The sequence below is a fragment of the Camelina sativa genome, chromosome 11 (genome assembly GCF_030686135.1).
Source record: "Camelina sativa cultivar CO46 ecotype springtype chromosome 11, ASM3068613v1".
In the NCBI taxonomy this organism is placed as follows: Eukaryota; Viridiplantae; Streptophyta; class Magnoliopsida; order Brassicales; family Brassicaceae; genus Camelina; species Camelina sativa.
The window spans coordinates 34901300-35012173 of NC_141890.1; the positions used below are offsets into that span (position 1 = coordinate 34901300).

A 110874-nucleotide genomic window follows, 5' to 3' on the forward strand; every position below is an offset into this window, starting at 1 on the left:
GAAACAGTAATCATAGATAAAATAGATATCATTAAATTCAAAAGAGAAGAACAAAGGAGTTTAGAAAAGCTTCTCTCAACAGGGCTGAGTTCTTGTCTCTCCCAAAAAGCTCTCAAGGTCTCTCTCTCAAAAGGTGACAGAAAATAAAACTTGAAAATAACTTAGGTCCAAAACAATGATCCAAAAATCCTATTTATATTCCTAAAAACGTCCAGGGACTAATGATGCAAATATGGAAAACTTTGGGGCAACTTTGTAAATCTTCAAAACTTATGAGAAAACTTCCGATTCTTCTGCTGGATGATGCATCGATCGACACCATCACTTGCATCGACCGATGCAAGTCTCTAAACTTGTCTCCCAACTTCACAGCTTAGCCTCAATGCTTGAATGTGCTCCAAATCTTCCTATTTAGCTCCATTATGCTCTCATCCATGCTAAATCCTATAAAGACTCAAAAGACTCTAAAAATACCAAAAAGACTCTTATATCATGGCTAAAAACACCTAAAAACCATGATATATCAACACCCCCAGACTTAGCCTTTGTTTGCCCTCAAGCAAAACATAAACTTATACTTGTGAAAGAGGTTTGAAAACGCAGGAACTCATTTTCTTTTTAAAGTAATGCCATGATCATCCAAACCATAATCCATATGCTTAGCAGATAATTCCAAATCGAACCACCATGTACTTCTCCATTGACTTTCATAGCATCCCAAATTCAAACCAAATTTCACTACTTCCTCCATTAAGCCTTTATTGGTGGGTCTCATCAATTTGATCAATGTCAAGAACCTTCTAGACTCATTCCCGTACAATACCATAACAAGCAAGACATATCTTTTACCACATGTGGTATTCTTTCTCTCCCCCAGACTTATTCTATTTTATCTTCCTTAGAGCTTTGCTTTGTTTTTTTTTTTACTATTTTTTTCTCAAAGTTGTAGGCGAATAATGGGGTCATCGGTAATTTACCTACCCCTCGCTTCCAAGCTTTGTGTGATCATTTGACTCAAGAGTAGAATAATGAGATCACAGGTAATTTACCTACCCCTCTAAACTGATCAAAATCATCTCATCTTTTATTCTCTTTTTTTTTTAACAAAGCTCTAAGGAAAAATATTTCCAACTATAATAAGGGAGAGGAGTACCAATTTTTTTTTTTTTTCTGAAATCTTACTTATCAGATATGAACAAGGAGTCAAGCTCTATGAACATCAACCTCCTTGATGAGGTAAAAAGAAAAGCACAAAAATTACCTCAGGCTTTTATGGATTCTGTTAGAAATTCGGATGTCACTGGTTCAATGGTCAGCCATTGGATTTTTTATTAGTCGGATTGTGGATTCAATCTGCAGCATTAATCAACCAAGGCAGTACACTAAAAAGAAAAATCATAGTTCCCAACAAAATTTTGACTCAATAAAACAATTTTTTTTTTCTTTCAAAAACAAAAACGTAGTTAGTAACTGCCTCCCCCAGAATTAAACAACACTGTCCCCAGTGTTATCAAGTAAGAGATTGGCAAATAAAAATAAACAGAAACGAATAAGTATTGAAATTGTGAACAAAATCGTGTTACCAAACCGAATGTTCTGTGTCGACCGATGCTGATGGTATGTCGGTCGATGCACTCTGCAGATGCAGAGAGTTCGAACATTACTCCTGAGTTAGCTTGTGTTTTTCTCATTCATTGGATGTTAGCACTGCTAAGAATCACTCAAACACAAGATTAAACGCAATATGATAGATAGAAGTTCATAATTCAATACAAATTCAAACTGACTCAAAGCAAGAATAAAAATGACTCAAAGTGGAAAAGAAAAACCTATGAGTGGGTTGCCTCCCACTAAGCGCTTGTTTTCAGTCATTAGCTTGACTGTGTCGGATCTCAGGCATCCAGTGGATCAGAACGTGGCATTGAATGCTCTGAGAGAATGTCCTCCTCATACAAGGTGGTGTGTATGCATTAGGTGCATGAGATCTGCCAAGGATGTGAGGAACAGGACCAGGACGGGAATGAGGTATGGGTGGCTTTCTTTTATGTCCTGCAAAATCATTAACAGAAGAAACAAGCGCTCAACGATAATCTCGTGGCTTGGTTAACTGCAAAATAGTTTTTGTACCTTTGAAAGTCTTATTGATGATAGGAGAAGGTTTGGGTGAAGGAGATGCATACCTTGGCCTTACCTGTGGCTTATGGACTGTGGAATGGTGAGATTTCAGCTTTACAACCGGTCTAGGACTTGCAGCTAAAGAATCAACTCGAGAATCTTCAGTTTTGGACAAGTCTGTACGTTCTCGTGGAGGTGTGTCGATCGATGCAACAGCTGCATCGATCGATGTTGTGTCTGCAACTCATGTAACTTCAACAATTCTGCAACTTTCCTCAACAATCCGTGTTTCCATTACAAAAACATCATCTACCAACGACTTGTCATGGATAAGAACCTCATCATGGTCTCTAGTACTGATGAGATGATCTCCACTCCAATCTTCAAGCTTAACAGCTTGCTTACTCACTTCCTCAACAGTCTCCATCTCTTTTACATACCCAGCAGTAATGTCTCCATGAAGCTCTATGATCGGATTGTCATCAGAAACAACCTCCACAGAAAATGCCTGACCATCAATAGTAGAAACCCTTCTCAGCTTGTCCATCTCAAAGTTCATAACCAAATCTTCTACATTCAAGGCTGTGTCCCTTCTTAACATCAATGATGGCACCAGCTGTAGCCAAGAAAGAGCGTCCTAAAATGAGAGGATCATTAGGCTCTTTGTCATATTTCAGCACCACAAAGTCAGTGGGAATCATGCAATCTCCAATCTTGATTGGAATATCCTCTAAGACACTTTCAGGAATCCTTCTGGACCGATCAGCTAAGATAAGAGAGATCATAGTTGGCTTGAAATCTGTCATCCCAAGTCTCACAGCACCCGAATGTGACATCAAGTTTATACTAGAACTGAGATCGCAAAGAGAGTGAGCAAACCGTGATGAAGAGATAGAGCAATCAAGTACAAAGCTTCCAGGATCTGGTAACTTCTCTGCAATCCTACTTTGAATCACTGCACTTACTTCCTTAGATACAACCACTTCTTGCTTCCTCTCCTTGTTCTTCTTTGGAGGCTAATTCAACAGAATTGAGCTGACATCCTTGGTTAGCAAAGCTCCTTCCTCAGGACTCAAACCATTGGTGACCATTCTCTTGACATACCGCTTAATCCCAGGTGAAAATTTGACAGCATCAATTAAAGGCATCTTAATCATTACCTTGTCCATCATAGCCTTGCATCTAGCTTCTTCAATCTCCTGTTTGGACCTCCTAGGCTTAGGAAAAGAAACCTTAGGCTTGTAGGCTTGTTGTGAATCGGATGGTTGAACTGGAAGAGAAACTGAAGTTGGTTGTGGGGGGTTTCGATCGTCGCTTGTGGTGCATTGATCGACGCTGGATGGTGGTGGCATCGATCGATGCTGCTTTGTATCGGTCGATGCAACATCAGCTACCGGATAGTTGTCTTCTTCCTTCACCGAAATTGCATTACAAACATGTTTGGGGTTCGACTCAGTTCTTCCAGGGAGAAAACCTTCTTGCCGTTTAACAGACCCAGCAGTCTGAATAAGTTGATTTTCTAGCTTCTTGACATGAATGTTTAATGCATCGATCTTCCCGTTCAGCTCAGTGTAGACATTGTCAATCTTCCCATTGAATGTCACTGTCAACTGCTCTTAACCTTGAAGAATCTGCTCAAACATAGCCTCCATTCTACTCTCAGAAGTCTGTGGAGGTGGAGACTGATAAGAAGAATTACCATAGGTCCTTGTAAAGTTGTTGTTCTGCTGTTGCTTCTGGTAATCCGGCTTAGGAGTATAGCTTGAAGAGTTCCCACTGTAAGGTTTGTTGCTTTGCTGATTTCCAAACTTCTGACCCTGATACCCAACTCCATACACATAGTTGACATCTTCTTATGTAGTCTCTGGCTGTGGCTCAAAAATCTCTACATTTTCAGCAAAATGGACAGACTTCTTTCCCACAAGAAGATTGTGAACTGAATCTAGCTTAGCATTAACTGAAGCTAGCTGATTTGAATCATGGCCTTAATGTGCCCTTTTCCGCTTTAGGTCTGCATTCTTGGTACTATTGCTTGATGCTAGCCTTTCTATCAACTTTTCAGCCTCATCTGGGTATCTTGTCTTGAAGTTCCCATCACTAGCAGCATCCAAAGCCATCTGATACCTCCAGTCAATCCCGCTGAAGAAAATACTAATCAGCTGCACCTCTGAGAACCCATGATGCGGACAATCTCTCTGGTATGCTTTGAACCTTACCCAAGCAGCTTTGTAAGATTCAGTTGGTCCTTGTCTAAAGGTGGAGAGCTTAATCCTCAGCTCATCAGACATTGCATCATCGTAGAAACAGTTCAAGAACGCCACCTTGATGTCATGCCAGGTTGTCAGAGATCCCGGTTTGAGTTGTCTTAACCAATGAGAAGCTTCCCCAGCAAGAGAGTAGGGGAAGAGTTTGCAATAGAGATAGTCCTCTGTGACTCCATTAGCCTTGATGCTTGTGACTATATCCTCAAAATGCTCAATGTGGTCTAGAGGCTTCTCATGCGGCAAGTTCTAGAATGGTCTTTGTCCAACAAGAGCGAAATAGGCAGGTTTCAGCTCAAAATCATTCCTTGGGAAGGGAGGAGGGACAATTGCGAAGCGGTTCTCATAGAACAAGTCTGGTCTGTTGAAGTCCGCAAATGTTTTGACAAGCTCTCCATTGTCGTCCGTCGCCTCTGAACATTCTCCGCATCGGCTCGGGCATTGCATCGATCGACGCCAAGGTTGCATCGGTCGATGCCTTCCTGGTTGCGTCGATTGACGCCATCATTGCGTCGCTCGACGCCACGTGCATCATCCTCAACCACGACAAGTTCTTCCTGAATAACTCGTCCTTCAGCATCAAGTTTCTGGCCTTGCTCGTTGTACACATTGCCCTCTTGATCCCTCAAAACTCCAGCCTCATCAGGTCTCAATATGAGTGTTTTGACCATCTTCACTGACTTGGCTGCTTTTGTGTTATCACGCTCTAGTTGTCCTAACTCTTGGTTTGTAAGCTTAACAACCGGACCAGTAGAATTTTTCCTGGTGTTAGGCTTAGGCATGTCCCTGAAACACACAAGAGAAAAGAAACAAAAGCGTGTAAGTAAAATAGAAAAATAAAAATCTAGACAAAATCAAAGACTTTAATCTAATGGTGAATCAAAAAAGTCCCCGGCAACGGCGCCAAAATTTGATATGGTCAAATTGTAATACCCTAATGGTACTAACAGCCTTGCAGTTGTAATACTCTAGGGGTTGAATCCACAGAGACTCTAGATCAGACAATAGACTTATTAATCTTTTAATTATGCTAAATCAAAATATTAATTTAAAAACAATGCAGAAACAGAATTAAAAAGTGTTGTAAATTCAGGAATTAAAAAGCTAGGCCTAGGGAAATTCTCAGGAATTTATGAAATATTAAATCAACCAATAAATTAGGATTCAAACAATTAAGATAAGATCTAGAACTCTAACTCTTCTGTAAAATAAATCAGTTCTCACTGCAAATATTATCTAAATTTAAAACCAGAAAATCCAAATCTCTTTGCAAAATTCTAGGTAATAAATCAACTTTAAAAACAAGTTTAGATTGTTCACAAAATCACTAAATCAAATCTTTTTGCAGAAAGTAATTTTGCTTATCAAAAGGTTTTATCAGAAAAATCAATTATATTCCCATATCAATTTATTTTCCTAGATATTAATTCTAGGTGATCAATCAAGAATTAATATGAAGAACAACCTAAGATGAAGATCTAGAAAGATAAAGAATCGTAAAAATAATATATCTAATAAATCATAAAAACCCTATGAAAAATCCTGAACCTAACAAGAGATCTACTCAAACATGATTAATGAAACAGAAATCATGGATAAAATAGATATCATTAAATTCAAAAGAGAAGAACAAAGGAGTTTAGAAAAGGTTCTCTCAACAGGGCTGAGTTCTTGTCTCGCCCAAAAAGCTCTCAAGGTCTCTCTCTCAAAAGGTGACAGAAAATAAAACTTGAAAATAACTTAGGTCCAAAACAATGACCCAAAAATCCTATTTATATTCTTAAAAACGTCCAGGGACTAATGATGCAAATATGGAAGACTTTGGGACAACTTTGTAAATCTTCAAAACTTGTGAGAAAACTTCAGATTCTTCTGCTGGATGATGCATCGATTGACACCATCACTTGCATCGACCGATGCAAGTCTCTGAAATTGTCTCCCAACTTCACAGCTTAGCCTCAATGCTTGAATGTGCTTCAAATCTTCCAATTTAGCTTCATTATGCGTCCATCTATGCTAAATCTTATAAAGACTCAAAAGACCTGTAAAAATATCAAAAAAACTCTATAAATAAGACTTATATCATTGCTAAAAACACATAAAAACCATGATATATCAACGTTTGAAAAAACAAAACAAGGAAATATTATTTACAAAAAAAATGCATGTAAATATAGTTACTACGTGCTTCCATTTTAGCATTGATGTTATGAGAGACTAAAAAAAAGATTTATCTTTGTTTAAATTTGTTCGAAACGGTTTCTAAAATAATTTGGGAAATCTTTCGATGTCAAAAAAAATGTAACCAGTTCGTCTGTAAAAAAGATAATATCAAGCGATTAAATACAAAAAAAAAAAAAAAAAAAAAAAAAAAAAAAAAAAAAAAAACTGTCGAGAGATATATATAAATATGAGATAAGGTAAAAGAAAAAAAGAATGTGGTGTCTTTGTCCTACAGTGTGACCCAAGAATAGCACTTCCCTAAGCCATAGGCTATTCTGGAATTGCATTACATTTCTCACCCCACCATGTTCCTAAATGATCCCACTTCTCTTTCACCCCAAAATCCTAATTAATTAAAACCCTAATCAAACCCTACAAACCTCATTAAACACAATCCCAGTCTCTTCTGTCCAAAAAACCTTAAGTAATTAGTGTGCATACATTAAATATGAGTTGCCCACTAGCACTTATTAATATCGATGCCCCACAACTTATCATCATCCTCTTTTCCCACATATAACAACCCTTTTAGAGATCTCAACTTTGTTTCATCTCATTTATCATCATCCTTCAAGAACACAAAAGCTATAGACGTACAAGAAAAGAAAGAAAAAAAATGTGTTCCTCAAAATTAAAAAACCTGAGCCAAGAAAACATTTCCCAGATCAACGGTCGTCCAGTTCTTCAACCGAAATCGAACCAAGTTCCGACATTAGACCGACGTAACTCACTCAAGAAGTCTCCTACTAAGCCTTTGACTTCAATTGCATCAAAGATACCCTCACCGAGACAAATTTCTCTAATCTCTCCTCCTTTGTCTCCTAACTCAAAATCCTTAAAAAAACCAGCCGCTTCTTGTAAGGAACTACTTAGGTCTAGCTCTGAAAAGTCTAAACCGGTGAAATCGCCCAGGAACAGTGATGGTGGCTACAAAGAGGTTATTTCCATGGCAATCGTTCAGAAGCAACCTGGAAGTATAGCAGCTGCAAGAAGAGAAGAGGTTGCAATGAAACAAGAAGAGAGAAAGAAGAAAATATCTCATTACGGTAGAATCAAATCGGTAAAATCGAACGAGAAAACCATAACCGTTGAGCATGAGAAGAAGAAGAGGTGCAGTTTCATCACTACAAGTTCAGGTCTGTAAACGTTACCTTGTTCAACAAGAAAACCTAAATTTCTTTACCATCCATTATAATTCAACTTTAATTAATTTGATCCAAAATCTTGATTTGTTTCAACAGATCCAATATATGTCGCTTACCATGACCAGGAATGGGGTGTTCCAGTTCATGAAGACAAGTAAATAAAATTTTCGTTTTTTCCATACATAAAACCAATTTTTATAATAATTTAAACTAATTAATTATAATTACTGTTCAAATCTTTTTTTCAGACTACTATTTGAGCTTTTGGTGTTAACCGGCGCTCAGGTCGGATCAGATTGGACTTCGGTTTTAAAGAGAAGAAACACTTTAAGGTAAGAAATTTCAAGAAACCCCCAAATCAAAGTCAAATTTTTTCGTATAAAGTTTTAATACTTTTTTACTTTTCTTGTAATTTTTTTTGGTCTTACTCTATAACCTTTGCTTTTTACAGAGAGGCTTTCTCTGGCTTCGAAGCAGAGTTGGTTGCAGACTTCAACGAGAAGAAAATACAATTAATAGTCAACGACTATGGCATTGACATTAGCCAAGTCCGTGCCATTGTTGACAACTCTAAACAAATTCTCAAGGTATATATATATGTTTGGTTACCACAATATATTCATATAATTAAATTGTCAAATTCTATAAAGTAAAATTATTTGAGTTTTGTTTTATAGGTAAAAAGAGATATCGGGTCATTCAACAAATACATTTGGGGGTTTATGAAACATAAACCGGTCACCACAAAATACACATCATGCCAAAAGATTCCGGTTAAGACATCGAAATCGGAGACCATAAGCAAAGACATGGTTCGTCGTGGGTTTAGGTTCGTTGGTCCGACGGTTATACATTCGTTAATGCAAGCCGCCGGTTTAACTAACGACCACTTGATCACATGTCCGAGGCATCACGAGTGTACTGCCATGGCGGCTTTATAGGCAAAAAGGATCATTGTTTGTTGTCACATTGGCTTTAATTTATGTAACTAAATAATATTTATGTGTTATAGTATTTTAGTACTATATCTTTTCTTTTTGTCAACATTGTTAGTACTATATCTACCATGTGATATTTAGGTTTGAGGTCCTAACTTTAGGTATTGATATTTGTACAAAAGTTTTTTTTTTTGGGGTGTTTGTGTGTGTGATTCTGCTCTGAATTTATTATATATATATGAGTGTTGGTATTTATTTTAAGTTTGTTTCATTGTTTTTTGAGGTTAAAAGGTGATAGTTTGTGGGATATGGGGAATAATGTAAAAAAGAGAGATCACACATAGCATGTGCTAAAAAGTTGGGAAGCAATGTCATGTGGTATAGATTATCAATGAAACTTTTTTCTATATTGTTTTTCTTTTTTAATTAGTTGATAACAAATTTTATTAGCTCTGGAGTTGGAAGAAAAATATGAAAAGTTAAAGTGACATTAGTGCAATGGCAGGAGGTAAATCTATTTGTAGAAGACACCATCATATTCGGAATTGAGTCCCAATTTCTACGAATGTAGGAATTTGGCTAATGGTCGGCCAATTGTGATATAATGGTTGAAAAATATATATATATATATATATATATATATATATATAAATAAAAAGAAGCTTTGTTAACTAGACCCCACCTTCTTCAAAATTTCATGCAATTCTTATTTCCAAATTAAAAATACAATTAACTTTTATGAAATCCATCCTTGATTTCGCTTTGTTGCAAACTAATTGTATTGAACCCGTTATATATCGTATTTTTTATCGATGAGTTTGACAAACTTATCTATCGGTGATGGTTGTTCGATTTAATTAAAGACAATTTACACTTTTTTATTTCTTTTTCTTAAGAACAAATTTACGATACTTTTAAATAATATATTTATAACTATCAGAACTATTGTTTTTAAAAAAAGTATAAAGCCCGACATGACGAAATTATATATGAAAATTAAATTATGGTATAGTTTTAAAAGTAAAAAAATCGAGTCATGGGGGATATAATGATGGCACATAATTACGTATTTCATCATTTTTATATCCATTGTTAAAGCTAAGTTTAAAAATTATCATCATTGGAGATCTAATCAATTGCAGAGGTTTTATTTTTCGTGTAATATTATATAGAACACACATGTGTTCACTTTGTGGTTTCTTTGTTATCCTCGATCTGTCCATTCTAAATCGTACCATCAATCATCATAAGCTTAATTTTGTAATTACTATAGTTTAGAACTATATTTTCCCCTTTTCAAAATCATCTTACAAACAAAATAGAGAAAATGGTTCTGTTGTGGATGGATTCCTCCTGTTGTAAAGAACACATGAAATTTTATAAACCAAAAGTACTGTATATAGTATAGTGATCAAATAAGGCCTACACTGGCTTTGAATAATATTGTCAAGGCCCATTATTCACATCATCTCATACTTTTAGGTCCTGATTTGTATTTTATTTCCATTCACATTGGCTCTGATTATGAGACAAGTGTCATATTTTTCTTGTTAAGGCCTACCTAGGCTTGCCCACCTTTGTTAATGTCATTAATCTTTGTTAAAAATGTTATCATTGTCAAGAAAATAAAACCATTGGTAAATTTGTTTTTGTCTATTTGAACAGCCAAACAAAGAATACTTTACATAAAAAAAAAAAAAAAGAATACTTTACATTTGGTAACAAAAGAAAACAGTCCTAACCAGGCTCCAAGTAACTTCGTAAGTAATGACAGGACAAAGAACATACATATTATGTTGTAGACCATATGAACCATTTTTCATATAAATAAATTAAGGTTGGAATAAATTGTTATCTAATTGAAAAATAGAGTTGAATGAACAACTAACGAATTAGTCTATTTTATCTGCAACATCTATTTAAAACCTTAATTAGGTGTTAAAAAAAGTAACGAAAATGTAATACTAATTTTACTATTGTTTTGTTTGTCACATTTGACCAAAAAAAAAAAAAAACCGTTGCTAAGGAAAAGAAAAAGAAAAAAAAACAGTACCAATGAGACTCCAAGTAAGAAATGACAGGACAAAGTATCTATTCTTTTTTATTTGAACTAAAAAATTTTATATGTTTTTTTATTTTATTTGATTTATACGTAAAGGATAATGATGATTGAGTAGTCTTCGAGATTCTGAAAACAGTAGCCTCCTTTTTTCGACCGTTTGCTATGCCAAAAAAGTAGAAAAAAAAAAATAAGCAAAAAATAATTCAAGACGTTGAAGAGTATATATTATAGTAATAATTTTACATGGCAGGTCAGAAAGCTGACACGTGTCCTACATGTACGTAGTTGATGACGTGTAATCAAATATTTTTGCCACAGAGCGAAAGTCCCATACGGTGGCGTCGGTAAAAGGAAATAAAAAAGAAGAAGCAAAGAGTCAATTTTACTAAATTTTAATTTGTTACTATAAACTTTACTTTACAAAAAAGGTCGATGATACATTATTATTAGGCTGTGAGTTATTGGAGAAATTAGAGGATCGATTATGTAAACAGCGTAAAATACAAGAAAAGCTGTTAAGGAAAAAAAGCTAAAACCTTTTTTATTCTCTCTCAATCCAACTCATTTTGGCTGCTTATTGAAAATTAACTTTAATTTCTCCTTATAAAAATATTCATAACATGCTGTTTAGCACATGTATAGTTTCTTCCTTCATTATATTTAAAAAGTTGAATAAAGTTTCTTCAAAAGAATTTATATTTGAAGCCTTTCAATATTTAATTTAAAATTTACAAGAAAATTAATAATATATAATTGTTTGCCAATAATGTCACTTATAAATTTTCGTTTTTTGAGTAATTTTCACATGACTACTTTTTTTTTACACATTGAAACAATGAACTATTAATTTACCTATGTATTCTATTAATATATTAATAAAAAATTTCACACCTTAGACGCTAAATATTATTCCTTCCATTTTAAATTATTTGTAGTTTAAAATTACAAGAAAATAAATAATATGTAACTGTTTGCCAATGATATCACTTATTATAGTATAATTGTATCACATCTAATATATTAGTATCATAAATTAGACTCTAAATATTATAAACTAGTATCAGTTATCACATCTAAAATGTTATCAATTATTCAAATGTCGATTTTTTATTTTTTTTTCAACTGCTTATAAAATTATACAGTCATAAATTATACATTCATATTCTATGAAAATTTTAATTAAATTTAGTCATACAAATCATACTAACTTCAGTTAGATGATGTAGAATTAACTTAAATGATAAAATTCAAAACTAATAAAATCATTAATATTAAAATTGAGACATACATTTTTTTTTTTTTGCTAAGAAATTGAGTCATACAATTCAAACTAACGTCAGTCATATGATGAATTTAAAATCAATAAAATCATTAATAATAATTATTTACTTCATACTAAAAAATTATAAAAGGAAACTTTTCATTACTGTTGAATTCTCCAATTTTATTTATTTTCTTTTATAAATAATAAGTTAAATAACCATTTTTAAAATATGTACATGAGATAAAAACAAATATAATAAATTGAGGAAACTCTTCATTAATGTCAAATTCTCCAATTTTTTACTACTTCTCTCTCTATCTATCTTACTCTGCCTATATCTCTCTCTGCTCTGTCGCTTCACTTTCTCATCGCTTCGTACGATTCAATCAGCCAAGAAGAATGGCAAAAGAGAGAGACCAAAACACTAAAGACAAAAACCTCCTCATCTCTTTCTTATGGAACTTCTCAGCTGAGCTCAAACTCGCTTTAATGGCTTTACTCGTCCTCTGCACTCTCGCCACCCTCCTCCCTTTCATCCCTTCTTCTTTCTCCATCTCCGCCTCCGAACTCCGTTTCTGCATCTCCGCCGTCAACTCCTCCACCTTAGATAACGTCGTTACAAAACAGCCGTTAACTGAAAAAGACACGGAGTTAACTAACGGCGTTATTAAACGGACGTTTACTGGTTACGGCTGGGCGGCTTATAACTTCGTGCTGATGAACGCTTACAGAGGCGGCGTTAACACGTTCGCCGTTATCGGTTTATCATCTAAACCGCTTCACGTCTACGCTCGTCCCACTTACCGATGCGAATGGGTTCCGTTTAACCAATCCGATAACCGGATTTTAACCGACGGTACTAAAATCTTAACCGATTGGGGTTACGGTAGGGTTTACACAACCGTCGTCGTGAACTGTACTTTTCCAGAAACCACCGTGATAAACCCTAGAAACGCCGGTGGTACTCTTCTCCTCCACGCAACCACCGGAGACACAGATCGGAACATCACCGATTCAATCCCCGTCCTCGTCGAAGCTCCGAACGCCGTCGATCTCGCTCTCTACGACTCGAACCGTAAAGCAAAGTACGATTACCTCTACTGCGGCTCGTCTCTGTACGGGAACTTAAGCCCGCAGCGAATCAGAGAATGGGTCGCTTACCATGTTCGTTTCTTCGGGGAAAGATCTCATTTTGTGCTTCACGACGCCGGTGGGATCTCAGAGGAAGTGTTTGAGGTGTTGAAGCCATGGATTGGGTTAGGGAGAGTGACGGTACATGATATAAGAGAGCAAGAACGGTTCGATGGGTATTATCATAACCAGTTCATGGTTGTGAATGATTGTTTGCATAGGTATAGGTTCATGGCGAAGTGGGTGTTTTTTTTCGATGTTGATGAGTTTGTTTATGTTCCGGCCAAAGAGACGATCTCGTCGGTGATGGAATCTTTGAAAGGATATTCTCAGTTTACTATTGAACAGATGCCTATGAGTAGTCAGCTTTGTTACGACGGTGATGGTCCGGCCAGAACTTACAGGTAAACCACATTGAGTTTTTTATCTTAACCGGAATTTCAAAGTTTTGGTTTAGTAAACCATTTTGTGTTTTAAGCATATAGAATTGTAGATTTTGGGTATGTGAAATTAAGCATCTGATTCTGTTAACATTTTACATGTGAAAAGAGGTTTTTTTTTTTTTTTTTTTTGTTGGGAACACTTTTTTCATTAGTCTTCTTTCAGTGGTGGTCCATGTGGGTGAGAGTTGTTTTCAAAGATTCTAGCTTTTTGAGATTTCTAAATTTATGTAAACCAGTTCGAGAATGGGTTTGATTTGATTTTGATGGGTGTGTTTTTTAAGATTGTATCAGATTTTGTCTTCAAAGATTCTAGCTTTTAGATACCAGAATTAGAATTAAGCTAGACTGTGTTTCCGTGTTATGACTATAGTTTGTGGATGATTGATATGTGATTTTGTGTTTGATTTCAGGAAATGGGGGTTTGAGAAATTGGCGTATAGAGATGTGAAGAAAGTACCAAGACGGGATAGGAAATACGCGGTTCAGCCGCGTAATGTATTTGCGACTGGAGTTCACATGTCACAGAATCTACAAGGGAAGACATACCACAGAGCGGAAAAGCAAATCCGGTATTTTCACTACCATGGCTCGATCTCGCAGCGACGTGAGCCTTGCCGTCATCTTTATAACGGTACCCGCATTGTTCATGATAACAATCCTTACGTTCTTGATACCACAATGCGCGATATTGGCCTTGCGGTCAAGACGTTTGAGATCAGGACGATTGGAGATCGCTTGCTTAGGACAAGGCAATGAATACAAAGAGAAGATATGTTTTCATTATATGCATTGTAACGTAAATCTTGAGAATATATTTAGGCGAATGTAACATTTTTTATGACTTTTCTTTTCTTTTTCTTTTAGTATATTCTTTTATTGTATTATAAAATGGGTTCATAGAATCATAGAGTTCATCATTTACAGCTCAGACTCTTGGTATATAAGCATCTCTTTTGATGGGCTTAATATAGTATTTTTGGTTATTTGTATTTGGAAAAAGTGACCTCTTTATATTTATATAAATTAGTGAAAGTTGTTGTGGTCTCCAATGGATCTTTGTAGTCTTAATTAATCAAAAGTTTCCTCATTTTCTTCCTTATAATCGAGTCATTAAATATATACTCGAAAATTTGCAATGAGTATGCTCATGCATTTTTTTTTTGTCATCATTTGTTTAACTATGGTAATTGTGAAAAGGATTAAATTTTGTTGGAAGCATAATTTACTACACATTCTCTATTCTTAGTTAATTTATATATAAAATTTTCACATATAATTTTTTTAAAAATTGTATAGCTATTAGTATACTATACTATTACCCAACAGTCAAAACTAGAAAAGGTTATTTACTTCTTTTTTCCCGATGAAAATTGAAAACATGAGTGTAGAAGATAGACCCCACGAAGAGGGACCTTCCAAGTTTCGTGGTTGTTAATTGTCGCAAAGGCTGGAAAGTGGAAAGTCTCATTGGTGCCCAAATGCTCAACAAATTATTCCCAATCAACTAAAATTTCCTAATAACGACAACAATAATTCATTTAATCATTTTCCATTTTTAATAATTCATACAAATAATAAATTGTAGTAAACAAAATGAGAGAATGCACACCGACGGTTCAGCATTTAATTTTATGCAAACAAGGTACGTAAAAACAAAAAACTATAGCACCATTCACGAACCCTACAATTCATACAAAATTTAGTAATTTTGATTTTGTATTGTAAGGTTAATGGAAATTTGCCGGGAAGGGTTTTGTAAATTGTAATGAACGGACTTAAACCATTTATAATGTTTTCGAAGTTGTCGGGTACAACATTTTAATACAAGTAGTCGAAAACAACATGATCGTGTGGCAGCTGTGATATTCTCTGCAAATCTACAGTTTCTATTTATAATCCACTAATCCTATAATATTCGTCGTCCACCTAACCTAATAAGAAAGCAACCACGTACGTGATTTAGACAAAAAGACAATTATATTTGTATTAATATATGTACTTCTAACTTGTCCAACTCTAATTTATTATGGAATTTGGACTAGTTTAGAACTGGTTTCTACAAGATGGATACAGCGCTGCAAGGTAGGACCAAACTGGGTTGGCCAAAACATGTGTCGCCAGATTCTAGCCCAGACCTAATGGATTTTAAACTTATTTTGAAACTCATCTTTATAAGTCCGGTCCTGGCTAAGATCTAATCTAATAGTACTACTTTTGCATTTGCGTTTAGGTTACTAAACTTACTACTATTACCGGTGAGGCAAAACATAATTTTAGGAATATTGAACCAATACTCTTTTTTTGGTTAGTTTTGAGTCTTTTGACAACCTAAATTACCAATTAATAGATTTTTTTTTTAGTTTACCTCTAGAACGCTTTTTTTGTAAAATGTAGACGCAAATGGTATTAAAACTTTTCATTTGTTTTTGACGTTTAGTTTTTACAAATAACAAAGAAGTTTTACAATAACCAATACTAAATCAAACTAGAAAAGTCTACAAAATAGATTCATGTATTGAGTTTTGGGAATTCATTACCAAATGAAAATGTTTGACATGACTTTGGTATATTACATTTTATATTTATATATTCGTAGTTAAAGACTCCATCATCAGTCAAACGGCTTGAGCTTCCAAGAAAGCATTGAAATTCTTGGAGGCTTCTAACAACCGTGGAGAGATCGCCGGAGACGTCGGGTATGAAACCGGCGATGACGTGGAGAATCGAACCTGACGCAGTGAAGAAGACTCCATCGATTTTCTGTTTTTCGAACCAGACACCTTTAAAACACCTTTGATCTCTTTCTCAACAGGTTCCTTGTCAAACACGAAAGCCGCTGAAACTGGATCGTCATGGTCGTTATCGCCAGAACCACTTTTGATTAGCTCGGACGGTAAGTCGTAGAAGTGATTTCCTCCTTCTTCTCCGCCGGATTCCGAAGTATACGATCCGCAATCGAATTTCTCCATTGAAGCTCGAGCTGAGATCACTGTGGTAGTGGTTGTGGATTCTCTGACGGAGACGGTTCTTGAAACGGTAATGGTCGATGACGATGACATCGTCGTTGTGGTAGTTCGAGTGAAGGAAGAAGAATCATCTTTCCGTGATGATCTGATCGGTTTTCCTTTACCAAAACCGGGGAGGTATAAACACAGAGCGTTGCATTTGAATCCGTCTTCTAATGTATTATTATTGCTGATGCTCTTGTTCGATTCGGTTTTAATGAAGAACGAGTTCCTCTTAAGGGAGAGTCTCTTGCTATTAGACCCACAAGATTTGCTTCTCTTGTATGCCGCAGAAGATGAGTCCTGTTCCTTGTTTTTGAGCGACCGCATCAGACCTGAACGTTGTCTAGGAGAAGCAGCGGTTGAGTTTGGGAGGCTACGGCTCAGAAACTTAGTCCGAACTGGCTGCAACGGAAGAGGCATTGGGGAATCTAAATCTCTAGGAGGTGACATCGCCGGTAACAGAATCATATCGAAGCTATCGTTCCTTCTCATCGAACCCGACATAGACAACGACCTGATTGATTTCGGGTCCATCGATATCTCTCTCTCGGATTGCAACATACTCGTTTGCTTGACCAGAATCTTCTTCTTCGAATCGATTCTGCTTAGAACTTGCCAATCCTCACGAGAACTTTCGTCTCTGAAGCTAACCGTTGGCATTAGAACTGCAGCCACCATTTTATTTTCCAACCTGAATTGTCAATTAGTAAGAAGAGAAAATGACAAATGGCTAAGTATTAAGGCTAAGAGGTGATGGATACTTATACAGAGTCATGAGTCATAGAGAGTAAGCATGGACTGCACGTCTGGTGGCTTATAGTGGCTACACTGAGTCATGATTTGCACGTCCAGCTTCTTTTCCGTGTCCTGCGTATTAGTCTCGGCCAAAGGTTATTAACTTTATAACTATAAACATAAACAAATAATATAAGGTTTAAAATTATTTAACATCGTTGACATGAGACTATGCCCAAGATTGAGACAATATCAGATCATGATAGATATGCTCGCACGAACCACACTTATTATAATATTACCAAAGGATTTGGAGTACTTTACCTTAAGTTTGTGTAGACCACAAGCCGACGAATAAGGAAGAAGATGCTTTAAAAAATTTAAATTTATTTCATGATTAAGTTGCAAATGCAATACATCAATGATGGTGGTGGTGTGCAAAAACTAAATGGATCTGACTCTACTGAAGGGAATTGTAAAACAAGATTAATACAACTGAGACACCGATGATAACTGGTAAAGCCGATACAAAGTACAACGCTCCATAACCCTGCAACAGATTAAGAAGGCAGGAAAAATATCAATCAGATCCCAAGTTACAACAAAAAATGTCATTGTCAACAACTGAACGCTGGCAATGTTATGAAAGACAGAAAGAGTAATGATTTCTAGGTAGAATCAGTAGTCTGTGAAAGCGTTTGAGAGAGATTTGGGAACAAACCGCGACTTTGGTTACTACTCCTTGTTCATCATTGACATCGGCGTCTTCAATTGCAGCAGCTGAATCCCATTCTATGTTAAGTCTCTTGGCTGCTTCTTTTGGATCTATCCCGGTGTCTGTGGATTTAGCATACATTGATTTTCCTCGCTGCTTCTTTGACACCTCAACCTTTTACGATAGAGAAGATAAAGCCTTAAAACAGAGTTCTGCTAAGCTAATTAACTAAATGTATATTAGCAGCCACCGAGTTACACAAAGAAAAAGGGATCTCTTCAATCATATTTACACACCGATAAAGGAATCACCACAATCAATTAAAATGAAGATATGAAAGGACTTGTACCAACAGCACACTGCCACTTGGGACAAAATATCCATTTCATTAGGCTTTCTATGTTTTTTAGCAGAAACTTTCATGCCTAGTTCAACTGGATGTCTTCTAATTCTGATTTTCTTGAGGAAGAGATACTGATAAACACATGTGTATGATTTCAATGGATGCATCACGAAATTTGGGACATGTGAAAGTTTATAGGCTTATAGGATTGGTTTCATCATGGATTTAAATTGCCTAAGGCGAAAAGGTACCAAATTATCTACCAATCTCACCTATAACGAGAAAAAATGGTGGGGGTACTGATAAGAGGTACCTCTAAATTTGGCCAACGCATCATTTCCTCATGAAGCATCCGGAGAGTGGCACGATCTTTAGGGATTTTTCCATCATTTACCTGTGAGAACACAGCGATACATTTTAGAGATCTTCATACTAATGTCAAAAGAAACTACTTCCAACACCAAATTGCCACAAGATCAACCCTTGTGATTACACAAAGCAAACTGCGTAACTTGGTGTTGTGAAGTAACACCTCGACATCACGATGGGTAGTAGGAATTCTATCACAAGCACATATATGCCTTGGGACAGTTTTTTATCGAAGCTCAGATCTTAGAAAGCCAGCACAATGTTCCACTAAAACCAGAAATGTAACAGATTAAGCATGAATGCAACTCAAGAAAAGTTGGTTGAGCAGAAATTGCAAGTAACTGCTGTATTTAGCTATACATCAGCCTTGATGTACAACAAGTTGATGTACAAGAAGAAGAAGAAGAAGAACAACAAAACAACCACACTACACACAGACCAACCAACTGATTCACAATAGCATTCTATGAACACTCCGAGAACTGTACCATATATGTATTCCCTTGTCTTACAATTATCTTAAGATACATGTACGAGGGCCGATTCTATTTCACTAATTGTAAGGCAGTTTCAAGAATTATGAGGCAATGATATCAAAAGTGCATTGTCAGAAAACAACAAAGTAACCTGCTCCAAGGCTTCAGCCAAGTCATCCCTACTTGGGGTCTCCGAATCTTCAATTCCAAGCAGCCTCCTTCTTTCCACTTCCCTTGGATCCTCAATCATGATTGTCAACTTAACCTAATGTTTGCAACAAAAATCCAAAGCTCTGACTCAATATCTCATCCTAAACCAATCCTAAAAAACCAATACATAGCCATGAAAATGCAGCTTTACCTCACTGAAGATCATATCTCTATTCCTCCTGAGAAGCTCCAACACCTAATCAAACACACACACACAAAATTCTGATTTCAACAATCTACAAATTTTCACACACACAGCTAAATCTGCAAAACCAAAAATTCTCACAAACCCGTTTGATCTCGTTAACGTATTTGAGATCTTCAGGATCGACTTCGTCTCCTTCTTCGTATACATCTTCATCATCTTCATCATCTCTGTCTTGTTTCTCCTTCTCTTCCTGCTCCAACGTTAACGGAACCGGAATACGAATCTCCGTAACATCTCCTTTCTCCTGCTTCGCTATCAAACTACCGAATCTCCTCCGATTCTTCTTACTCCGCCTCACCCAACGATCATCAGAAATACCACTAAACTTGCAAATAACAACCGGAGACGGCGACGGAGACGAACAAACACCGTAACTCCGTTGGCCGTCACCGCCGGAAGAAGAATAACTCGAAACACAGTACTGTAACGGCAACTGAAACATCTGCGTCACCATTTCTTCCAACCAAACACAAAAAGAAAAAGTAAAAGACGATTTCACAGATTCTGCATCTCTGAAGATATCAAGAGGAAGAAGACGATTCAAATCACCCAAATGTTCAAACTCAATTTGTCAATTAAAATTGAAAAAAAATGAATTCGTATAAAGATTGTGAGGATAATACGAGTGGCTGATATATGTAGATTGCCTCGAAACGCTTTACTACTTTAGATAATATTATTTGTTTCAACTCAAAAAAAAAATAAAATAAATGATAATACAATAATAACATTTTTAATTGCAAAAATCATCATTAATATCAAAAATTTGGTTGCCAAATGAAATCAGAGTAATATTAATTAACTTGTAAAAAAAAAACTCATTCTAATAATTTGAAAATGTTTAAAATAAACGAAAAAAAGGTTTCATTTATTTTAATGCTCTGAAACTAGGATGCTGGTATTATATGTAACATATTAAACCATACTTATTAATCAACAATAATTGTTTTTAAATAAACCGCACATTGCGTAAATATTATTAAACGTAATTACTTAATCATCAATTCTTTTTCTTCTTATTCAGCAACCTTTTAAACCATTTTGCCGATTTCTTGAGATATCTCTTACGTCCATGGTCGAAATCAACGTAAACCAGTCCAAACCGGACCGTGTATCCCGTTGCCCATTCATAGTTATCCAACAACGACCATGCGAAAAATCCCTTCACGTTGGCTCCAATCGAGATTGCATCTTGAACCATCTTGAGATGTCTAGCGTAGTAATCAATCCTCTCACTATCTTTAAGTAAGACTTTACCGGTACTAGCTTCATCCCTCCCGTTCTCGGTTATGTATATAACCGGGTCCTTAAACTTGTATTTTGCATAGAGGAGGAGATCACGAATCCCCTTTGGATATATCAGTAACCAATCCGACGCAGCTTTTGGACCTATTGGAACTCCTTCTCTTTCACCTGTGATGCTGGCACAAGGATCAGTGAATAGTGTAACGTTTTCGTTAGAGCAAGGAACATCTTTTGCGTAAGAAGATGAGTAGTAATTGACCCCAATGAAATCGTATGATCCTTTGAGCATCTTAGATTGTTTTGTAGTAAATGTAGGTAAGCGACCGTCTTTTACGTTGTTGATCATATCAACCGGGTATTTACCGGTCACAAGTGGCTCCATGAAATAGTCGAATGTGAATGCCATGGCTCGTGCCGCGGCTAACCTGTCCTCGGCTGACTCTGTATTATAAGGTAAGTTCCAACCCGCGTTTAAGGCGATACCGACTTGACCTTTTTGAGATGTCTTGTATTTTTTTCTGTATACTTTGACTGCTTCTCCGTGAGCTAGGATGAGGTTGTGACCAACGATGTAAGGCTCGGTAGCTCCGTTTCCGGCGGTGCAGTTAGGGTTTGTGAATTTTGAGCATCTTCCTGGAGCCATCACACCTGCAACGTATCCTTGTTGCACCACTGTCAATGGTTCGTTTAATGTCATCCAATGCTTCACTCGATCTCCAAAACTCTTGAAGCAAATATCCGCGTAATCACGGAAATCATTCACAATCTCCGAGCCGCGGAATCCTCCGTAAGCATCTTCAAGGGCTTGTGGTGTGTCCCAGTGGAAAAGAGTGACGAAAGGCTTGATTCCTTTGGACAAAAGCTCATTGATCAAGTTGTTGTAATAATCAATACCGGCTTGGTTGATTCCTCCTTTTAGATTCCCACGTGGCAAGATCCTCGACCATGAGATGGAGAATCTATAAGCATTGAAGCCAATCTGATGTAGTAAACCTACATCTTCTTTGTAGAGATGGTAAGAATCATCAGCAACAGATCCATTGCTACCATCTATAATCTTCTCTGGATATTTTTCGGAGAATGTATCCCAAATACTTGGTCCTCTACCGTCTTCGTGAGCACCTCCTTCGACTTGGTAAGCGGACGTTGCAGCTCCAAAAACGAAATCTTTTGGAAAATCACTTCTTCTTAGTTTAGGCGTTGAAGAATGTTTCTTGGCAACAACTTCGTTAGAAGCCAAGACAATGAACACTAGTAAACAAAGATATTTAGCTCTCATTATAGAATATTAAGTTGTTTTAAGAACTCTAGATTGATAAAGAATAGCTGTCTTTATTAATGCTTAAGAAAATAACTCTCAAAACCTAATTAAGCTCTCTCAAATATGCCACACCTTGGCTTCTCCTTATATATGCATAGACCTAAACAAATTTCCTTTTCTCTTTAGGACAACTTCCTATTCTCTCAATTTCCTCTTTTCATTATATTTAGATAACTACTAAATATAATCCCTAATCCTTATCTCTTTAGGATATCTTCAAGCTTTGTTTAAGCTAAGTCAACAATAATCTATTTTTTATTGATTAATAAATCTTGTTTCTGTTATATGAAGATTGAACTCAGATTTATATAGGCAAGAGAATTGGTAACAGATTTTGTTACGTTAATCTATAAATAGAGAGAAATATACGATAAGAGATAGTATACCAAATCTTGTAAGGTTTTACTTGTTCATAATTTAGTAAACAGAACATTCAAAATGATCTTATCTAGTTTTCTTTCTAATGATGATGTAAAAAATAGCTAAACATTCGTCAATGTTTGTTTGTTTGTTTTTTCTTAACAACCAAAGTTTACTTTTGTAATACTTTCCATGAATTTATTTTGTAAAAAAAGTGTCTAAAATCATGAACCAATAATATAATAATTGAATTCATTAACAATCCTAGATTCTTTTGTTTTAATTGAATAAAACAAAACTTTTAATAGCTTTATAAAAGTTTGAATCCAATAAAACAAATTTGTTAATGGGGTTATTGGATCCTTAATTTTAATGGATTTAGAAATCCAAGTTAAATCATGTGTTATTCAATCATTCATTTTAAAATCTTTATTAAAATTATGTATTATTAGATCTATGAATTCTAAGATTTTAAATGATTTTTTACAAATCACAAACTAATAACACTAAACTTTAACAAAGTTTAACAAAATCTTGATCTAATAGCAACAGATTCTACATAACATTTAAAATCTTTAAAACTCTATTCAAATCTCAAACCAATATCCCCACTAAACATCAATTAATCTAAATAAACTACGATTAAAACCTCTGAAAAGGTCAATCTATTTAAGGCCCAATCTATAAGCCCAATTCACATCTCGATATGATTTTAGCGGGAAAATGTTAGACGGCGGCAGCTTAAGTTCCCGCCACAATCGACTCGCCATTTCTCTTTTGCCCATAGTGGATATACGTTTTTTGCTATCTGTTCAAACAAATTTAGGGTTTTGTTTTTGGTGGTGAAGAGGGAAAAGTTCAGTGAGGGAAGAATTTGAAAAATGGAAGCTTTTGGTGGGTTTGTAATGGATGAACAAGCGATTCAAGTAGAGAACGTCTTCCTCGAGTTCCTCAAAAGGTTTGTTTTTTTCTGGGTTTGTTTTTGTTCCCAGTCAAATTCATTGGCTTTTGGTTGAAATTAGCGTTATTGATTTGGTTTCCGAAATTGGGTTTTCCAGTTTCCGATTAGATGCGAACAAGCCGGAGTTGTATTACGAAGCGGAGATTGAAGCGATTCGAGGCGGTGAATCAACAATGATGTATATTGATTTCTCACATGTTATGGGTTTTAATGATGCTCTTCAGAAAGCAATAGCTGACGAGTATTTGAGGTTTGTATAATTATGTTATCTAAAACCCTAGCTTTTTATTGAATTGGGTGTGTTAAGATTTGTTCTGGGTTTTTTTTTATTTTTGTGTGTTTGGAATTGGTTTAGGTTTGAGCCGTATTTGAGGAATGCGTGTAAGCGGTTTGTGATTGAAGTGAATCCTTCTTTCATTTCGGATGATACTCCCAATAAAGATATCAATGTTTCCTTCTACAATCTCCCTTTCACTAAAAGGTAATGCCTTTTTAGATTCTAGTTGATGATTTTGATATTAGAGTTTTTGTTGTTGTTGTTAGGATGGTTCTGGCTGAAGTTTAGTGATTGTGATGATGACTTTTGTTATCATAATCTTGGCAGGTTGAGGGAGCTAACGACTGCAGAAATTGGGAAGTTAGTGTCGGTGACTGGTGTGGTTACTAGAACAAGTGAAGTGAGACCTGAGCTGCTTTATGGGACGTTTAAGTGTTTAGATTGTGGTAGTGTTATAAAGAATGTTGAACAACAGTTTAAGTATACACAGGTAATGAATGCTTGATTTTGGTCTTAGGAAGTGTTAGCTTGTATTCATTGTTTCACGGTCTTGTTAGTTTTATAATTTGTGGCCTTGCCTTTATGCAGCCTACGATCTGTGTAAGCCCAACTTGTTTGAACAGAGCAAGATGGGCGTTGCTTAGACAAGAGAGCAAGTTTGCGGATTGGCAGAGAGTTAGAATGCAGGAGACTTCAAAAGAGATACCTGCTGGGTCCTTGCCACGGTCTTTGGATGTCATTCTGCGTCATGAGATTGTTGAACAGGCTAGAGCTGGTGACACGTAAGATTTCTCCTGCGCCAGTTCTCTAAGTTATTTCTTCTATCTTCACAAGAATCAAGATTGACATTCTTTGTACTTGTGTATGTGTCTTCACAGGGTTATTTTTACGGGAACTGTTGTTGTTATACCTGACATATCAGCACTAGCAGCACCTGGAGAGAGAGCAGAATGCCGTCGAGACTCGTCACAACAGAAAAGCTCTACTGCTGGACATGAAGGTGTTCAAGGTCTCAAGGCTCTGGGAGTTAGAGATCTTTCGTATCGGCTTGCCTTTATCGCCAACTCAGTTCAGGTTTGTCAACTTTTTAGTATCTGTCAAACCAAAACCTAAGTGAGAGGTGTTGATCAATCTCAATGTTTATTTTTTTCTCCAGATTGCTGATGGTAGTAGGAACACTGATATGAGGAACCGCCAAAATGATTCTAATGAAGATGATCAGCAGCAGTTCACGGTGAGGTTTAAAATTTATTACCGGACTTGAGACAGTTATTATTCAGCAGGGTCCTGGCTTTGCTCTTTTATCCAACCTCTTACACGCTTATGCATACAACTAATTTCATAGGTCCATATTTGAAATTTACAGGCAGATGAACTAGATGAAATTCAGCAGATGAGAAATACCCCTGATTACTTCAATAAGTTAGTTGGAAGCATGGCCCCAACCGTTTTTGGTCATCAAGACATCAAACGTGCAGTTCTGCTTATGCTTTTAGGCGGTGTGCACAAGACTACTCATGAAGGCATCAACCTTAGAGGAGACATCAATGTTTGTATAGTTGGGGACCCCAGCTGTGCTAAATCCCAATTCCTCAAGTACTGATTCTCATTGAAATTCAGAGCTGTCTTTTTTTTCTTCTTTAGACTTAAATCTCATGCCTAAGTTTTGGTTTGTTAATTGCAGGTATACCGCAGGCATAGTACCAAGATCTGTGTATACATCTGGGAAGTCCTCTTCTGCAGCTGGGTTGACTGCAACTGTTGCGAAAGAACCGGAAACTGGTGAATTTTGCATTGAGGTAAATTTTGAATTGATGGAAATTTATTACTTGCAAGGAAACTTTCTAGTAACCAAAGCTTTATAATCACTTGAAGAATGCTAGCCTTTCTACATACATTTGATTTCTGCACTCTTGTTATTATTAATGCTATCTGACTCTTTAACAGGCTGGTGCTTTAATGCTCGCTGACAATGGAATATGTTGCATTGACGAGTTTGACAAGATGGATATCAAAGATCAGGTAAGTGAGCATCATTGGTTGTTACAGGACAGAGGATTAAGTCTCCGAGACAGTGTTTGATGAAAACTATTGTTACATTTGGATGTATAGGTTGCTATTCATGAAGCGATGGAGCAGCAAACCATAAGCATTACAAAAGCTGGGATACAAGCAACCTTGAATGCTAGGACATCAATTCTTGCAGCAGCTAATCCTGTTGGTGGGCGATATGATAAATCTAAACCACTTAAGGTGAGGTCATCCCCAAAAATGAATCCAAACAGATACATATTTGTATTCCTTTCTTTGCTGAAAAAGTTTAATGGAAGCATTCATATCTAATTGGGGTTTGATCATGCTCTTTTCAGTATAACGTCAATCTTCCACCTGCCATTCTTTCGAGGTTTGATCTTGTGTACGTTATGATTGATGACCCTGATGAGGTAACGGATTACCACATTGCCCATCATATCGTGCGAGTTCACCAGAAGCATGAAGCAGCGCTTTCTCCTGAGTTCACTACCGTACAACTTAAGCGCTACATTGCATATGCCAAAACGTTAAAGCCAAAGGTTGTAGACTAGCCCAAAAAATGTTTTGATTGCAAAAGACTCTTCTGTTGGAGGTGCTAACATCTTTTCGCTATCTTCATCTGTTGTGTTGCAGCTAAGCCCAGAAGCAAGAAAGCTACTTGTCGAGTCTTATGTTGCTCTTCGTAGAGGTGATACAACTCCAGGCACAAGAGTAGCATATCGAATGACAGTTAGGCAGCTAGAGGCACTGATCAGGCTCTCAGAAGCCATTGCTAGGAGTCATTTGGAAATTCTGGTGAGATTATCCTAAACAATATTGCCATGTCTTTTTTTTATTCTACCAGTCGTTATTTTGCTTGATTTGAAAATTTGTTATATTTCTTTCAGGTTAAACCAAGTCATGTTCTACTAGCTGTCAGACTGTTGAAGACTTCAGTCATCAGGTAACTTTTAACATCTCTTTTTTTTTTCTCTTAAATTGTCTCAAAACCTTAACCGATAACAATCATATTTGTTTCTCTTATCCAGTGTTGAGTCAGGGGATATCGATCTTTCTGAGTACCAAGATGCTAATGGTGAGAACATGGACGACACAGATGACATTGAAAACCCTGATAATGGAGATGAGGATCAACAGAATGGTGCAGCTGAGCCAGCCCCTGCAACTGCTGGTACTTGCACACTGTTTATGCTCTTTTTTCTCTGACTCAGTTAAGAAGCTTAACTAACAGCATGGTTTGGCAACAGATAATGGAGCAGCAGCTCAAAAGCTGGTGATTAGCGAGGAAGAATATGATAGAATCACACAGGCCTTAGTCATTCGCCTTAGACAACATGAAGAAACTGTAAACAAAGACAGTAAGGAACATCACTCTTCAATTCTTCATACCATTAATTTCTCTCTTTAACTCTTGAAAAAGATACATTATGCGACTAGTAACTCTTTTTCTTCTTTAGGTTCGGAATTGCCTGGAATAAGACAAAAGGAACTGATTCGATGGTACATCGATCAACAAAATGAGAAAAAGAAATATAGTTCACAAGAGCAAGTAAAACTCGATATCAAGAAACTCAGAGCCATCATTGAGGTAAAATCGTAAAAAGCTTGTAAAAAATCCTAAACAATCTTATTAGTTAAAATTATGTTTCTGTCTAACACATTCTATGCATCGTACAGAGCTTGGTATGTAAAGAAGGTCATCTTATAGTGTTAGCTAATGAGCAAGAAGCCGCAGAAACAGAAGAAACAAGGAAAAAATCTTCACAAAGAGATGAGAGGATCTTGGCTGTTGCTCCAAATTATGTAGTTGAGTGATGTTAGTAAGTGTTAAGATATAAATTTGTAGTACTCTTTAAGTGAACTAATTTTATTGGAATTTTGAATTCAGCTAACTTTATCGACACTAGAGAAAAATTATATCTTCTCAAATCATAAAACTCTTATAGATGTTGGATATGATCCTTCAGATAGTCACAGTCACCTGCTCTAATTCTATATATTTGCTTCTTCTTTGGTAATTCTATGTTACTCCATCTATTGGTTAACTATCCTCTAAAGTTTAAATATTTACCTCATAATCACGTAAATTCTTCATTCTTACCTTTCTCCAAGCCCTATAATCGCACATGCATTGCTGCATACGAACCAACCATCCTCGCCAGCATCCATGTACTCATCAAGGTTACGCACGCGACCAGCTCCGGCCCATTTTAATAAGCTCAATGTTTGATCTCACTAATATCTCGAACTGCTTGATTACACAAGAATTCTAAACATATTACAATGAAGATGATCATTCTTTCTTTTGATTCATGCTCTGCCCTAAAGACATAAAAAATTCTAATGGACTAATAACTTTAACCTCAAGGTGGTGGGCTAGTGGTTCTAGCCTTGGTGGAAGAGTCACCCTCTTGGTCTAGGCCAGGAATCGATTCTTCCCAAGCGCAGTGGACTAGTATCCTTGACCGATATGGAAATGTCGTAGCTGGTACTGGTCCAAGAGATTAGAGATGCTTAAGTTGTCGGATGCGATCGTGGATTGGTATTGCCTGGTCATAAGTGATGCCGTTTGGTACATAAAGTAACGTGGGTTGATATTTGTGTCCCACATAGGTGCTTTGAACTGCCAAATGCTGAATTTTTGTTTCTTTGTTCGTCTATGCACATGTTTACTCCAATTTTTGTCATGTTTCATTAGCAAGACCCGAATTACTCCAAATATACTCAAGAATCAAGATACTTCAAATTTATGAACTATTCGTAGACTCGAAGAAGAAAACACAAAAAAGCAAAAATAAAATAAAAAATGAGTCCAACCCCATAAAAACACAACATATCATAGCCAAAATGATTCATCATTTTGAACTTAAACAAGGTTGGTTCCGGGCGGTTAAACGGAGGCAGAGGATCAGATCAACTAGCACCGACGAAAACAAGTCCCACCGCTTTGTGACTTCATCGCCGGATCCGGTTCTTTAACCGGAATTTTCGAATCCCGTCGCATAGCCTTCACCAACGGCGAATCAAACTCACCACAAAACTTTCGGAATAGATCAACCCTCCGACTCTCCGCCACCCAATGAACATCGAATCCCCGACCTAGCAAAACGACATACTCGGACCCAAGCCCTTGATCTCCGAATCCATTCAACCAGGAAAACTACCCGAGGCAAAGCAGACTTCAATCCGGTCTGGTGGATACTAAACACGGAGGCTAGAGAGAGTAGGTGGCTCAAACCATCCTCTCAACAACCATAACCCATGAAAGCCATCTAAGATCCTAAAAAGATCTACTGTTAACCACCAATACACTCACCGGAAAACCCACCTATCAGCATGTGTCTTCCGCCGCTGCCGCAGCCACTAATCCTAACGGTTGAGCCGTGAAGGACTTATCTGCATCTCCTATGGCGTTTTCATACCAGGAGGAACCAGATCTGAAGCCCTTCGACCGCTAGGAAAAAGCCACAGCCGCAACACATGCCGGAAAAAACCACACTACTCCGGCGACGGAGAAGAAAGCTTGCCTCTCTCCTGTTGCTTCTTTACTCCCAGTCCTTCATGAAGCACAGCCCAACAACCAACTCACCTGACAAACCCAGATCCCGGAGAAGAACAAGCGAACCGACTGGAGAAAGAGAGGATCTGCAACTTCGACGACAAGAACCACCGTAGACCGATCCCTGAGACTCACCGAACAGAGAGAACCCAGAACTCTAACACTCATCAGAGCCAACAACCACCGTAGAGAAACGATGCACAGCGAGACCCTCAACCCAGATCCGCCGGAGAAACTTGCTAGAGTGGTGAAATCCTCAAACACACGCTCTGGTAGAAGCTCCAACGACCACCCACGAACATCTCGCCGCTGAACGCATCAGATATGAAACGGAACCACCTACCCAGAGCCCAGAAACGGATCGGAGGACTGTTGCAACATCCAGAGAGGGGAACGCTGAGAAGAGGTCACCAAAGAGCTAAGAAAACAGGGAGGAGAGCCCTCCCCGGCGCCGTAAAGGCAACCGGAGAGGCAAACAACGGCGGAGAAAAACTTGTTTTGTTTTAGAGAGAAGGGAGAGAGAGAGGAGAGAGTAAAATCGACCTAACCTAACCTAACTTATTGATTGTTTCAAACACCCCTTATTTGACTTATGTTAATTTCATGAGATCAACACAACACACTTCAACGAAACCCAAAAGGAAGAAAATGATATTTTACCAAGTCACCAGAATCTAAGGATGTATTGGATCTATGAGCAAAGTAAATATATAATCCTTGAACTTTCCATCGCGATGGTTGAAGACATCATCTGCTGTATAGAGAACATCTAACAAGCGTCCAAAACCGACGAACTGGTCAAGAATTGGACGTGAAATGTTGGTCATTTTGATGCACTCTTCGTTTACGATCATGTTAATATTTCCAATCATTTTCTCAAATTTCATATTGGCTTCTTCTTTGGTAACTCCATGTTGCTTCATGTAATAATTGATTGCGTTTGCAGTATATCCTTTCTTCATATCGTCCTGACAAATTTGATTAAATTAGAAAATGGTGTGACATCACACAAATTTAGTTAGAGTTTTTGACTTTTTGTATCCTTCCACAAAAGGGAAAATTAAAAAAAATTAACATACGGAAAGCAATAAATTTATTTCTTTCACGTAAATTGTAAAATATTAATTCATCAAATATGTTGACAAAAAAAAAAAAAAATCAGATATATGTGGTTTCGGTTTTGAACTGGTTTTCACATTCGATCGGGGTAACAATTTTTTGATGTTGACCAGGTTTGGCAAAAAGAACGGTTCCCGGTCACATCCGGTCGATAGATTCGGTTTAAAATCATTGCCTAAGCTTTTCTAAAATAATGGTTTTGTGTACCTCATAATCGGCCATGTCATCCATGAGACGTGTCTTTGCAGCCAAAGAACGGACGAGCTTTGGTCTAGATCTTAGCAACTCAAAATCTTTCTTCTTACCAATCTCTCCAAGTCCCATAATAGAACATGCCATGGCTGCATAGGCACCAACCTCAGGTTCACCAGCCTCCATGTGCCCATTTGATAAGCTCTAGGTTTGACCTCACGGGTATCTTGAACTGCTTAGTTACACCAAAATTTTTAACATGGTAAATTATTTTTACCAGCCATGAATATGATAATCATATGGATTTGGTTATGAATACTTAGGGTTAGTATAAATAATCACCTCTTCTATCAAATTCTGCAGCATAAATGATCTTTCTTGTGACCTCAATATTTCTTCATACTCTTTAAAAACGTACATCACAAATTGGAAGGAACTCTTCATGTGACCTCGAAGATTTCCCATGTAATCTGGTTCCCATCTGCTCACATAAAAACACAAAAGTGATTATAGAGTATTATTTGTTTATTGGATTTTGTAATGAGATTGCATGAATCGTTTCAAGCAGTTATATATGTACCTTTCAAGACAATCAACCAGGCTTGTAACTTCAGGAATTGAACCATGGATATCGCAAGCGTCATCTAAAAAAGTGACTAGTAAGTATAACTTAGCTGACATAATTCTGCCAAGTGAAACCTGCGGCTCAAAGTTGATCACCAGTGCCGAGAACCAACTCTCGACAGTTCTTTCTTTGCTGTTACGTGGGAGGTTTAACGTATGGTTTAGTTCCCTCCACCACCTACGAAAATATACAAAATATTATATATACAACGTATGGTTTAGTTCCCTAGCTAGCTCTTTTAGAAGAAAACTAGATAATTAATCCACATACATGGTGATAGTTTTTAATTCTTGGAAATAATGAAGCTGGAAGAACTTGAAATTGAGCTTGGCTAGCTTGAGCAGTGTTTCATCACGGTCCTCTTCTTGTTCATAGAATGAAATATACTCTCTTGCAACTAGGGCTTGGCTGTTCCGGTGTTGAGGTATGTGAAGGGCCTTTTGTATAAGCTTTAACATATTTGGTGGGCTCGCTCTGTGACGTGTAGCTAGTGGCTCCAAGTGGTCTAGTGTGAAGCTCGATGCTTCATCCAATATATGATCCGTCGTTGTCCTAAAGTGCACAGCTTCGTAGAAGCTTAACATACCCTTAACATCTTTAGTTAAACTTTCCTTGAACTTGCCGTTTTTTCCTTTGAATCTGTTGAAGACATCTATATAAAAATAAATCATCTGTTATTTTTAATGGATTATATATTCATCTAAATAAAAATGTACATGACATGCATGTTTTTAAAAAATCCGCACCGGACAACATATTGTAACCGCATGTTCTCAAAACTCGAAACATGGTTGAGATTGTATACAAATCATTTTCATCAGCGATCAAATCTTCTATATTTTCAAAAGCATGTTTCAAGGTCTCTTCGATCTCGTTCTCAAAATGATAAGAGAGACCAAGGCTGATCAGCAAATGAATCGAAAGTATCTTCCTCTTTATTGCATCGGAAGACAAACTAAATATGTCTTCTCTCACTTTAGGTTTGAGTTCCTCAATGTCTTTAGCAAGGACATCAAAATCCTGAAAGTAGACATACATACATGTCAAAGATGCTTCAGCGGGATCATGTTAAAATATATATTAATGAAGACAAGTAACTTAAGCTTTAATAAACAAAAAGAAATTTAGAAATTTCATGAGAGGCAAGTACCATTTCTTTGACACATCACACATATCAGGTAATAATGTAATAAACATGCAACACAAATCACTAGTCTTTTTATATCATGGTTCTGGACATATATATACATTCGACTGTTATATATATAGTTGTTAATGGATATATAGACTCACCGAGTCAGTGAAGGGAACACTGAGGAAGTGATCACCCCATTGAGAAGGTGGCAATTTAAAAAAATTGAAGCATATATCCTGATTTCGTGTTTCCATAGTCATGAAATGAGAGAGAGAAAGAGAGAAAGAGAGAGTGGTGGTGGATTATTTGCACCGGGGTAGACCTATATATAGGAAAAATTGAGAGTTGATGGTCATATATATATCGTTATGCCTTGTACATGTTGCTGATAATAAACACATGTATATGTTTATCCTAATTATATATATGATTTACATTTATGCATATGCATGTTGATCTAAAACCATATATATGTATATTTAAAAGATGTCACCCAAATTGGAAAAAAGAATCGTAATTCGTAAACTGGTCGTTTTTTTTTTTATTAACGCGTCTTATAATAGTACGTATCATAACCAAATAGTATATGTTTTGTTGTATGTCTTCACTCTTGACTAACTCATAATACATCTTCTCTATAATAAATTGTGTTGGTTGGGGTTGGGGACTTCGTTTTATGTTTGAATTAGAAACTTGAATAGTTCTTTTTTTTATTTTGATTGAGTTTGGTAAAAAAAAAAAAAAAGTTTGATTTATATTTTATGACGCGAGACCTCACCTTCGCAATAAAACATGGCGAGATTTACTCAGGTGTCATACATTTTAGGTAATATATCATAATCATACATTTTTTTTTTATTATTAGGATATTTCGGGTATTGTCAATATACCCAGCGTGCCTTTGTTTTATGTTACACAAAAAACGTAATTACAAAAATACCATTGCCACGTCAGACGCCACGTCAGAAATCGCTGACATATATTAAATAACTCAGCCGTAATGCGTTACAGAGGTAATGACGGCTGAGTTACAGTATGTTGCGACTGATTTATGGAAAAACATTTTATGAGTGAACGACTGACTTAGAGCATAACCCAGTCAAGCGTTACGACTGACTTAATGATTTCTGGCTCAGCTGCCCTTACGACTGAGTTATGATCCGATGGTTGAACTGTCAAAATTTTGGCTGAGTTATCACTACGACACGTCTGAATTAACATTATGAATCTGGCTGAGTATGAACAATGGCTGGCTTATGAGTTATGAAAGAATTACTTAGATGCTATAGAAAGTTGGTTTATTCCTGACATGTATATATTTTTAAAAAATTGCTGAGATATTTTGTGCCCTGGATGTAATTACAATTAACAACGGCATAACACACGTTGTTTAAAACCGTCTTCTTATAAGTCAGCCGTTGTTCATAACTCAGCCAAAACAATGGCTGAGTAATTTCGGTTTTAAAAAAAAAAGATTAAAGGAAAACAGAATATTGTTGTAAAGATATTTTAGGATTTTTTGGTTTTAGTTATCATTTTTTTGTGCAATTTTTTTAGGATCAATATTGTAAATAAGTTTTTGAATAAGTAAAATTAAAAGGGTGAATCCAAAATGTACTTCAAAAATGTATATATAGATGGGAGATGGAATGAGTGTGGATCCTCGTAGATTTATGGCTAAATAAATCTCTACAAAACTAATTACTTAACGTGAAAACATTAAGATATGAAATATTTCTCACTATTAGATTTTTGTAAACAATTAATATATTTTTATTAAAAAAAATCTAGAAAATACCCCTATAAATGTTGTTTTCGTTATTGTCATAAAAAAATAATTAGTTACCATATTTATCAGATTTTAATTACTTCTGATTTTAATGTATTTTTGGTAATCAATATCGGTAAATCAATGTTAATATTTTAGTTTTAATTTTATTAACTAAAAATTAAGTTAAATGTCAATAATTATTTTCAAACTGCAAGCCTTTTTTTTTTTTTTTTTTGACCTCAAAAATCTTCTTTGTGAAAATGTTAATATAGATTTGAATTGTCCAGATCTTTACAAATAAAGAAATTGACAGTCTTTAACATTTACGGCTCTTTTAGTGATTTTTTGGTTTTATCATTTTGATTTACCGGTTAGGCAGTCCTGGATTCTCGATCGCTCTCTACCACGATTCTTCACATTAGTTTTCCTTGTCTAACCAAAGTGATGTGCTTAGAGAAATAGAGAAAATACATTTTGTAAGGAGTTCGTGACTGTACTATATAAATGTTCGGTGGTATACCTATTTTGAAAGAACCTCTTGAAAAAATACTTGTCTTGTTTCTTCATCTTTTTAGGTTATTAACTTAAGAAGTCCTACAAATCAAAGCTCCATTGATGGGCTTAGACCCAAGTACTAAAGATTGTTGTTTTTCTTTTTATGAAGACTCCGTGATTGTACTAGATGTTACGTAGCTATGTTAATCTCTGAAGCCGTCCTATTTTTATTATTTTTTCTTTCTTTCAAATGAGTGGAATCAAAAGGCAGTTCAAGAGAACCATATACATAGAATAGACGTGTATGTTTTTTTGTGTGTGGGGCAATTATAATCCTTGTATTCTAGTTGAACTGATTTGCTTTGTAACCATTTAATATAAAAGTAAAAGTTTATATTTGGTATATATGTTAGGTTTTATACCATTTTCCGTTTTAGAGAGACGGTTGCATAGATACACAGGTAGCAGAGAAGAGCGAAAATCTACAAAACAAAAAAAACACACATGACACAACCAACAAGATGCAAGAACCAACTATTGGAGGATTAATCAATCCTGTGTAAAGAGGTGAAAACTGATGATTCTTATTCAACAATGAGTTCACATATTTATACAAGAGGTTGTTAAGATTGTTATGATCGTAATCTAGAGATACTTGGAGATTACAAAATCTATACAAGATAAGCACAACTATAGATAAAGACTATCTATACTAATACGCCCCCTCAAGATGGACGCCGGTGACAGAGTCCAATTTTGGCCGAGAGATCAAGAAAACGAGCACGCGGAAGTGGCTTCGTTAACGCGTCAGCAAGCTGGTCCGCAGAGCAAATATGAGCAACACGAAGCTGTTTACCATGTACTTGTTCACAAAAAGTGATAATCCAGTGCAAGGTGCTTCATACGAGAGTGAAACACCGGATTAGTAGGGAGGTAAGTAGCACCAATGTTGTCACAATAAAGAATAGGAACATCCATAGACTTAAGACCAAGCTCCAACATGAGAGAAGTTAGCCATTTGACTTCAGAAGCAGCTGCCGTTAGAGCCCGATACTCAGCTTCGGTGGACGAACGAGCAACACCAGTTTGTTTCTTAAATGACCACGAAATAGGCTGTTGACCCAAGTAGGTAATGTAGGCACCCATGGAAGTGTAATCATCTCGATTCCCAGCCCAATCAGTGTCGGAGTAGGCATGTAAGTTGGACGGAGACTTAGCAGAGAAAAAGTTACCCATGTTGGCAGTGACAACAAGATATTGGAGCACACGTTTCACAGCTTCCTCATGTAGTGTGCGTGGCTGATGCATGTATTGAGAGAGCCGGTTGACAGCGAAGGCAATGTCGGGCCGAGTTAAGCCGAGATACTGAAGACTCCCCACAGTCGCACGATAAGTAGAGGGATCAGCAAGAAGATCACCATAGGAAAGAGTGAGAACCTGACCAGAGGACATCGGTGTAGCAACTGGCTTAGCATCGACCATTTTTGTCTTGCGAAGAAGGTCAGTGATATACTTGGTCTGCGTGAGATGAAGCCCAACACTTGTGCGGTAAGCTTCCATTCCAAGGAAATAAGAGAGCTCACCGAGATCTTTGAGGGAGAACTTAGCAGCAAGAAGATCAGTAACGCGTGTGATAGCAGAGATGGTTGTGCCCGTGATGATGATGTCGTCAACGTATATGAGCATATAGACAAAGGAGTTACCGGAGCGCAGAACAAAGAGTGATTCATCTGCAAGAGACTTCTTGAATCCAATACTGACAAGGAAATCTTTAAGAGCATTGTACCAAGCACGTGGTGCTTGTTTGAGGCCATACACAGCCTTGTTAAGATGACACACATGGTTAGGGCGATCTTTGTCCACAAATCCCGGAGGTTAGAGCATGTAAACTTCCTCCTCAAGCGGACCTTGAAGAAAGGCATTGTTAACATCAAGCTGCTGGAGAGGCCAATCAGAAGCAACAACTGTGTCGAGAACAAGACGAATAGTAGCGTGTTTGATGACTGGACTAAAGGTCTCATGGAAATCCACACCCGGACGCTGGTGAAACCTTTAGAAACGAGACGAGATTTGTAGTTGTCCACCAAGCCATCAGGTTTGCGTTTGATCCTGTAGACCCATTTAGAACCAACAATGTTAGTAGCAAGAACTCTGTCGACAAGATCAAAGGTGTGGTTGCGGGAGAAAGCATCATATTCAGTGCTCATAGACCGCCTCCATTTTTCATCTTTTAACACTTGTGTGAGATTCTCAGGCTCCAGTTCCTGCAAAACAGTATGAAGGCCATACTTGGTGTTTGGCTTTTTGATATTGTTTTTAGAGCGTGTTACCATCAATGGAAATTACTGGAGATGTCCAGACATCAGAGAAAATAATTTCGAGGGGTCGAGTAGATGCAAGAGTAGACATAGAGAAGGGAAGCTTATGACTCTTATTAATGGAGCATGAATTGCAAACCAAAGAAGAGGATACAAAGGAAGTACTTGGTAAATGAAATTTAGCTAACATAGTATGAAGAGTTTGAGTGTTTGGAAGTCCTAATCGAGAATGCCATTCCAAAGGAGATGACTTTATTGCAGAAAAATCTGAAGCAAAAGGTTTGGAGGAAGAGAGTGGCCACTCTTACACGCCCTCATTGGCCTTGCCTTTGAGTAGTGTCGTTCCCGTGTGAAGGTCCTTCACCTGAAAATAATACGGACAGAGTTGAACCATAACGTTATTAGTTTTGCATAACTTGTTGAGATAAATTAGGTTTCGACGCATTTCAGGGACACATAAAACATTTTGGAGTTTGAGTGGTTTGAAATGAGAAAGGAGAGAAACTAAACCGGTGTGAGAGATGGGAAGGCCGGTACCATTACCAACCATCACATTGTCACTGCCATTGTAAGGTGTTTGCAGGGAAAGAGTGCTGAGATCACTAGCGATGTGATGTGAAGCAGTGCTATCAAGAAGCCAAGGAGTGACGTTAGCCTGGGAACCAGTAGTGATGTAATGAGCCTGAGCTCGCCATTGGGGAGCAGGAAGTGGCAGATGTGGAGTCTGGGAAGGAGTAGACCCGCAAAACTGGTTAAATTGGGGAGCATGGTAGGAGAACTGTTGTGATTGTTGTTGATGCTGCGGACAAAGTTTAGCGCCATGACCTTGTAAACCACAAAGCTGACACTTGCCGAGATACGGGCAAGACAGACGAAAGCCACCACGAGATGAGTGGAAGCCACCGCGAGACGAGGTGAAGCCACCACGAGGTGATTGCCGTGAAAGATGTGTCACATTAGCAATTGCAAGAACAGAGAGATTGGTGTCGCCTACAGCTTTTAATGCATTTTCTCTGTTGATGAGCTTCTCATGGAGTTCTTCAATGGAGATTGGTGTGTCACGGCCTTGAACCATCTCTACAATAGCTCTGTAGTCATCGTTGAGGCTGCTGGTGATATATTCAAGGAGATCTTCATGTGGTAACGGAGCATCAAGCAACGCTATTTGATCCGCTTTGTTAATGATACCACGCAAGTAGTCATGTACGAACTTAGTTCCTTTGGTGCTCTCCTTGAGTTGATCCCGGATTTGATGGATGCAACCACTGGAGGATTTCCCATAGGTGTTGGAGAGGATCTCCCAGATGTTGCGAGTAGTGGTGGCACGAGAAATAATGGACTGAAGAGAAGCTTGTCTTGTCATTTCCAAGCAGAAAAGTTAGGATTGATTTGATTCGCAGCAGTGGCAGAGGTGAGTGTTTCGGGTGGTGTGTTATCTTCATCGACAATAAAGCAATGAAGTTATCCGGTGTAAGTTTGGTTATGTTGCTCATGTTGAGAGAGATTAGAGTTTTGTGAGGTTCGATGACATTGAAAACAAGAGCTGATTCAGAGGAGGTAGAAGAAGTTTCAGAAGCCATGGTAAGAAAAGAGAAGATTGGAGAAAAAAAAGTTAGACAGAAGGAAAAAGAAGAAGGAGGCGTAGAAATTTAGGTTTGGATCAGTGCTCTGATACCATGTAGAGAGGTGAAAACTGATGATTCTTATTCAACAATGAGTTCACATATTTATACAAGAGGTTGTTAAGATTGTTATGATCGTAATCTAGAGATACTTGGAGATTACGAAATCTATACAAGATAAGCACAACTATAGATAAAGACTATCTATACTAATATCTTGTATGTCTAGGGATTGGATTCTTTAGTTTCCTTTCATTATTGTTGTATATTCGCGAGTATCATAGCATTTAGGTCCAGAGATACATTATTATGTATATATGTATGTGAATCATTTCTCAATGAGACACACATAATTCATCGATTTGTTTATGGTATCAAAGTCTGAAACACAAAACCTCTAAAAAAAAAAAATTCGATCATGGCTGCGACATTATGGAGACCACCAAGTGAAGACATTTCTGTGATGGGTGATGCACTGAGAGTGAACATAGCATGGCCACTTACTAAGCTGTCTAAGTGTAACAGACAGATAATGGAGGATGCAGAATCCGAGAGTGAATCGGATTTTAGTAAAGAAGAATCTAACACAGGTGGAGCATCTTTCAATGATGGAGGAACAACAGGTTCTAAAGGAGCAAGAACATCAGGTTCTAAAGAAGTAGAACCAACTCAAGAATCATCACCTAAGGTAAAACTCTATACATTAATCTGTCTTTTACATGATGTGTTGTATAGTTGTGTGATTGTGATTAATTTCTGTAATTTAATTTGTAGAGTGGTGCAAGTAACAGCTACAACAATAGCAACTTAGCTAAGAAGAAATGCTTCCTCATAGATTGCTTTGGATCGGGAGAAAGAGTTGCAGAAGGCCGAGTTATTTCAACCAATCCAAATGACACTGTCCACTGCCATCCATTGGGTCCAAATGTCAGCAAGGTTTGGGTTGACATCTGCTTGATTGGCGATGCACGAGTATGGAGACGAACATCAGAATTTGAGATTGTTGTTGATGCATTAGGTACTACTATTGCTTGGCCTAATAAGAACATTGTTTATATGTGAAGCTTTCTCTTATGTTGGATAGTGTTGGGTTGTAGAACTTGTTTGGCTTGGTGAACTTGTTGTATTTGTACTTGATGTAGCATTATATATGAACTTTTTCAATTAGATAATGTTTTGGTTTGATAAATGATAGAATGTTTATCTATAATCTAATATGGGAAACAAAAATCCAATTATTTAAAAATCTGGGGAACAATAACAATGATAGAAAACAAACGCTATATTAAAACTAATGGTGGCGTTTGTGAATTATATGAAACCATAAATAATAACAAAAACTATCTGCTATTATAAAGTTTACAATTGCAATAAAAGAAACGCTATATAAAAAGAAAATAATATAGCATAAGGAAAAAACGCTATGTAAAGTGCCATATCTATTATAACGGGCGCATATATAGCGTTCACAATACCGCTATGATAACCTGTTATAGCGTTTTCCGGACGCTGTATATGTGACATTTTCCTGTAGCACAACACAATTTTCAGATTACAAGATGGTGTAATTCTGATTGGTCGAGTTGTAAGAATTCACAGCGTTCTGTATCTAGGTATTTTTTACAATTTACGAGTCTCCAATCTCATGGAAAGCCAAGAAGCAAGACACCATGAGTATGTCATCTGCAGAGGCGGAATATCGTGTTGTGGCATATCTCACCAAAGAGCTTTTATGGCTGAAGCGTGTCCAACAGGATCTTGGTGTTTCACATGATCAACCAATGCATCTTTGTTGCGATAGCAAATCAGCAATATACATTGCCACAAACCCAGTTTTCCATGAGCGTACGAAGCATATAAAGAATGATTGTCATTTCATTCGTGAAAAATACAACATGGTATTTTAACACCGATTCATGTTGATAGTTGTTCACAGTTGGCTGACATATTTACCAAACCTCTTGGTAAACAGTCATTTAACGATTTTCGGGACAAACTGGGCCTTTTGAACCACCATGCTCCAGTTTGTGGGAGGGTATTGGAGTATTAATCAAGCTCTGTGTTTAGGGATTGGATTATTTAGTTTCCTTTCATTATTGTTGTATATTCAGGAGTATCATAGCATTTAGGTCCAGAGATACATTATTCCGTATATATGTATGTGAATCATTTCTCAATGAGACACATAGAATTCATCGATTTGTACACCAACAAAATAATCTAACAGAAGAAGTACTAAACAGCGGCAGCATAATACAGTTGAGAAAGATCAGTGTTCACAATCATCAATGACAAAGCTCGCTAGCATTAACATGTCTTTGAAGTTGCCACGAGAGAGCGCGATCTGAGGCCAGCCTTCAGAACTTAGATCAAGCAGTCCCTATAGGCTACAACTCTTCCATAATGAAACACACTAAAAATTTGAAAAATAGCAACGATGAGCCAAAATATACCTTACATCAAGCAGTGTCTACATTTCCTATGATTAAAAATTCATTTTATAACCAGTAGAACAAAAAATCACCAATGAATTGAAAGCTTTAAGCTTTTGAACCTTCACAGTCAGGGAGAAGGTCAAAAATTATAGTTCCACGGAGAAAGTTTAGAGTTAAAATCAGTGAAAATACCTTCAAGTTTTGATCGAGTTAGATTTGCGAACATATGAAAAAATTATCTATTAAAAATATAAAATTTTGAACTGCCAAATGCTGAACCTTTGTATATTTGTTCGTTTATGCACATTTTTATTCCAATTTTTTTTTTCATATCACATATAGCAACCCGAATGACACACATATATTTGATGTGAAAACCGGTTTCCAAAAGAAAAATACTTAGGTTCACTCCTAGGGTGAACTTTCTTGTTCACGTTTTCCTTTTCAACCAATCAGAATCTTCTATTCATTATTTTATTAAAAATAATAAATAAAAATTAAATTAAAAAGCAAAACATATTAATGAAACAAATTCTGTATATTTTTTTTTAAGGAAAGTTAAATATTGGATTGGTTAGATTTTACAATTATAATGAAATGATGTATCGGTTTGGATTTACAAATAAGGTGATTAGAGTTTAGATTTTACAATTCAAACAAAATTATATGTCGATTTGGGTTTACAAATGAAGTGGTTAGGGTTTGATTTTACAATTAAAACGAAATTATATGTCGGTTTGGATTTAGAAATGAAGTGGTTAGAGTTTAGATTTTACAATTAAAACGAAATTATATGTCGGTTTGGGTTTACAAATGAGATGGTTAGGGTTTAGATTTTACAATTAGAACGAAATTATATATCAGTTTGGGTTTACAAATGAGATAGTTAGGGTTTAGATTTTACAATTATAAGATATGTCGGTTTGGATTTACAAATGAGATGGTTAGGGTTTAGATTTTACAACTAGAATGAAATTATATATCGGTTTGGGTTTATAAATAAGCGGTTTAAGTTTTTAATTTTATAATAATGTATACAGATTTTGTTTCCTTATTTTATAAAGATGTGAATGAATAGATTCTTATATATATTATGACATGTCAAATTCTCATTGGCTAAAATAAGGAGAAGTGAACAAAATGTTCACTTAGAAGTGAACCCAAGAATTGTTATTTAGAAAATATACAAAGATACAAATTAAATGCTTATCTTTGTCTCTTTGTTCGTGTATGCGTATTTTTACTCCAATTTTTGTCATGTTTCACTAACATACTTCAAAAACTTATGAAATATGCGTAGAGAAAACAAAAGAAAGCAAAACAAAACAATGAGTCCAACCCCATAATATCAAACAAAATAAAGCAAAACGAAACAAATTTATTGGACTCATGAGTTCAACACAAGTATAGCACATTTCAACGAAACCCGAAAGGAAAAAAATGATATTTAATTTACGAAGACACCAAACTTTAAAGATTTATTGGATCTATGAGCAACCTAAAAATATAATCCTTTAGTTTTCAATGGCGATGGTTGAATTGAAGACATCGTCTGCTGTATAGAGAACATCCAACAAGCGCCAAAAAAACCGAAACCGATGAACTGGTTAAGAATTGGACGAGAAATGTTGGTCATTTTGATGCACTCTTCGTTAACGATCTTGTTGATATTTCCAGTCATTTTCTCAAAAAATTCATACTGGCTTCTTTTTTTGGTTTCTGATGGTTCCAAATTTAGAATGAATTTCTGAAGGCACCAAGTTACTGAGGGGTTTCCGATAACATATAATAATTAAATAGATAAATAATTCCTAAATAAAAAATAAAGAAATCTTCCAAATAAAAACACTTGGTTTAAATAAGGGAAAATCACTAGTTTGACCCAAATTAAGGCAGTTAATTGCTGGATTAGCTCCTAAAATTTGAGGGTCAGTTGGGTTAGTTTCATACCGAAAATACCCTTTTTTGCTTTGTTAGGAAAAACAAAAAAGTTAATATTACCTTTGGTTAAAAATTCCTGCAATTTCGTTTTTTTTTATTTTTTTTTTATTTTTATAAAAGTCTGCAATACAAGTAATGGCAGATTAATTTCTAAGTGGCAGATTTATTGTCGATGGCAGTTTTTCTTTGGCAGACTTATTTTAGATGGCAGATTAATTTTCAGAGTTTGACGGCAGATTAATTTGCAGAGTTTGACGGCAGATTTGTTTTCTATGGCAGATTTATTTGAAGTGTGTAACGACAGTTTTTTTGTGAACAACAGATTTTCTTAACGCGACAGACTTATTTATAAAGTCATGACAGATTTTCATTGTTTTAGTCAATTTTCAAGGAATTTTGTGGCAGATTTTTTATGATTGTTGTAACAGTTTTATTTTTCACTTAAAAAATCTGTCACATTGCGACAGATTTATAAACGTAAAATTAATTGCTAGTTTGACATATAGTGGTGACAGATTTTTTGTAAGTTATGCCTGATTTTTGGATTGAAGGAAAAATCTGTTGTTTGATAACAAATTTTCGAAAGTCTTTTTAAAATTGCGACCCACATGCACAATATATGTTATGACAGATTTTCTTATATTATGACAGTTGTTTTTTCCTACTAAAAAATCTGCTGCTTGATAACAGATTTATTATATATGAATACAATGATAACAGATTTGTTTTATGTTGATATAGTGACAGCAGATTTTTTTCAGGGGTAATGACAGATTTATTAGTGCCTTTTGTGACAGATTTTTTTTAAAGTTAAGCGACAGACTTTTGTAGCAGTTGCCATATATGGCGAGAATCTAGGGTTTACCTTATTTTTTCTCTTTTGTATCGTGCCTCCCCTCCCCCTATATCGACTGAAATTTTTTTTCTCTTTTGGGTTCATCTTATTTTTTCCATAATTTCCTTCTTCCTCCTCTCCAATGTGGATTTAATCATGCTTTCGTTCCTTTTGGGGTTCATAATCGACATCTTTATTATTTTCCTTTGAAGGTGGTTTTTTTTTCCATCCTTTCCTTCACGTTTTAGAGTGATTGTTACACAACCAAGAGAATATGAAGCATGTGATTCTCGTTTGTGGTAATTGGATCTTTGACAACAACAAATGGTTGTTTGTTGTTGATAATGAAAGGGGTTCACGAATTCTACAATGTAACGATCAAAGCAGATTTGATGATTGCATTGAAATGGTATATGAGGATTACAGGCTGGATAACAAGGTATTTGATGTTGTCTTGAGTTACAAGATCTCGAAGAGGTTATTGCAGGATTTACCCAGTGATACACCACCACGAGGAATAGATGAAAATGATCAGGTTGGAGAAGAGTATCTTGATATGGCCATCAACACAAATGAAGAAGAGATCGATGAAGATGATAGTAGATTTGATTATTGTGATGATTCTGACAGAACAGATTCTGATGATGAGAATTTTACCATGTATGGAATTCCACCAGAAGAAGAGGATCATAAATTGCCAATGAAGAACAGGAGTTCATCTTTTTATATTGAAGAAAATAAGGAACCTGTTGATGTCTCAAAGGTAGACTTGTCTTCTGTGAATTTGGCTGTTGGGCAAATGTATGATACAAAGGAGCACCTAGAAACACGGTTGAAGATACTAACCTTGGTACAAAGGTTTGATTATTTTGTTTACAAATCGAGACCAACACTATTGATTGTCAAGTGTTGGGTTAAAGGATGCAAGTGGAGGGTAAGAGCTGCAACAATAAATCACTTTCCAAAGTTTGAGGTCCATGTGTTTATTTCAGCACATACATGTTCTGTAACAGAGCGCTCTACACGTGCCCGACAAGCAGATCATCATATTCTAGGAGAGTTGTACAAAGATTTTGTTGGTGGAGTTGGTCCCAAGGTACTGCTAATGCATGTTGCTGAAGCGTTAAATAAACGCTTTCAAATCAAGGTATAATTTTTCCATTTATTTAGCATTATTTTGATTATTTTGTTTAGCATTAGCATTATTCCGTTTTTTTTCACAACAATGAAAAAAAAATATTTGTTGATGATAGATGGATTATTGGAAACCATATCGAACGTTAAGGCATGCTCGCGAGTTGGTCAGGGGTAGTCCAGAGAGTGGTTATGAGCAGCTTCCTACATATTTGTATATGATTAAAAGGGCAAATCCTGGAACTTTTACACAGCTTGATGTTGATGAAGCTCAAAGATTTAAGTACTGTTTTCTAGCATTTGGTGCAAGCATACAGGGATTTCCGTTTTTGAGGAAAGTGGTTGTTGTGGATGGTACTTTTTTACAGGGAAAATACTTAGGGACACTACTGACAGCAACAGCTCAAGATGGCAATTTTCAGATTTTTCCAATTGCTTTCGCCGTGGTTGATACAGAGAATGATGAATCATGGGAATGGTTTTTCAAGCAACTCAGCTGTGTGATACCTGATGATGAAAGTCTTTCCATTATTTCTGATAGGCACAAATCAATTGGGAAAGCTATTAAAAAGGTTTATCCGAAGTCCAGTAGGGGAATATGCACATACCATATGTACAAGAATATTTTGGTTCGGTTTAAAGGTCGAGCAGAATTTGCTTTGGTTAAAAAGGCGGCAAATGCTTTTAGACTTATCGACTTTCAAACCACATTTGATCAGATAGAAGCCATGAATCCAGCACTACATGAGTACCTCGTAAGGGCTGATGTGCGTATGTGGACTAGTGTACATTTCCCAGGTGATAGGTACAACTTGCTTACAAGCAACATTGCAGAATCAATGAATAAGGTCATGTCACATGCTAGGAGCTTTCCTATTGTGCAACTATTGGAAGAAATAAGGTCCATGATGACTAGGTGGTTTTTAGATAGAAGGACTGATGCATTGAAGATGACAACAGACTTGACTCGTGGTGTAGAGAAAATTCTCCAGTTCTGTTCGTTTTCATCCTTTCTTAGCAAGTGTGTATGTTATACAACTAAGTTTCTAATATAATGTCGTTATTATTTTATAGGGTCGTGTGGACTATGCTAAGTTACTTACTGTCCAAGATATCGATGCACACCAAGTACAAGTAACAAGTGGAACATCTCTGCATGTTGTCAATTTGAAAGATAAAAAGTGTACGTGTCGCACGTTTGACTTGGAGAGACTCCCTTGTGCACATGCAATTGCGGCCGGTGAATTCAGAAACATTTCTCGCATTTCAATGAGTCAGACTTATTATCGGAAACACTACGTTTACACTTCCTACGAGAATGCCATCATGCCAAGGGAGCTTGATAAATCTGTTCCTGGACATGTGATAACGAAGGTATGTAGACCACCGATTCCAAAACAACAACCAGGTAAACCAAAGAATTCAAGAATCAAATCAGCATTGGAAATTGCAATGGAAAAGAAGAAGCCAAGAAAACAATACACATGTGGTAATTGCAACCAAGTAGGGCATAATCGCAAGACATGTACTCTATAATTTCCTAATTTTTGTTATCTTCCGAAGTTCTCTTTATTTTTTTGTTGAAAATGACGATGCTTTCATTGACATAGAACTCTTTTTAGTTCAAAGTTCTTTTATATTCTCCACTTCTTTTGTTAGTAACAATTTAAAATTTAAAATGAGTATATTATCATCATTCACGTTCAAATTCACATGCAAAAGAAGAATAGTCTTCAAGTTATATTATCATCATTCACGTTCAAATTCACATGCAAAAGAAGAATAGTCTACAATTATAATGTTATTACAAAACGTAAGGCAATGAAACAAAATAGTCTACAAGGACTCATCAACTAGGGAAGGGATGATAATAGCTTTAGCTCAAGGAGGTGAATCAGTCATATTAGCTGGTATTGCTAATTCTCTGACTTCGTCGTATAATTCCGCTGCAAGCTTAATCCGAAGAGCCAACATGTTCTCATCGCAAAGCCCATCAAATGTTTTCCCAAGAGCTAAACATTCAATGTACTTAAGAGCATACACACCACAATCACCTGGATTTTCATTCCGAGGAACATTTTTCTTCACCCTTCTCAATTCCAACATTGCTCTGGTCTTTTTACGGTTTGTCTCAGGAATCATGTCACTTAACATCGCAGGAATCATTCGCCTTAAAGGCAAACATGCAATGGCCATTTGTTCGTCATTCACCAAGGTTGGTATGCTATCATATATGTGAATCTTCTTACCTCGCAAGTCAATATCCAAAGCCACCCAATGGTTCCCATTGACAAAAAGACAAGCGTATAAGTTATCCACATCAATCCACCACTTCTTGTTCGTAGCTGACTCCTCAGGATATTCACCAAAAACGTGTTTCACATAGGAATCCCGAAACACAAAATTCTTAGGCCCCATATCAAACTGTATGTAGTCATTCTTCAATGTAGTCATCAGATCTTGGTCTAAGAAAGCTATGCGCTCTTTAGGATACAGACAAGGCTCACGCATATATCTTCGCCGGAACATAGCCATTGCACAACCCATGTGCTACATTCAAAAAAATAAAAACTAGAATAAGCGAAAATATAGTATTGAATAAACGCCTATACTAAATTATCAAAAATAAACTTACAGGTTCTGTCAACCATCCATAGTCATTTCTGGGCCAATGTTTCCTTGGAGTCATAATTTTCCAATAGAATCTCACAGCTGCGTTGCTGGTGCTAAGTGGCTCTTCCCTGTGAATATAAGAAAGAGTTAGTACATATATAGATAATGATAGTAACTTTTATAAACTATTCAGAGTTGTTGATGTATACTTATCAAGGCTGAGAAAATCCAGAAGTCTCTGATGTTTCTCATCATCTACAGGCTTAAGATGATCGCCTAACACATTATCACCCTCTGTAATGATCCGCTTGACTGTCGAGTTACCAAGGTAAGGATACTTCTGCGATTCTGCCAACTGGGGCACGCGTCTAGAAGTCTTCGAAGATAAACACTTATCATGTTCACTGGACCTAGCCTATCATGTCTCTGTTATGTTTTTGAAAATAGATTTGACGAAAAGCAAACTATTCGAACTGTTGACTTCAAGATTACTAGAAAACCAAACAATTCAATATTTTAGTACTACTAGGTAAAATAAGTCGGGTTGATGGACTCATCCGTATTCAATCCAACAATAGAAAAGAAATCAGTGTGGGTCTAAGCGGATTTAACCGAAAGAATTGGCGCCTCTTATGGGCGCTCTAAGTTTTGAATAAATAACTATGATGAATGAAACAGGGGGAGGAGGGAGAGAACTGAAAACATACCGGATTTATGAAGAACCACCGACCAAAGCTATTGGTTCCACGCCAAAATCAATTCAGACTTCAAAAAACGAGCTTGAAGTGGAAACCAAAACTATTGAATAACAAGACCCAAAACAAAATCAAGGTTAATACAATTTCAATCAACTGAGTAATCGATTCTATAAAGGAAAAAACACAACCACCCACCGAATCTGAATATCAACAACCACCGAATCCGAAAATCTACAATTTTCAGTTGTACAAAATCACTCTGACCAAACTAATTTAACAAATTAAGGGGAAGGGAAGACATGTGATTTGATGGGTCGTTTTTGTCCTATAAATTAAGCTAAAAAGCAACAAAAAGGAAAGCTTTCATACCTCAAAGGGTGTAACAATGGCGAGGGCTTCAAGAACATAGGCGCCGAATCCGAAAATCAACCACCACCGAAGCCACTAGGGTTCTTAATTCGCCGTCGGAATAAACGACCCAACACCGTTGCCGTCGGAATAACGAGCCAACGCCGACGACCTCAGAATCTCGCTGGACTGTAAAAGCTCTTCTTCGCCGGCGGAAGAAACAAAGCCGATATCGGTTTGAAAAAAAAAAAAGGATTGTCGGGGTTTTTTAGGTGAGAGGTTTCACTCTGAATATTTTTATTTTTTATTTAATCACTTAGTTTTTATTTCCTAATTCAATTTAATTGGGCTTTTGGTAATTTAGACACAAAATTGTGTCAATCTAGTTTTCTCCTAAGAGAAGGTGTCAATCGAGCAATTTTTTTTCCAAATTGTGTCAATCTAGTCTATTTTCACTTTAAATAAAGTTAAAATATTTTTGGAGAAGAAAAAAAAATGGGAGCTTCTCAAAAATAGCACTAAAATAAGTTTATTTTCCAAATTTAGCACATCATCTCTAAAATTTTAAAATAGTACTATATTTCAAAATCAATCTTTTAAAATTAAATTTTAAATTCAAAATACTAAACCCTACCCCCTCAAAACTATACCAAAAATGTGAAATTGAAAAATCCAACCTAAAAAAAAATTCTAAAAAGTAATTTTAAATATTATATTGTATTAAATAGGAATATTGTAGAATTAGGTGTCAAACTAACTTCGTTTTATTAACGTATGAACTTTGGTATTTATACAACAGACCCGTGAATAAGATAAGGCCTAAGACTCCTAAGAATATACGACTTGGACTTATCATAATAAGATTAGGAACACAACACAAACGATACGAGCTTATCCCATAATACTCCCCCTCACGTTGGAGTGTGAAGATCCTGAGCACCCAACTTGGACATTATGTAGAGGAACTGATCACGACCAAGGGGTTTTGTAAAAATGTCAGCGAGCTGTTCCGTTGTACGAACATGTTGTGTCGAGATAATCCTGTCACGAACCGCATCACGAACAGCATGACAATCGTTCTAAATATGCTTAGTCCGCTCATGAAAAACTGGGTTAGTGGCTATATAAATAGTAGCTTTGCTATCACAATACAAACGAGCTGGCGCAGCTTGGTCGACGCCTAATTCTTGCAACAATTTGTGAAGCCATTTGATTTCTTTAAGAGCATAAGACATGGCTCGATACTCAGATTCTGCGGAAGAATGAGAAACAGTCTTTTGTTTCTTAGTTTTCCATGAAATAGGTGAACCACCAAGTAACACAACATAAGCACTAAGAGAACGACGAGTAACCGGACAAGAACTCCAATCCGAATCACAATAAACTTCAAGTGATAACTCCAGGGAGGAATGAAGCAAAATACCCTGTCCTGGACATCCCTTTAAGTAACGAACAACTCGAAAAACAACATCCATGTGAACTTCACGTGGTGTTTGCATAAACTGTGCCAAAACATGAACGGAGTAACTCAACTCTGGACGCGTATGAAGCAAATACAACAAACGACCAACAAGACGACGGCAAGGCTTAGGATCCGAAAGCAGGGGACCATCATCAATAGCAAGATGATGATTTTGTTCCAACGGAGTAAAGGCAGAACGCGCACCAAGATCCCCACTATCAGAAATAACGTCAAGTGCATACTTACGCTGTGACAAGAAGATACCTTCAGCACCACGACTCACCTCAATACCCAAGAAATATTTAAGTTTCCCCAAATCCTTCACAGAGAAACAACGACTAAGATAATCTTTAAACTTCGGAAGCATATAACCATCATTACCACAAATAATGAGATCAGGAACATAGATCAACACAAACAACTCAATCCCTTTGCGAGTATAGGAGAAAAGTGAGTAATCATCATACGACTGAACGAAACCAAAGCGGAGAAGAGAGTCAAAAAGCTTTTTAAACCAACACCGAGGGGCCTGTTTCAAGCCGTACAACGACTTACGAAGACGCCAAACCTTGCCAGGATGAGAATGACGAAATCCCGGAGGTAGCTTCATGTAAACCTCCTCATCGAGATCACCATGAAGAAACGCATTGTGAACATCCATTTGGTAGACCTCCCATTGCTTAACAGCCACAAGACGAAGGAGTGTGCGAACAGTTGTCATACGAACAACAAGAGCAAATGTCTCCTTGTAATCCTCCCCCTCGACCTGATTGTTTCCAAGAGCAACAAGTCGAGCTTTGTAACGTTCTATAGTACCATCCGAATTATATTTTGTCTTGTAAATCCATTGACAACCAATGGCTACTTTGTTAGGAGGCAAATCAACCAAATCTCCTGTCTTATTGATCTCAAGAGCAACAACCTCCTTAGTCATCGCATTGTTCCACTCTTTGATCTTAACCGCCTCTTTAAAATGCTTAGGTTCAGTATTAGCAGTAATAGCCGCTAAAAAGACCTGATGACTCGGTGAAAAACTATCATCAGAAACAGAATCCGTCAAAGGGAAAAGAGACATACCTTGGACCGGTGCCGAAGACTGTGACGGAGAGTCGGAAAGAGCGTGTGATGAAGATGGTGTGTAATTAGCATTGTAGAGAACATAATCAGATAAACGCACTAACGGCTTAGTAGTACGCGTACTTTGTTGTAGCGTAGGGGTAGGCTGCGGAACTTGTCGATCAACAGGAACTAACAAAGTAACTAGCTCAGTACTAGGAGTGTCCAGAAGTGAAAGTGGCGAAAAAACATCAGAAACAACCGTTTCTGGAGGAGTTAGAGACTCATCTTCTACCGAACCAACAATGTCATTATCGACAGGTGAAGGAGCAATAACCGGAGTCGCCGGAAGAGAAGCTGCGGGAGAAACAACGTTGCGCCCCCTATCACCCGTAGTGGTAATTATCCAATCATCATCACAATGAACCGGTGATGGAGACACCACAATCAGAGTAGACGAAACAGTAGCAGCATAAGGAAACACATCTTCTTGAAAAACAACATCGCGAGACACAAGAAACTCATTACGCTCAATATCAAACACCTTCCATCCTTTTTACCAAAAGGATAGTCAACACTTGCGGCTACGCTGACCAAATTTATCCTTGTCTTGTGTAGTACGATGAACATAACACGCAGAACCAAAAACACGGAGCTGATCATAAGCAGGCTTGCACTCATGAAGAATTTCATAAGGACTGCGTCCAGAATGAATAGCAGATGGAGTGTGGTTGATTAAATAGGCGACGGTGAGCACAGCTTCACCCCGAAACTTGATAGGCAAACTTGCCTGAAACAACAGAGCCCTAGCAACATTGAGAATGTGACGATGCTTACGTTCTACACGACCATTCTGTTGGGGCGTACCCACACACGACGTCTGATGAACAATGCCATTGGCACGAAAATGAGATGAAAGACATATGAATTTCGTCCCATTGTCGGTTCGAACTGTCTTGACCGCTTTACCGAACTGTTTTTCCGTGTATGTCAAGAAATTTTGCAGAACACTGCGAACTTCAGATTTCTCAAGCAAAAGATATGTCCAAACAGCTCTTGAGAAGTCGTCAACAATTGTTAAAAAATATACTGCACCGCAAGAAGAAGGGACACGATATGGACCCCAAACATCACAATGAATCAGTGAAAAACAATCTGCTGTTTTATTAATGCTCTCTAGAAAAACTGATCTTGTTTGTTTAGCTCGAAAACATACGTCACAAGACAAAGAGCTAACAGAAGACGAGGAACTAGAAAACAAAGGTAAAGCCAAAATAACCGAAAAACTAGGATGTCCTAAACGTCGATGCCACAAAGCCTGATCAGAGACCGCACTCGCCATATGAATCTTTGTTGTAGCCACATCCGTAAGATAATACACACCATCACGCTCTTCACCGCTTCCAATCAAAGTCTTCGAAAAACGGTCTTGTAAGAAACAAAAAGTGTCAGAAAACGTGGCAAGACACTTTATTTGTTTCAAAATCTTTGAAACAGAGATCAGTGTGCAAGTCAGAGAAGGCACAAATAGAACATTAGTCAACTTGACATTATTTGAGAGTGGAAAAACTCCCATGCTTATAGCAAAAGCTTTACTTCCATCAGCAAATCCAACTGGACTTGGTGGAATGGGAACCACATTGATTAGCAAAGAGATATTCCCTATCATGTGGTGAGATGCTCCAGTATCCAAAATAACTTTGCCAATTTTAATCTTACCAGACAACTTGTTGGAGCTATTGGTTGCGGACGTGTTATTGTTGGACTTTTCTTGAAGAAACTGAGTGAAAGCCTTCAAGTGTTCTTGTGTAAACTCAGGAAAATCAGACGAATTGGAGGTTGTAGCATGCACAGCAACCAGCTGACCACGTCCACGGCCGTTGCTGTTGAAAGAAGAACCACGACCGCCTCTTCCTCTACTGCTAGAACCACGACCATTGTTACTCTTTTCAGACCTCTCCGTCCACCAATCTGGGAAGCCGACGAGTTGCAAACAATCACGCTTTTCATGACCAGTACGACCGCAATGAGAGCAAGAGAGATGACTCTTACTCATGATTGAGTCTGGTTTGCTTCCACTAGTAGCCTCCAATCGGGTAAGAAAACCCACAACCTCCTCTTTTTGTTCACGTTGACAGGTTGAAGACAACCTCTGTTCCTCTCTTATTACTCTGCTATAAACTTCACCAAGAGAGGGAAGAGGGTCCATTGCAACAAGAGTGGCACACAGACCACCAAATCTGGACTCATCGAGACCCAGCACAAACTGATGAACCTTTTCTTCCTCTCTTTCTTTTGCGGGAGCAGAGGTAGCTCCACAGGTACACAAACCACAAGAACACACAGTGAGAGGTTTATAAATCTGATATTCCTCCCAAAGAGAGGACAACTTGCCATAGTATTCGATAACCGCTTGGCCCTCTTGTCGACACGACGCAAGCTGACCTTTAAGTTGATGAACACGCACTTTATTTCCAACAAAGAAACACTTCTTCAAGTCTAGCCACAATTGATGAGCATTAGCTATAAAAGTGACTGTAGATTTCACCTTTGGTTCGATGGAAGTACTTATCCAACCAACGATCATAGAGTTCACCGTTAGCTAGTTCTCCAAATTAGGATCGTCACCGGCTGGTTTAGGGATTGTTCCGTTGATGAACCTTGTCTTACGTTTAGCTTGGAGGGCATTTAACATCTCTGTTGCCCACTCGTTGTAGTTGTCGCCTGTTAACAAAACTGACGAGATCATGGAACCGGGGTTGTCGGAGCTTGACAAAGTATAGGGAGACACCACAGGTGTCTCTTGCTGTTGACCAACAACTGTTTTGGTTGCAGAAGAACTATCCTCCACCGTAGACATGATTGCTTGTCACGCAAGAAACGAAAATTGAAAAACAGAAGATCGAAACTATCGATGAAACAAAGAAGAGAAATTAACAATTCAGAGAATTTTGTGATCTTAGCTCTGATACCATTTAGAATTAGGTGTCGAACTAACTTCGTTTTATTAACTTATGAACTTTGGTATTTATACAACAGACCCGTGAATAAGATAAGGCCTAAGACTCCTAAGAATATACGACTTGGACTTATCATAATAAGATTAGGAACACAACACAAACGATACGAGCTTATCCCGTAGTAAATATTTTTGGAAATTTATGGAATGTGTGCTATAGTTGTCCATAAAATTCTTTTAGTGTTATTTTATGGTATTTTTCAAAAAAAAAAAAGAAAAGGAGAGTCATATATGAAATTCAAACACACCAACATTTTATTGTAGTAAGAAAATATGATCAAACACAGAACGATCAAATAGAACCGCAATCACACAACACCATTGCATATCGAAATTAAAAACCAAAAGAAACAAACATTTTATGCATCCCATGTCTCTAAAGAAGTATGGGATCGAAGAGCAAAATGCTCAGATATTCCTTGAGTTTTCCTTCGCGGTGGTTGTAGACATCATCAGCGGTATAGAGAACATCCAATGAGCGCCAATAGTTGACATATTGCATAAGAATTCGGCGTGGCATGGTGGTGTTCTTCAAGCACTCTTTGTTTACAATCTTGTTCATATCTCCATTTATCTTTTCAAGTTCTCTACTGGCTTCCTCTTTTGTAACTCTGTGTTCGTTCATGTAATAGTTGAGTGCATTTGCAGTGTAACCTTTTTCCATATCCTCCTGAAGATATATACCAAAACATTCAAAACATACAAATTATGCGAAGAGAAGTTTGTATTAAATTGTCTAAATTTTTTTTTATTAATTTAGTGTTATCATGATATATATTCATGTAAGACATAATTTATTATAAGTAAAAACACATCTGATACCTACAATTTTTATTTTTGGAGACTAATTTTGAATTTGGCTAATGAAGATGACAGGCTAGACCTTTATATAACATAGGCCATATTGGATGAAATTTTATCAGTCTCATTTGTATAATTTTTCCTATATTTATATGTAATATATGTAGTACCTCAAAGTCGACTATGTCATCCATGAGACGGGTCTTTGCACCTAAGATCTGAACGAGCGTTGGTCTAGATATTAGCCACTCAAAAGCTTCCTTTTTACCAATCTCTCCAAGTCCCATGATGGAACATGCTATGGTTGCATATGTACCAATCTCGGCTCCACCAGACTCTATATACTCATCAAAGCTAGGAACATGACCTCCCCGCGCCCATTTGACAAGTTCGAGGTTTGTCCTTGCAATTATCTTGAACTACTTACCAAAAAAAATTAAACATGCTACAACTTATTACCATCCAGCGAAGGTTGGGTTTGGTGGTCATGAATAATAAAAGTTTACGTAATCACCTCTTCTATCATCTTATCCATCACAAATAATCTTCCTTGTGACCTCAATATTTCTTCATACTCTTTAAAAAGATACATCACAAATTTGAAGGCAGTCTTCATATGACCTTGAAGATTTTTCATGTAATCCGGATCCCATCTGTTAGTATATCACACGACATTGGTTATCGGGATCCATGCTAGACTCATAATTGGTTTTTGTGATTTAAAACATGAATCTTTGCAATGTATATATATAGATATAGCTAAGATAATTAAGGTACCTTTCCAGACAATCTACCAGGCTTTCAACTTCAGGAACTGAACCGTAAGTATCACAAGCGTCGTCTAGAAATGTGATTACTAAGTACAACTTAGCCGACATAATTCTCCCAAGTGAAAATTGTGGCTCGAAGTACATCATCATAGCTGCAAACCAAGTCTCTACAGTTCTTTCTCTGAAGTTAGGTGGAAAGTTTGATGTATGTTCTAATTCCCTCCACCACCTACCAAAATATGAAAAAAGAATAAAAAGATGCAGTCAGAAAGAACCCCAGCTATCTTAGAAGAAAACTAGATCATTCACACATACATTGTGATGGTCTTTAATTCTTGGAAGTAATGAAGCTGCAAGAACTTGAAATTGAGCTTGGCTAGCTTAAGAAGTGTGTCATCGCGGTCCTCTTCGTGTTCATAGAACGAGATATACTCCCTTGCAACCAGCGCTTGGATGTTCCGGTGCTGAGGTATGTGAAGAGCATTTTGTATAAGCTTTGATATATGTAGTGGGCACGCTCTGCGACCTGTAGCTAGTGACTCCAAGTGGTTAAGTGTGAAGCTTAAAACTTCATCCAATATATGATCTGTCGTTGTCCCAAAGTGCACTGCTTCGTAGAAGCTTAGCATACCCTTGACATCTTCTATTAAACATTCCTTGAACTTACCATCGTCTCCTTTGAATCTTTTGAAAACATCTTCATGGAAATATTAAATATATATATTTTTCAGTATATCAATTATATATGCACACATCCGAGTTGGAAGACTAGAAACATACTAGGGCTTATTTAAAAAGATTACTTACCGGACAACATATTTAGACCATATGTTCTAAAAACCCGAAACATGGTTGAGATTGTGTACAAATCATTTTCATCAGCGATCAAATCTTCTATCTTCTCGAAAGCATGTTTCAAGATCTCTTCGATCTCCTTCTCAAAATGATAAGAGAGACCAAGACTCTCCAGAAAATGAATCGAAAGAATTTTCGTTTTCATTGCGTCTTTGTCACCGGAAGGCAACATGAATATGTTCGCTATTACTTCAGGTTTTAGTAGTTTAATCTCTGTTTCAAGGACATCAAAATCCTGGAAGGTAATACACCTCAACTTATATAGACATCATAACATATATAGGTAGTCAGATTGAAATAAATGGACTCACCGAATCAGCCATGGAAAATCGGAGAAACTGGTCACCCCATTGAGAGGATGGCAGTTCTGTAAAATTTAAAAAGTTTTCCCGATCAAGATTTCTTAGTGCTTCCATAGATAGAGAGAGTAGTGATAGCTGATATAACTTGAAAGACGGTAGAGGTATATATATATATATATATATATATATATATACACAACGGAAGTGATCAGAGTTGATGGCAATTTTGGTATTCTTTTTTTAGTGGAAATTTTAAAGCACTATGGCTGCAAATGGTTGAATTAATTAAAGTTGAACAAAATTGAGTTAAATATTATTTAACCTATTCATTTTCAAAATAGTGGTTGAATAAATTAAACATAATTTTTGCTGTAGGATTAGTTTATTTTTTCAAATTTTTAGGTTGAATGGATAATAGTTTTTATCAACTTCTTCAACCTCTTCTAATGAAATGGTGAAAGTTACTTGAATAATTTTTTTCAACTCCTTTAACCTTTCTAATTGTGCAACCATTTGTACCCTATGAATTCAATTTACGAAATAAGGAAAAAGGGAAAATGACATTAGATTTGTTCAATAGCATTATTTATATTTTTAGACAGAGTTTGAATAAAATGTGTATATTTAATTAAACAACACATTAAATATACACACCTACGTTTCCTCGCAATGTTAATTTGATCTTTGAGCCGGCGGTGATAAAGCAAATAGGCTAATTTAACAACACAATTGCAATTGCAAACATTCAGGCGTTTATTACCCGCTCCGTTTAGAGTTAATACTAATAATAATAGAAGATTGCATTAGTTACCAAACTCAAACCAAAAGAAGAAAAAAGAAGACGGTGATTTTGATTAATCAATTTGTTCACATCACTCTATACTATAACTCATCTTTCACATGTTAATAACGCAAGCACCATCTTCTAAACTTGTTCTAGGCATAAATGTGTAACACCCTAGTTTCAAGGAATATGGTGGTGCTTATAGAGAGGTTTAAAATTTTGATTTGACAACCTATGTCACAAAAATATATTTATTTTTGATAAAACATCCCGAGAGAACTCTACTGTGTAAGCGTGCTTTAGCGATTTCAGGATGGATCGATTTATGAATAGAATGTTTAGTTAGTGCTAATCGATGTTGGTTTTTTCATCTTGAATGTGTTTAATGCTTGAATTACTTTTACCACCTAGTTCTAGAACCTAGGTTATGTTACACACCAAAAGTATTTAATGAAATGCCTGAATCAATTTGAGATGATCAACACTCCTCTACCTAACGATGTTAGAAATTCTTATAAACTTATTAGACTTAAGTTTAATGCTAATTCAATAACATGGTTACAAATAAAAGATTAATAATTGTTGATTTCATGTTTAGAGGCTAATTCCTAAGAGAGGATTAGTTTGTTATCGTGATTCCCTTGATTCATTGATTGCCTTTTTCCACAATCCCAAAGAACTTTCCTAGAACACAACACTTTATCTTATTGTTTAATCAACCATTTTATTATTTTTCATTTATTGATCTTTGATAACGAAAAACCAAACAAATCTGTCGCTTTAGCTAAGAACGACTCTCACGAATCTTTAGAGTATTATTGGTTCTTGTGGATCGACCTCGAATATACTACCTTGTAGTTAAATGTATTGGGTTTTTACTTGAGCAGTCAACAAACAAGAAAGCATAGCTTAAATAAAATAGTTTGAAAATCACAAGAACTCTTTTATCATTCATGGACCATGCTCTAAGGGATTATCATGGACCTACTTAAAACAAAAATTCACATTAGAAAATTCTCAAAATACCTAAAATCCAATTTTGAATTCATGGAAATTTTGTAAGTTGGAAGTTCATGATCAGATATATTATGGTTTTTACGGATTTTAACCATGATATAAGTGTACTTTTTGAGACTTTTGATATGTTTTCTAAGTTGTTTTTGAGTCTTTACAAGATAAGGTACTTATTGGCATAGATGGAGCATAATTGAGCAAAATAGGAGGATTTGGAGCATATTCGAGCATTAAGGCTAAGCTGTGAAGTTCAGAGACGAGTTTAGAGACATGCATCGACCGATGCAGGTGTTGGCATCGATCAATGCAGTGTTCATACCAAGACAAGTCTGAGTTTCTCAAAGTTCTGAAGATTTACAAAGCTGCCCCAAAGTTTTTTCTAATTGCAATATTAAGTCACTCACGTGTTTTGAAAGATATAAATAGGATTATAGGGTTTTAGAAACCCTTAAGCTTTATTTTCTGCAAACTTTTGAGAGAGAGCGAGAGAGAGAAAGAGAGAAGTCAGAACTCAACCCTGTTGAGAGAGATTTCGAACTCCCTTACTTCTCTATTTTGTTTCTTAATGCAATTTATTCAGATTTTGATCTGTGTTTTTGCAATGATATCTGAGTAATTCTCTTGTTAGGTTTAGGGATTCTCATAGGATTTTTTATGCTTTATTACAAAAATTTTATTTGCTTTTCTTTCTTTTTATTTTAATACAATCTATTCTGTTTAGCATAAGTAAAATATTATTAAGTCGATTGTGTGATCTTGAGTCTCCGTGGATTTCGACCCCTAAATATTACAATGATCTCGTAATTTGAGACAATAGCTCTAGGATTAATTTGAGCATATCAATCAGATTTGTGAGAGAAAGAGAGAAGGGATTCGGGAAAATGTGTTTAACTTGGAAGATTGTAGAGTTGATGGCAATTGTAATAATACATAATGTATATGTACTTAGAAAAATGATGCTCACATATGCAATGGAAAACCTAGCGAGATGTTAGGTAATATACCACTTTTTGAACTCTTCATCTTAGGTAGGTATTAAAGTCTCAAAGCCTCTTCATCTTTTTCCTTGTTAACTTATTAGTTACTACTAGATATTAGGTATTAGGTAGCCATATTAATCTCTGAGTTGTCCCAGTTTGTTTCTTGCAAGTTGCTAGATAATTACTAGATATTAGGTATTAGGTAGTTATTACTAGATATTAGGTATTAGGTAGCCGTGAAATGTTCTTTTGTTTATGCAATTAATTTTTTCTCCCAGACACAATTATGGAAGAGGCTTTTTCAACAAAATTTTCTGGCATCGGTGACGCTCTTGCTCGCCGACGTCGGGATCTATCTGTCTCTTTTCCTGCTCAATTCATATCTTCTCTTTTTAGTGTATCTTTTTCAAGTTTATTCCCCGTTTTTTTCCCTTTTTTAACCTTACTCCAACCCTAATAAAATTTCTCTCCGATCCAAACCAAAACCATCGTATGCTCCCTCCGATCTCCACCTCACCAGAGAGACTCTCTTCGAAAACCTCGGGAAACCATTATTCTCATCCCTCACTATGGCAATTTACTGTGAAGCTAGGATTTTCTCCAATGGACTTAGCTTCTATCGTCAATTCAAACCGAGGCCATCGCCTGTTTCCGCCAAACTTTCACTCACCGGAGATGCTTCCTGCTTCGCAAACATCTCTGCTAACTTCGAACAGCCGCCCCAGCCAGCTCTCATCTCGACAATCGATTATGAAACTAGGATTTTCCCCAATGGACCTAGTTACCAATGACGACTCCTGCCACGGCCAATGTATGTTCCCGTCGATCTCTCACTCATCGGAGAATCTCTTTGCACTGCAGATCTCTCTGTCAGTCTCGGGCGGCCGACAATCTGACCACCCTTTGCGGCGTTCTTCTGGAAACCTAGGTTTTCTCCTAGTGGAACTAGACCTCAAGACAGGCCCATTACCGCAAAGACGAGCCAAACCCATCTATTATTCTCAGGTTGGTCAAAATAGCAAGCCCAGGCCCTTTACTTCATCGTCCATCGATTATCATTATCAAGTCCTGTTTCGTTTTCATCTGCTCATTGGTTGAAGACTCCATTGGAGGAAGGTAAGGAAAATGCTATTTTTGTTATCCATATCTCTTACACGGAACTTGGCCTTAGCTGTTCTTAGGGATTTGAGATTTGGTTATAAAAGCATACGGATATATATGGTTTTTACTCCTTGAACTGCTCTAGCAAAAGTGGTACCCTTGATCTTGAACACATTTTGTTCATTGACGGCTACCAACTAAGCTGGCTACCTGATGATTCCATGCATCGCCTCCCAACCATCTCCATCACATGGATCCCGTACCAAACAGTCCTTATTGCGACTTCGCAAAGTGATCCAACCTTTATGCTTTGGGTTTCAAAGCAACCCCTAACCGACTACATCACATCAACATAGTCTCCAGTTTCTCTGTTGTCCTGTTATTGTGGGCTCTTATCGCCCCTGTGGACATTGATGCATTGATACTCTTGTTAACGTCACAATACCATATGACTGTGACCATTCAACTGTCCCTTGAAGCTCTCGAGGATGGTCTCTTGATGTACCGTGATCTCAAATGTACCATTAGACTTCCAAGCCTATGGTTCATAGCTGTCTTGAAATCTACAATCGATGAACTCTTTTTATCACCTTTTGACATTGGGGAATGCCCTTTTTATAATGTTTCCAAGTTTGCCTCTTGCCTTTTCTCTGTACTTGTAATGGCTACCTATATTGAATGAATGAAGGCATAAGGTTTTTACAAAAAAAAAAAGGTATTAGGTAGCGATATTAATCTCCGGAATCAAAAGACCATTCCGGAGAACCATATATAGTACAGACGACATGTGTGTGTGTCTGGGAAACTTTTAATTCTGGATTCTAGTTGCACTGATTTGCTTTGTAACATTTTCTTAGTGTTCTATATATAGGCATATATCTCTCCTTTGTAAGTTGTAACGAAAGGTGAAGGAAGTATACACAATTTCTGAAAATTACTGTTTAGAGGCTAATTTCTTTAATATTTTAAAGGAAATTGTATATCAGCTAACATCTAGTATATATGTTAAAAATTAATGACTAAACCAAATAATTTTTCCAATAAAAATGTATATATTAATCCGCATAAATTAATAATATGTCTATACATTTACTTTTAATTTTTCTAAAACCAAAAATAATAACTGGACCCAAATTGTGGAAATTTCTTAAAAATATAAAAGACTAGGAAAGTTACCCACACTCTTGTGTGGAAAAATATATAATTTAAAAAATAGTTCAACTAATTTAACAATCCAAAAGGTAAATTAATTATGAGACTAAAAACGATTTCAACAAAATCTAAATGGAAAATAATTAACCAAAAGAAATGCTATGATTTAATCTTCAATAATACGAACGGAATTATTTTTTTATAATATAAACATAAAGTAACATAGATAGGTGAGTTACCCGCAAGCATTCACGACCAAATGTACTTAACAAAAATAGTTTAAGATATTTATGATGTTTTAAAAATAAAAAATCAGTATAAAAATTTAGAACATTGTAATTGTGTAAATAGTGTTGTTTTGGAAGTTTGTGGAGTGTGTACTATAATTGTTTAAAAGTTTATTTTAGAGTTATTTTAGGATAATTTTCATGATTTAAATTACCCTTTTAAATCTGTCCAATTTGTTATTATAGTTATCTCAATATTTAAATCTTTCAAATGTTTAAAATACATTATCTTCTTAGTTTTTGAATTTTCAATATAAAGTTTTAGGAATATAAATGGTTAATTACAACTCATATATCGTGACAACATATGCGTCGTCTTTTGTTTAACATAAGACATCCACTAAAATTAGTGTTTCTACAACACAAATTCACATCTATCAGGTTTATCAATCCTTTCACGCTAAGATCGACACAAGCCTTAGGTAAAATATGAAAGCTATGGCTTATTAGATAAATTGTAGCTACGTTAGGAACGAATATTAGACAATCAACAAAAAACACTAATTAAACGAATCCAGTTTTCTTTTTTCTCAGTGTCTCACTTTGTGTCTTTCTTCTCTTAACTTGCAATCTTTACCTGAGTAAATGCAAAACAAAATAGATTATAAACTAAAGCTGATTAAAACAATCAAAACCACTCAAACAAATAAAACATTATTATAATCTTAGAAGAATATGAATCCCACAAAATCAACAGATCTAACAAACAATAAAATCCCTAATGGGAAATCCTAAACCTAACAAGCAGATATTTCTCTGAATAATCCCTAAATTCAGTCATAATCAATTAAGAACAAGACATCTTTCTGAATAATTGCAATAGAAATCACAAGAGAAAATAAAGAGTTTAGAAATCTTATCTCTATAGATGAATTCAAATATTTCTCTCCCAAAATCTCTCAATATCTCTCTCTCTCAAAGGTTGCAGCAAAAATTAAAGCATAAGGGTTTCTAAAACCTAAAAAGTATAATGTATGCCTAAAACACGTCGGAGACTAATGTTGCAATTAAAGAGAACTTTGGGACAACTTTGTAAATCTTCAAAACTTAGGTTTCTTTGTGTGTCGCAAAGGGTGTCGAGCGACACCAATGAGGTGTCAATCGACATTATCATCCAAAATCATCTCAAAGTTTCTTTTCTTCAGCCTCAATGCTCACATATGTTCCAAATTGCTTCCAAATGCTCCAATATGCTCTCATCCATGCCAAATGGTACCTAGTCCTACTAAGACTCAAAAAAACCTTAAACAAATCAAAAGACTCTATAAACACACATATATCATGGTAAAAACTGTAAAAACCATAATATATCAGTAACCTGGCACAAAGGATTCTGGTTCACTCATGGAACCCCTAAACAAGCTTTTTGTACCTGGCTGGCAGTCCATGGCCGACTTTCAATATGGGTCGAATTCTGCAGTGGAACAATGGAGCTTCAGCAAAATGTGTGTTTTGCAGTTGCATTATGAAAACAAGGGAACATCTGTTCTTCACTTGCCCATTCGCTGCTACAATCTGGAACACTCTTGGCAAAGGTGTATTCAAGGATAGGCACTCTAATGACTGGTCCACAATTTTAAATATGGTCTCACAGCAGGGACATGACCGGGTGGAAAGTTTTCTTTCCTGCTATCTGTTTCAGGCTGTCCTATATGCGGTTTGGAAAGAGAGGAACGGACGAAGGCATGGAGAGAAGCCGAATACAGTAGTTTGCGTGATCGGATGGATTGATAAGCAAGTGCAAAATCGGTTCTCTTCCGTAACACTCTTGGTGATCACAAATATGCAAATGGTTTTCAACTTTGGTTGCAATCAAGACTATAAACCACTCATCGGCTAGTTTTATATAGTCTCTGTTTTTTTTTTAAACTATTATCTCAGCAACATGTTACACATTGATGTAAAAAACATTATCTTCGTTTTGATTATAGTTTAACATTCACTACAAGAAAACACGGTCGTTTTCGACGGAATTTGTGACAGAGAGCTATCCGTCGGAAAATTCCGACCGAATTTCGAGAAACATCCAACACATTTCCAACAATAAAACACAGCAACGAAAATGTGTCGGACATTTCCAATGGGACAACGAGCGTTGGTATTGCGTCGGAAATTTCTGACGAGGGTCTGACAAAAGGATAGATATTCTGACGCCTTAATCATTGTTGGAAATGTGTCGCAAATTCCCGACGACCTTCCGATGTCTAATTACCCGTCGGTAATTTTCAACGGGTTTCCGACGAAAATTTAGCCGTTATTATAGCCGTTTCTAGCCATTTCGAAATTCTGATATTCCATCGGAAAACGGTCAGAAATCCGAAGGAAAAAAAAAGATATCTATAAATGACTCTACACTCATTCACATAATTTGCAAAAGAAAAACACAAAACCAAAGAAAAATGTCTTCTTCAAATCCGTTTAATTATTTTCGATCATGGATGGACCAACCCAGACATGATCCAATGACAAATTTACTTACGCCAGATTATGCAGAATGTCTTCAACAGTTCATGGCGTATGCGACAAACCAACCGGTAACAATAAATTCCAAAGAAATGTATTGTCCATGTTGTACTTGTCGAAATTTTAGATGTATTCCTGTATCTCAAGTTTGGTTGCATTTGTATGGGCAAGGCTTTATGCCGGGTTACAAAATTTGGTTTATGCATGGTGAGAATGGGTCAATGGTGGATTATGCTAGTTGTAGCGAACATTATCATGGGGATAGTTTAGAGGAACCAATAGCTGAAGTAGATGCTAATATCAAAAACTGTTCCGATGGTGAATGATACGTTCGTGAAAATGTACAATCGTTTGATATAGCTAGTGATAGTATAGAGGAACCCAATCTAGAAGCACAAAGGTTTTTTGATATGTTAGACGCAGCTAAGCATCCATTATACAAAGGATGTAATGAATGTCATTCACCGTTATCAGCTGCAACTAGGTTGATGGGTATCAAAACAGATTACAATTTGTCTGAGGAATGTGTGGTTGCGATTACTGATTTTGTGAAAGATATTTTGCCAGAAGATAAATTGGTCATTGCGGTTTGCCATATCATGTGATAGATGTGTGTATCGACAATTGTATGTTACTTTGGAGAGAAGATGCAGATCACTTGACATGTACGTTTTGTCGCAAACCTCAATATCAAGAAACTAGTGGAAGAGTTCCAATTCCGTATAAACATATGTGGTATTTGCCATTATCAGAGAGTTTGAAGAGGTTATATCAGTCAGAGTGCACAGCGGGGCCAATGAGATGGCATGCAGAGCATACAACTGAAGGTGAAATTACGCATCCCTCATATGCAGAAGCATGGAAACATTTTCAATCAGTGTATCCTAGTTTTGCTTTTGAGCGAAGGAATGTATACCTTGGATTATGTACGGATGGATTTAATCCCTTTGGGAAGCATGGGAGGCAATACTCGTTGTGGCCAGTTATTGTGACTCCTTACAACTTGCCGCCATCTTTGTGCATGAAGCGAGAGTTTCTGTTTTTGACTATCCTCGTTCCTGGTCCAGAGCATCCTAGAAGATCACTTGATGTGTTCTTTCAACCACTTATCTATGAGTTGCAAATTTTATGGGAGCATGGTGTTAAAGCTTTTGATGTTTCATGTCAGCAGAATTTTTTCATGCATGCAGTACTTATGTGGACCATAAGCGACTTCCCCGCATATGGTATGTTATCTGGATGAACAACTCATTGGAAGATTATCTTGTCCATATTGTCAAGATAACACTGATGCGTTCCAGTTAAAGCAAGGACGAAAGACTTGTTGGTTTCATTGTCATAGACGATTTTTACCGAGTAACCATCCTTATCGCCGGAGCTCCACCTTGTTTACTAAGAACAAAAAAGTTTTTGAAGGGCCACCTCCTGAGGTTGATGGTTCTTATGTGCTAACTCAATTACGAGATTTTGATGCGGATATGACGGTTGAAGTTGGTGGTAATAGGCATGAACCTGTTAATGGTTATGGAGTTAATCACAATTGGCATAAGAAGAGTATTTTCTTTAAGTTGTCATATTGGAAGGATCAACTACTAAAGCATAATTTAGATGTCATGCATACTGAGAAAACCTTCTTTGGTAATGTCATGAACACCGTCTTAAATGTTCCAGGTAAAACAAAAGATAACTTGAAGTCTAGATTCTCGATTTCATGCGTTCCAAGTTTTCAGATGTTCCCGATGATCTTTAGAAAATCTGTTTGTTTGTATTGTATTGTATTTCTTTTGTTGTCTTAAAATATCTTGAATTTAATGTATATTATTAGTTTCTTAAATACCTTTTTAATATCTAATTTATTCTTTTTATAAATTATTAAAATTTAAATATAAATAACTATTTTAAAATTAAAATAAACCAATAGGGTTATATATATTAGTTGGATGTTAAAAAGGTATTTAATTAATATACCGTTGGAATTCCGTCGGAAAAACATACCGTTAGAACACTATCGGAAATACCGCATCGGAAATTTGTCGGAAATAACTACATCGGAATTTTGTCGTAAAACCGTTGGACAAAACTCTGTCGGTAAATCGTCAGTATTCTCCAACAACTTTCCGACGGGGTTTACCGACAAACATATTTATCAGAGAACCATTGGAGATTTGTCGTCGGTGTTTCGTCAGAAATATGTATTGATTTTCTGACGGTTTAAAATTTCCGACGATCTGTAATCGACGGCACAATTCTGTCGGAAATATGTCGGTTATGGCTGTTTCTGACGGATTTCCAACTAGTATTTTCGTTGGAAACAGGCTATTTTCTTGTAGTGATTAAATTGAAAATAAGAAGTATAAAACCCACTATATAAAGAAATGAACTTATAAACTTTATAGAGAAGACTAATAAAATTATCCTTCTAAGTTACATCCAAAGTTAATGAAATACTAAAATAAAACCCTAAACATAACCCTAATGCAACAAGGAAATTCAATAAAATTTGACAAAATATTATATAGGAAATAAAACTAAATTAACTAAATTAAGCTCCACCATCAAACTCCATTTCCAGGTTTCCCAATCGCTCTTTAACATCCACACTTCTCACCAGTTCTCCTTGGCTCTAACCAAAATGATGAGTTTAATTAATAAAATAGAGAAAATAGATATTTTGTGAAGAGGACTGTACTAAATCTTAGGGTAATATAGAATTTGAGAAACAGCCTCTGTAAGCCTCTTGTCTAGTTTCTTCGTGTTTTTCCTTATTAACTAAAGATGTCTTACAAAGCTCCATTTATGGTCCTATTCTCCTAGACCCAATTATTAAAGCTTGTTGTTATCTTTTTATTTTTGTGAAGAGTCCGTCACTGTATTTGATGTCAGGTAATATACCACTTTTGGAACAACATCTTGAAGCCTCTCGTGTACTTCAATTTAAGATTTCTTACAAATCAAAGCTCCATCGATGGTCCTAGACCTAAGTAAAGCAATTCTTTTTGTGAAGAGCCCGTGACTGTACTAGATGTTATCATGTTAGGTAGCTATTTAAATCTTTGAGTTGTCCTAGTTTGTTTCTTACAAATGAGTGGAATCAAAAGAGCAGTCAAGAGAACCATATATGTTACATATATAGTAATAGTACTGACATGTGTGTTTGTCTGTGGGAAAATTGTAATTCTGGATTCTAGATGCACCGATTTGCTTTGTAACATTTTCTCAGTATTCTTTTTATTTTTGTTAACTTTTTATTTTATTTTTTTGTCAACATTTTCTCAGTGTTCCATACGCTTAAATCTCTCGTTTGTACATTGTAACGAATGTAGAATACAATTTGTAAAACAGCCTCTTTAATAATTTAAGGGAAACTGGATATCAGTTAACATCTAATATACTATAAGATAAAAATTAATGACCAAACGAAGTATTTTTCTGATAGAAATATATATATTGATCGACAAAAATTAATTAATATGTGTGTAATTTAGTCATTTTATTTTTTTAAAGACAAAAAATAAGAATAACCATGGTTAGGGAACTCTCAGAAAATGTTGCTGACTTGATAGCCAATTATAAAATCAAAACAACGGCTCCTAGGTTCCCTACATCAAATCTATGAAGAAAATAAAACATGACAGACATTTTTAGTCTCTTCAAGAACCCATTTCGCATGGACAACCTGGACTATGTTTTAACTGTGATCACTGTATTCTCTGTCTGTTGGTATTTTTGGCTTTACGCTAAATACAAACGGCAGTCTCTACCTTTGCCACCGGGACCTTATGGCTTTCCTATTATCGGCAACCTTCCATTCTTCAACCAGAGCTTCACACCTATTTCCAAGGGCTAGCTAAAAAGCACGGTCCAATTTTCAAACTCTGGCTCGGGGCCAAGCTGACAATTGTGGTCACCTATTCTGAAGTGGTGCAAGAAATTCTTAGAACCAATGATCTCATCTTTGCGAACCATGATGTCCCTGCTGTTGCTCCGGCCAATACGTACGGTGGTATTGAGATTGTTTGGTCACTGTATGGACCAAAGTGGCGGATGCTTAGGAAACTTTGTGTTAACAGGATACTAAGCAACGCCATGCTGGATTCCTCTACTGAACTCCGTCGTGGAGAGACTCGGAAAACAGTCCGATACTTAGCAGACCAGGCTCAGGTCGGGTCTCCCGTTAACCTAGGAGAACAGATATTCTTGATGATTTTAAATGTTGTGACGCAGATGCTACGGGGCACGACGGTCAAGGGAGAAGAGAGGGAGATTGTTGGAGCCGAGTTTTTAGAATTGATTACAGAGATGAATGACCTCTTGCTAAAGCCTAATATCTCTGACTTTTTTTCCGGTATTGAGCCGGTTTGATCTTCAGGGTTTGTTTAAGCGTATGCGAAGACCGGCTTAAATGATGGACCGGATGTTTGACCGGATCATTAACCAACGGCTAGAAATGGATAGGGAAAGTGATGGGAGAGTTGTGGATTTTCTGGATGTATTGTTGAAAGTCAAGGATGAAGAAGATGACAAGACAAAACTAAACATGAACGATGTCAAGGCGTTGCTCATGGTACGTTAAAAAAATTTGTCCCTCATAATGCAAATATATTTTTAAAAGCTGGTTTGTTTATTGTATAGGACATGGTGCTCGCTGGTACAGACACATCATTACACGTCATAGAATTCGCCATGGCCGAGCTATTACACAACCCGGATATCATGTAGAAAGCTCAACAAGAGCTTGACAAAGTTGTGGGCAAAAACAAAGTAGTGGAGGAATCTCACATCTCTAAACTTCCATATATTCTGGCCATTATGAAAGAAACTCTAAGGCTTCACACAATTATTCCACTCCTTGTTCCTTGCCGCCCTTCACAAACCACCGTGGTGGGCGGCTTTACCATCCCTAAAGATTCAAAGATTTTCATCAATGTGTGGGCGATCCATAGGAATCCAAACATATGGGAGGATCCACTAAAATTTGATCCTGACAGGTTTCTTGATAAGTCTTGTGACTTCAACGGAAACGACTTCAATTATCTACCGTTTGGGTCTGGTCGCAGGATGTGTGCGGGAATGGCTATGGGCGAGAGGGTTGTTCTTTACAATCTGGCTACGTTCTTGCATTCTTTTGATTGGATAATTCCCCAAGAAGAGAGAGTTGGGGTCGAGGAAACTTTCGGGATCGTGTTGAAACTGAAAAATCCACTTGTTGCCACGCCCGTGCTAAGGTTGTCGGATCCAAATCTTTATCTGTAGTTCAACACAAAGGAAAACTGAATGTTCTACTGGGGGCATATATGTGTTGTTGTATGATTTAATAAAATCCGTATTATTACGTGACTAGAAAAATATCCATATCTAACTTAATTTGGTCTCCTATACGACTCTTAAAAGAAAATAAGACACAAATACTTAATGTGAAATACATGAGTTTTTACAATTTAGTTTCATAAAATAAAAACTAATGTGAATAGATATATAATTACCATATGTATAGATGTTAAAAAAAATTTACCATATGTATATAAACTTATTTGTATCTGGGTTATTGTTACATTTGGGCACAAATTAAAATTCAGCAAACGATAAGCATGTTAACAAAAGCCAAGTAAGGAATGTTATTAAGAAGACATCATCTTCTCTCCATGATAGCAATATACCATTCCCTTACTATAAAGACAAAGAGTTGGTGAGTAAACCGAATCACACCATAACAAGAAGAAACCTGGTCTTTTTAACTTATAGTTACATAGTTTAATGGTTATTATGATTACTCACGTAAAAACAAAAACATGTAAATCATTACGTTATCTTTAAGTATTTTAAAAGAATAAAGAAAACTACTACTGATTTGGTATCACACATTTTTTTAGATTTAACTATAAATAAAATATGAAAAGATAACATAAATTATAGTAACATATTATGTATTTTTTATATCATATTTACAAAGGCCCCAAGTTTAATGATTTTATATTTATGCATAATTTTATAAAATATATATTAATTGATATATATATATATATATATATATATATGTGTGCAATAAATAAGTTGGCACATGTCAAATTCCCATATAAGTAATATAAATTTAATGCATAATTTAAGTTTTATTTTTATCTTATTATATAATGTTTATACTTTAAATTCATTGATATTGTGTTGATCTAAAATTTTAAATAATTTATAAATTAAATTTCTAATAATCAATTTATATATGCAATTAATAAGAGAACGTATATCAATTTCCCATACAAGCAATAGAAACTTTATGCATAATTTATTTTTGGGAGATTCTCAAAAATAGCATTAAAATTTGTTTTGTTTCTAAATCTAGCACAACATCTCTAAAATTCCAAAAATAACACTATATTTCAAAATTAATCTTTCAAAATTAAATCTTAAATTCAAAATATCCTAAAAGTTTTGAGGGGGTAAAGTTTTATCCTACCCCCTCAAAACTATACCCTAAATGTAAATTAAAAAATCCAAACCTAAATTTTTAAATTTTTTTTTAATTGTGTTAAATAGTGCTACTTTTGGAAATTTATGCAGTTTATGCTATTTTTGTCTATAAAACATGTTTTAGTACTATTTAAGGGTGTTTAATTTCTCTTTATTTTTAACCAAAAAGGGAAGTAAAATAATAAAGGGCAATTCTCACAAAATAACACCAAAATAAGTTTCGTTTCCAAATTTAGCATCATTTCTAAAGTTCTAATTAAAAATAACACTATATTTCAAAATTATATTTTTAGTATTAAACCCTAAACTCTAAATACTAAACTCTACCCTCTCAAAACTATACCCTAAATGTAAAATAGAAAATCCAAACTTAAGTTCATTTTATATTTAATTTAAAATATTGTTATGTGTCAAATAATGCTGTTTTAGGAAATTTATGATGCTATAATTTTTCATAAAACATGTTTTACTGATATTTTAAGTTATTTTAATTCTCACAAATAACACAAAGGTAAGTTTTATTTTCAAACTTACGACATTGTCTTTAGAGTTCTAAAATTAGCAATCTATTTTAAAATCAAACTCTAAATTTTACACTCTAAAAGTTATACCATAAATGTAAATAGACTATCAAAACCTAGAAAATAATTAAAATATTATAATTGTGTTGAAGTGTTATCTTGTAAATTTGTAGAGTGTGTTATAATTTTTCGTAAATCTTGTGTTAGTAATATTTTAGGGTATTTTATAGATTATAAATTTATAACCGTTTGGTAATACCAAAGTGTTTTTTGGCGTATTTTTATAATAAATCAAATAGTTAGAATTTGTTTGTTTGTTTTTTTTATATCGAACTTATATTGAGAGACAGAGAGGAGTGTAAACCATGTTACATGAAGAAGATTTCATACTTTATTCTTAGATATTGTGGGTGGGATGTCTGTCTTAAGTCTTAACTATTCAAAAATATAATAATCTCAGTAGATTAAATTTCCTTTTAATATAAAGCCAGAGTATGAGGATACAGATCTCCAATTTGGTGCTATTTTAGTTTCTTAAATCAAGACAGCGGCACGAATTTTAGATTACAGCTAATGAGTTGACTAAAAAATTCTACTAATTGTAAAATTATATATTTGTCTAAGCTAAGATTAGAAATATTAAAATAACTATAAATTTAAACAGACTAATATTACCTTAAAATATGGATGTGCCAAATACCCTTACAGATCACCATGGCAGATCACATTTTCTATATTTGCCAACTGTGATTACAATACTATCGCCAGCTGGCAAATATGTTTTGAAAAATTTACGTACCTACCCTTCTCATCATTGTCAAGTCTGTCTTCTCTTTTTTTTTTACTCTGAACCGGTTTTTCAATAAACCCGAATATTCAAAATCAAAGGTTTATATTCTTTCCAAATTACTTAATCGAATCTATGAATTTGATAAATATAGTTTTTTTTTTCAAAAGATGTATTGGTTTTCTTAATTTTGTGTATCTGTCTCCAGGTTCACCATTGTTAAACCGGACTTGTGTACCAGCCAACAGATTCGGTTCTGGCGCCAACGGGGAAAAAGGTGGACAACGACAGAAAAGGATAAGGGTAGTAACGTCATTCTAAATAAAACCAAAACTGTGATTAGAAGATAAATCCCTTCTATAATACGAGAAGGGTTTCTCAAAAAATCAGAGAGACAAACAAAAAAAGAACAAAGAACCTCACGAAGCCTCATCATCTCGGGTAAGTTTCTTCATGAACAAATATAGACATGAATCTAAGATTGATCGATGTGAATCAGATTATCTTGTCTCGTTCTTTTTAGTCGTTTAGGTTATAAGTTGAAGATGTTTTGTTTTCGTTATGTTTATGTAACTAACCGCAAAAACCATATACATAGAAAAGTTCTAAGAATGGTTTTTCTTGTTGGTGGCAGGATTATTAATCTTTAAGAAAAGATGGGTTATTGGAAATCAAAGGTTGTTCCAAGGTTTAAGAGATTGTTTGAGAAGAGTCCAGAAAAAAAGACTGATGTTGTTGAGGAGAAGCCACGAGATGCTGAAGTTGTGGGGGAGGTTGTCAAAACCGAAGAACCAGCTAAGGTAGAAGAAACCAAACCGGAGGAAGTAATTGCAACCGGGGAGAAAGAGATAGAAATCGTTGAAGAGAAGAAAGAAGAGGCTAAACCAGCCGAGGTTCCGGTTCCAGTCCAGGCCCCCGTAGCTGCGGAGGAGGAGAAGAAGCCAGCCGTTGAAGAGGAGAAGAAGACGGCGACTGTGGAAGAGAAGAAGCCAGCCGTGGAAGAGGAGAAGAAGCCAGCCGTGGAAGAAGAGAAGAAGCCAGCCGTGGAAGAGAAGAAACCTGTGGAGGAGGTGAAGAAAGAAGTGGTTGCCCCAGCGCCGGTGGTTGAGACTCCGTTGACCAAGGCTCCGGAAACTAAGGTGGTCGAAACTCCGGCCAAGGCACCGGAAACTCCGGCGGCAGAGCCACAAAAGGCTTGAATTTTCTTCATGGTACATTTTTCTAAAAAAGTATTGGTTGTCTTTGTGTGGATAATTTATTTTGTTTGTTTATTTGTTTTATTATCCATGTGAATTTACTCTATACATTAATTTGCTTGCTTGAATTATATGTTTTATGATCCAATCACTTCTTATTTTTCTAAATTCTATTTTTAATATTCACCTTTAACAAATCAAAAAAAAAAAATTATGTAGTTTTATGATCAATCTTGGTATTAAGAAAAAAAACATTAGTTCACACATAATGTAACTTAACTCTTGAATCTGTGAATGAAGTCAAGTTTAGTGACTTAAGTCTAATGACTTCGATAACGAAAAGATAAAATTTTATACACTGATCCAGAATTAAACTATACAATATATACAAATCGTAAATTTCATTTTTTTTCTTTAGAAAATTCAGCCTTATCTGCGGATTGAATGGACTCATTAAAAAACTTATGCTTGATAATTACAGAAACGAAATTCTCTACTATAGTTTCTAATCGTGGCAACAAACATGGAATCTTAAGATTAAGTCCTTCTGATATTCAATGTAACATACGTGCAAGCAAGAAAGAAGAACATGATATTCAAGATATGCACATATTAATTATATGCAACCACTTTAAAATTTCTTATTACTCAAATGACGTTTTTCTCTTAGACACAATTAAAAGTTTCGTAATCTTCCTTGATAATATTATTAGGAGATCAAAATATCTATCTGTTTTGTTGGATTCGGACTTATCTTTAATTAATTGTTCAAAGTCATTGTTTTGACTACTGACTAATTTAAATATATGATCCATCTTCGTTTAATATAATAAGTTCAACCGGCGGAAAAAATGTTGGTTGATGTGATATCGATCTGTACCTTCGTATGTGTGAGTCATAAAATATTAAAGGGTTGATTCAAACTGAGTTTATGTCATGTTATGGATGGTGTGTATTTTCGTATCACTTAGGCAGGCCCGGCTCAAATGTCAAAACTCAAAACACATCAATAAAACTAAGTAATAGTGGGGAATTATTCTTTAATTCCATAAAATAGTCTTCTTTTTCCTGAATTAAAATCAAAAAATCTTTTTTTCTAAGGCAATTCCTTCGAACTCAACAAACGTTTGGGATTTTTTACTAGCCCAAGCCATTTCTGGATTTTTTATAGAGTACTATTCACTAAAGCGTCAGACAAAACCCAACTCTCATGTGGATGAATGAGTATACCCTAAATCTAGAGAGAATCATTCATTTCATCTGTCATTTAGTAGATTTTATCTGAAGTAAAACTCTCAAAGCTAGTCTAGTTTGAACCATTATACCTTTGAGAGAAGATCATCAAGACTTCGGTCGAAACCTTGAGTGTTCCTATGCAAGTTTGATAATAATCAATTAGTCATACCAAATTAACAAACTAACTAAAAATAAAAAACTTGTGTAGTTACTTCATTATTGATGTCAAATGTCTAGTTTGTACATGTGTCTCTTTGAAAATATTTTACTATTGACTTTTTACAGAGTACGTACAAGTTTTATTGTATTGATATCTTATCAAATAGCCAGAAAAGTAAGTTTATCAATCACTATTTTGTGCGAAGGTATTGCAGGTTTATTATTATTTTTTTTTAACAACGTATTGCAGGTTTATTAGACTTGCGAATTTCATAACTTACTCTTTAAAGGGATTAAATTTTTCCAGTATGTAAATTTGAATTTTATATGTTCTCGAATTATTTGTCTACTCGGTTCGAACCGGAGCGGTCCAAAAACTTTGTCTGACTAAAAAAGAGTAACTGAAAAAAAAATCAGTTTAACGTGTTTGAATTTAGTTAGCTAAGAGAAGATCTAATGACTGAGAGTAAGATTAGTAACAGCTCAATCAGAATCTTGTAACTCAAAGTCAGACTCACATCTGCAAAAAGAAAAATCCAAAGAACAAACTTGTTGCCACTATACACATTTGAGCTTCTTGATCAAATCTTTGCATTTGAGGTGATTCCTCAAAATTCAACAATTTGGTTGATTTCTTGATGGCACATGTTAAAATGCAATTGAAAACATCGGTTTGTTAGAGAGTCTCGCACAGCTTCCATTGTTTCACTGTTTCGCTCAAACGAACTGGAACCTTGTTAGACCAGTCACTAAGATCAGGTAAGCCTCCGGTCAAGGCAACAAAGTTGAGACCTTGTGAATCTGGTGTTCTCTTCCAGCTAACCTGCAAGTGGCAAATGGGGTTTAATCTTTTACTTCTTTTCATTCAAAAAGGATGGAGATGAAATGTGTTACTTACTTGTCCGGGAAATGCTTCTGACAAGATCTTGACGGTAGAATTCAACATCCAAGCTGAATCACTCAACACCAACTGTGGTTTTCCATTCTGCAGTTCTGTTTCGATTCCAGCACAATTCACCATAATGCGACCGTTAGGCATTAGCCTACTAGCCAGCTCATGCCAAATCGGGACCTAAAGGAAATCAAAATCAAAACACTAATACGCAAAGTGTCAATGTGTGACTAAATAATACTAATAACCATACCTGTTGCAGCTGATCTAAGACCTTTCCATCAGCAAACAAATCAACAATGATCCCTAAATCAACATAAGAATCCGAGATTTCAGATAAGAACAACAGAATACACAACATACATTTATCTTGAAATCTCACCAGCATATCTTCCTGTAGCATCTTGAGAAGGCGAGAGAGCATCATCTACAAGAACAGAAAGTCTACCGCCTTGTGAGGTCGGTTTCTCTAGCTCAGACATCCCAAGATAGTCTCTTGCTTTCTCAATCAACTACTGTCCGTACAAGAAAACACATTGAACTCAAGTTTCCAATAAGCCAAAAAAAAAAAAAAAACACCGCAAGATAATCTGACTGTGTCAAGATAGCTTCTTACATACAATTTCATCAATCTCCCAACCTTCAAGCTGCATAGATGGCCACAACTCAAGAATCAATCTTGCAGCTGTTCCACCACCCTAAAAAAAAAAAAACACACACATGTAAACAACATCATTGAGTAACTGAAGCCTGTGCATATCTCAGACAATCAGAATGAGACTCATAGCATAGTGCTCACCAAGCCATAGATTGCAATAGGACCATCAGGGATAATAGGAGGCAAACTTGCAAACTCATCCTACAACAAAAAATGTTGATATGATTCTGTTCTCTTTGACATAAACCACATTGATCTCTCAAATGAGAAACATTTCAGCAATGTCATACCCAATAAGATCCAGTCCAGTTCTGACCTCCTTTATTGATGACACTATGCACATTCTCTACAGAGATGAGTTTTAATATCAGAGGATTTGATAATACAAGCTTACTTATCCAAAAACAGAGCAATTAGGGTTTCTAATAAATCTCACGAGTTGAATCAAGGAGTAGGTATCTTGAAGAAACAGTATCCACTATAACAATCTCGTTGTATCTGCTTCTTACGGCTACCACAACCCAATACTCTTCTTCTTCTTCTTCGTCATCTTCTTTGCTAGGTTCTTGTTGAATTTGCCTCTCTTCACGGTCACTTTGCTTGAGGCAAAACGAAATTGAGAATCTGGGTTTGTTCTGAGAAGGATTTATGAACAAGGGTTTTGAAAATTGAGATGAAAGGAAGCAGCTTTCGTATCGAGAAAGTGAATGTAGAGATGAGATGGCCATAGATCTCAAAGCTGCCATTTTTGGTTTGTTCTCTTTGCTTCAAAGTCTTATCCTTTTCTCTTCCTTCTACCTTCAATTTACAGAGTGTGCTCGAAATTGTCGATTTTTGCAACGGTAGGTGTCTTGCCGTTTATTAACTATACAAACGGCACGAGGTTTGTATTTAGAAAGTCAAAGACTTTGGTACGTTTTAACAAAGCTCGAACGAGTGTCTTAGAAAACGACACGGTTTGTTCTCCCAGATAAAGAACATATACACTGGTCAGTTTTTGAAAATAGTTGAAAATGTCAAATTTATATATAACTCAGAGTAGAGAACATACAGTTTAATTGTCTGATCAAATCTTAATCATTAGAAATCTTGATGTTAAGAATTAAGATGCATTCAAAGCACCGATTTGTATAGGGGTCTCGCAAAGCTTCCATAGCTTCACTGTTTCACTCAAACGTATTGGAACCTTGTTAGACCAGTCACTAAGATCAAGTAAGCCACCAGTTAAGGCAACAAAGTTGAGACCCTGTGAATCTGGTGTTCTCTTCCAGCTAACCTGAAACAACAGTTAATCGTAAGATCTTTTGGTTCTTCTCACTGTAACAAAAGAGGATATGAAAATGAAATGTGTTACTCACTTGTCCAGGAAACGCTTCTGACAAGACCTTGACGGTTGAATTCAACTTCCAAGTTAAATCATCTAACACCAACTGTGGTTTTCCATTCTGTATTTCTGCATCGATTCCGGCACAATTCACCATAAGACGACCGGTAGGCATTAACCGACTAGCCAGTTCCAGCCACATTGGAACCTGAACACACATTCAAATTCAACTAAGTGTCACAAAAGTTGACTAAATATAATACTAATAATACCATAACCAGTTATAAAATACCTCTTGCAGCTGATCTAAGACCTTTCCATCAGCGAATAAATCAACGATGATCCCTAAACCGACATAAAAATTCAAGAATTTAGACAAGAACAAGAGAAACAACATAAATTATTAACCTGTAGTGCTCACCAGCATATCTTCCTGAATCATCTTGAGAAGGAGAGAGAGCATCGTCTATATGAATACAAAGTCTACCGCCTTGTGATGTCGGTATCTCTAGCTCAGACAGCCCGAGATAGTTTCTTGATTTCTCAATCAACTACTGTTCATAATTGAAATCACAGTGAACTCAAGATTTCAATATGCAAACCAAATGCCGCAAGGAAAATCATATGGCTTACTTACAATTTCATCGATCTCCCAACCTTCAAGCTGCGTTGAAGGCCACAACTCAAGAATTAATCTTGCAGCTGTTCCACCACCCTAAGTAAAACACATGAACAAAAAGTTAAACACGCATCATTGACGACTTCTTGGTATGAGATTCATTGCGTAGTGCTCACTAAGCCATAGATTGCAATGGGACCATCAGGTATAATAGGCGGCAAACTCGCTGACTCATCCTGAAAACAACCACATTCACTTATCAATAGAGAAACAACCAAAGTTAAGATTTTTGTAACTTAATGATGGAAAAAATCTAACATACCCAATAAGATCCAGTCCAATTCTGGCCTCCTTTATTGATAACACTATGAACATTCCCTACATAATCAAAAACTTAGGTTACGATCGTAGGATCTCACATACAAAACAGAGGAATTAGGGTTTTAAAAATCTCACTAGTGGAATCAAGAAGAAGATATCTAGAATCAATAGTATCCACTATAACAATCTCATTGTATCTGCTTCTTACGGCTGACACAACCGAACACTCTTCCTCTTCTTCCTCTTCCTCTTTGTCTTCTTCTTCGTCTCTGCCACGATCACTTTGCTTAAGGCAAAAGGAAAATGAGGATCTGGGTTTCGTCTGAGATGGAATTCTAAACGAGGGTTTTGAAAATTGGGATGAAAGGACGCAACTTTGGTTGCAAGAAAGTGAATGGAGATTTGAGATAGCCATGGAACTCAAAGCTGCCATCTTTTTTGTTTTTTCAGTTCTCTTTTGCATCCTAAAGTCTTATCCTTTTCTGCTACCTTCAGTTTTATATGTCGATTACAGTATCAGGCTCTCACCTCAGAAGGCAGAAGTGACTTTTGGATTGTGTCTGAAATGTCGGCATTACAACGGTTAGTGTCTTGCCGTTTATTGACAGTACAAACGGCAATGTTTTTGATTTTAGAAAGTCAGATTTTGTGTTCAAACTCTTCGGAATAGGTTGTTGGAGGAGCTGACTGAGCTGACAAACGAACCGGTCCAAAATTTATCCTGAAACGGCATAGAACGTAACCTGAAAACTATAGCCCAAAATGTTAAATAAAAATATCAGTGCGCAATCACACGTGGATTGGATTTGTCTGTTTCAACAGCACTAACGAGTGCTTAGAGAAACGACACGATTTGTTCTCTCCAGTAGAGATCTTTGTGTTGGTCAATAAGGCTACACGTAAGCAACGATATGGCCATGAACTTGTACATTACTTGAGTTTTATGCCAGCCAAATTATTTACAGATTTTAAATATTCTATTTCTTTTTACACAAATATGTTTTTTTTTTGAAATGTTTTTCACAAATTAAGAGAATCATGTAAATTTCCACTGTATTTTTTATAAACACATTAACAACTTTTTCTTTCTAATTAAAAAACTGAATAATAGGAATATGAGAATTATTCGTTAAAAATACAAAATGACATTTTTTTGCAAAACAAAACTAAAACCTAAACATGTGACAAAAAAAAATAGAGAAAGTAAAAAATTATTTAAAACATTTTCTTATCAAAAAAAAATTATTTAAAACATATTGTACTTAGTTTAGGCCAATTGTCTATAAAATGTTGGAATGATATTATTTGTGCAACAAAAAGAATATAAATTATTGAAAAAAAGAATATAAATTATTTTGATGGTCTCAACAAAATAATTCTTTATAAAAAATATACACATCTTATAATTATACAATATTCACCATTTCAATTATAAAATACTCCAAAAATTTTCCAAACTGTTCCAATAACTACAATTACCCGTAAATTCAAGTATCTGAGGATTGATCCGCGTTTTTCAATATTCTAAAAAATTTCCACTTACTACGAGCGGCGTTTTTTTGAACTACCAAATTAGAGTTCTTTTCTAATTAGTGTTTGGTTGAAATAATTTATTAATTTATATCATACCCATAAATCATTACTAAACCCATTTAAAAATGTAAAAATACACTATCTATAAAACCAAACATAAAAATTCAATAATTTCATTATCCTGTCATATGTTTCTTCAATTTTAATAATAAATAAAAAAAAAATAAAAAAGATTGGCAGACAATGCAACGGATAAAACTAAGTAAGAGCCTCTCGTTTTCTTTTTTGCCTCCTTTGCCTTCTACAGGGGGGGCCTAAATATAAAAAACCACTCACTTCACAAAATCTCTCCACTCTCTTCCCCCAAATTCACCAAAACCAAAACCCTAAATTCTCTCCTCTGCTCCAAATTCAATGGCGATTTCATCACCCGCCGCTACTTCTTCTTCCAGCACTAAACTCCTCAATTCCTTCACTTCTCCATCCATCTCCATTAAACCACAATCCTTAACTCTCTCTTCCTCCTTCCTCCCTTCAATCACATCCCTCTCCATCACCACCACCACAACAACAACCCCTCACCGTCTCCGTCACGCCTTCACCGTACGCGCCGCAAGAGGAAAATTCGAACGCAAGAAACCACACGTCAACATCGGGACAATAGGTCACGTCGACCACGGCAAAACAACACTAACCGCAGCACTAACCATGGCTTTAGCCTCAATGGGAAACAGCGTAGCCAAAAAATACGACGAGATCGACGCAGCTCCTGAAGAGAGAGCTCGTGGGATCACAATCAACACCGCCACGGTCGAGTACGAAACAGAGAATCGTCATTACGCTCATGTTGATTGTCCTGGTCACGCGGATTACGTCAAGAACATGATCACTGGTGCTGCTCAGATGGATGGTGCAATCCTCGTTGTCTCTGGTGCTGATGGACCAATGCCACAGACTAAAGAACATATCTTGTTGGCTAAGCAAGTTGGTGTTCCTGATATGGTTGTGTTTCTTAATAAAGAAGATCAAGTTGATGATGCTGAGCTTCTAGAGCTTGTTGAGCTTGAGGTTCGTGAGCTTTTATCGTCTTACGAGTTTAACGGTGATGATATTCCTATTATCTCTGGCTCTGCTTTGTTAGCTGTTGAGACTCTTACTGAGAATCCTAATGTTAAGAGAGGTGAGAACAAATGGGTAGATAAGATTTATGAGCTTATGGATTCTGTTGATAGTTATATCCCGATTCCGACTAGGCAGACCGAGTTACCGTTTTTGCTTGCGGTTGAAGATGTTTTTTCGATTACTGGCCGTGGTACGGTTGCTACTGGCCGTGTGGAAAGAGGTACGGTTAAGGTTGGGGAGACTGTTGATTTGGTGGGGCTGAGAGAGACTAGGAACTATACGGTTACGGGTGTGGAAATGTTTCAGAAGATTCTTGATGAAGCAATGGCTGGTGATAATGTAGGGTTGTTGCTTAGAGGTATACAAAAGGCTGATATACAAAGAGGTATGGTTTTGGCTAAGCCGGGGTCGATTACTCCGCATACTAAGTTTGAAGCGATTGTGTATGTGTTGAAGAAGGAAGAAGGGGGAAGGCATTCGCCGTTTTTCGCGGGGTATAGACCTCAGTTTTACATGAGGACGACTGATGTTACTGGTAAAGTGACAAAGATTATGAATGATAAGGATGAGGAGTCGAAGATGGTTATGCCAGGTGATCGTGTTAAGATTGTTGTTGAGCTTATTGTGCCTGTTGCTTGTGAACAAGGGATGAGGTTTGCTATTAGAGAAGGTGGTAAGACTGTTGGTGCTGGAGTGATTCAGTCCATTATCGAGTGAAAGTTGCGAGCTCTTGCTTCTTGCTTTTTTTTTTTTTGTTTTGTTTTGGTTTTATTCAGAAAAAACTCTTGAAAATTTGATTTGAAATTAATTAGTGTTATTTTTCTTCTTTTTTTTTTTCGCTATTTTGTATGAAAACTCAGGATAAAAAATGTCATATATTCTCTGGTTTCAGTCTGAATTCAAAGCTCAAATTTATATGCTTAGAGTGTTTGGTTGTTATAGTAGATGCTTCTGGTCACATAAGATCGGGAAAGCCATTCCAATATTTTAAATGTAAACGATTCAAATGTTAAAACTCTTGAAATTTTTTATTCAGAAAACTCTTGAAATTTCAGTACTTAAAAAGCAGAAGAAAAAGAAAATTAATATTTGCCGTAATCAACGTTAGGATCATCAGCAGTATCACGTCCACCACCTTGTTGGCTCTGCGATGGTCTTACTAGCCCCTCATTCTGTTTATAATAACCCATCATTCTCCTACCTTGTTAGACACGTACAGTAGATTAATTAATGATTTGATTACTCATATTTATCAACACCTATACAGACACTATACCAAAAAAAAATCCATGAAATATTAAGGAAACACAAACCGGTTAGTAGGACTGATTGGTGAACAGAAGGAAGAGCTGACTCGGTACGGCAAAGGACGGTGCAAAGGAGAAGAAGCATAATTAGCACTTGACTCATTTTTGAAGATATTGTGTTTCTCATCTCTCGATCTTTATTTACTTGACTTTAGAGGCTAGACTCATATTTATGTAAATGAAAGGGCGGAGGGGACATTTCACGATAGAATGAAACAAATAAAAACTTAAAACATACTTAAGTTGGCCCTTTTATATGTTCTCCACTAGTCAATAATACCTTTAACAAGTGGACCCTCTTGTTCTTATAAAAACAAACAATTAATTTTACTACTTATAAAAATAAGATATAATCCTTTTTTGTTGTTGATGTTATATTTTTGAGAGATCCTCCCATACCGAACAGAGAGCCCACATCCACTCTCCTAGGTCCACTTTTCAACCTAGGCTCTAATACCAATTGTTGAGCTTTCTAAGCTCAAACCAACTTCCCTATTAGTATGATATTGTCCGCTTTGGGTCTAGATGACAAAGCCTGCACAAATTTATTATTGGACTGTTTCCCAAAAAGCCTCATACTAATTGGAGTTGATTTTGGCTTATATATTAGAAACTTATTTTCTAATCTTCAGATGTGGGACATTGTTTGTATCCCAACAGAAACCAATATATTTGAACTTCAATCCATGATAGAAGTTTTTATTTTGGTTGAATGCAAATGTATATTATGAATAAATATATAAAAGTGAAAGTATCATATGTGTTGTGTATAATTTTATCATCTCCATTAATAAAATAGAATTTATTGAGTCAACGCATATTCTAGGGATAAAGTCAACACAAGTTTGAATTTATCTAATAAAAGGGAAAAGTCTTGTGATCAGGCCAATGGACCAAGAGCTCGTGACCGACTCGACAATCGGGCCAAAAGCTCATGACTGACTCTGTCAACAGGCTGAGAGTTTCGTGACTGGCTTTGTCAATGGTCAGTAAATTTCGTGACTAGCTCTGTTAATGGACCAAGAGTCTAATGAACGACTCTGTCGTGACTAGCTCTGTTAATGGACCAAGAGTTTCGTGACTGGCTTTGTCAACATCTATTTTTTTCGTTTTTCGTAGTTTCTAAACGAATCAATTACTTTTGCCCAAACAATATGAATACATATGTTTTTCTTTAATAAAGATAAACATGAATAAGTTCTTGCATATAAGTATGTTTAGGTTAGGGACAAAATGAAAATAATCACTATATAGCATTCAAACGAAACTAAGATTATCTTAAGATAGTCGTTTACCAAATATCTTTGATAAGCAAGATATATTGATAATTTTGGTTTAAGTTGAAAATTTATGACTTAAATCACACCAATTCAGTTATTCAGATGAACTCCACGACCAAGATCAATTGGGTGAAAGCTTAAAGTGTGATGTACCAAAAGACTAGAGGGATTAACATGAATAGAGCAAACAAAAGGAATGGATTGAGAGCCGCCTTTGCTGGCGATTAGAAATGTTTTTGTACATAGCATTTCAGAAATTGTCAAGAAGGATTAATTCTTTCAAAATGCTTATTCAACTTCAACCTCTCCTATTCTTGAGCTACATCTACATGCAGCTGCAAAATCAAGAGAAGATTTCACTGTTCACTTTAAGGAGCAGTTCGAACATTATAATTAAGAATTTTTTCATTAAACGCCTCACAAATTTTAGAGTCTACCATCCTCTTATAAAAAGAACTACAACCGAGAAGGTAAAGAAAATAAAAAATCACCTTTTTCCACTAGAAAGTACTGATTGATCGATGAGAAAATAAACCCCACCTTATCATTCTTGGAAATCCAAGTATTTGAAATCTTTATCTTGAATCTACAATGTTAGTTTAATAATACACAAACCACACATACTTGTTAACAAGTGAACCAAATCCCCTTTTCCTTCTATAACCAATTTATAGTAGTTTCATTAGTCATCATAGGGTTGGATAGATTGATTTTTGAATCTTTCAACTATGGACAGCCACTTTGAATGTCTTAAATTAGTTATCGATCCATAGGTTCTAGAGAGTTGGAGAGTAATCTAAGGGGAAAATCACGTTTTAAACCTTCAAAGTGTCATTGGGTAACACTTTAAACCTCGAGAGAATTCCACTAATACTATAAACCTTTAAAATGATTTTACTAACACTTTAAACCTTAAAACTAACTTTCATTATTTTTGTATCGCCATAAAAAATAACGGAATAATAATATTCGTCAAAGCGAAATAGTTAAACTATGTTGGTTTAATTTAAATTTTAATTACTTTTAGTTTTTATAAATAAATAAAAAGATAAAAAAATAAATTTGTGTTCATCTTCATTGTAGACAAAACTTTTACTACGTTACTCTTTACATTATTAATCCTTTTAATAAATGCATCTCCACTGGATTCTGATTCAAATCGATTGACTTCTCATTAGAAACCAATGAATCTTCTAAATATGTTGCCGTCTTCAATTTTACATTTGTCAAATGTTAACCTTACCTCTAATTCTTCATTTTTTTTGCTTAGATGTATTTTTAGATTTTTTTATCAATCATAATAAATAATTAAATTAAATTAAATTAATTAAACAAGTATTTAAATCAAACCAGCATAGTTTAACTATATCACGTTGACAGATATTACTGTTCCGTCATCTTTCATAGGGGTGCATGATATCTTGTGTTTTTGTTGGGTTTTAAGCCATGTTTTTTCATTGTTTTGTGCATATTCATGAGCATTTAGGTTGTTTAGGTTGCATTTTGCATCAAGTTTGGTATCTCAGGTGTTGGAGTAGAGATGTACAAGAAAAGTGTGTTTTGGAGCTAAGTAAGTCAAGAATTAGCAATATAATGGAAGACACACATTTGGATGCACACAAGATAATTGATGATTCGGAACCAGTCTGCAGTCCCTCAAAAATCGACTCGTATGAAGACCTTTCCTTGGGATATAGCTCCAGAGTTCTTCACCAAAGTTATTGGAAATTGAGTAAGCTTTGCAATGGAGGCAATTTCAAGACAATCGGAAGTGTGTGTAAGGATTTATACCTGTCTTAGTGAGCGTATATACAGTCAGAGGAAGATCGCCACCATCAGCGGGCCGGAGCAGCGGCCAAAGCATGGCCGTGTGAGACCATCGGTCAAGACCAGCGGCCAAGAACTGGCCGAGTGAAGATTATACGTGCATTGATCGTTTGGAGCAGCGACCAAGAGCAGCGGCCAAACAATGGCCGAGTGAAGACCAGCGGCCATCCCAATCGGTCAAGAGCTGGCCGATGGAGTACATCAAGGGGGAGATCGCCAGTACCAGCGGCCAAAACCAGCGGCCAAAGCATGGCCGTGTGAGACCATCACCACACTTGTTTTAGTTTTGATCCGGGTTTGACCCGGTTTGAACTGGGTTAATCCGGCTCCCTTTTATTTTGCTATAAATACTCTAACCCTATTAAGGGGAGACTTATCTCTTATCTTATCTCTTGTTTAGCAGCCAGTTAGGGTTCTTAAGCTTGTTTACTCTTGGTTTGTTGAATGATTGAGTACACTTCTAAGTTTTTAATAGCAATTTCTATTCAAATCTCCTATTCTATAATCTCTAATTATGATTTCACAAAGATCAAACCTCTACCTTTGTGTGATCATAACCATGAGTGAGTAGATCTTTTAGAACTTTGGGCTAGGTAGATTAGGGAGATAGATGATTGATCTTTGATGTCTAAGGCTTTATTTATGTATATCCTATCTTGATTAGTGTTAATAATGCTAAATAGCCTTGATCAAGCTTGAATCTAGACATTAGGATTTCCATGCCCATAAGGTATTTGATGAAATTCCTGAACAAAATTAATCAAGAGCATTGCATTCCTAGCCAATGGAAATTGATGATTAGGGTGCTTAGTGGTATTTAGACTTGTTCTTAATGCACGCTTGCCTTGTGATTGCCTTTGGAAATTGTTGATTATCACTTGATTAGCATATGAATCTCTATCATGGAAATGATTTGATTTGCATAAGTGTTCTTAGCCATAGGATTGTTCTTGTTTGTTGCTTAGACATATAGGATTGGTTAGCTATCTCCCAAGTCAATAACCTTGCCCAAAGTTCACTTGTTTAATCTTGATTTTTAAAGCTTGTTGCTAGTTGTGTTATGTTTCTTTGATTTTGCTTGTTTTGAATTGTCTTGTTTTATTTCTTGAATCAGTTTGTCAGTTAAGATTGTGACAAAAGAACCTTTTCCTGTTTAAGAATAGATTAATCATCTTTGTGTATTCTTAGTGAGTTGATTAATGCAAATTGTGGATTGATAATTTAATTGAAGTAAAAGTACTACATCAGTGCAAACAGGAAAATTAGTTTTAAGGCTTGAAGTATTAGTGAAATCATTTTAAAGGTTTATAGTGTTAGTGAAAAAGTCTCAAAGTTTAAAGTGATACTCAATGACACTTTAAAGGTTTAAATGTGATTTTCCCGTAATCTAAGTTTCGCTCATATCTTAATTTAAATTGCACAAGTTTAGGAATCAAGATATGCGATAAGATATCATCTACTTGGTACAAAAGTACATGTACTTTTTTTTTTTTTTTGAGAAACACAAGTACATGGAAAATCGCGTGATATTAGTACTTGACCAATATAAATTACGTATAGGGATGTTAAAAATGGGTAAAAACCCAGTGGGTACCCAAAACCCATGTTTAAAACTGGGTTTACAGACCTGCTTTTTTTTCTAAAAAAATAAACGGGTTAAAAATGGGTAGGTACCCGAAACTATGAAATCTTACACGGATTTACCCTATCAGTTATGGGTACGGACTTTATTCTCTCGTGCCCTTCTCTCTCAAATTCTTTTCTAATTTACCTTTGTTATAATAAATAATTTGTTTTTTCTTTTCTTTTAATCAAAAAATTGGTCAAATACTAAAAAACTTTAACGATTTCCAATATTTACCAACCCAACCAGCAACATTCGGATTACCCACCCAAATATTCGGGTTATCCAAACAAATTCGGGTAAACATTTTTCAACTCTTTTTTTGTTTCCTTCGATTATCTTCTTTCCCCATTTTTAACAGTCCGACTCTCTTCCTCTCCCTCTCTTCACCAAAATTCTCTGTTCTTCAACAATATCCTCCAAAATCTCTTGGGCATCTCCTCTATTTGCTCAAAATCTTATCAATTCTCGTCGTTTTCCTCAATTTCGGTAAAGGTAAGTCTTTTTGTTTTGTAAAATTAGGGTTCAAACTCAAACGAACGAAATCTCTTAAATTTTGTGTTTTTTTGTTAATCTAGTGATATCAATGGGTCCTAAGACTCGAAATGGTATAAATTCGAAGAAGAGGAAGAAGAAGAATCCCATAATTGAAGATCCTCCTCCGCGAACTTCAAGTTTTCCTCCTCCGCCAGCAATAGCTCCTCCCTCGCCAGCAATAACTCCTCCTCCTCTGCAAACTGAAGCTTCTCCTCCTCCGTCGGCAGTAGATCCTCCTCCTTCGTTGGCAGTAGATCCTCCTCCTCCGCGAACTGAAAATTCTCCTCATCCGCCAAGTGAAGGTTCTCCTCCTCCACAAACTGAAGGTTCTCCTCCTCCGCCAACATTAGATCCTCCTCAGCCGCCAGATGATGAGGATCTATCCCAAACAAAATCCGAGGAACAGAGGTCTCCTCCATCGCATCCACAGGTAACTAGAGTGAAATTTAGAGAAATTGAGATACTAGAGTTTGATTTTGTTTGTACATGGAGTGGGTTTGATTTAGGTTTGTAGATATAGCGGGAATTGAGAAATTGAATGAGTTGTGTTTTGGTACAAATAAGTTTGTTTGGTACAACTAGACATTTTAGTACATATAAGTTTGTTTGGTACAACTAGACATTTTAGTACAACTATTTATTACAATTCTGTTTTGCAGGATACAGAAGAGGAGACCCAACCAATACCACCTCTGAAGTTTTACTTCAAGCAAACAAATTATACAAAGTGGTGTAGGCTGTCATCAAGGTCTGAAGAGAACAAAACGATGAAAGACTTGGAAATCCTCTGAAGAGAACAAAACGATGAAAGACTTGGAAATCCTTACGGAAACGGAGAAGGATTGGTTTCGCTCACACTCGCAGTTTAAGCACATTTGGCACATGCATAAGGAGGAGAACCATAGGTATACGTGTATGTGGTTGTTGTTGCTTCGCATGGTTTGTATGGAGAAAGATAGAGTCTGTTGGTTTGTGGTGAATGGCGTTCCCGTTCGATATTCGCTTAGGGAGCATGGCCTCATTTGTGGATTAGACTGTCGTATCTATCCATCAAACTTTAAGAAATTGGGGAGTGATGAGTTTGTGAAAAGGAGTTTTGGAGAAGAAGAAGAAGAAGAAGAAGAAGGAGAAGGAAATAAAAAGCCGAAAAAAATTGTGGTAAGAATCAAAGATGTGAGAAGAAAGCTACATTCAATGAAAGCATGTGGAGACCGGTTAAAGATGGTGGTGCTCTTGTTCTTAAGCACTATCATCTCACCTAGAAAAAAGTATGGCTACATCGATGATTTTATGCTTTAAATTGTGGATGATCTATATGCATGTGAAACGTTTCCGTGGGGGAGATACACATTTGACGAAAGTATTACAAATATCTCCCGTTTGATGGATAGTTTTAAGGGGCGTGTGAAGTCAACTTGATGTTTTCCGGGTTTCTTAACTCCTTTGGAGGTAAAATTTAATTGTTGTGAAGCATTTTGTGTAGATAATTGTTGTATCTTATGGTTTAATGTAACTTGTAGATATTGGTGTGTGAGTGCATTCCTGATTTGAAGAGTAAGTTTCGAGTGGATGTGGTAGGAGCAGAACCAGGTTGTCCAAGAATGTGCAAACAAAAATGGAGGTATAGTCACATGAAAGGCTTCCCAATTGAAGATGTAAATGACGCCCTTGGATCTACAACGGTAAGTGTTTCTCCTTAACTATAAATTGTTTCTCATAGTGATCTAAAGTTTGTTTTAGATTTAGAAATCTTAGCATTTTGTTTGTTTATTCAACAGGAAATTCATAGCATTTTGGAACCTGAATTGTCTGAGGTCCCTCTTATGGCTCGCATCACAGAAAATGAGGAGATACAATCGAGTGATCCAATTTCTGAGAGTTGGGAGCATCGCCTATGTGTAGAAAGGAAGACGATATGCTGGAAAGAGCTGTATAATTTAGATGTGTCTGCTCGAGGAGAAAATGGGAGAGAAGAGCAACATCAAGAAGAAGGAGAAGCAGCAGGAGAAGAGGAAAACATCCCGCCACAGACTTCTAGGTTTGTGAACAATCTTAAAGCGCTTGAAAAGAAAGTAATGGGAGCGATGAAAGCAGGGTTTACTGAAATCAACAAGAAGATTAGTGTCTTGGACAGAAGGTTGAAAGATGTTGAGCTTTGTTTGAATGATGCAATGAATAAGGATGGACTGAATTTTATGGCTAGTGACAATTTTAGAGGGTCTGGATATGAGAACGATGGTGGTTTTGAGGGAGGTGTTGAGATGTCTAGGGAAGAAGAAGAAGAAGAAGAAGAAGAAGAAGAAGAAGAAGAAGAAGAAGAAGAAGAAGAAGAAGAAGAAGAAGAAGAAGAAGAAGAAGAAGAAGAAGAAGAAGAAGAAGAAGAAGAAGAAGAAGAAGAAGAAGAAGAAGAAGAAGAAGAAGAAGAAGAAGAAGAAGAAGAAGAAGAAGAAGAAGAAGAAGAAGAAGAAGAAGAAGAAGAAGAAGAAGAAGTAGGAGGCGAAGAAGAAGAAGAAGAAGTAGGAGGCGAAAAAGAAGAAGAAGAAGTAGGAGGCGAAGAAGAAGAAGAAGAAGTAGGAGGCGAAAAAGCAGCAGCAGCAGTAGGAGGCGAAGAAGCAGCAGAAGCAGCAGCAGCAGTAGATGTTGAGATGGGTGGTGAAGAAGAAGCAGCAATAGGAGGCGAATCAAGAGATGTTGAGATGAGTGGTGAAGATGAAGCAGCAGCAGTAGGAGGCGAAGAAAGAGATGTTGTGATGGTTAAGACACGTTCCCAGAAGAGGAAGAGAGTAGGCGAACCTTCAAAGTACCTTAAGAGTCCGTATACAAGGCAAAAGAAGAAAGGTCAACAATTGAAGGCAAAATGATGTTAGTGTTGGTGTTCTTTTCATTTTGTTTTTTGTTGGTGTTGTTTGTTTTTCGTTGGTGTTGTTTGATGGACTCAGGATTTTCGGATTGATGAATGTATTTCTTAAGCTATTGGGACAACTGGAACAGGTTAGGTACAACTGAGTATAAAATAATGAATAAGAACAACTATATGAGTAAAAAATTCTTGGGACAACTGGTACAGTTTTGGTACAATTGAGGAGAAGAAGAATAACGATAAAATTAAAAAAATAAAGAACTTAAATACAAATGAATAAAATAAATAATGATGAATGGTCAACAAATGTAAAAAATCAATTAATATGTAACTAAAGTACATTGGTCAACAAAAGGCAAAAAGACAAAAAGGCAAAAAGTTCTACTTGGTCAATAAAATATTGGTCAAAAAGTTCAATAAACTAATAAAATAATGGTCATGAAATCAAGTAATTGTACTCAAGCTTTTAGTTGTACATGCATGAACATAGTTGTACTTTTGTTGTTTTATCAAATTATCAGTAGTACCTTAATTTAAAAGGATCGTTTGCAGTAGTACATTTGATAATACGTGATTAAAGTACATTTAATGCAATTTCATTTGAAAATTTGTGTCAAATAACTTGTTCTCATGTTTGACATAATTACTTGGTTAAAATTTACAAAGTAACAATCAAAGTATAAGGAATATTGTCTCTATATGTAGGAACATCAAATGTATTAGGAATAGTTTTTTAAATTGCATAAGTTATAAAGTTAAAAGTTTAGTTTTTTTCATTTCATTAGCAACCATAATTGTAAATCATATAGTTAAATTTAGTATTTAAGAAAACAAAACTTAAACATAGTTGTACCTTAGTTGTTCGTAGTTGTACCACGGGGAAAAATTGCTAAAATTTAAATATCATGTAGTTGTACCTTAGTTGTTCTTAGTTGTACCACGGGGAAAAATTGCTTAAAGTTAGATATAACATAGTTGTACCACAGTTGTTCCTGTTACAGTCAATTGTGCCAAAACAGAACAAACGAGTTTGATAACCAAAAACAGAACAAACGAGTTTCACAACAAAAAACAGAACATACAGTTATACAGTACTACCACCACTCTGGAAGTACTCTTACATGCGTCCCATAGATCTTTTATTCTTTTTTCCATGTTCTCCAACCGATTTAAACCTTTTTGTTTTGGTTCTTCTTTTTTTCAGGGCATAAGGTGGAGGAAATGCAAACAGTTGTTGTATGTGTTCCGGTACTGGATATATTGTCCGGTAATACGCCAATGACTACATGATAATATTTGGAGCATAAATCATGTAGTTCACACTCATTATCAACACTCTTAGATGCTTCGCTGACAACATCTATTGCATGCACACATGGATATTTATCAATATCAAATTGCGTGCAAGAGCAACTTTTGTTTTTTAGGTCTACCAAATAACCGCTACCATCAGCTCCAATGACATTATATTCCAATAAGAAGCTGTTTAGTTCATACACAGGTAGCAACTTCGCTTCTTCACATCTCTGGTGCAATATTTTCTCAAGAAGAGGCACCATTATCTGCGATGGAGGTACTGATGCAGAAGTCTTCCTATGTTCGTTAAACCATTCAGCCAATTTCCCAACAATAGCATCGATCATTGGTAAGAGCGAGTATTGCCTTGCGTCTTTGAAAACACCATTAATAGATTCAACACAATTGCTGGTGTCTATATTGTATCTTGCTCCTGGGAAATAACATCTAGCCCATTTTTTTTCTTCAACATGTGAATCTAGATATACCGCTGCAGCAGGATACCTTATCCTAAAATCATGATAAAGTGTTTTAAACGTACCTTCTGTATAAGACCTAGCACATTCTATGAATTTTCTTCCAACGGTGTCTTTGTTGACGTTACTGCATGCTGCTTTCACATTTTGAGCCAAATGATATATACAATAACCATGTTGAGACAATGAATACACCTCAGCTACTGACTTGATAAGGCTTTGATTTCTATCAGAAACAAACACAAGTTCAGGGGCGTCTGGTACTCTTGATTTCAACTTATTGAAAAACCAACTCCAACTTAAGTAATTTTCACCATCGACTACACCAAAAGCAATAGGATAATGATGATGATTAGGATCTTGAGCTGTAGCAACAATAAGCACTCCACCTTGTGCAGTCTTAAGGTGGGTTCCATCCACAATGATCACTTGTCTCATAGCCTTGAAGCCTTCAACGCAAGCTCCCAGCGCGAAGAATAAGTACTTAAAATTATTCTTTTCGTCTAATTCCACACATGAGACAGTTTCTGGATTCACTACCTCTAACATGTGCATATAAGAATACAACATCTTGTAACTTTCCTCAAGACTACCACGAACCTCACTAGCAGCTTGCTTTTTTCCTCTCCATGCAGTGGAGTATGACACTTTAACACCAACTCTTGTTTGAATCAAAGGGATGAGATCTTTAGGAACTGGTGTCTTAAGCTTACATGGATATTCCTCACGCAAAACAGATGCTACTAATCGTTGTGAGCCTTTCCTTTTGTTTCTGCTTGTACTTGTTGTTGAACGATAACACGTATGAATTTTGTTGTAAGTTCTAACCGAGAAACAATCTGAATTCTGAAGCTTCGCAACTCGTAAAGACCACTTTCAACCCTTTTTTGATTCACTGCATTTTACCACGTACAACTTCGGATCCGACTTCACAATAACAAACTCAAAACAGTTCTTATGTGCACATTTTTCAACTAAATCTTGTACTGCTTTCTTACTTCCAAATTCTTGACCTATTGTCAGATTCACACCATCTTCCCATTCCAAATGTACCTTTGTAACTTGCAGCATATCATCGTTAACAATGACGTCTTCTTGTTCTTCACTTGCGACATTGTCATCGTTTCGAACCAGCTCATTATGTTCAAACGTTTCACCTGCATAAAGAGTCATGATACCATCACCAATACGAGTCCTTGCACATGAAATCAACTCCTCCGCATTACTTGCACCAACTTCACCAACGTTACCAATTTCACCAACTTCACCAGTTTCACCAACTCGATTTTGCTCACAACCATGATTTTGTTCGTCATCTTTTTCCAACTCCACATGCATTACATTGAATTCAGTTTGATTCCATTCTAGATAACACGAAAGATCATCATCATCGAAGATATATATTGGTTTCTTAGGCTTCACTGAAACTGGAATGTAACTAAATTTCATCTTCGTCGCTGCATCTACCATCATCTTTCTGCATATTTTATCAACCAATGCAGAAAAAGTAACCTCCTCAATAGGTGCCTTCATCAAAAGAGCATGACGAACATCTTCTCTTGAAATCCATTGTATTTCATCTCCATTGTTCAAATAATTACCACCATAATCAAAATGAATGAATGTGCGAAGATTATTATTCATTATCCCCTGAAAATAGAATAAAATTTCCTAACATCAGAATATTTCTCGCTTTCTATTCATTATCAGTTGTAATCGTTGTATCAGTTGTCTTAGTTGTATCAGTTGTACCTAAATATGCAGATACGAGGAAACCTAATGTCATCTAGCTCGATTCAACCCCTAGATCCATAAATTATAAACGTGATCTGAGTCTAATAGACTTGGGCAAATGAAATTAACAAGATGAACCCAATAAACATACAAGAACACGAATTTAAAAGAAATCTAAACAATATCCCCAAATAGAAACAAAAATGTTGTACAAATCTAACATCGACACTTGTTCTTACACTATAAACAAGTTTCAAACACGTTGAAATTGAACAAAAACAGTAGAATAAACCTAGAAATTACCTGAATACGAGCTTCAATGGAGCTTCAATGGTGGAATTGGAGATGCGTGGGTTGTACGGATGGGGAGAAGGAGATGCGATTAGGTTTTAATTTGATTGGTTTGTTTTTTAGTTTTTTTTTTATCAAATATATATAAATACATAGTTTATTTAAATTATATAAAAAGAAAATAAAAAGGGCAAAACAGAGATATAGGTTTATTGTAAAGGTACAAGGGTATATAGAAAAAATGTGGATAATGTAGAATGATATGTTGGACATAAGGGCATAAGAGATTAAAGTCCTATGGTACCCATCATGTTTTTTGTCTTCTTAATCACCTACACTAAAACGGTTTTGTATATTTCATTACCAAAAAAATCAAAAGTCAGAAAACGAACCCACTTGATTGTTTGTATTTTCTATCCGTGAATGATTTTGGAATTTTAATAATTTCCGTTTCGTTTGATACTAATTTCTGGGCTTTTGAAGCATTTTTAACTATGGTTTCAAACCTGTGCCAATTTTACTTTTCTTAGCTTTCTATATAAGTAGGACTAAACGTGGCAACTAATCAACACAAATAATCGAAATTGCCATGTTTTCGTTGGATCAAGTTATTATTTGTTAGCATAATATTTTCATATGTTGTTTATCATCAATTAACATAAATATTTTTGTTCAAATTTACGTTGAAATGCTGACCATGTTTTTCTTTTCTTTTCTTTATAAAATGAATTCACAATCATTAGAACCTTTTATGTGTTTATGTTTGATTGTTAAAACGTGTTGCCTTGTGAGTTGCTGAACCTTTTATGTATTTAACCTTTTTGACTTTGTTTTTGGTTTTTGCTTAATCTAATTAAAGATAATAAAATACATAAAATACATAATATAAATCATATTTGTTACAGACACAAAAATACACAATGTAAAATGCAAAAATAAATCACATGAAACAAAGAAATTCGATTACCCACGAGTTTACCCACAAATCTTAAAACCTGTTCGCATTTACCCACAAGAATTAAAACCGTTCGAGTTTTTTGAATTTGGGTTTTTTGGGTAGTTTTTTTTGTGGATTTCGGACGTAATTTACGTTTCAAATATTTTATATATGAAAATAATTACGTTCTTAATCTGAACATGAGGCGGTAACAGAAATTTCATTACTCAAAACAACAGAAATACAGTATCACGTAAACTACTATATAGATTACGGTGAGTTGAAGAAAAAACAACAGAAAGTAAAAGTTTAAGATTTCATAAATTTGGAAAATGGAAATTGAAAATAAACCGAAAAACTAATCGGTGGGATTGGAAGGATCATCATTAGAAATTTTTCCACCACCTTGTTGGCTTTGCGATGGTCTTACTGGTCCCTCAATCAGCATATGATAACTCATCATTCTCCTCCCTTCATTTTAGTTTTATTCAATTATATCAGTTAGACATGGTACTAGATTGATGATTACTCATCGTATTTATTAACACATACGCAGACCAAAAAAAACATCTTAAAAGAAAATTTATGTAACTAAAAAGGTAAAATGAGAAAAATGTTGTGACTTTTCTAAAATAGAATCTACGACATATATGCATGCATGTCAATAAAACTAATTAACGTATAACTAAATCATTGAGCTATAATTGTTAACAATAAAAAAAATAATTGAACTATAACTATTTAGGAGACTTCAGCTATAATAAACAAGTAAAGCTTTGAATGTTTGAACAAGTCCTATATATCCTTTCCATGTAACTATATTAGACCTAAACTAGAAGTCATATTTGCATCCATTTAATCTAATTCTGAGCACTCTTATCGTACGTATATTTTCATCTCTTTACGTTTTTTTCAACTTTCTAAACGCTTTCCCCTCTCTTTTTTTTTTCATTAGCTTTTCTAATCACTTCTCAATCAAGGTATGTGTATCTTTTCTTATATAATTATTGAAGTATCCATGTGTCCGTATCTATAATTTTTTGCTTTGCCGGTTTCCATCTCCTTTTCTGTACCCATTTCTAATTCCTCTACCCATTATAATTCCTATAAATATGTGAGTTTGTATATGTGTGTGTAAGGAAACACGAACCTGTTTGGAGGAATGGTTGTTGACCAGAAGGAATAGCTGACTCGATACGGCAAAGGTGGGTGCCGAGAAGAAGAAGCACAATTAGTACTTGACCAAACATTGTCTTTCTCATATCTTGCTATGATTTTTCTTTAAACTTTCATTTTCATGATTCTAGACTTTCATTTATGTACTCGAATGAAGAGGGGTCGTTTCAGGATAGAAACGTAAACTTTATTAATTTTCTCCAACTAGTCATTAATCTTTAATAAGTTGACCCTCTTGTTCTTATAGAAACAAATGATAAACGTATAAAAATATTAACCCTTTTGTTTCTCATTGACTATTACTTGTCTAGAAAATAGTGATTCAAGATCGTAGCGTAGATCCAATCTTATCATCGATGGTATTGGACCTCTTAAAAAAATTGAATTCATGACTCGTGAGCTTAAACCCACATATTTAAAGTCCACAGATCTGAATCCGAGATTGTGTTTTGGGTGAGACAGTTATATAAATAAAGTCTTGCGGTATATTTGGGATAGTCAAAACCGATCACTAGATAACAAAGCATCCAAACGTGCACGCGGTTTTGATTATTGCAAGATAGGATATCGATAATTCCAAATATATTTTATTAGGTAAACCAGCTGATGTGGGAATCAATGGGAAATAGTTAGTAAAGACTTTTCGCCATAGTGATTTTGTTCTTGCTCCTTTCTTTAAATTTTAGTTTTGTTTCCTCGTAACTCAAAAATAAACTCTTTACGGTGGTTTGCAGTTAGCTTTAGTTTTGTTTTTTTTCGGCTGAATCCAAATGTCATATGCTCTCTCTAGTTTTAATATGACTGTCAATATCTTTGCTACACACAATAATGCACGTTCAATTTCGACAGAAAATAAAGATAGACACCAAGAAGAGATAAATGGACTGAAAAATTATATAATTGAATGGAAATGAAAAAAAAAAAGATAACAAAAATGTAAAATGTCGTATATTATGAATGGCATATTATTATATAAAGTTCAGTTTCTCAAATTTCTAACTCACATTTTTTTTGGTGTGAAAAAGGAGACAAAGACCTCTTTAATTTATTAAAAAAAAAGAAACAAATTACACACGAACCCGACGCGGAACTAAAACTCCATTAGTATTCTCAGTAAACAAAGAAGTAACACAAGAGGGACAAACTTCTAACAACTGCAACCCTAACGGTTGAGAAAGTGCATAAGTAGCCAATCCGTCATCAAGACGATTTGCTTCTCTATACACCTGAGAAATCTGGACTGTCCAGTCCTTCGAAAGTAAGCCATAGCACAAACGTACTAGGAACAACAAGAGATGAATATCATGAATCCCTGCCTTAAAAAATCCAACCACCAACGCCGAATCAACCTCTACCTCCAACCGAGTGATCTTTCTCCCAAAGCGATAGCCAAACCATAGTAAATGCCCCATAATTCCGCCAAAGGAGCAGAACAAACTCCTATATTGAACGCAAAACCGTATATCCAAGCCCCGTCCTTATCCCGTAAGACACCACCAGCTGTAGCCAAACCAGGATTCCCCCGAGAAGCACCATCAATATTAAGTTTCACCCAGTCCTCTAGTGGAGGAGACCATGCAATATGTCGCACCACCCGCTCCCCATCTCGACTCTTTGAACCCACCAAGACGTGAGCTCGAGACACTTCTTTGGCAATATCTTTAACAAAACGTACTCTATCTCTACACTTCCCGTTTGTCCCAAAGACATTTACACATCTCCATTTCCAACCCCACCACGATGCCATCCCAAAGATAGTAGCACAAGATACGTCAAACAGTAGTTCTATAGTCCCCAAATTTGCGTAAATCCACTCCAACAACACTTGACGAAAAAACAAATCGAGTTTCTTTGGTGTCACAATCCTGATCCATAGACCCGACATCGCTGGACAATCCCTCAACACATGCAGAATTGTTTCAGCCCTCCCCCCACTCTTACAAACTTGACAAAGCCCAAAATCACTCAAATGGCGCCTGAATCTCTCAGCATTTGTCATAACCACCTGATTACAAACCAGCCATAGGAAGACTCTAACCCTCTCGCGGAGCACCGCCTTACATAACCTCCCAAAAATCACTCCATGTTCAATTTGGGATCCTTCATTTGAGTTAAAAAAGAGTAGGCAAACTTAACTGTGAATCGCCGCCCATCATGACTTGGACCCCATGCAATTCTATCTCTTGCTCCAGTAACAAAATCAACTACCACAACAACAAGACATAGCCTGATGAGATCATTGCCAGCTCAACCAAACCACATGAACCTGAGGAGCAGCTTGTAGCAGAAGAGCAGCTTGTACCAGAGGAAGCTTTAGAGGAGCAGCTTGTACCTGAGAAAGCATCGGAGGAAGCGTTGATCGTTCCGGCGGATCCTCTAACAAGATCAAGATCAAAGAGGTTCAACCAAGCAATCAATGAACTACTTAGAGAGCTGGACAAGAAGCAAGAAGACATAGCTCAAACCATTTTGATGATGATCACAGCTCAAGGTGATCGATAAAGGGTTAAGTGTTGCTTATGCACTCTTGTTCCCTTGTCAAGTTTTGTCCCATTGGGTTTTCTTGACAAGGTTTTTAATGAGGCCTAAGTAGCACTTCCAAGCCCCTTTTGCCAGCCAATTTCGTGGTCCAAGGCCCATCTCTATGCCGTGGCCCAATTTCTATCTTTTGTGTTCAAACTTTGCATTTAATGTTTTTGTATTTTCCAAAACAATTTGCATGAGTGTGGACTTGTGCATGTTCTTGCATGAGTTTGGGCTTGTGCATGCTCTTGCATGTCTTTCTTCTCTCCCCTCTTCTCCTTCATCCTCCCTCTTCTATATAAACTCCATGTAGTTCTCATTTTCTGCTCATAAAACATTTCAATCAAAATTTTCTTTTCTACTTGTTTGATCTGAGAAGTATGTAGTATCTTCTCAACTTGTTTATTTCTTAGTGTGTGATATCTAAGATATAATCAAGCCTGTAGTCTAAGAGATTCTCATCTCTCTTGGAAGTACAATTCATTTCCCCTTCAAATCTGCTGCATCCCCTCCCTTCACCTTCATCGCAATTAATCTATCCATTTCGCTGCATCTTCCGAAGTTTGCATCCATTGTTCATCATGATTTCGTCCTTCCCACTTCAAAACCTTGAAAAGTGTGTCTTTGGGCATAGATCCTTATCCAAGAGTCTATCATAGCCTATACACAGGTGAAACAAACTGCTCCATACGTGCCAAGTCCCATCCAGCCCCTCAATCCAGAGATTCGTCACTCGCAGGTCTACTAGCTCCGCTGGTATGTCTCTAAAAGCCACATTACTCAAAGGTCCCACATCCATCCACCAATCCTGCCAAAATTTTATGGAACCTCCATCCCCCACTACCCATCGTAAACCGGGTAGTACAACATCCTTCAGCCCCGTCCCCACACTACGCCAAGTAGAGGACCATGTGCCTTTCACTCGAGTCCAAGAAGTATCACTATGTTCCCCAAATTTGTACTTACTCCTTAGCACCCATGCCCACAGACGCGTCCTATCATGGATTACCCTCCACCCAACTTTTGCAATCAAAGCCTTATTCATCACCTCTGGAGACTTAATTCCCAACCCGCCATCCTTCTTTGGCAAACAGACCTTTTTCCAGGACAGAAGGTGTTGTCTCTTTTTCTCCACGGTGCTACCCCAAATAAAACCTCTAGAAAGTTTATCCAAACGTTTTAGAGTGGACTTTGGCAGAAGGATAGTGCTCATCGAGTGAACTGGAATCGAACTGAGAACAAATTTAGTCAATGTTATGCGACCTACAAAGCTTAAAACTTTGCCTTTCCAGCCTGACAGTTTTGTCGACACCCTCTCCACAACACTCCCATATGTATCTTTATTTATCCGTTTATGGAGGATTGGCATACCTAAGTACTTCCTAAGATCAGTTGTGCGCTTGATGCCACTCTCTGCACTTATTTGAATCCCTAGATCACGACTTATATTTGCCGAGAAATAAATTTTGGATTTCTCCAAGCTTACTTTATGTCCTGATGCCACACAAAAGGTCTCCAACACCCTCCTAATTACTCTTATATGTACTCCGTCAAACCAATAGACCGATCAATCTGATGACATAATCTTTCTAGACACAACACAAAAAGATACGGGGAGAGAGGATCTCCCTGACGAAGTACGCGGGAAGGTTGGAACGTCTTTGTCCTTTCCCCATTCAACAACACACTCATGGAGGGGACTGTCACACACTTCATAATCCACCTTATCCACGCATCCGGTAACTGTGCTTCATGTAATGTATCTTCAAGGAAATCCCATACAACTCATCATAAGCTTTTTCAAGGTCAAGCTTAAGTAACATCGAACCTTTGGTGCCTTTCTTTCTCCTCATGGAGTGTACTGTCGACCTGGAATGAAGCTAGATTGGGCTGATCCTATCAACATAAGCATCACAGCTTGGAGCCGCATAACCATAGTCTTTGTGATCGTCTTGAATAAGACATTGCACAGACTAATCGGTCGAAAGTGCTTAACTGTCTTTGGTTTCTGTAATTTTGCTATTTGAACTACCAAAGAATTATTCGTGTGCGCTGCTAGCTCACCTGTTGCAAAGAAATCCAACACAAAACATATGACAGATTCCCCAATTGTATCCCAACATTCCTGATAAAAGATAGGTTGAAACCCATCCGGATCAGGAGCCTTAAACTTCCCCATACTCCTCAAAGAACTTTCCACGTCCTGTGCGGTGAATGACATATTAAGCCTCTGCAGATCCGACTGTGAAAAATGTATAAAACCCTCAGATGGCAGCTTACTAACACTCTGATCCACATCCCCCAGTGAATATAGCCGTTTAAAATAAGTCGCAACCATCTCCTCCAGTTCATCTGGGTCCGAGATCCAGCGACCATCATCCCCTTTTAACATCTCTATGCGATTTCGTCTTCTACGGATGATAGTAGAGGTATGAAAAAACCGTGTATTACGATCCCCCAAAGCTATCAGCTTCTCACGAGACTTCTGGAACTAAATCAACTCCTCCTGTTCCAAAATTTCATAAAACTCTTTAGCCAACACAACTTCCCTTTCTAATATGTCATATGTCTGGGATAGTGCCAACTGGATCTGTATACTCTGCAACTCCTCCAGAATTTTATCCATTTTACGTTGCACATCCCCAAACACATCTGCATTCCACCGCTTCAGTTTAACCCGTAAAATCTTCAAAGCCTATGGAGTTGATATATCATTCTCCCAAGAGGCATTTAAAAGATCCTTAAAGCTCTCATGCTTTAGCCAGGCCACTTCAAACCGGAAAGGTCTCCTCCTTGGGTCCCCCTTCACCACCGGACACAACTGGAGAAACAAGGGGGCATGATCCGAAGGCAGGAAGGGTAAATGTGTAACTATAGCTTCCTGCCATTTTATTCTTCCATTTGCGCAGCAGAGCACCCAATTGAGTCTCTTAGCCACAAAATTCCTCTCCTCACGCCCTCTTTTCCAAGTAAAATTGGAACCCTTAAACCCCATATCTATCAAAGATAGGTTATTAGTCCAAGCTCCAAACTCAAGAGAATCTGCTGACAAACACCCATTACCTCTAGATCTTTCAACCAACCGCAATATAGTATTGAAGTCACCTCCAATAATAATCAACTCCGATATGTTGTGCATCACACTCCAGAGCTCATTCCACAAACCACTTCTCCTACTAACCGAAGGAGCAGCATACACAACAAAGAGATGACATCTCTCGGCATCCTTTGTCACCATAGCATAAATATATTGGTTAGACGACTGTATAATCTCAATATCACCAACATCAGACCTCCATAATAGCCAAATTCCTCCGCTTTGGACAACATCATTAACTCTGAAACAATTATCAAAAACAAGTCCCTGACAAATGCGTTGCACCCTATCACCACTCGCATGAGTCTCAAACAACGCTAGCACATCAGACTTAAACATCTTTAACAAATACCGAATGGACCATTAGAAATTGAGTTTATCCAGAGCTCATTCCACAAACCACTTCTCCTACTAACCGAAGAGCAGCATACAAAACAAAGAGATGACATCTCTCGGCATCCTTTGTCACCGTAGCATAAATATATTGGTTAGACGACTGTATAATCTCAATCTCACCAACAACAGACCTCCATAATAGTCAAATTCCTCCGCTTTGGCCAACATCATTAACTCTGAAACAATTATCAAAACCAAGTCCCTAACAAATGCGTTGCACCCTATCACCACTCGCATGAGTCTCCAACAACGCTAGCACATCAGACTTAAACCTCCTTAACAAATACCGAATGGACCGTTAGAAATTGAGTTTATTCAGCAATTCATCATGAAGCGAGTTGTTAAACTCGGTTATCCCCCACCACCCCATCCGGCGGATCTTCAACAACGACTACCTCCATATTCATCTGTGGCGCTACAACCGCTTTTATCGCCCCTGGTGTTCCTCCATTCTCCACCTGCGTAGATAGAGACCCACAAACGCCCTCAAGCTTCCCCATCCAATCAAAAAAACCGCCAGCGCGACCAACACCGACACTCTCAACTCGTAATCTCTTCCTGGATTCCGACAATTCGACTTCCCCCGTGTCGGACCAACGATAAGTCCCTTCATGGGCCTATTTTCAACAGATTTTGGGTTCGGCCCATTATTTACTCTCCGTAAAGCCCCCCTTTCTTATTAATTAGACCAGCCTTTGCAACCCCTAAAATTTTTAAACTCGGCCCATTACCTACTCTCCCCTTTGCTTGGTTGCCACTCTTCGAAGCATGAGGCTTATTCGAAATCAGGATATTTTCCTTATTCGACTCAACAAACACGCGTCTCCAGCAGTCAATGGAATATTACTATCTTCTCCCAACTTACCAAACTTATTAGATACTGCAATATTTCCGGGATCTAACGCAATCAATCTATCCTCCCAGATCTTACCCGGTCCCGCTATCGACCCACCAGCCGTAATAGTTACCACCGCCGGTGGTGATCTCATTCTACCTCCTGATCTTTGAACTAACGTGAATCCATCCTCCTCCGGTGCTGCCACTGATGTACTCACCCTTGTTTCACTAGTGACCACCGCCACTAGTTTCTCCACAATCTTCTTAGGACAATTATGCACGGCATGCCCAAACAGACCACAAAGCGAACAAATTTTCGTCAGACCCTCATAAGACACAAAATAACGACCCCCATTAATCATAATCGTCCTTTTCAGTGGTTTCCGTAAGTTAACTTCCACACAGATTCGAGTAAACCGACCTCTTTCAAGGTTTATAGTTGTTAGGTCCACCTTAATTGGCTTTCCTAATCCCTTTGCTAAACTCATGAGAATTCCTCTATGGTAAAAATAAAATGGGAGGTTGGAAACCCTAACCCAAACCAAGGTTGTGACAATATCATCACCAATGGATCAAACTCCAGTGGCCATGCTTGGACCATAAGACAACTCCCAAACGCTCGCCATGGCCCCCTTATGAGTGCTGCCAAATATTCCTCCTCCAATTCAAATCTTACCATAAAGAATTGGCGTGGCAGATCAATCACATACATCGGCCCTTTCGGCTTCCACAGTTCTCTTAACTTCTTCACCAGCACCGAAAATGTCAACATTCCGCCATGAAACCCTCACCAGCATACACTGCTTCCACATCCCATTCATAACCTCTAAGACTTCCGGTTCAATGGTGACCATAGGTTCTCCGTCCTCCCCTGCCGGAAATTCCAGCCGAACTCTCTGCTTAACAAACGCATCATCGAAAAGCTCCTCCGGATTCAACCTTCCCCCGATACAACCCCCAACAACTTTCTCCACCCATGTCCCGCGAGAATCCGGAGGATCTCCCGACGGCCGTTCTCGCTCTCCCACGTCTATCATCGTCGCATCATTTTCTCCCAAAACCCTAGCCATTTTTTCTCTAGTCAATTTTCAAACTCTAAAGATGTTAATTATATCATTTACTATTTTCTAACTCACATTATCTCGACACATGTTAATAAAGAGAGCTCTATATATAAAAAAGTAGATTAATTTGTAATATAATGAAAAAAATATTATTGTTATTTTCTATAATTTCATATTTCTATAATAAATCTCAAGAATTAGTACTAATCCCTATATAAGTAAAAAAAGTAGAAAAGTTCTTTCGGGTCGGGTCAATTTCGCAAAAATAACCTGAAATTAAGAGAGTCGGATTCAGGTGAAAAATACACACGACATTATAAATGAGTTATCGGTTTTTTCAAAAAATAAATCATAAATGTAAGCATCAATAAAATTCCTCCAGAAATAAATCATAACTAGATTTTAACCCGCGGTACACCACGGAATAATATTTTTATAACAAAAAAACTAAATTTTAAATTGTAGTGGTTTGTTAAATTTTTTAATTTATTTAATGTTTAAGATTGTATAATTATATTTGATTGTTAATTTATAAATTTGACCAACTGTATGTGCACATGACAGGAAAAATATTTAGTTTTTTTTTTATGATAATATTACATTTTCACCTTATCGAATTTCTTATTGTTACATTTTTTTTAGATGTAACCCGTGAAAGAATTATTTGTATATTATTAGTTTTTAGAATTTTTGTGTTTTTAAATATTATCAGTAAGTTTTTAGTGTTTTTACATTTAACCTTGAAAGATTTATAAATATAAAGTTATTGTGTGCTACGGGTTAAATTCAATATTTTTAAACCCGGACCGCACCAGTCCAACCGCGACCCGATAGATATTCTAGTCCAGATTACCTAAAAAACGGGAAAGATAAAAATCTGGAAAAACCTGCTGAAAACCGCGAACTTGTGGTTGAACTGGTGGATCGATCTCAAATTAAAATATTTTATTTTTATCACATTTCAAACTTAAAACAAATTGAAAATAAATGTTGTTGTTCACCAAGAATGGTCCTATTATATATACTCTACTTATTAGATTTAACCCGTGAATATAAGTAATCATTAAAAAATTAAATTGTTTCATATCGAACAGTATAGTTATTATTAAATCTTAAAGGTTTTAAAGGAAAACAAAAAAAAGATATTTTCTATAAATATATAAATCAATGTTTTAGGAAATTATAAATTAAACTGTTAGATATATTTTAAGAGTCTTGATTTTGTTTTTTTTTTGTTTATTGTTTTAAAGATTAACTTTATAAATAAGTATAATTTAAAGGATAAAACAACAACTATACTTAAAAATGTTAATATAGATATATTTATGTGTCTTTCTCAATTATGAAATCTTTCTACAAACATCTATTTAATGAAATAATAAAATTATAAATATTTAACCCAAAAATATTATTATTTTAATTTTATATATTTACAATCGCTAAAAAAACAAATTGATTTCCAGGCCCATATCCAATATCTGCAGTACTCTTACGTTGACACGTCCATTCTCTCTATCCCCACCAAAAAATTAGCAATCATTCTTCAATTCTCGATTTCATCCAAAAATCGACAATTCTCTCTATCTTGGTGTGATCGATCTGATCCGAATTCTTCATTCTTCTAAGCGATCATGTGGAAGCTGAAGATCGTCGAAGGAAGTAGTCCATGGCTGCGACCCACCAATAACCATGGACGACACTTTTGGGAGTTTCACTACAAGAAAACAGTCGATTTGCAACGGAAATCTGCGACGGCATTAAGTCCTCGCAAATTTGCGACGCCTTTGCGAGTAATTTGCTAGAAACACGAGGATACTTGCAATTCCCTTGCAAAATTTACGACGGTAAAATCCCTCGCAAATTTACGAGGGAGTTAATACAGATTTGCGACTCCGCGAATATTCCTCGCACAAAACTCGCAATTCCCTCGCAATATTGCGACAGATTAGCGATGACGTATTCCGTAGAAAATTTGCGAGGGAGTTGCAAGGGAAGATGATGTCGGCGGCCATGTTTTCCCCGAGTGTAACCGTTTTGCCGGCAAAACAGTAAAAGCTTAGCAAATCTCTTGCAAGAAAATAAAATTTTTGAATATCCCTCGCAAATCCCTTGCAAATTTCCCTAGCAAATCCATAGCAATTATTTTTAGTAAGCCTATAAATAGCAAGTTCATGATCCATGGAAACCACAACACAAAACACTTGCAACAAAAACACTTTTACTACCAAAAAAAATCTTGTGAAAGAAAAAAAGGCTGCAAAAAAAAAGGCCTAAAAACTTTTAAATTCCATAATAATGTTTGGAGGCGGGCAGGAAGAGATATACACAATGCGACAGTGGATGTACAATCACAGAGATCCGGAGACCGGTGATGTGACGAGAGAGTTTTGTGATGGGTTGCGAGCTTTCATGTACCAGGCAACAAACCAAGACTTTTCTCGTGAAAACGGTACAATATTTTGTCTATGTCCTAAGTGCTTCAACGATAAATATTTAGAATTTAATCTAGTGAAGAAGCATATTTATAATAGAGGATTTATGCCAAATTACTATGTATGGTTTCGTCATGGAGAGGGTTGTAGCAGTAATGTTAGAAGTAGTAGTATGAATTATGCTGTTGATCAACCTAGTAATTATGGGCATCAAGAATCTGATCAATTTGTTTTTTATGGGTATAATGAGGAAAATATATTTCATGATATGGTTAATGATACATTTCGTGAAAGTACTGCTGCATTTCCTGAGAATAATACAGATGCACAACGTTTTTATGCTATGTTAGATGCTGCAAAACAACCTATCTACGATGGATGTAGAGAAGGGCATTCTAAGTTATCATTAGCATCTAGGATGATGACAATTAAAGCTGATAATAACTAAGTGAGAATTGCATGGATTCTTGGACTGAACTCATTAAAGAGTATTTGCCAGCTGATAATGTATCGACTGAGAACTACTATGAAATACAGAAGTTGGTTGCGAGTCTTGGATTACCATCTAAAATGATTGATGTGTGCGTTGACTATTGCATGATTTTTTGGAAAGATGATGCCAAGTTGCAGGAATGTCGCTTTTGTGGGAAGCCGAGATATCAGCCTACTCAAGGAAGGACGCGCGTGCCATATAAACGTATGTGGTATACTTGCTTGTTGCTGATAGATTGAAACGCCTATACCAATCAAAACGGACTACATCGGCAATGAGATGGCATGCAGAACATTCTACTAAAGAAGGAGAAATTACACACCCATCTGATGCAAAGGCGTAAAAACATTTTCAATCGGTATATCCTGATTTTGCTCAAGAGTGTAGGAATGTTTATCTTGGGTTATGTACAGATTGTTTTAGTCCATTTGGTATGTCAGGGAGGCAATATTCTTTATGGCCTGTTATATTGACGCCATACAATCTTCCTCCAGATATGTGTATGCAAAGCGAATTTCTTTTCTTGAGTATTTTGGTACCAGGTCAAAAGCATCCGAAGCGAGCTCTAGATATCTTCTTGCAACCTCTGATTCATGAGCTGAAGCATCTGTGGTATGAAGGTGTTCAGACGTTCGATTCGTCGCGAAAACAGAATTTCAATATGCGAGCAGTGCTAATGTGGACGATTAGTGACTTCCCTGTGTACGGAATGTTATCTGGGTGGACAACACACGAAAGATTATCATGGCCTTATTGTATGGATCATACCAAAGCATTTCAGTTAAAGTATGGGCGAAAACCTTGTTGGTTTGATTTTCATCGTCGGTTTCTTCCCTTGCATCATCCGTACCGGAAGAACAAGAAGTTGTTTAAAGTTGTGCGTGTTCCTTCACCAACTTATGTCTCTGGAAATGATTTGTTTGAGCAGATTAATTACTATGGCACTCAAGAAACATGTAAACGTGGGGGTAACTATCACACCCCAGTAAACATGCCAGATTGGAAAGTATTTTTTGGGAGCTTCCATATTGGAAAGATCTTCTATTGCGGCACAACCTTGACGTGATGCACATCGAGAAAAACGTTTTCGATAATTTCATCGTTATGCTTCTGAATGTGCAGGGTCAAACGAAAGATAGTAGGAGATCTAGGTTGGATTTAGCGGAAATATGTGCAAGGATCGATTTACATATTACAAGAGATGGAAAATTACCAGTACCCCAATTTCGATTGTCAGCAGAGGCTAAGAAGGTGTTGTTCGATTGGTTTAAATCTGAAGTGAAGTTTCCAGAGTGGCCATGAATCCATCTCTGGAAGCCTACTTTGTTATCTGATTGTTTATTACCGCATCTTATCTTGTTTCATTGCATTTTGTTCTGTTTAAGTTTGTCAAGATTGCATCTTTTATTCGTACTGTTCAACTCGACCAAACCACTCGACCAGACACACGGTCGAGTGCTTGATCGAGCACCTTCGGGTTCCTTTATTTACTTCTTGTTTCATTTCTGTTTCATTTAGTTTAATTTCTGCATCTTTATAGTTTTGTTTAGTTCTTGCTCCTGTTTAATTTACATTCAACATATTTTACATTCTGCATTTACATTTCTGTCATTAGGATTGTTAGTATCAAAACCATTTTCATATTTGGCCTAACTTAAATCATTGTTACATCTTGATTGCATGCATACACACACTTTATGGATTGACATCTCTTATACTACAACTACATAAGAGAATTGAGACCTCTTGCATCTATTCTGATCATCCATACTTATGTCTGTTTGTTTGATTGCATCATCCATTCATTCATAAGTAGATACTTAAAAAACCAAATGTTTCAAAATACAGTTTAACCATCATATATGATTATATTTCAAAGATTTTCACATATCTCTATCAATTTTGAATTACCTAAACAAATGGAAAACATTGTAACATTAGCATAATTTATGCAACATTATTATTCAATTTGGAAACAATCAAGAAATATAGTTTAACAACCATATCATCGAAAACCCTTATACCAGACACCACCAATCAACCATACGTAATATCCACTATTCAAAAAATATTTCATAGAATTAATCAAAGTATGGTGGTCTCTTTTCTTCAATCAAATGATATAATTTATATAACATTGAAACCATAGAATGATGAACATTTGGCAAGGATTTGTATGTACATATGACTTTTTACGGTAGTATATATTCATAGGCTTTCTATATTCAAAAGTTAATGTAATTAGTCAAACATTCCTCAGTTTTAAATTATATATTGGCTTATACAGACAACTCATTATGTTTTCATAAATACAATATCTTGAACAAAGACTTAAATAACAAATAGTATATGGTAATCTATATATACATTTTTGGAGACATTTATGAAATAAATCCTAAAGTTCACACTTATTTACAATCATGCCATTGGCAATAAATATTTTTATTTTTAATTATAAAATGAAATTTAAAACCAAGATTTTGTGCAAAACAAAATTCCTAAAATATCTCCTTAATCAATCAACGACTAATTACAATATCTCATTAAATATTTGTTTTGTAAAATTCCTAAATATTTCCTAAAATATCTCCTTAATTCATTACAATATTTAATGATAACAATAAAAATGTATGTGCAAATCCCAAATTAATATTTTCGTCAATACATATTTGTCCATTTTATCTGCAAAACAAAAAGGAAAAATAAAAATAATTATCATATTTCATAACTTATTTCTGAATCATATATAAACAATTCTAAAATTAAGATATTTTGAAGATAATGTATAGTTGATTAGCAAGATTTTTGGTACTATATTGTTTTTTTGCATTTTCGTTATTTGGATTTTGAAAAACGTGCATGTTGTACTTAAGCAAAGAAGAAAAATGTGTTTGGATATCTAGCGGGATGAGTTTGGGTATTAATATAAATTAAAAATTATTTTATTAACTGTTAGTAAATCATCGGTTCATTATTTTGTTAACACCATCGACGTTTGAATATTAGGATATCTAATTAAGTTTATTAAATTACGATTACGTAATATAAACAAACAGTACTACGGTATACCACATGTTATATTCTGAATTTAACAATTTAAACCGGTAAACCTAAATTTTTAAACCGG

At 36.2% G+C, this 110874-nt stretch overlaps 13 protein-coding genes, 2 long non-coding RNA genes and 3 pseudogenes across 23 annotated transcripts; 8 read left to right on the forward strand and 10 right to left on the reverse strand.

Moving 5' to 3' along the window:
* The first annotated feature begins 6809 nt into the window (after positions 1–6809).
* On the forward strand, positions 6810–8943 carry LOC104724961 (uncharacterized). Its single transcript, XM_010443537.3, has 5 exons — positions 6810–7735; positions 7841–7898; positions 7993–8076; positions 8196–8331; positions 8422–8943. Exons 1-5 carry the CDS (start codon positions 7216–7218, stop codon positions 8683–8685), a joined length of 1062 nt encoding a protein of 353 aa, XP_010441839.1. The 5' UTR covers positions 6810–7215; the 3' UTR covers positions 8686–8943.
* A 3230-nt stretch (positions 8944–12173) lies between these two features.
* LOC104724962 (galactan beta-1,4-galactosyltransferase GALS2) lies at positions 12174–14565 on the forward strand. The gene is made up of 2 exons (XM_087474613.1): positions 12174–13543; positions 13993–14565. The coding sequence occupies exons 1-2, from the start codon at positions 12288–12290 to the stop codon at positions 14336–14338; spliced, it is 1602 nt and encodes a 533-aa protein (XP_087330739.1). The 5' UTR covers positions 12174–12287; the 3' UTR covers positions 14339–14565.
* A 1418-nt stretch (positions 14566–15983) lies between these two features.
* LOC104724965 (uncharacterized) lies at positions 15984–17787 on the reverse strand. Of its 3 annotated transcripts, none has more exons than XM_010443543.2 (3): positions 17650–17787; positions 17358–17457; positions 15984–17281 (listed from the first exon to the last, which is right to left on the reverse strand). In XM_010443543.2, exons 2-3 carry the CDS (start codon positions 17363–17365, stop codon positions 16198–16200), a joined length of 1092 nt encoding a protein of 363 aa, XP_010441845.2. In that variant the 5' UTR covers positions 17366–17457; positions 17650–17787; the 3' UTR covers positions 15984–16197. The 3 variants fall into 3 exon arrangements, with proteins under 3 accessions (XP_010441845.2, XP_010441844.2, XP_087330740.1); XM_010443542.3 differs by having other exon boundaries at positions 17352–17457; XM_087474614.1 differs by lacking the exon at positions 17650–17787 and having other exon boundaries at positions 15984–17255; positions 17352–17472.
* LOC104724964 (ycf3-interacting protein 1, chloroplastic) lies at positions 17696–20338 on the reverse strand. Its single transcript, XM_010443540.3, has 6 exons — positions 19729–20338; positions 19590–19634; positions 19380–19493; positions 18697–18777; positions 18047–18214; positions 17696–17875 (listed from the first exon to the last, which is right to left on the reverse strand). Exons 1-6 carry the CDS (start codon positions 20098–20100, stop codon positions 17786–17788), a joined length of 870 nt encoding a protein of 289 aa, XP_010441842.2. The 5' UTR covers positions 20101–20338; the 3' UTR covers positions 17696–17785.
* Positions 20339–20493: 155 nt separating this feature from the next.
* On the reverse strand, positions 20494–22738 carry LOC104724966 (beta-glucosidase 13). The gene has a single exon (XM_087471689.1). The coding sequence runs from the start codon at positions 22168–22170 to the stop codon at positions 20647–20649; it is 1524 nt and encodes a 507-aa protein (XP_087327815.1). The 5' UTR covers positions 22171–22738; the 3' UTR covers positions 20494–20646.
* Positions 22739–23074: 336 nt separating this feature from the next.
* Positions 23075–27773, forward strand: LOC104724967 (DNA replication licensing factor MCM6). Its single transcript, XM_087474615.1, has 18 exons — positions 23075–23530; positions 23631–23783; positions 23889–24014; positions 24138–24300; positions 24399–24592; positions 24689–24884; positions 24967–25044; positions 25177–25406; positions 25495–25609; positions 25758–25832; positions 25923–26063; positions 26180–26383; positions 26478–26639; positions 26732–26787; positions 26873–27015; positions 27092–27202; positions 27302–27432; positions 27522–27773. Exons 1-18 carry the CDS (start codon positions 23454–23456, stop codon positions 27657–27659), a joined length of 2493 nt encoding a protein of 830 aa, XP_087330741.1. The 5' UTR covers positions 23075–23453; the 3' UTR covers positions 27660–27773.
* A 792-nt stretch (positions 27774–28565) lies between these two features.
* Positions 28566–32728, reverse strand: LOC104728597 (alpha-barbatene synthase-like; annotated as a pseudogene). Its single transcript, XR_015572112.1, has 7 exons — positions 32633–32728; positions 32086–32359; positions 31610–31991; positions 31295–31516; positions 31057–31195; positions 30730–30946; positions 28566–30371 (listed from the first exon to the last, which is right to left on the reverse strand). The product of XR_015572112.1 is annotated as an alpha-barbatene synthase-like (transcript).
* An 11437-nt stretch (positions 32729–44165) lies between these two features.
* LOC104784195 (uncharacterized) lies at positions 44166–46561 on the forward strand. Its single transcript, XM_087471734.1, has 4 exons — positions 44166–45038; positions 45145–46016; position 46048; positions 46100–46561. Exons 1-4 carry the CDS (start codon positions 44166–44168, stop codon positions 46559–46561), a joined length of 2208 nt encoding a protein of 735 aa, XP_087327860.1.
* A 7892-nt stretch (positions 46562–54453) lies between these two features.
* LOC104724969 (Terpenoid cyclases/Protein prenyltransferases superfamily protein) lies at positions 54454–57115 on the reverse strand. 2 transcript variants are annotated; one of them, XM_010443547.2, is made up of 7 exons: positions 56959–57115; positions 56600–56882; positions 56108–56489; positions 55800–56021; positions 55537–55675; positions 55193–55441; positions 54454–54891 (listed from the first exon to the last, which is right to left on the reverse strand). In XM_010443547.2, the coding sequence occupies exons 1-7, from the start codon at positions 57061–57063 to the stop codon at positions 54598–54600; spliced, it is 1674 nt and encodes a 557-aa protein (XP_010441849.2). In that variant the 5' UTR covers positions 57064–57115; the 3' UTR covers positions 54454–54597. The 2 variants fall into 2 exon arrangements, with proteins under 2 accessions (XP_010441849.2, XP_010441850.2); XM_010443548.3 differs by having other exon boundaries at positions 56600–56860; positions 56959–57096.
* Positions 57116–68287: 11172 nt separating this feature from the next.
* CYP706A3 (cytochrome P450, family 706, subfamily A, polypeptide 3) lies at positions 68288–70076 on the forward strand. Its single transcript, XM_010443549.3, is given in 4 exon segments — positions 68288–68533; positions 68536–69065; positions 69067–69294; positions 69363–70076. Coding segments are annotated over 4 exon segments (1554 nt in total). The 5' UTR covers positions 68288–68358; the 3' UTR covers positions 69984–70076.
* Positions 70077–72718: 2642 nt separating this feature from the next.
* Positions 72719–73844, forward strand: MAP18 (microtubule-associated protein 18). Its single transcript, XM_010443550.3, has 2 exons — positions 72719–72941; positions 73135–73844. Exon 2 carries the CDS (start codon positions 73157–73159, stop codon positions 73697–73699), a length of 543 nt encoding a protein of 180 aa, XP_010441852.1. The 5' UTR covers positions 72719–72941; positions 73135–73156; the 3' UTR covers positions 73700–73844.
* Positions 73845–75552: 1708 nt separating this feature from the next.
* On the reverse strand, positions 75553–77534 carry LOC104724973 (S-adenosyl-L-methionine-dependent methyltransferases superfamily protein). 4 transcript variants are annotated; one of them, XR_015572114.1, is made up of 8 exons: positions 77078–77468; positions 76932–76987; positions 76783–76842; positions 76604–76681; positions 76366–76498; positions 76237–76289; positions 75990–76163; positions 75553–75914 (listed from the first exon to the last, which is right to left on the reverse strand). XR_015572114.1 is itself a non-coding variant. In XM_010443554.3 (8 exons), the coding sequence occupies exons 1-8, from the start codon at positions 77385–77387 to the stop codon at positions 75768–75770; spliced, it is 1008 nt and encodes a 335-aa protein (XP_010441856.1). In that variant the 5' UTR covers positions 77388–77534; the 3' UTR covers positions 75553–75767. The 4 variants fall into 4 exon arrangements, 2 of the variants coding, with proteins under 2 accessions (XP_010441856.1, XP_087330742.1); XR_015572113.1 differs by having other exon boundaries at positions 76600–76681; XM_010443554.3 differs by having other exon boundaries at positions 76366–76495; positions 77078–77534.
* A 101-nt stretch (positions 77535–77635) lies between these two features.
* On the reverse strand, positions 77636–79452 carry LOC104724974 (uncharacterized). The gene is made up of 8 exons (XM_019231671.2): positions 79041–79452; positions 78907–78962; positions 78761–78820; positions 78603–78680; positions 78387–78516; positions 78258–78310; positions 78000–78173; positions 77636–77917 (listed from the first exon to the last, which is right to left on the reverse strand). Exons 1-8 carry the CDS (start codon positions 79366–79368, stop codon positions 77744–77746), a joined length of 1053 nt encoding a protein of 350 aa, XP_019087216.2. The 5' UTR covers positions 79369–79452; the 3' UTR covers positions 77636–77743.
* Positions 79453–80720: 1268 nt separating this feature from the next.
* On the forward strand, positions 80721–82481 carry LOC104724975 (elongation factor Tu, chloroplastic pseudogene; annotated as a pseudogene). Its single transcript, XR_015573106.1, has one exon. The product of XR_015573106.1 is annotated as an elongation factor Tu, chloroplastic pseudogene (transcript).
* A 31-nt stretch (positions 82482–82512) lies between these two features.
* Positions 82513–82994, reverse strand: LOC104724976 (serine rich endogenous peptide 12). The gene is made up of 2 exons (XM_010443557.2): positions 82874–82994; positions 82513–82761 (listed from the first exon to the last, which is right to left on the reverse strand). The coding sequence occupies exons 1-2, from the start codon at positions 82992–82994 to the stop codon at positions 82643–82645; spliced, it is 240 nt and encodes a 79-aa protein (XP_010441859.1). The 3' UTR covers positions 82513–82642.
* A 9118-nt stretch (positions 82995–92112) lies between these two features.
* On the reverse strand, positions 92113–94411 carry LOC147934827 (uncharacterized; annotated as a pseudogene).
* Positions 94412–95932: 1521 nt separating this feature from the next.
* Positions 95933–97118, reverse strand: LOC104724977 (uncharacterized). Its single transcript, XR_757814.3, has 2 exons — positions 96880–97118; positions 95933–96200 (listed from the first exon to the last, which is right to left on the reverse strand). It is a non-coding gene; the product is annotated as an uncharacterized LOC104724977 (long non-coding RNA).
* Positions 96559–97138, forward strand: LOC147934828 (uncharacterized). The gene is made up of 2 exons (XR_015570306.1): positions 96559–96709; positions 96869–97138. It is a non-coding gene; the product is annotated as an uncharacterized LOC147934828 (long non-coding RNA).
* The last annotated feature ends 13736 nt before the right edge of the window (positions 97139–110874 follow it).

What these genes read in the sequence shown, in the direction of transcription:
- LOC104724961 (XM_010443537.3), top strand. Translation starts at nt 7,216, where the DNA reads ATGTGTTCCTCAAAATTAAAAAACCTGAGCCAAGAAAACATTTCCCAG. An exon ending in TTTCATCACTACAAGTTCAG is followed by an intron (nt 7,736 to 7,840) that starts GTCTGTAAACGT and finishes TTGTTTCAACAG; the next exon opens with ATCCAATATATGTCGCTTAC. An exon ending in ACTCTAAACAAATTCTCAAG is followed by an intron (nt 8,332 to 8,421) that starts GTATATATATAT and finishes TTTGTTTTATAG; the next exon opens with GTAAAAAGAGATATCGGGTC.
- LOC104724973 (XM_010443554.3), bottom strand. Translation starts at nt 77,387, where the DNA reads ATGGCAGCTTTGAGATCTATGGCCATCTCATCTCTACATTCACTTTCT. An exon ending in GTTGGGAGATTGATGAAATT is followed by an intron (nt 76,496 to 76,603) that starts GTATGTAAGAAG and finishes TACGGACAGTAG; the next exon opens with TTGATTGAGAAAGCAAGAGA. An exon ending in TCTTAGATCAGCTGCAACAG is followed by an intron (nt 76,164 to 76,236) that starts GTATGGTTATTA and finishes GATTTCCTTTAG; the next exon opens with GTCCCGATTTGGCATGAGCT.
- LOC104724974 (XM_019231671.2), bottom strand. Translation starts at nt 79,368, where the DNA reads ATGCAAAAGAGAACTGAAAAAACAAAAAAGATGGCAGCTTTGAGTTCC. An exon ending in TCTTCTTCTTGATTCCACTA is followed by an intron (nt 78,963 to 79,040) that starts GTGAGATTTTTA and finishes TTGATTATGTAG; the next exon opens with GGAATGTTCATAGTGTTATC. An exon ending in CAGAAGCGTTTCCTGGACAA is followed by an intron (nt 77,918 to 77,999) that starts GTGAGTAACACA and finishes CTGTTGTTTCAG; the next exon opens with GTTAGCTGGAAGAGAACACC.
- MAP18 (XM_010443550.3), top strand. Translation starts at nt 73,157, where the DNA reads ATGGGTTATTGGAAATCAAAGGTTGTTCCAAGGTTTAAGAGATTGTTT.
- LOC104724962 (XM_087474613.1), top strand. Translation starts at nt 12,288, where the DNA reads ATGTCAAATTCTCCAATTTTTTACTACTTCTCTCTCTATCTATCTTAC. An exon ending in GGTCCGGCCAGAACTTACAG is followed by an intron (nt 13,544 to 13,992) that starts GTAAACCACATT and finishes GTTTGATTTCAG; the next exon opens with GAAATGGGGGTTTGAGAAAT.
- LOC104724969 (XM_010443547.2), bottom strand. Translation starts at nt 57,063, where the DNA reads ATGGAAGCACTAAGAAATCTTGATCGGGAAAACTTTTTAAATTTTACA. An exon ending in GATTTTCCATGGCTGATTCG is followed by an intron (nt 56,883 to 56,958) that starts GTGAGTCCATTT and finishes ATTACCTTCCAG; the next exon opens with GATTTTGATGTCCTTGAAAC. An exon ending in CTGGTAGATTGTCTGGAAAG is followed by an intron (nt 55,676 to 55,799) that starts GTACCTTAATTA and finishes ATATACTAACAG; the next exon opens with ATGGGATCCGGATTACATGA.
- LOC104724976 (XM_010443557.2), bottom strand. Translation starts at nt 82,994, where the DNA reads ATGAGAAACACAATATCTTCAAAAATGAGTCAAGTGCTAATTATGCTT. An exon ending in CCAATCAGTCCTACTAACCG is followed by an intron (nt 82,762 to 82,873) that starts GTTTGTGTTTCC and finishes GTGTCTAACAAG; the next exon opens with GTAGGAGAATGATGGGTTAT.
- LOC104724967 (XM_087474615.1), top strand. Translation starts at nt 23,454, where the DNA reads ATGGAAGCTTTTGGTGGGTTTGTAATGGATGAACAAGCGATTCAAGTA. An exon ending in AACAGTTTAAGTATACACAG is followed by an intron (nt 24,301 to 24,398) that starts GTAATGAATGCT and finishes GCCTTTATGCAG; the next exon opens with CCTACGATCTGTGTAAGCCC. An exon ending in TTATCGCCAACTCAGTTCAG is followed by an intron (nt 24,885 to 24,966) that starts GTTTGTCAACTT and finishes TTTTTTCTCCAG; the next exon opens with ATTGCTGATGGTAGTAGGAA.
- LOC104724966 (XM_087471689.1), bottom strand. Translation starts at nt 22,170, where the DNA reads ATGAGAGCTAAATATCTTTGTTTACTAGTGTTCATTGTCTTGGCTTCT.
- LOC104724964 (XM_010443540.3), bottom strand. Translation starts at nt 20,100, where the DNA reads ATGGTGACGCAGATGTTTCAGTTGCCGTTACAGTACTGTGTTTCGAGT. An exon ending in ACGTTAACGAGATCAAACGG is followed by an intron (nt 19,635 to 19,728) that starts GTTTGTGAGAAT and finishes GTGTTTGATTAG; the next exon opens with GTGTTGGAGCTTCTCAGGAG. An exon ending in GAGTAGTAACCAAAGTCGCG is followed by an intron (nt 17,876 to 18,046) that starts GTTTGTTCCCAA and finishes AATCTGTTGCAG; the next exon opens with GGTTATGGAGCGTTGTACTT.
- LOC104784195 (XM_087471734.1), top strand. Translation starts at nt 44,166, where the DNA reads ATGAAGCATGTGATTCTCGTTTGTGGTAATTGGATCTTTGACAACAAC. An exon ending in ATAAACGCTTTCAAATCAAG is followed by an intron (nt 45,039 to 45,144) that starts GTATAATTTTTC and finishes TGTTGATGATAG; the next exon opens with ATGGATTATTGGAAACCATA.